Consider the following 142,257-nt stretch of genomic DNA (forward strand, 5'->3'; position numbering starts at 1 on the left):
CTATTGTCTCAAATTGCTGAACACTGTTCCACTGGGCTGTAGTGTGGTAGATCTGTATTTGCCTCCCCTCTCCTGACTGTTACCTTTGTACAAAGAGGATTATTTCCATCCCATGTCACTTCTCTGCAAACCAAAAGCTTCAACAAGGCATTACCTTGCACTGGAGCTTGAAGATTTTTATTTTTTAATTAATTAATTTATTATTTTTTTTTGGTTTGTTTTAACAAAGTCATATTGCGCCACATTAACGGTGGAAAAGTGTTCAAATGACTCATCCTGGCTTCAATTTATAACACAAACCTATGAAATTTTGCTATTATTATTACCCCTTAAAATAAACTTCCCACAAAAAGTATTTTGAAAGTGTTCAGTTTTGCTTAATGTGAGACCAGTTAATGACACTCTAAAGTCACTACAGTATACATTAGACTGAAAAAAAAATCACATCTCCTCTCATTCAGATCTCATCAGGATCTTTATTTCTCCCTGCAGACCAGTCACGAAGCAGAACAGCCTGCCGGACTCTCTTGGGTCCCTGCAGGGTTCTGTTCGTCCCATTACAGGATGCTGCCTTCAGTCCTCCACCGGAAAGCTAAATAAGAGCCGAAACGTTGCTTTACTTAAAATAAGTTGATCAAAGATCCCAATCTCCGTCCTGTCACTGCAATTTATATAAAATCCTTCTTTTTGTTATCTTCCGCGTATATAAACAACGTGGTTTCAGACGCTAAGACGCCGGAGCGTCTCTATGGTAACAGCCTTCAATTACCGGTGATTGGCCAACCCGTGGGAATGTGTCTATTCCCCGAGATATGTGATTGGTCGGTGGGCGGTCGGAGCAGCCTGACAGTCTGCAGCGTTCCGGGTTATTGTCAGTCTCGGCGGTTCGGCAGAAGGGCAGGACCGCGTCCCCGGAGCTGCCTCAAGCAGCTAGCTCTTTATTCAGACGGAGCAGTTTCTATATTTGGTTTAAACGCCAAAGAGAGGCGGGTTGAGTTTCGCCACTGAGGTTGCTCCAAGACCGCATGTGGAAATCTGCGTCTGAATCCGGAGGAAACGCATCCAAGAGAGAGAAACCTGCCGACCCCCTCAGAGAAAGTGACGGACGGAGCAGAGCCTGATCGCCGGGATTTTTTTGCATCAGTTTAGGATATTTCAGGCTGCTGCTTTGGCCCTGCCTGGATTTCGTTCAGGGTATATCAACACAAAAATTGCCTGAATCATATTCCTAAACATTTACGTTTGCAATCTACATTTTTTAAAAAATTGTCCATAAGAAGGAGACGGACCCATGCGTAATAACAGCGCTGGATTTTTGGAATACTGCATAAAACAGTCCAGTTTTTCATTGTTTGGAAGTATTCTCAAGCGACAGAAAAGAGCGAGTGTTTCTTTTCACTTTGCTTTCAGAGGTTAAGCGCTGAAAAACGAGAAGCGCTTCTCGGTGCGCAATCCTTCCGAGGACGCTTCTGAGAGACTCCGCCGACCTGCGCTCTTAACCTCCACACTCTATCGGCAGCCAAGTCGAGCTAATAAAAGGGTGGGGGGAAGAAAGGAGGCGAAGCTTATTAACTTTGCATGCTCAAGGCGAGATTGTGGAATCTTTCATTTTTGCATACCACTGGAAGACGAGGATAAACTTAATCAGCATTGAATCTTTGCAGAGAAGCAGCAGCAGCAGCAGCAGCTGGATTTCTGGGGGGAAGCGGAATGAATCCTTTTTAATTTGGCCCAAAGAAGAATGAGGCAGATTGCTTAACGATTGCATGGAGTTCTAGTCTGTAATAAGGAACAATTTATGGTAGGTATATTTAGCATTTTTCCCCTCTTCTTGTCTGAATGCTGTTTTTTCCTGCCTAGATAAATTCTTTTAGGATAAAGGATCGCAACACACGGATGTCTCTGGTTTAAAGCCTTTGTTTCCATACGTGACCCACAATAAACGCAGCGTTGTTAGAGAGAGCGGAATAGCTTTAGGAACTGCTTTGATGTTTTGATATTGGGGCTTTTTCAAATAAGGGTAGCAATTAAGTGTGTTGTGGAGGGCAGTGCACCGCGGGCACCGGTGGCGCTGGGAAAAAGAGAGAGGGAGAGAGAGAGAGAGAGAGAGAGATTGCGGCTCAGAGCAAAAGGTGCGAATTTTTCATCTGTCTATACGCCCCCGTGCGTCACTGCTGTACTGTCTGTTGCAATTAGACATTTTTTACTCATATCATTTCTTACATGTACTGTGTTGGAGGGCTTGTGTCGGGGGTATTCGTACAACGCTCCGGGAAACGTGTGTAAAACTTTTTCACGTAATGCTCTGAGGTCTGCAGCGAGACTGTCCGTCCCTCCAGATGCCTCCCTCCTCTGCACGAGTCGCTTATTGTAGGTGCATCTAAAATTCACGCCTTTCCTCGAATATAAATGCGAGTTAATAAAAGTCAGAGTCTGAACTTTGAGCCTCGCCGGCTTGCTGAGGTTGCTTTGCAATATTTAGCCTCATTGCTCACGCTGCAAAGAGACGAGCTTCACATTATGCTGACTGAGCAGTGGAAGAAAAAAAAAAGCTGCACCAAGTGTGTTTTATCATTAGACTGTACAAGCATCCTTCCAAATTGATCTTCCTCTCGCTGGCTCCAGTCATCCTCTGTCTCGCAGCCCTGCAGATAGGGCCGGCTGACTGAATGTAATATGGAGAGCCCTCCTCCTTCTCATCTTCCCCCACCACCAGCAGCAGGGCGGCCGGCGCCCCCACAGTCAGGGCACCTGCCATCGAGTCCTTCCTGGCTGTATTGAATAAAACATCCAGTGATGTATGAGACAGGAGCTGCACCCGGGGGGACAGAACTGCCTCATTTACTTCCTCCGCTCCGCGCCTATGACCTGCTGAGCAAATTGTGCTCATATTAGCTCTGTGGCTGCTCCTCACCTAAACAAATAGTCTCCCCAGCATAATGCTTGGCTTAACTCAACATGATGGTTGGACAAAAGCAGGGGAGAATGGAATGGCATGGGGGAGTAAGCTTCGATATCTGGGTCACTGAGTTATCTTTTCGGAGTTTGGAGTTGTTCTTTTCTGCCTCTTTGTCTTTTGGCTTACTGTTGGATCATCTTTTGGACCTTCACATCTCCAAAGCGTTCCTCATTTTGTAGCTTTCTTTGTTCATTAAAAAGGAGGATGATTGGTACTTTTAAGATGTTAAAACCAGTGGCCCCGTCAGAGGGGGACCCGTGGGGAACCGTGTTCACCCCTATAAATTTGCGCCACTCTGACTCTGTTGGCCACCCCATTGCCATGCGATATATTATGCTTAAAACGCTTTCTTATTTTCTCCCAGGTGTTTTTTAAGAGTACTTTCCATTTCATTCCTTTTGGGTTTCATTTGTTTCATATCGACTTTCTAATATGCTGGAAAAGAAGATATCTGCTTCAGAAGGTTTGCTATCTGAACATGCACCAGTCTGCGTCCTTTGCACTACTTTGACAACCAATGTTCTAAACTGGTTTTCTGTATCCTACTTAAAGTTTCTGCTAGAAAATCTGGGTTTTATCGCTCCCACTAAATATCAACTACCAGCATTAGGTCGCTTTGCGTTATTTTTGTTTGGTGAGAGGTTGTAATCTGTCATATTTTTTGGTCAGCTGGCTCAAACAGCAATCATCACTAATATAAATAGTGATACGACCAAATACAGTTATTACAAAATATATGTAATAGCTGACCAGTTTTATTATTATCTCTATAATTTGTGAAATACTGAACTAGAATTAAAAAATAAACACATACTGCATGGCTGGAGTAAAAGGGTGCATAACAGTTTGTTGACAGGTAGAAAATGAACATATAGAGTTGATGACTGACTCAGATTTAGTCCAAAAGGGGATAATGACCCAGGGTAAATCCAAAGTAGGTGTAACACTGCATTTTTAATACAGCAATGTGTACAATTAGATAAAATCATATGTGAGATTGTATCATTTTTATGAGCATTCATTTTTATAGTTCATGGAAATATTCCAAAAATGATACATGGATACAAACGGGTCTAATGGTACAAAACTGAACAAGGGGAAAATATTATCATTTTAAAATAAAACAGCATAGAAAGTAACAAATAGGTAAACTGACTCACAGCCAAATTTGCATTAGTTTCCTTACTTTGTCCTTCTTGATGTGACAATGGTTTTGATTTGGGGTGCCACGCCAAAAATACGGTTAGAACCAGCGACCTCCATTTAGAAACCTCCTGGTTAAAACTAAAATTATTTTTACTCAGCAATCTAAATTCTGAGAACTGCAGCATTCCTCTATGTAGTGACAGAACTGAGAATACCTAGATTGCTTATGTAAAGTCCAATCTGTTGTACTCATTAAATTTGCCAACAGCTGGAAGGTCGAGATGTATATTTTCCGCAATGCATTAACAAAAAGCAATACGCTAAGAGAAGCCTGGCATTTTATCAATCCTAGCAACTCAAATTGCATATCGTTCTGATTGATTGATAGCTTTTGGGCTCCTTACCGTATTCTTTGCTTATTAAAAGTGCCTGCCTGATGGGAATAAGTGAGCTGCTCTCATGAATATCGTTAAAGTTGCTGAAGTTTAATTTCCTGTGCTGTGTATTAATCTTTTTTAATCCCTGCATGGTTTGATTGTCTCAACACCTTCCCAGAGGCAGTAAAACTCATTTTGGCACTTAAGATGACTGAAATAGTGGATGCAGACGTGTGTGTGTGTGTGTGTGTGTGTGTGGGTGTGTGCGTGTCTGAGAGCCGGAGAGAAAGAGGAAAAATGTGTGTTGCTCAATATCTACTTTATGTCCAGTCTTACATGTCTATCTTTGGATGGATTTTGTTTTATTTGTAGAAAAATGTACTTTCTAGATTGGAAATAATATGTTTCTTCTGTACATGAAAGTAGATAGATTGCTCTTATGTAAGTTGATTTCATAAACCAGCAGATTGTTTCTTACCTGTAAAATATAAACGCCGCTCAAAAGAACAAACAAGATGTTTCACTCAAAGCAATGTCAACAGTGCCTCATTAGCCACCTGATCAAAGCGTTTCATATCAAAAGTCTTCCGCAGAACCTTGTTTTTATCATGCAGCCAAACAAAAAGAGACATGCCCTTTTTTGTGCATTTCAATTTTGCACGACTTGATACCTCTGCACATTAGTACCTGGGATGTGGCAACAGAGCATGAAAAGACACATAAAACAGAAGCATCACATGTAAGGGACTGCTGAGAAGAATGCATGACTTTCAGAGTATCAGCGTGAATGAACACAGGTGAAAAAGATATTTGGTCTCCAGCTTAATCTAAGTATTTTTCATATTAGGTTGCTGCAGGTAGTAGTAAATGCTGTTTTTTGCACTCTAATGCAAATTATTTAGCACTAAACTATTGTTTGTCACTGTCTCTAACTGTCATATGGGTTGTTCTTAGCCGTCAGATAAAACTTCTGCTCCTGAACGGGGCAAAGTGGGCATGAATAGAACTGGTTACCGTAGGCAGGCAGACAGTTTGGACTGTTGAGGGACATTGCAGCTTTACCATCAACACACTTTTTATCAACAATGCTCAATACAAACCAACACAGACATACCATAACACTAGGTTACAACCATAATTACTTGTGTGTGACCGAGTGGATGAAGCCCAAACTGAATCCAGTTTTCTGTACTTCTCATCACACAATTTAAAGACATCTTCAGGACTCCTGCTGGAAACTGGTGTTGAGTTCAAATTCAGCACAAACGTCTTGTTTTAGAAAAATAACCTTTGGCACTAACATTTAAATATTCATCTCAGATGTTCCTAGATGCTTTCCTGACTGCCAGGAGTGTTGCATAAAAAGTCTTACAAAAGGACTGACACCCCTTGAACTTTTCACCTTACAATAATGCTGTTGTAAACAAATAGTTTAGTAATTGAGTAAACGATCGATTATTCTTACTATTCATCAAGTAAGCAGATAAAAAATCAAGTAAGCTGAATAAATACTCCTGCAGCGCTCTTCCCGCTGTTCGTTTGAACCTGCAGCTCCCGGAGGAAAAAGGCTCAAGGCATCGTCATTTTAAGGATGCTTATTGGTCCCCTGAAAACGATGAAAACCCGGGCATTATCATCAACCAATAAGATCCCCATGGGCTGAGCTTGAAAATCGGACGTTACGCTGCTAACACTTAGCATTCGTCAACAACTCAGGCGGAAATGAGCCCTACGTTACAATCGCTAATGTAAATGTATTTTATTGAGATTTCCTCTCAATCTTATTATAATCCAGGATTTTCCTGATTTTAGCTCCAACCATTTGACCAGTTAGTATGGGTCTCTTGGCTGCCCAGACTATCAGTTCAGGTGCAGAGGCATGTCTTGTAAGGTTTGTTTTTTCTGCCATAGCCTACTGATTCCATTTTCAGATGACAAATTGAACAATGCTCTGTCAGATATACCGTTTTATAACCTAACCCTGCTTTAAACTTCTACACAACTTTGTCCCAGACTTTTCTTTGTGTTACTACTTGCCCTCTAATGCTATGCTACGGTTGAGTTGCACACAAGAACTATATGATAAAATACATGTTTGTGACTGTAGAATAAGCATAAGAAGTATGACTACTTTTCCAGAGCATCATGCATTATCCATTATGTGCCCTTTGGGAGTCTGATTTCCTGTTGTTTTGACCAATCTCCAGGGATTACCTGACCAATACTCTGCTCATGAGACCTTGCCTGATCCTCATCAGGGTTATCTGCAGCCAGTTAGTGCATGATAGACAGCAGCATTCCTCCGACCTCCCCTTCCTCCCCTATAAACCTGAATGGAGTCACATCTCACCAGACTCTGAGGTTAATGTATAGCCTCTCATTTGGTAAGGTTAGGGCCCGCTTGTCCATTTTTCTTCCTCGAGGGTGCCCTCGCAGATATGAAATACAGCCAGCAGACGTTTTCTCTTTTTTTGTGGTTAATGAGTACACTGCCATGACTGCCGTGCAGTTTATAGTTTGTTCCATAACTCAGCCTGAAAAGTGAGGCTATGCTTGCTTCTTCCAAACACTTCTTGGGGGGAAGAGAGAGAATAAAGCAAATCTGACAAGCTCTCCAACAGCAAATTTGCTCCCCTTAAAAACAATGCCGCTCTTGCCTTCCTCATGGTCACATTGATTTGTTCTGGGTGACAATGCAGGCTGCTGTGAAATCACCCCAGCGCCATTGATCTCAAGGAGAAGAGGAGGAGAGGGAATGAGAGGCTGGCGACAGAGCAACATGGGAAAAAATCCACAGCTTGCCCTCTTCAACCTTAACCAGTAATAAAATGAAGGCCTGGGCTGCAATCAGATCAGCCCCTGCTGCACTCCTCCAGCCGCTGCACTGTGGTGTTAGTCTGGGCTTTGATTTGTTTTTTGGAGGCCCGCACATGCTGTTTGATTTGCTATTGTGGCTCGCCATGTTTCATATTATCAGCTGAACTCTTTATTGCTACTGTTTTCCATGCCAGAAGCGAGGCTGTTTTTATCTCACACAGGCCTCTGATTAATCTTCCCCCCTCTATGCTGGCGTACTTTAATCTTGAATGGGAGATATCTGATTCTCCTCGGCTATTGAGGAAGATCAAACTTTAATGGAACAAGGAACTGCACATCATGCTAATCTCCATCTCTCTGCATTTTGGTTGACTGCGCTCCCTTGGGCTTTGTAGCTTTCTGCAGAAGCAGGAAATACATCAGCCAGATAAGATGTTTTCTCTTCATGCTTTGGTAATTTATTCCCTGTCGACAATGGCCACCATTTTACGTCTCTGCTGTCTGATTACCTGGTTGAAGGACGGAAACTGGTAAAAGCAAGGAAAATAATGGACACTTTTGCTCAACGGCCCTCTTAATGAGTTTACTATTTAAAAATGAGCTAATGATAAAATATTACTGTTTCTTCATCACAGTTATTGTCCACGTGGTGGTTTGATGATCTCTGAGGATTTTCCAACATTACCCTGAGCTAGCTTGGTGCTAGCGATTCTTTTGCCTCAGTACTTTATGTTATTTGGTGGATATACCAGTGTCACCTCAGCACAAACCCCTCTCTGGATCAGACAAGAGATTTGCATTGGCATTGGTCATCAAGTACAAAAAAACAATATAATATGTTGAAAACCAGAGTCTATGTTTGTTTTTTTTATCTGCATGATTTCAAAAATCAAGAAAATCTAAAAACCAAAAAATGTAAATTATATGTTGACCTTTTAAATTGAACAAAAGTTGGGTTAGAAGTGGAAGAACAGTGAGGTCAGTGTGCTGCATAGGTCTGTGCTCTTCCTGTAAATCACTTTGTATTGCCTTGTTGCTGAAAATGTGCTATATAAATAAAGTTATCTTCCCTTCCCTTCCTTATTTCCAGCTTATTCCATAAATGCCATTTCCGATTCATTTTTCTAAACATTCTTGGTCATATGGTGCACTCTATTTGGATTGGGAAATCAGATCTTCCAAGTTTCCTGTTGCAGATCCAATAAGAATAACCCCTGAAGTCGAAATTCTGACGGGGAAAAGTCAGGGGTTTGCCGACCAGCCCAGAGTGTAGCATCCAATATGGCCTCCACACACATAAAACAAATAGAAAGTTGTATGAATAAGCTATTTATTAATCATTTGCTTTGTATGTCATTAAAGCAGTAAAATACTAAGATCTCTTCCATTACTGTTTGTCTGCATGTCCCTTCAGTATACGAATCCATACAAATGGGAATAAAAATACACTGTAATCGCCTCATATTGCCAGAAGCAGTTAGCTTAACTACTAACAAACCCCACTGCTTTTCTCACATGTAAAGTCATATATATTTCCAAACTCCAGCCTTCAAGTGAAAGCAAGTGCACTGTGATTATTGTTTGGTGGCCTTAAGAAATGACGCCCCAAACATTTGTTTTCAGAAATTCTTACATATATTATGTTTTGCAATCCTTAAGGAAAATTGAATAAAATGGTCGTACTTTTTCTGCCCGCAAGTGCCATAAATGTCTTGGAGGATGGTGTAACGGTCCCTGAGTTGTTATATCATACAGGCTGAAAGAAACTGAACTTTAAGTTGCACATCAATCAGTCACATGTCAGAGAGAATTGACACGACAATCGTCTGATTCTGGTCAAAAGACAATTTCTCAGTGTAATGTCTAGTTTCTAGTTCCTTGCTGTGTGCTCATCAGTGTTTACACAATAAAAGATCTACGACTGATCAATAACGTTCAACTCTCCTTTGCTTTTGTCAAGTCAGTTTTCATCTGATTCTGTTTTGTTTCTGCTGGTAGATTTGGAAAAAACTGTTTAATTAAAATGTGAGATATTAATAGGGGTTTCTTAATACTTCAGCCGTCCTGCAGCTAAATGTACCAACCCTTTCTGTAATTATTGACCAGCAGCTCCATGTTCAGTGCCTCAGGACAGAGCTTTCCGCTGCATGGATGCATCAAGGTTTGATGCTATTCATTACACCACCGTCGTTTCAGGAACCGTCCTTTGACCACTGCTTTAGTCTAACACTTCCTTCGTATTGCTGAGTAACAGGGCACATTATGCTGACCAGCATCTGGACCGCGACAGGCTCGATGCATTTTGTTGCAAATGGATAACGCTTATGGGGTGTCACACCTCCTGCAGACAGTTTATGTCTGTGACAAAAAGAGGCTATTACCCAATTGTGTGGCCATTGCTGTAAGGTAATGAAATTTCCACTGACTGGAGAAAACAATGTTGTCTGGTACGGAGCTGTAATTGCAAAAACCACCTCGCCATATTTTTTTATTTATTTTTTGCTCCTCTCCCGATTTCATTGTGAATGTGGGACGATTTAATAAAACTCTGGAGATTTTTATCATTTATTGCCAGGCTTGGCAGCTGCATGAGGGAGAGTAAGGCAAGGCATGCACAGATAAAACTCATTCTTTTTATGAATTTTAACCATGCTGGAGACCATTTACAACAGAGCGGGCATGTGACCCATAGGGATATATATTCATGTGTATGCATAAGGTTCAAGCAGGTCGGATATATTGTTAATATAAAAGCACCATTTTCTCTTTCTAAATGGAAGAGTATTCTGGAATTTCCGTCATTTTCTCCCGTGTTATTGTTTGTATCGGGATAGGGTTGAAAATCCAAGGGATATTAGGCCTCCGGGGCAAGGAGCTTCAGTGTGCCTGTTTCCACTCTCACACAAAAACATAGAAATGTTGACATGAGGACATGTATGGACACACACACACACACACGCGCACGCACGCACACACACACTCCTAGCCCTGTTTTATTACCTCCTGCCTGCTGCTGGAATTGCTTTCCTCCCTCGAGTGAGCCAAGCAAAGCCGGCTTTATTGTGTTAACCTATTTGTGTGTCAAGAGCGATTGCAGCGTTCTTTATCTCTGTTTGTATTCGGACGGGGAGACGGCTGAAGGGAGCGAGGAAGAGGGAGAGAGAGAGTGGCAGAGTGAAGAAGGGAGGAGGCGGCTGTGGGGGTTTACAGAAGCCAGGCGAGCCGCTGGAGTTTAGACGGATGGCCGGTCACCTCGCTCCACTATGGAGGATAATGACTGGTTGCTTAGCAATGACCCACCCCCACCCACTTCCAGACTTCCATCCACAGCAATCATCTTTTCTTTTTCCTGTAAAAGATTCCATAAATAATTATTACACAGTGTCCTGTTTTTATAGCAGGGATTGACGAGAGCTTGAGCCAGAGGTGGCACTTATCAACTCACTTTACTGACTTATGCTAGCGGCAGATTGATGCTTGTGTGTTTATATCTGCTCTGTTGGTGGAGTTTGACCAGGATTATGACCAGGCCAAAGCTCTATTTCCAGTCAGATAGCTGCAGCACTACAACCTTTGACCTATGTGATGCTGCAGTGGCGGCGCTGCACTCAAACAAATGCACGAGGAAACATTTGGACTCACATATCCATGATTCTTTGATGGCCAACCAGAGGCCTGTGAGCGCAGCTTCTTGCGAGCTCTTAGGTTTATTAACATTTTTATTGAGTTGAACAAATTGCTGACCTTTTGTGGCATAATGAATAGGCTGGCTCGCTTAGGACACATTTGAGTTTTGGCACGAGTGACTGGCATCTCTCCAGGTTGTTAGACTCATGATTTGTTTATTCAGCAGGTGAAAGTGTTCAATGTTTTGGAGTGTTTTTCAGCGTTTCAGCTGCTTTTCATCTTTTCTGTGCCTTTTTATCCCAACTGCCGATTTTTCTTGCCTCTAATCTGTATTGGAGTTTATTGCCGTTGTTTATTGCATTTTATTTTAAAAAAATGCACCAACTAATCTCCTTGGGATCAAAATCAGACAATTTTGTGTGATCAATGTGTCGAACTCTGAAAAATTCCAACTTTTTTCTGTTCAGTATTCATCAAAACTAAAATCTTTGAGTATTTGATCAAATAGCACACCAACCAAAAGAACATACTTTAACACACCTTTTTGTGCATTATATTAATCAGCCAAAGGTTAGTGGCATGAGTTAAGTTGCTTCAATAGATGAGAATAACGCCTTCCTGCAGAACCTTTATGTCTTGTCTTTAGTAAAAAAAAATAAAAAATAGCCAAAATGAGAATTGGCAGATCAAACCCAAAAAAAGGCATTTACAATTGTCAAGAAAAGGGAAAATTACTGCGTCTTTATTTTTGGATTAGTTTCTTTTAAAGAGAGAAAAAAAATCTTAAGCATGACAAAGATTTAAACATCAGTTGTCACTGATGTTGCCAGTCACATAATTTTTCCAAATCTTTCTTTTATACAGTAATTAAAGTACTTGTTAAATTGCATTTCATGAAAAATATAACACAATTTTACTAAAAAGTCACAGCAGCTAGCACTAATAGCTACCTCACCTCTAGTAGAAATATGCCACATAACAGTCAGTTTGTTGAAAAGCAAGCAGGACAGCTAAAAGCTAAGCAGACATTTGCCTCAATGTTAGTTGCTTAAAATGACACAAACTGAAAATGTGTCTGTCTTGAGAATAAAATTCTGTATTAGAGAAAATTAAAGGCTTACTCTTACCGAGAGATGTTAATTTGTTCAATGTTTTCACATCTCTGTTACTCTGCAAAGTATGTTACATGAACAGCTGATTGCAAGTCCAACTGTGAGTCCTGGGAAAAGACAAGAGCCATCAAAAAAACCAAACCTTTACTTCAGCTAAATTACATGTAAAATAGGATCTCTCATCTGACTATCTGTCAAAGCGTGACATTCTGGAAGTCTTTCATTTGTCTTGCATACGTTGTACAACAGATTTGCTCTGCGCCCACATCGCTGTGGAGCTACATCCAACTTGATGGAGCCGGCTCTGAGCTGTTGTCACAGCTGAAATTTGCTGAACTTTGACCACAGCACACAACTGAGCAGAAAGCAAGCAGTCAATGTGGAAGCAGAGATTTGTTGCAAGCACATGTTCACTGCGTTACAGTGTCTCTTACCACACGTTTCTCTGTTGCTGATTCTCTTCATTTCTGTGCCACTTGCAGATTTATGTCTGTTGGTGTGTTTTTTTGTTTTGTTTTGTTTTTTTAACCACAAGATAAACACATTATTTTAGCTGATAGGACTGCAGCTTTGCATTTTTAGAATAACCAGGATCTGCTTGCTGTTTTGTGCTGTTCTCTGCTGTGGATGAACGAGTTTCAGAGCTCATCAATGCCACTACCAAAGCAGCGATCACCTCTAACGCCTGTGGCGAGCGTAACGATTGCCAGTTCTGGTCTGAAAACCATATTAACCTTTGCTTCAAATATTACGATGTGACAGCCTACTTCTGCAGTTAGGATAACAATTACTGACAATAATTTCACAGGAAAAAAAAAAAATCCACGCTATCCCTTTAAAGAACATCAGCCGTGTCTGATTTTTGCCCATCTGTGCTCTCTCTCCATATCCCGTTCAGTGCCATCTTCCCTCATCCCGACTCATGCACCATTGGTAAAATTGACAGCTTTGCACGTCCTGGGAACTTCAGACGGATAAAATAAACATGCACACACACACACGCGCGCGCGCACACCCACTTCTGTGGCATGCTTCTGTGGCTGCGTCTATAAGAACAGCTGTCCAGCTGTCACGGCAGCCAACTAGTCAGCCACTCTCCAAGGCAACATCTGTAGAGACTGAACGCACAAGGGCAGCCTGCCGTTCTCTGCTCGTCCCCAAAGACCGAAGAAGTATGTCAGACCTTTTGGCTGCACATTACCACTGACCACATCAACCGTATCGCTGGCTTTTGATTGAGAGTTATCTGCTCCTGTGCCACCTTAATAAGCTCTGCGGGGCCTCGAACTGCCAGTCACGTTGTCACAGTCGTTCTTAAAGACAAAACATTTGACTGTGTGGGGGGGGAGAGACAAAGAACACAACCCATTATCGTATCCATTAATAGTCATCTGCCTCTGCATGGATGTGTGTGTAAACAAAGTCCCAGCGAGCAAGGTGCAATGGCCTGGAACTGACGAGAACCTACTGGGAGAGTCTCTCCTTATTGCAGCCCACCCCTCTCCGCTCCTCCCTCCCCACCATCCTTCCCCCTCCTGGCAGTGGAGTGATGCTGAGGCAGGCGGCGGGGGGCACGGAGCCATGTGAGTGGGGAGATGAGCAGAGCTGCGGTCCCCTCTGTCAGCCACAAACCAGGATCAGGCAGATCACATGGGACTCTCTCCTGGGGAAAAACAAGGGGAACAGAGGTGGGGGGGGGAGAAGAAGCAGCTGTTTAGTGTTTTTCTCTTACTTCCTCAGCAGCTCACTTGTGTTTTTCCCCGCTCTGTCATCTTCTCCGCGGCTGTCATTACTTTCTGTCATGCATTTTTTAAAGATACTTTTGCTGGCAGTTTTTGGCTTCATTTGATAGCAGCAGAGATATTAGACAGATGTGAGGGGACAGAGAGAGGAGAATGTTCCTTGAAATGGGTGTTGGACCCCATCAATAATGGTAGTTGTTTAACTGGGGAATATTTTCTGCAAACATGGGGGAGATTAAAGTTTGCCCCCTGAATATGTTACAATCATTCCTAAGCATCTTTATGGATGGAACCATTAAAGCAATTGATAACTGGGCCTCTCAGACTCAAAGACTGCTGCATATTCATTCAGACTGCGGGTGAAATGTGATGGATCCTGTTTGCTGGAGCTGAGAAAATGGTTTGGTATCTTCATTTAACCATCTTACAGTTGTCTTTTAGTCAGGTTTTTGTTATGTATCCATAATGCCACGAGAGGACACGCAACATTTAATAAAACAAGATTTCAGAGATGTTGCTTGAAAACTATTATGCAAACAGAGAAATGAAAAAAACATAGTTCCTGAGATGCCCTGTTACTTTGACAGTTCATCACCTGACCATTAACACTCAATTGCAAAAACTTCTTCTGCTTTTCCACCAATTATCTGGAGCATTTTGGATGCTCTTTGGAAGAGGAAACAGTCACAATGTGACAGACGAGATGCAAAGAACTTTAAGCACATTTTTAATACTAGCTAACTGTTAGCTAGTCTGGTTCACTTATTGCTGACTGGACAAAATTAAAACTGCTGTCGTATTGTTGTTTGCTGGTTTATTGGACAGTGGTCTGAATGTGAGGAAACAAAGCATATTTTGTAGAACGTCAAGTCCCTCTGATAGTTTATTGTTTGCGTTTTGCTTGTGATGCGTTGCAGCACTGAATATTTTTTGTGAGATCAAAAGTGTAGTATTACGTTTTCAGCTCTACCAAGATGGGGTATTTTCCCTTTTTTTTTATTATGCAAAATAGCTTTTGCTGACAATATCATATATAGCTACTAGCATACGAAGAAGAGTTTCCTTTTCTACCTCATTGCCAAAGACACCTCTGCTCAAACAACTGAGATGTGATGGAAGCTTCTTTACTCCTTACGCAACCAAGGACTTTCTTTGGTCCTCTCTATCAACTCAAAACAGCAATTCAAGAATTACTTCCTTTCTTACTTCAGAATAAGACTCTCAGACATGGATAAACACTCAACAGAATTGCAATTTTAAATCACACAATCCCACATTGGGGCCTAATAATGATAACCTACACTTACTCACCTGCTAACTGCAGCCAGATAGGGCTTTGGCTAGAAATATCATGGATTTTTAATACACCTCTTGTGATTACACATTCTGTCATGATGGAGAGGAAATGCCTTCAAACCCAAATTCCATCCGACTGTGGTGAAATCTCTGCACAAAGTCATTTTAAATGGTCCCCGTCCAGTTTTTGACAGCAAAATCGCCTGCTCATGACTTATCGTTTTATCATTTAAATTTCCCCCATTGACGCTTGCCGCCATGATTGACGGCAGGGCTGGAAAGCAGCAGCTACCTCAATTGAGCCGCGGCAGGCAGTTGGTAACCGGGACAATGGTCTCTCCTCTTTGCCTTGTTTTCACATGTTTTCTGCTGTCACAGAAACCTCACTGATTGCTTCTTTGCCAAGACAGCATCCTATTAATCTTTTAAATAAGGGCTGCCGCCCAGCAGCATTGTTTGCTTAGAGCCAAGGACCTTGTGAGACTACACTGAAAAGGGGAAAAAGAAAGGAAAAAAGCAACAGCCAGGGTTGAATCAGGTCTCATTGTGGAAGGGAAAGGCTTCTTAAAACCAACAATATTAGGAATTTATTATCTGCTGTGTTGTTGAGGTCTTAATGTTGCCAGGACTCTCTTGCCCCTCCTGATAGCTGTGTGGGCTCTGTCGTCCTCTGCCGCTCTCAGCTTTGACTCTCCAGGTGTATTTTGTGCTTTTACCAGTACTGTGGCACTCTGAATAAAAGCTTCTGTGTTTTTGGCCCTTTTCTTTTTTGTGTGTGCTTATTGATCTCTTCTAAGCGTGGTTGGAATGGGCTTTATTTTCTTCAATTCTGGCCTCAAATAGCATAACAGCAGCATATTCTGAAATGGCAAGCCATTGATGTATTTTGATGTGACCTATAGAAGGTAGAATAAGCTTTTGTGCTTTGTGCTTAGCTGACAGTTTGTTTAGAGAGAAATAATGCTGTCCTTGACAAGTTTTTTTTTTCAGCCGTTCCACCTTGAAAAGCCATACTCCACTCTGATTTCATCAACCTGGCTTTTGTGTTTAATTATGTGTTATTTGTGGTAGGAAGTCTTTTTGTGAGACTTTCTTGTCAAGTGGTTGTAAATGGAGAGTAGCTGCAGGGCTTCTGACACCCTCCGCTCTGTAATGAGTGCCTTCCTGTGCAAAATAGCCCCATAAACCAAATCTCTCTGGGATGAGGAACATGTGGCAGGAGTATTTGGCATCTCGCTGACAGGAATGTTTATGGCATACGAGAAACGCTGGGATCACCGAATACCACCCTCAAGTCTTTTTGTCTCCACTCCGGTCATGGAAACCCAGTGAGGCAGGGCAAACTAGATGACTAATAGACTCCCAGGTCAGAGCCACATGATAGCAGCAGTGCTGGTCAATGGAAATGGATATACTTTCCCCCAGAGCGAGGTACGACTGCTTTGCGATCATCTGTGCGGTCATGGCCTGGTGCACGTCCTCACACATGAATGGCTGAGTGCATAGCTATTCATAGATAGCTGTGGTTTCGGAGCTGCTTTTTCATTTTGAGAAGAAACACAAAAATCAATTAGCAAGTAAGAAAATCAGACCAATCTAATGTCATAGTAATGCAGACTTTAGGGGAATTATTGAGCTGCCCAAGAAAATGGTTGGCTGTTGATTCTGTGTCTTTCTAGGGGTGTAACAGGACCTCTTCTGTGCTACGCTAGAAGTATATTTCACATCAAATTAAAGTCTGTCTCACTGAGCGCTATCTAGAAAGGGAGTTCGTCTGGTGAAGTAAGTGTAAGATGTTCTTATGACTATCTCTTTTACGATTATCATTATTGTTATTATGCAGGGTTCCTGCAGGGCCCCAAAAGGTTATTCGGATTTGAAAATTTGGCAATGAAGTTGACTGAACTTAAACATAAAATAGTGAAACAGACCAAGGCTGTACTGGACAATTATTCACTCAGGAGAAAATATTTTAAATTAGTGTTATAATTTAACTTTATTCTACTTGTGAAAATGTAAAAATATGGGGGTTTTCAATTGATCTTTGGGATTCGACTCACCTTACTGCTGTACTTCCATCCATACATCCATCTATCGTCTACCTGCTTATCTGTGCAGGGTCGCAGGGCTCTCTGGTGCTCGTCTGCAGAAGTCATTAGGCGAGAGGTGTGGTACAACCTGCACAGGTCTCAAGTCCATCACGGCAACACACAAACACACAGGTCAAAGCAACTACGCACACAAACACTCATACGTAGGGACAGTTAACCAATATACTTGTGAATAAAAAAGCGCTCAGTTCATAGACCAGTCATACCTGAACAGGAGTAGACTGATTAGGTTTTCTAAGAAGGTAGCCATGGTTTGGGATTTCTCACTGAAGCCACAAACCAGATCAGGGACATTTCTATGTCATATTTTTATTATTTAGTGACTGATTCAGCTCTTTGTTTCTGTTGTCCCACCTTTTGGACTCAGAACTCACAGGCTGAGAAAGACTGGTCTAGAAAACTGTGAAACTCTTACTGGTATACTGGGGAAAAAAATGGGATTTGTAGTTTTCCAGAAAATGTTGCTACAACTTGAGCTGGATGTATAGTTACATTGTTACATCTCCAAGTTTGACTAGTTTTAAATACTCTGTATGATTAAATAATAGGCATCTGTCTCTCAAATCGTATTGCAATTTTCTAATAAATAGTTTTCAGCATTTTACGTATCGTTTTTTTTTTTTTTTTGCTTTCTGCAGCTTGAAATGTGCGCCTAACTGTGAGACTGTCAGATGTGTGTGCACAGGGGTATCTTTTTATGCAGGTTAAATACAAACATTGCTGTCCCAGATTCACTCCCTCCCCCCCTCCAGCCTCCTTCCTCCACATAATCTCAATCCTCGGCAACCAGCCGGAGCGCCTCACACGCAGCCACCAACCTCCTCCCCTGCGTCCAGCATCCGAAAGAAAACATTTCTCTCAGTTCCTCTGCTTTTCAAAGTGCTCACATAGCTTGACTTTCTTTCAAAGCAGTAACCCCCCAGCTCCTCCTCCTGCCTGACCCCCTCCTCCTGGAGACAGCACTCTTGACCTGCTGCCCCATTGTTTCCAGCAGGGATGGATGGGGAGCCGCCTCTGCCGGCGCGATCCTTCACTCAATAGCCGCTCCATCTGTTGACTGCGTGACTCTGGGTTAGAAGCGGGGATTTTGCTCCGTCTGTGCGGGGTGTGAAAGGAGTTATCTCAGGGGGCTTCCTGAATGAGGCCTTAAAGCTGCAATAGAGGGGTGTTGTGATGCCTCATCCACACACACACACACACACAGACACACACAACCCACCCTCCGCCCATCATCGGTCCAACACAGCCGGCTGGGTGTGCGCAGGATGAGAGGCCTCTATTGTGCTTGTTCACAGGCCCCCGGGCAACAGGGTCACCTTGTCCCCAAACAAACGCTGCCCTCACTGGAATTGTTGGCACTGCATGTCTGTGTTAGCATGTGTGTGTGTGTGCGTGTGTCTGTGTGTGTGCTTGCATGTTGAAGAGGGGGAGCAGTATTTGAGTGTAAGAATGCATCATCAAAATGAGGGCAGAGAACATTTATCTAACATCTCAGCTTTTCACATCACCACCCATTCAGCGCAGCCGGTCTGTGACGGGGGGTTCAAAGGACGTCACAGGAACAGCCAGGGCGGTTTTACAGGTCAAGCTGCTTTCACTGAACATTTTGGACCTAAAAAAACCCAACAATGTCTACTCTGTATCTATTGTAGAGACAGCACTGAGAGCAAACAACAGTTTTTATTTCCTCTTGTGGATTGGAGTTTCTGTCTGGTGAAATGTTCAAGCGCTGCTTTCAGCTCCTGATGCTGGTCTGCTCTGCGGTTTGTAGCTTCTCAACGGTGTTTGAAGGGAACAAAAATGAAATCTGTGGGTGTTTAGACATCTGCTTCACCTTAATTAAGGGTGAAACTGCAGAATGCAATGCATTTCTAGCTGAGGCCCAATGTATATGTACGTCTGAGTTTTCTTCAGCATTTTGCGGTAACCGAAAACAAACATTAATCCTCCCTTTCAGATTTTGTTTTAAACTATCAAATATTACCAAACATATTTGTTCCATTGGAGGTTTTTGAAAATATTAATCATAGCTTTTCAAGCTTGTCAAAAAATCTTGAAAGGATCTAGTGCTCTGTTCGTTTTGTCTTTTTCTGAGAATTAACTTGTTCTGAACTTGCTCAACTAAATTTGAGCAAGTTCTAGTTGCGACCTGGAAAGCAATAAAGATGTGTCTGTTGCATTACTATTATTGGGAATACAAGCTGATGGCATTTTTTAATACAATGAATCCGGATACTTAAGGAACATGTTCTAGGGACATTGTACAATAGTATATGATCCAACCCTAAGAAGATTCACAGTTCATGGACTCAGAGATGTTTAAAATGAAGTCAAGGAACTCTATGATATCATAAATAATATTCTGTAAAGAGAAACTCGACTCTCTCGAAGTGTATATCAACAGGTCGAGCTTTAAAACACCGGAGATCAGAAATTTCTCAACAGATGTCACCAGAAGTCCTCAACATGCCTTCACCATGGTTCATATTAAAGTAACAGAATCCGTCTCCTCTCATCTCTTCCTTAAACTGAGAAGACAAAAAAAGTGAGCAGAAGACAGAGAAGCCTTTTCGGTCACAGAGCCCCCTCAGCAGATGAGACAGAGTTGAAGGAGGCGGGGGTTTGTTGAGAGGAAAGCGCGGTGGTTGAAAACTGCAGTGACAGCAGAATGAATAAATTGAAAAATTCTCTCATTGTAAATTGTCTATCGCTCGTGACAAACGATCTGATAGGCGAGCGGCCCGGGTTCCCGACGCATCCGTCCCAATAGAGCTGTGAATAACTGGTCTATCTCCACACTGCTTAGCACTGGCCCCGCGCTTAATAATTCATACAGTGTGAAATATTTTCCCCGGTACAGATATGCCAAAGAGCTGCCGGCAGCAGGCGGGGGCGGAGAGAAAGGTGTCCCTGTGGTGCTAATTTGGGGGGTGGAGGGGGTGGGGGGAGGTGACGCGCATAGATTTCTAAGGGGCCTCTAGTTGAAAAGAAGATGCCAGAGAGATATTTATTCTGCTCTACACTTTGTTATTAGAAGAAGCTGGGATGGAGATGCTGGAAGTGAGATAGAGGCATTTAAAGGGATGTTTCGGGATTTTTTTAAAGTCCAGATCCAGTAAATGGTTATGGACAATCAATATCTTACCTGCAGTACATCAGTCTTACCATTTTCATTAGGTATAAATCCAGATTAGTTGATCCAAGAGGCTGAAGCTAACAGTTGTAAATGCGGATGTTTTATACAACTGTAAATCATCAGCGTTGGGTGGTCATTTATACAAAAGCACAATACATCCAGGTTGGAGGCTCTGTGCGCCAACAATAATCTTCCTGTGTGAGGCAGATACTGAGAAGAGATTCTAGTCAAAGTTACTAACTTAAACTCTGGAAAGCTAATATTTATGGTGGGTTATACTATGAGTTATGGCGCGACCCATATTATCTTCCTGTTTGAAACACATTCGTTAAATGGAACAAAGAATACATTTTGGGTCAGAGTAACTACTTCAGGCCTCAGCCACATGACAAGATGTATTTTTAAGCAGATATATTTTCCTTTCCTTTTTTAGTTTTTGGTCTGTCCACATGGTCTGTTTAATGCCACCAGCAGAAAAACACAAAAACATGTAACCCTCCACCAGCATATAGCAACACCATCAACATTAATTACTCATGAATTAAAAATAAGATCATCCTGGCTATGGCTAAGCTCTTTGTTAATAACTGTGTGCTCAGTCATTTTAACATATTCCACTTATGTTTGATTTAACAACTGGGGACAAAGGGAAACAGATGTGCAATAATACACTAAAAACAAGTTAGCTGATGTTGCAGATTCTCCAACAGAAAGTCATAGTGGGCATGTGAAAAGTAAATCAGTATTTTATCGCCATTTATATTTATGACAAACTTTGATGCTGTTAACAGAGTTCTCAAAAATGTCCTCTTTAAAAAAGGTTCTTAAACACCTTAGTTGTTTTTTATCGCTATAGACAGTTTGCTTGTAGATAGAAGATCCCTATAGATTTGCAAATCTCCATTTTGCATAACATCTGTGTTTGTGCGACCCTAATTTAATGCATAACGATGGCAAAAGTAGTTTAATTGAACACAGTGTTACATATTTTTACACATTAGACAGGTAGTTTTACCAGAAATTCTTTTACATGTTCTTAGAAAGTGTTTCACATGGGAAGGTCATTAGCAGCGCACTGCCTCCAGCCTTCATTATGCCCAGAGCAAATGCAATAATGATTCAAAGGTTCATTAAATAGCTGTAACAATAATCTCTATGGGGCTTTTGAGTTGCTTAAGATGGTAAAACTTGACTCCTTTCACGGTTACTGTTAAATTTGTGTCCGGGATCAAGAGATCTGGAATCTTACAGAATGCAATTGCTAGGAAATGCTTTTACTGCAGGTAAGATATGAACCACTTATAACCTTTTAACGGAAACTCATTCTGAACTACCCCTTTAGTCAAGGCTCATCTGCCAGAAAAGAGAACAATTATTCAGTCAGGCTGAACTCTCCTATCATCACAGACTGTTGGAATAACAGGAGCTGTAAAGCAACTAAGTAGTTTTTGCTGTTTGCCCTGGTGAACGTTTTGGTCGGTCAGCCGGTTGTCCGTGGACACCTGCTTCAATTCCTTTCCCGTTTTTCCCATTAGATGGCTCCTTCTGTCTCAGACTCCCGACTTCTGCAGCCAAAAAGCAACCGTCCCTGACCTTTTTGTCCGCTTTCATTCAAAACCCACAACAGCAGCAGGAGCTATAAAGCCTCCCTCTTGTGTGCGTGAACGGGCGTGAGCAGATGTGTGCTCGAATGTGACAGTGTCATATTGCCATGTGTGGTTTTGTGTAACTCGTTCTGCAGCTCAGTCCTGTACAAACTGGGTTTTTATGGTGCGCATTCAGGCCCTGATACCAATTATGCAAACTATTAAAAATTTAAGGAGGACAGTCTTTTATAATTTAATCCTAAAGTAATAGATTCTATTAAAAATGTATGAGCGGAGCTTTATAGATGGAGCTAGAATTAGTGTCTATCAAAGACTCCAGTCAAGGATGCAGGGGGAATGGGCAGCAGGAGTGGCGGTATTGGCTCATTATTCAAATAGGATATGATTACCATAGAGCAGGAGTCCCTCCATGCTGAGGCAAAGGCTCTCTGGCCACTGTGATCATGAACAGAGGAAGATATCTTTATGGGTAAGACAAAACCTTATTCTGATTCCTCTTATGACTTTCACATAGTGACAAGCGATTTGTTGTGGTTTAAAGCAGTTTGTCGCTGAAATGCTCTCTGTCGTCTCGGGTTTCTCCTGCCTGTTGTTTCACTTGAGATTGTTTCTTGTCCCTACTGAAAGCATGTAGAAGGTGTTCAAGCATGAAAACAGGAAGCCTGCAGTGTTGTAACTTAATGGCTTATGCTGCAAGCGAAAGGCAGGCTCTTTTTTTTTTTTTTACCGGCCTCATTGCTCCCTGGTTTACCCCACCAAACTTCCTGAACAGGTCTGACTTTCCACTCTATGCGTTCTGGGGTTTCTTTTTTTTTTCTTTTATTAAAAGCTGCCTTCTTTGCTCTGCTTTACTTCTCTGGAGCTCAACTGTTTTTCCTGCATCACTGCTTTCAAGGAGCACAGATTGCTGAATTAGTTCTTTGTTGTGTGATTTGCTTCAGTTATTACAGGTAGCGAGCCGCCCTGATCCAGATACCCTAACTGGTTCTGGAAAAAAGCTCTGCGGTTATTAATGTGGTGCGGGAAGTGGATTTAAAAAGCCAATAAAAATTGGAATCCTCATGAAGCTTATATGGATCTCAAGTTCTGCCTCAGAGGTAAATTCCTCGCCTTTTTGATGTAATGGTTGCCTGTTTATGGAATAAATCCAAGGAGCTTAATCGATCATCTCCGTGGAAAGGTCAAGTGGAGAAGCTCTGGTGTTTGAAGTGCTTATCCCGTGGAGGAGTGCCAGAAATGTGACACCTCCTTATGAGTGGGTGGTGGCAGGCAGATTAGTGACGGACAGGGTGGCCCAGGGGGATGATTTAGGGAGATTCAGCTCTAAATACTCTGTGTGTATCAGGGAGGGAGAAACTGAAAGCCGCCTGCTCCCAATCCGCATTTTCAACTGAAAAGGATATTAGTAGATTAGAAGGAAAATTTACAGGAAAAAAAGGTTGAAAAGTGGAAAACAGACGGGTCAAAGTTACTGAGACAAACAAAACAGTGACGGCTTGTGATTTTTGGAGGATGCTTTTGTTAAATGTAGAGATGCACAGATCAATCGGTTTCCATTTTTCTTTGAGGTGTGATTTGTTTGTTCTTATTTCATTTTGGTAAGTAGTGTAGCACATGAACGAGAAAACATGCCATAGGTTGTTTACTGAATCAATGTATGTCCTTAACCTTTATTATATGTTTTTTAAATTAAATTCAAAAGTTCATTGATGCACATGCTGTTTATTGTTATATGTAAACCAAAAAATTATATTATATTCTTTTATATTTGATGCATTTAAGGAATTTTTGAGAAAAAATAGGTTTCTCTGTTTAACTTCCAATAATTGATCAATGAATGATTGAAAATGAAAATAAGCTCCTTCAGATCTTTGACCAATTGACTGGTGTATCTCTGATTTAAAGGTTTTAATCAATAACTCATACTTGCAGTAGATAATGCTCTGTCTATCTTTATTTAGTATGAATCTAGATAAGCCGGTTCAGCAAACACTATTTTATGAACCTTTAAACTTTTGCCATGTTTGGATTAGGAGATTATTTACAATGCAGATGTTAATTATTTACACAGGAAGTTGATGATCGGGGGTGGTGCGCCACCAAATATTTTCCTATCTGAAACAAGTACTGAAAAAGGAACAAATGAATGGTTTCTTGTCACTGTAACAAAGCAACAGAAGAATAAGGCAAAGTAAAAAGTGGCTAAAATAGCATCCACTTAAACTTTGTCGATCTACGTAGATTATATAAACGGTACTCTGCAAATGCTTTACATGTTTCTTTCTCCTTACGTTTCGTACAGGTAGACCATTTTGTGTGCCTGCTGCCTCCAACTAATCATCACCAAGTATCACCAAAATATATCTTATCAATTGGCTAGTAGATCTGGACAATATAAACAAAATTTGTCATCATCACCACTTCAGTTGAGCAAAGTCAACATCGCAAAGAACATTTTGGACTTCAGTAAATACTGGATAGCCAGTGATTAAAGTTTGCAAGGTTTGCAAAGTTTTCTTTGATTGTTTCTGACTGGTGATTGGTTCTACTGGTTTTGACCAGTAAGTCTAGATTTACTGGCCAAAGCAGAGATACCATATTGTCATTGCAACATGTAGCAACATTATACCATGTTTTCCCTAATACCAAGGGTTATCTGCAAACGTTAACATATTAATTGCTTGTGACCTTTTAGCATAACTTCTCTTGAAAAAGCCTGAACTATCCCTTTAATGTTGCTTGAGATTACCAGTCGGTCTCATCCCTCTGCAGTCAACTCTAATCTGGGTAGGGTGGCTGTGGGCAGCCTGTGTGCTCAGAGTTGAAATAGGGCTTTCTCTGCCTAATCCTCTATCCAGGGATCACTCAGTAGGGTGAAGACAATTACCAGCCTGCTTTCTCATGCTAATGAAATCTCTAACTAGATCTTACAGAAAGAGGAAAAAATAGATGGAGAAGGAAGAGAGGTTGGGACAAAGGCGCGGAAAGATGACCTGACTAAAATGGGTTTTTAGATTACCATTTAATTATTGATAGTCAGCCAATTGTAGGGGCCTCAGCTCGGGATTAGGGAAGCATTTTCTAGCAAAGGGACAGATTATGAAGTTATTTTGGTGTGTGTACTAAGGGTCATAAATTTGCTGAGACAAGACTTATGTCACCGACATATCAGCGGCTAAACTAACCCGCCTTTCACCTTTTTATCAGCTGCCTCCAGCAAGGTGTTTGGAGTGGTTTTAAATTGCATTAATATGCAGGAATTTATAGATCGACTCCCTTGGCATTTCTGCAGGGAGGGGAAGAGAGTATTACGGTCCCCATCTGCACTAATTACTGGGTCTTGGCAGTGCTACCTGTCTCTTGTGAAGGACAAACCAAGGCACCAAAGCTGTAACACGCATGCAGGCTAAAGGAGCTCATCTGCTAAGGAGTCTTTTAGAAGAGCGATATCTCAGAGGGCTTTTTACTTGATGTTTGATGCTTTGACTACCATAAAAACATCTCTGCTGGCAAACATCAATAAATTAAAAGACTATTTAAGTTCTCTCATCTAGAGCTGAGAGAAAGATGCTAACAGGCTTTATACCCATTTGTAGTAATCATTTCATGTGCGCGAGATCTGTCATTATAAATCTGAACCCAACACCTTTGACTAGTTGGATAGCTTTGAAATGTGGGTGGAAAAAAAAACAAATTATGGGGTTAGCAAATAAAACAAATTAGTAGTTTCAAAAATCATTGCAAAGAAACGGCAACTGTCACAAATGGCCTGGCCTCCCTCACTTGGTCAGGCTTGTTGCTCCTTATAATTCTGTTCTGTCACAGGAATTATTTCCATTTTAAATCATCTGCTTCTTTTCTCAATCCCTTGAGCCCTGACTCCTTCACTTTACCTGTTAAAACAGCCAACATCAGTGTCTTAACTCTTATTTTGCACTACAGGTAGCTCACTCTGCCAGGTTGACAGTTTTTCTGCAGTAAATCTGCATGCGGTAATTCCTTAGCCTGCTGTGGGCTTCTCAGGTTCCCATATTTGTCTGTCATCCTGTCAGAGACACTTCTTGGATCACTGCTGCACAAACATTTGCTTATGTTTGCGCCATCTGTGCCTTTAGCCAGCAGGTGATTACCAACCGCAGACTCACCTCCCACTCTGTCCAACTGGGCTCCCTATGCTTGCATGGCCAGGGCCAGTTTTCCAGAGGGAGAAGGATGGCAACATCTGGAGTAAAAAGAGAGAGACTGCTGAGTCGGAGAAAGTACAGTAAAGAGGCCATGCAAAGGGTTTTGCAATCAAAACTTTGGCCTACTATATTTTATGTAGTTTTATGGGATATACAAACACAATGTGGTCCGTGACAGTGAGGCATAAGAACAGGAACAATTTATTTTTTATTTTCATTTTATGAAAGGATCATAAATGTGTGGCATGCAATTGTATTCCACCTCTTCTTCTACGGTACCCCTAAAGTAAAATTAAGTGCACCAAAGTGGGATTATTCTTGTGGCAGCAGAGACTGTAGGACATTAGCAAACATTTCAAAACATGTTCGTCCATCGAATTGACAAGTCAGGAGAACATTAATCAGAGAAATGGTCCGTTGTTAACTCTGCAGGAACTTCAAACATCCACAGCTCAGGTGAAAGAATCCGTTGACAGAACAGCTTTTAATCAAATGTAACTTCTGCGGAAGAGTGTCAAGAAATATTCAAGTGTTGAAGAAAATCCTTAAATTCTGATGGTAGTTTAGTTTGTCACCAGCCATGTAAGAGATGCAGCAAATTCATGGAAGAAGGTTCTTTGGTTTAAAGCTGCACAAACATTTTGGGAATTTATTGGCCTGTGAGTTTGTAAAGTATTATAGCAAAGGGAGCTGGGGATGTAGTAATTGTTTTCTCACTTATTCAGAGTGCAATTATGTTATAGTTTTGCATACACATATAATATTTAGTCTTATGTATAGAGGCTCAGGGCAGTAGATGTTCATACCAGGCCCAAGATGATGCAGGTCACAGAGAAAGTCAAAAACACAAATGAGCAAATGGACAAGGAAGGATGTTAGTCGTAAATCCATCTGAAAATCTGTTAAGACTTGAAAAACATGGTTCACAGATGCTTTCTGTCCAGTCTGTGTGAGCTTGAGCTACATCGCTAAGAAGAATGGAGAAAATTTTCCATCTCTCAGTATTCAGATGTGGCATCCTCCAAAAACACTTGCAGCTTAAATTTTAGCAAATGTTGACTCAAGGGGGGCTGAATACAAATGTACACCACACTTCTCAGATTTAGTTTGTGAAAATCTTTGAAAAATATTAGTCATTTACTTTCTTTTCGTAATTATGTTGAGTTTGTCTGTCATGTAGAAATTTGTAAAATACATTGGTAAATGTGGACAAGTTCGAACACCATAGATCACACTACATGTGAAGGAAAATGTTGGTTATTAACATTTCCTACTAGCGTTTCTCTGAGCCTTTGTGTCATCCGCTCTTTTTCAGTCCTTAATATCAAGCGGAGCAAAAATGGCTTTGTCACACTTGAGATATATCGAATGAGATCAGTGTCAACATCTAGACGGTGAACTATTTGATTGCCTTGTGGGCCTGGCAACACACTAATCTTATGCATGACTGCCTATTGGATCTGTGACATCTTCCAGTGAAAGACAGCACAGTTGTCATTTGGACCGAGGGAATCTGGGTCATCCCAGGTCCTGCAGGAGGGTGGTGTTTGGACTTCAATTCAATTATTTCCCATTGATTTATTGGACACCCATCAATAAACACACATTTCTGGACTGGAGCGCTTTGCACAAAGGCTTTCTCTTTTTCCCCCCCCTCCTGTTCTCCTGCTTATTCTGTTCTATCCTTAACTGACATAAGCCTTTCTTTGAAGTTCAGGAACTAAAGGAATGAGGAATGACAGCACAACAAACAATGAACAAAACACGCACACACACAGGGATAGAGACAATGAGAGGTTTTTGAATATTCAAGTGAGACACCATAGGATGGGTTGAGAACCAGTGTTTTATTGTTGCGTTAAGCCATGAAAGGATGTGTCTGGGACAATAAAGAATTGTGTCACATTGGGATAAGAAATTCTGCATTATCAACAATGCTTTACAAATGGTGTGTAAGAAGGTTTACAGTGGAAAATATAAATCTCAAAGGAAAAAAACAGAAAAGTACAGCTTGCTTCTCACATTTGGGTGAAGTTACAGCGGGGGGCTGGTGATTTATATCTGGAGTCCTTTCTGGAGAGCAATCTGCACAGAGAAATGCAGAATAGGTATGAGGCTTTGTTTTTAAAATCAATTGTATTTAGAGGTTTCTTGGGTTGAAGCAAGTAAGTCATTAACTGCACATTAATTAGGCTGGTTACAAAATTTCCAATGCTTAGACTGCAGCTCAGTTAGCACCAATAGGAAAAGATCAGCTTGTGTCTCTCCTGCGGTTTGTCTGAAAGTCTTAAGCCACTCTCTTATTGCTCAAGAACACTGAAACTCTGTTATGTAGGTTCATCTTGATTCTACAGGAAATTAGGTAAAGCCACTGTTGGCAAATGCTTTTCTGATTCAAAAAGTCGGGTGCATTAGGATTTTAATAATGTTTTGATTACATTTTGCCCTCATTTACTTAACAAACATGGATTGTACAGTGGAGTTTTATTTTTAAAAAGGGGAATCTGCAAGACTTCATGTGGTCTTTTTGAAAACCATGTTTTTTAAGTTAAATTGGCAAATGGAAAACTGGATAAAAAGCAGCATAACTTTAGCTGTCATGACCTCCTGAGGCTAAAAGCTCCCTCCTTCCACCTCTACCAGGAGTCAGCAACCTTTTCTATACAATGGCCTTTTTTTTTCTTGCGCTCTAAAGCACTTCTAATTATTCATTAACAAACCAACTTTAGGCAGGCAGGTCTTACCTAACATCCCTTTTCATGTGATAATCTCCTTTTTCCACCTGGGATTTCTGATTCTGGCTTTCGAGTGTGGGCAAGGCATATTTGTTCTATCTGATTTAATCGACGGACCAAACTTGACGTCCTTTGATCAGTTAATTACCAAATATAATATTCACAGACATGACTTGTTTCGGTGTTTACAGGTGAGGGACATCCTGTGCCAGGAAATGTGTCCTCTTGACCTGGTTAATATAAGGTTCCATCCAAAACACAATGGCAACGGACTGTCCTTGAATATATGTCGTTGGACTTTCTAACTAGTAAATTACACAATAGAGAAAATATGTTTCATAATATTTGGAATCCCCTTTTACTGTATAATGGTCTGGATATTTCTGCTATTTTTTCACATAGCCTTATATAATATATTGCCTTAATGTTTCTTCCTTTTTTTTAATTTTACTTTCTTTTCTTCTTTTTTTTTGAGCCGGGGTAATGTTAATGTTAATGTTGATGTTACTGTATGGCATTTTGTTCTGCCTCTTTCTTTTTTGCTTGTCTATATTAAAATGGAGAAATAACCAATAAACATATGTTGTAAAAAAAATAAATAAAATAAAAATAAAGGAAAGAGAGAATCTACAGCTGTATCACAGAAATAACCTGTGATGTATGAAACTGAGTGAGGGAAGAGAGTTTTGGAACAAATTCTGTAAGTATTGAGGGAATCCTCTAACTTAGTCTGATAAAAACCTTCACCTTGTTTTACTTTGTTTTGCATAAAGGGTCTGGACCCTCCGCTGTTGAGAAAAGATCACTTCTGGATGCATGGAGGACTTTGTTAAAGTTTTAAACTCTTCCAATCATTACTGTTTGTCCGTGAGGTATGCAATCCTCCAGTTATAAAGCTTGCTGGAAATTGCCTGCACTGTAAACAACCATTTTTCTCTGCGAAGAGAGAAGTACCAAGTCGAACAAGATGGATGTTGGTGTTAATTCAGTATTTGGAAGTGTTTCCAACACGAACTGAATGACTTTATTCGCTTCATTTTCTGCCATTGTCAAGCTACAACCATTGGCAGATACAGATCAAAACCAGTGGAGAAACTCAGAAGCAACTCCTGCTTCTGTTGTCTGATTGGCCCAGTTAAAAATTCAGCCAGAGAAATGGGGCTCAATTGGAGAAATCCCAGATGGAGCACTGAAAGGAGATAAGAATCAAGCGGATATGCGTAGGAAGGCAAATGGCCCGGCTGCCTCTCGGTGCTCATCCTTCCACATTATAAAAATCTACTTTAAATGCTGATTTTAACTCAGCATTTATTTGTCTGGAGATATTGCTTTTAAAATATCTGCGTTTTGCGTTTGCAAAAGTTTAAAACTCATTGCTTTGTTCGTAGATGCAGCAGTTGGCTGTGAAGTCAATTAGTACTCATTTCTATTACAGGGCTGACATTAGTCTAGACAGGCATGTTTTGATTGGAGATGACAGACGACTCACGGTGATTGGACTGCCAGACATTCCTCACCCTTCATCCCATGGGTGAAGCTATTGAAACTGACTGGAATATGGAAAGCTAGCAGATGAGTGTTTTTGCCAAGCCGCCCTTCATCTGCAGAGAAACATGTTCTAAAAACGACTTCTCAGCACACGGGACTGTATAAGCCGCCGCGACGCTGACATGACTCAGTACATCACATATATATTTATAAAGCTCAGCTGCCAATATGTTTTTTCCAGCACTATATATCATAGCAATAATGTCCAAACTGTGGGCTTTTTACACACAATGGCCTTTTGTTGTGCAGGTTATTTATTGTGCTGGTGTGAGGTTGTGCAGAGCTGGTGGGTGAGTGCATCCAGGGGCTTGTATTGTTAGGGAATCAGTGGCTCTTGTTTGTGGAGCTGGGACGGTTTGTTAACAATGCCTTTTTTATGTCCCAGAATGCGTGCCTGTTGGCAAACGTCCCCTCTGAATTTTTGTTTGTGTGCCGTTTCGTTGTTTGCTGTATGTGGACCGGGGTCGGCGAGCATAACCCTCCCATTGTGTCCCCCCCCCCCCATCAGAATAGAGTAGTTTTATATCAGGCACATGTGAGCATTAGTGTGTGGGTGTTTTGAATATACAGTATGAGTGCAAATTATTTAGCGCTGCTGTGTGGAAATTGCAGAGCTGAAAGGGACGAAGGGGGGCGGGGGGCTGGGAGGGTGACTGTCCCTTCTTAATGGAGGCTTTCACTCTGCCTCCATTCATGTGACGGTATGGTGACGGAGAAGGGGGAGCTGGGGATTAACGGGGCAGAGGCAGAGCCTTGTTAAAGAAAAAGAAAGGGTTTGAGTGTGTCGATTGGATTAACTTGTTTGGGCTTATTAAGAGGGGAGACACAGCAGCTTGTTAAAAGCACTGCATGGGGCGACCCATTGTGAGACTGCAGGGTCACCATTGAGTTGGGACGGAGCCACGCCCTAACGCATTATGGAGGCCGTCTGCCAGGCTCCTAATACCTGGAAATTGACTTATAGTGATTTTATGTTGAACATAACAGTACTTTTCTGACATGATTATTTATGTTTCTAATCTGCTTTTGGGAAAACAGCTCGAAGGCTGAACAGTTTTAGCGCTCCACGTGCAACACCGTCCTACAGAGAGAGGATCGCTGATACTTGTTGACTCTAGAAAAGCACCAACAAACCTGATGGTGACCACATTCAGCGAATTTTCAGCTTGAGTGGCCGGTCAGAAACTCAAATTTTTGACATTTGCTAAAGTTTGTGCATAAATATCTGGTAGTGAACAAGCACCACTTCAAGGAGGGACGTCAATGCCACCGCTGTCATTTCTTTGTTCATTTATGAAAACTCTAAAATGACCCTGAAATATCTGTGAGCGCACACATTTTCCTGTGCTTTACTAAGTTCTAGAAAGAAATTTATGCCCAAAGTGTTAGAGACAAACATTCCTAAAAGTTTGCTGCAGATAAAAACAAATGTGTTGAATCTGTTTTACCAGTTTGCAAAGTAGCTCACACTGCAGAGGGTCTGGCTCCTGTGGTCCTGTCGAAAATAATAAGCTAGTTTTCTTCTTTAAAAAAAAGAAAAAAACAAATTCTTGTGCCTACCGCAATCTGTGGGATAATCAAATGCCTTCTCTCCTTGTTACAGTTGCCTGCAAGGTTGTCCCTGAGAGCAATAATTGGAATATATGGCAATAGCACACCGAGCGTAACCACAGTCGTTCTGGCAAGGAGAAAAGGAGTCATTGTCTGAGCTGTTATACATTTAAAAAACTGTAAGGACAATAATTTAGGTGAGAAAAAAAAAAAATAAATAAATCAGACATGAGTTGCCCGTCTGCCAGTGCAGACTTCATACTTAAACTCCAAGCTTCGATGTTGATTCCAGTTAGACTAATGTCTTCATGATCCACGAAAAACAAATATTTATTTAGCAACCGTTCATGTAAAACCATAAGGCACTAAGGTTAGTTACCACTGAGTATCATCTGCCATGGCCTGTCTTTCACCTAAAACATGTGTACCTCAGTACACACACACATGCACACACGCGCACACACATGCACACACCTGCACACAGGCAGACCGACAGCATTTGTTCACCCATGACCACCCTGTTCCACCCCGCACTTGGCAGGATGCTTATCTGAGTAGACAGCTTTGGGCGCGGAGAGCCATCTCCTCTGATCTCCTCTGCAGTTTAAGAACCTTTTAACTAAGAAATAGCCCTTCGCCAAGCCCACTGCCTCCTGATTCCAGCTTATTCCTTCATCTCAAGGGACTGATCCTCCCGCCTCCGTTGCGAACCCTGCAGCGGCGTTAGCAGAACGGGGATGGATCCGACAGACATCCTAGCTTTTGAGATATCTCTGCACTGGTGTAAGAGGAGACCCAGTGGATTTGACGTACGAGTGAAGTGCAGGTGGTGTTTCTGAGCGGTCGGTGTGCACACACACACACACGCACACGCACACAGAAAACCTAGCACCTTCACAGAGATTGACCTCGGCAAGACGGGCTGTTTTCAGGGCAGCTGGGTGATGGGTCACAGGCGTTTGGTTTCGGGGATAATTTCCTGCCACTGATGGACATCTGCTAAGTAGCACAATAACCTAATAGGAGAAGATGAGGGGGAAAGGGGGACATGACAAACAAGCTGAAGACTTGCTCCTTTTGCCTCGCTCTTAAAGGCAATAATAGCGGTAAATTGGTTCCTGAAATTGAATTGGAAAAAAAGAGCCAGTCTCCTTTAGCAAAGTATAATGCCTCCGAATACATTTGGTGCACAGCAAATGGAGAAAAATGGAGGGTAGTTACACGATTGTCTTTCATTTCAGGGAGGGGAAAAGTGTGCCGGCATCCCCCCAACCCTCCCCGTTAAGGCCAGCTTTTAGTCTCAATCTCCACCACGTGTCTGCTTCCTCTCTCTCAACCACTATCTTTGAACAAATGGACTGTGAGGATGGGCTCGTTGGGAAATTAGTATCCTTGCAGAGAGAACACAGAGAAAGGATTATGTGAATAGCCAGTAATGAGCTCAAAGTACCAGTGTGTTTGGGCCAGGGCTGCCTGTGTGCGAGAGGAAATGGCACTGTGAGCGACCTCTTTTTTTTATTTATTTATTTTTTTTGCTGAGCACCTGGCGGGACATAGAGTGGTCCCTCTTTTCCATCTGCAACATGTGTGTGTGTGAAAGAGAGAGAGGGTGAACTGAGGTTGTGCGGAGATTTAATTTGCTTAGATTTATCAGGGAGATGCATTTTAGTGCTTTTCTCACTGTCAGTTTTGTGCTAAAAGTGTTGTTTTGTGCTGCTGGTGACAGGCTTTAAAAATACTCATGTGACTTCGGGTGTTAAGTGCATTGTAGAAGCCTCAGGGTCCAGGGTCAAATGTAATGTCTTGAGAAAAATGTTTTTGTTTTTTTTGTTTGGTTGTTTTTTTTTAAAGAAGTCTTGTCTGGAAGAAAGACTGAGGTATTTGAAGTGTTGATCCACGTTTTTCTGGCCCCTTCATGACCTTTAACAATTAATATTTTGACTTCAGTTATAAAACAACTAAATGGGCTTTTGTGCCATATTTCACGTTAAAAGACAAGCGAAATGGTTGTGGTAAAGATTTGTTTTTTTGCAATTGGGTGATTGTGAAAACTATTCTACACTCTTTTAAAATTACAATATTTTGTGCATTATTCTGCATGAAGCTTGGAAATAAATAAATGCTTTTCAAATCATTTGATGCATTAAGATTTTGCAATAACGTAAAAAAAAACAAAACTGTAAAATCATGATTACGATTGGCTGAGTATGCAAGCATTTCTAAACAGCTCAGTTTGCAGAATTTTGCCAAAAACATTTTCAAAAACATTCTAGCAGTACGATGTGCGTCACAGTGTGCTTCCTAACACACTGTGTTTGAAAGACATCACTGCTCAGGTGAAGTTTACTCTTTCTAAATAATAGCAAATACCTGCATAAAAAGTTTGCACCATAACTTTCATGAGCAAATTCATCACAATTTACCTTCTTGTCAGCATAAGCGTTTCAACATTATTTCTACTTTTAGTAGAAGTAGTTGTAGGAGAATTACTGTTAATGCTAAGAGTAATAGAAGTGTGTTAATACGCCCAGAGGTGAGCTGACGGAAAAGATCAGCTTCATGAGGACAAGACGAGACCTTATTAATAATTATGTTGGAGCTAAAAGTCCTCGTGTTTCTATTTCATACATAAAGGTAGCCCAACTCCTGACCATTTGTCTGAGGGCTCCATAAACTGATTTAATTACCTTTTATATGCTGTTTGAGTTTTATAGCATATTATATGTATATGATTAAGCCTCTTATTGTGAAGGTTTGACTCTTGTCTAACTTGTCTAAGTCCTTCAGCCTCGTATTTTAGCTGTTCTGCCGAGTTTAGGCAGACCTCTGGCCCCTGTTTCTGATGACTGTTTGTTGTGTTGCCTCCCCTCTGGGGTCCATCCAGACCTTTGTGACAGTAATGCTTCCCCTTCAGAGGTGGGCTCCAAACAGAGACCAGAAAGAGAAAACTGACTCAGATCAAACCAGGAGTAAAGAAACACTTATGGTTGTCTGTAGAACTACAGTGTAGGGAGATTGGATGGTTCTTGTCTTTTATTATTTGATTATTTATCCCAAGGACAGAAATAACAAATTGTTGTGCGGTCACTTTACTTTTCTGTTTTATCACTTTCCTTTCCTCCCTGAGCAGACAGTTGACAAACTGGCACATTACCGCCCCCTAGGAGGCTCCTGTGATAAATCTATAGCGCTGGTGTGCTTTTTAGTCCAAAAGCAGCATACGCTGGGTTCTCCATAGGACTCAGCTTCACACTGTGATGCAGAGAGGAGATTTACGACTGTTTAAATGGAGCCAGATCATGTGGATCTGTTCCTTTTGAAGAGTCGTTCAAACTATTATTATCTTATTTTTAAATAGCCAGCTAGAGGGAACTTATTTCACACTGAGACAAATGATAGGTATACTATTTTGTCATTCTGAGGCTGCTGCAGACTAGGCACTTGTATGGAGTCAGTGTGGACAACACACAATGAATGTGATGTTTGCATGTCAAAACAGTACGGCACATGCACTCTGCTGTGCTCCTCCCGTTGTGCCTGTGCTCTGTGTCACTCAGTGAAGCAGCAATGGAGGATGTGAAGCACAGTAAAATACAGCTTGCAACTGCAACTCAGTACCCATTACTTATGTTAAATACTTAGGCAATAGATTCGATTCACTTGCACTTTGCTCAGCCTGCAAGTACCTTGAATGAAAGGCTGTGGGTTCGGCTGGGAAAAGCACAATTATTAGATTGTTCCTGGACATGCATAAGTACGAGGAGACATTTTATATTTCTCACTTTGATCAAGTACTGCTGGTACATCACATCATTTGAGGAGCTCTTTTGATTGAATGCTTTAAGAATTGCTTGAAATTTACGACCATTTGCAGCAGTGTTCTGCATTTGTATAGCCTTTAAATGAGCAAGAAGAGGACCCAGAGCTGCATGACCCGCCATTAATTCATCCTGTAATCACTGCAATTGTTTTCTTTCATAATACAATGATAATCTATGAAAGCCAGTAATGGACTGATGGCAGGTGGCTAAATGTTCGTTTAGTAATTCACTGAGAAAATAAATAGCTGAGGACTCGGCTGTGACATGCGCGTGAGAAATCATTTTTCAACACTCTGCCGCGCGTCGTAGCCGGAGACGCCGGCTCTGAAAGCACACATGAAATATTTGCCTCTGCTCTGGGTTTTAATATGGGAGGAGACGGGCTTGGATTGAAACAATAGTGTTTCGTGCTGATGCTTTTGGAAAAAAGCGACTCGCACGCAGGCGGTGCCAAGATTGAAGCCACAGTCCTTTTTCTTCTGCTACTAAATGTGACCATTATCCATTGTAGGTAAAACTGGGCTTCAGTAAAAGCATGCTGTGTAAAAAATAGAGGAGTAAATTTGGATCCTTATCTTATAAAAGCACTTTCTGGGCTCAAATAGTTGCTTCGGCTGCTTTTATCTGCCACATAATGCAAGTGGAAGACTTTGTAATCAGTCATCATTGTGTTGTGTGACACAACGATGCTCCTGATGAATGATACCCTCCATGGTTTCTGATTGTTCAGGGTTGTTATTCAGCTTTCTTTCAGGTATATGTATTCATATTTATATCTGATCACGTCTTGTGTTTCCTCTGGGAATGCGATGGGCTTTTTGAGAGGAGACCAGTCGCCTCTGCCTCCCTGTTCCTGAGTGAAGGTGGCGGCGGGGAGCAGAGTTGGAGATTTATGGCCTAGAGGGAGATTGATTAGTGCCGTCACTAGCCCTGATGTACGGTTGGCAGTCTCTCCCCTCCCATCCCATCACATCTGCTCGCACACTCACTTTCACATGCGACTGTACAGTTCAACACATACATCCAGACGCAGCTCAGGGCCCCAGGCCTTCCCTGACAGTCCCCCTGAGCTGTTGCATGTTAAGTTGTAGCAGACCGACTGCTGTTTTCCCAGCATTCCCTTTTCTTTTTTTGCTTTCGATAGATAACGCCATCAATCACCACATCCACACCGCCCTGGAAAGAATGTGGCCCGATGTGGCTGAGTGTTGCTATTTTCTCTGTGATTGTGAAAGGTTTTTTTCGGAGCAACAGACAGGAGATGCGGTTGAATGGCTGTGTGGATATGCTGTTTGAAGCTGCAGAGTGACTGCTCTGGACTCTGCTCTGCTCCCGTGTCAACAGTGCCCACCCACCCCCCCACTTCCACACTCTGCAGGTGTGTGTTTATCATTCAACACGCAGAGCTGAGAGGCAGGCAGCTGTAGGCATGCTTCCCAATTAAATCCTCGGTGTGAAGGCCCCCGGTGGCTCCCAGACCCGGCCATGCACAGCTTTGACCTCGTATCTTACTTGCTTTAACATCCGTCCTTGTTTTTTTTTCTTTCCTTTCCTGACCCAGGTTGTCCGCAGAACTCCCCCGGTTGTAATACTGTGCCCACCTCGCCATGCTGGCCTGTCTGCAGAGAAGGCAGAACCCCCCGCCCCAGCACCCGGTGTGTGCCAGCAAGAGCTTGGAGCCGCCGCAAGTCCTCGGACGGAAATGTAAGTTAACACGAGTGATTGGCGGGCGTCAGGTGTTTGGATCTGCTCCAACTAAGGATGCCAATGTTTAGGTTACCTACTGAACCCAAGTCTGAAAAAAAAAAGGCCTGGAAAATTTTGGAATTTGATTTCAGTATTTTCCAGGTCTGGATGAGTACGGAAAAAGAAGAGCATGGAAAAATATTTGGACTTCAAGACTTTGTGTGTCTAAATGCTACATCCTTTCTTCTAATTGTCATTCATTTATTTATTCTTTTTCATTCTTCGTATACTTAATCCCATTTTTGTGTCCTAGCTTCATCATTCTCTTCCATATATCTGTTCTTCCTTCTTTCCTTTTTGCCTTCCTTTCTTTCCTCATTTTATCCATTCTGCTTTCGTTGAGTAACACCTCCCTTCTTTCTTTCTTTCCTTCCTTTATAACTTAATTTCTTCCTCATGTCCTTGAATATTTGCTCAGCCTGCAAGTACCTTGAATGAAAGGCTGTGGGTTCGGCTGGGAAAAGCACAATTATTAGATTGTTCCTGGACATGTTCCTTTTGCCCCTATTTCTTGCCCTTCTTTTGTCTTTTCATCCTTCTTTTTAACATTCCTTTCTCTCTTTTCTTGTATCCTTCTTCTCTTCTGTCACCACACTGTAAAAATTCCCATCATAAGCCTGTTTATCTTTAGTATTTTAAATTTCACAAGGACCCTTAGGGACTGAGAAATCCGGAGAGCCGAGGATGAAAAGCTCTCCTCGACGGATGTGTAGGAACCCTGTGTGTTTGTCGTTTCTGTTCAATCTGCTGCTCCTGCTGAATGTTGGAGGTCGGTGGTTCACCAGGACAGTGAGGTGAACGAAAAGTCTCTGTTGTTGTCACTTTGTTCCCTCACCACTCTGTGGAATTCCAAACAGTTTTATTCAATTTGCACTTAGACCTTGGATTGCTGAATTGTTTGGCTACTCATTGTGGGGGAGCCTGTTTAACTGTGCTGATTGTGCCGTCGTGACAACAGGGCTGAACAGACACTGTTTAACGGGCCTCACTGGCCCCGCTGACCCTCAGGGTCTGTAAACATTTACAGTGTCTGGCCCTGGACGTGCCGGCCGCATCTAAAGCGTGGCAGCTGCTGCATTTGTTCCCCGAGCGCCGTCCTCTGTCTGCTCGCGAAATGGAGTAAAGGGACAGAGGAGAACGAGGGTGGAAAACTGTAAAAGGCCTCACAGAGCTGGCTGTAACCCGGTTGGGATTAGAGAGAGCTGCAGCCATCAGGAGAGTGAATTTCTCCCAGGCGCTTTAGATAAGCACCTTTTTAATAAGTGAGAGAAGTGTGTGTTAATTTTCTCTGTAGTAAGCTGTCCTTGAATGCATCACAGCTGCTGTTTACATGGGAAAAACACATGAGTTCCTTCAAGCTGATTGTAAATCCTCCTGACGGGCACGATGGATTTGAATCCATCCTAAAAAAGTTACAAAAGAATCATCTTTCAAAGAATCAGTTCACCAAAAAAAAAAAAAAGGCATTTTATAAACCAGTCATTTCAATCCAGTCACACATCCATTCCAGTTCATCCTCACACAATGCATTAAGGTCAGTTCATTATTCACAGTAGTTCCAAAGGTTTTTATCTAAGGAAACCCAACAAATTGCATCGAGTCCCGACTTGCAGTCTGCAGTCCTCCTGGACCAACAGTGGACAATCACTTGCATTGCAACAATCCCTCATACTGAACATGCATGGAGCGATCGTAGGGAGGAAAGGCTCCAGCAGAACCTGACTTTGTCTAAAAGTCCATCTGTAACGAGTCACGACCGACTGGGGAGTCTGAGGAGACAAAGTGGACATACAAAAAAAATAAATTGACGATGTAGGGGTAGTTTTTATGTTCATGAAAAGTAAAAAGTTAATAGCAGGAGTGAGAGCCAAACATAACGCTAGACCAGATGTAGCTGCCCTGGAGAGAAAAAAAACCCCAAGACAATGCAAAACGTTGACAGTTCAAATAACAACAAAAAATGCAAATTTGAGAGCAGTAGAAGAACCTATTGCAACTTTTAATAGAATCTCCCACCTGAGCTGTAGATCTCTGAAGCATCTGTGCAGGATTTTATCTTTGGGTATCATAGAAAAGGAGATTAATATTAATATAAACCCATATTTTTTTGTTTTTATCTTGTAAAAGGAATACATTTTCCAATTTTCATGACCTTGGGTTGACTTTTTATATATATTTATATATGATACAACTAAAACACACTCAGGTTTGTCATTTTAACATGACAAAATTTGAATGTTCAAAGTGTTTGATACTTTAGCAAGGTTCATTCATCTATATGAATATTTCATGCTGTAGTAACTTGGCTTCTTCCTAACCAACAAGTTACTTCTCTGATCAAATAACACTTCAGTAGTCTGTTACAGAAACCAGCACCAACAAGGTGACTCTGTGCTACTTTTGTCCTCAGATCTGGAGTTCCCTTTTTTCTTGTTTCTGTGGGGATGATTCATAAGGAGCTACAGGAGAGAAAGAAAGAGAGAGGAAACTTGAGATTATGAAGCTCTGTGGTCGGGTGGAAGGTGTGGCTCCTTCTCTGAGAAAAGGTTCACCGATGTTCACTAATGAAGTTTCAGGGAACAGCGGACTGAGAGGAGGGAGGGAGGAAGATGGACTGTTGAAAATAAAATTAGTAAAGGCAAAAAGACGGAGGGGGAGGAAGGAGAAATGGAGGAAATCCTCAATAGTGCTCTTAATCGATTCCCCACTTCCAATTTCACAGGATTAGCCCACTTCCTCTCAAGGTTCTTTATTGAGGAGCAGCCAGTGTGAGTTAGGACCCAAATCAATAGAGAAAAAGAACAGTCTCCACTCTTTCCCCTTTCCCCTCCCTCTTACTGACCCTCTATGTCTAGCTCCACTTGCTCACCTGTTAAACCCTTTGATTTGAAGGACTGCTACAGCGGCCGAGTCCGAGGTTCATAATGAGGATGTTTGGACATAATAGCCTTCTTTCTGTCCTTGGGTGGGAGGGGGTGGTTAGTGTTGGATTTCCACCACTGTGCAGCACTTGGCCTCAATAAGGCGATTGTTCGTCCAAACCCGGAAGGGGTTCAGAGAAGCAGACAGTGGGTCTGGCTGCTGGAGTGGGCAAACTCAGGTCGCCTCACGGAGCCGGGACCTCGTTACTGATTGGTCGTGGCCCAGATTTTCTAGAATGGAGTCTGGTCGTGGGTAAGGTGACCCAGGCTGCGGAGGAGAGCACAGCCTTCAAACTCAGAGTGGGAGCACTGGAGGGGGATTACCTGGCAGGGAGGAAAGAGTGAGCGCTGCCACTTACATCTGCTGTGGGTGTGTGTGTGTGTGTGTGTGTGTGTGCGTGCGCGTGTTTGTGTGTATAGTTGGGATGAGAGCACAAGAAGAAGCTTTTTATAATTTTTTTTTTTAAGAAAAACCCCTGCATGCAGATGCTGAGTGGCTGCACAGTTCATTGATGCGACTCCCATTAAAAATCCCTCATACCCTCAATAAAAAAGGACTTAACTGGCTCTACCATCAGCTGGAAGCGCTCAGATCGGCTAGCCAGACAATCAATTTCCCCCGAGCGCGCAGAGCTTAGCAGGAGAAACGGGAGGCGGAGAGCGGGATGTTTCCATTATCACAGCCCGCTCCGAGTCTGGGCTTTGAAAGGGGCGGGGTGATGTACTGGAGAGCGAGGAGTGCACTGGGAGAGAAAGGAGGGAGGGAGGCAGCAGAGTGAGATAGGGAGAGACAGACAAGTGGAGAAAAGACAGAAGCAGAAAGGGAGACAGAGAAGCTGGCTTTTCAGAGAGCTATTGACCGCCTGCCCTTAAAAATATCATATTGGATTAGCCTCACAGGGGCAGCCTTTTGATATTTTTCTCTTTGGCTGTAGAATTAAAAGGAGTGTAGAGCATTACTTGAATTATAAATCATAGGCACTTGCTTTCACTGCACCCAAATTCCTCGCATATGTGGCTGCACTCTCCAGCACCAGCCCCTGTCATTTTTAATTAAATCCCCGCTTATGGGTGACATTTGTAGCCACCCTCAAACCCCCACCTTCTCCTCCGTCCTCCACTCCACGTCTCTATACCGCTGCCCTAGATGGAGACATGAAAGGCAGAGACGGTAGCAGAGCCAGGGCTTCTCACAGTGGTCATGCCCCAGAGAGAGGGCACCAATCCAGACGGATGAGAGAGAGACAGAGAGGCCCTGCGGGGAGAGATGGGGTGAATGGATGGCACTGACCCCAACCATCCTGAGCCAGTGGCCATCTCATTTTTTTCACCCATCTCTTCCCTTGATTGGGAAGCCTCCAGGTAAAACCGTTAAACTGAAGATGCACTGGTCTGAGATTTGTGTGGATCACTGATTTACCACTGTAGAGACTCATCTTTTGCACGCCTGGAAATGTAACATGCCTTATATTGAAAGAGATGCATTTTTTCTTACAATATTCTTTGTTTGTAAATAGTAGCTGTGTTCAAATGACTGGAATAAAAGCTCCTTTTGCTGTTATATGTTGAATAAGGAAGCTTTATTGTTGTTTTGACCAATGATTAGGACAAGCGGCGACATCACATTGTTTGAAAGAGGGAAGTCGCTGTTACACAGGATTTAAACAGGATTTCAATATTTCAAAACAAACTATTACAAAACTAACATTTAAACTGTCTAGTAGCTTTTATCACTGTTAGCTCAGTAAGTCTTACTAAATTTAAAAGTAGTTTAATTCATCTGAGAAATTTCTTTCTGATAGAGAATGAGAGCATGGATCTCTCAAAAGATCAAATAATGTGAAACAAGCATTGGTTCTAAAAAACAACCCTTGTTATAATTGCTGATAATCTTTTGGTAATCTCCTGCAATTTGCTGAAATGCAGCTACATCCCTAATGTTTAATAGGAGCTGGCATCCAGGAGTCATCATTTCTGCTTCTTTCAGCTTCATCTTTAAACACCTCATTGATGTTGAAAATGGCTGACGTTGAATCAGCTCCCTTCCACACAGAAGAGTGTTGTTTTCAGTGCTATCTGTGGTAAACTCAGTGATCAAAAACATAAAATTATTAGCTTCCACTGATTTCTGGCCATTCAAGGATGAGATCATCATTTCTCTGTGCTGCTCCTCTTAACATTTCTCCTGTACCAGAAAGGAGACTTGAGCCAGCCCAGCGATGAGCAACACTGAGGTGGCTGGACAGGAGGCCCCACCAGCCCCCACCTCCACTCTGCCACTCTCCCTCTCCTCTTGGCCCAGACTCCAATTACTCCGCCACATGTCAGCTTAAGAATAACAGGTCCAGAATCTGTCACTTGACTGGCTGATGGAGATATTTCTGCCTGGTTATTTTTCAGATTCCGGCAGGTTTTCATTTGTTTAATTCTTTAGCAGTCGCATTTGTGCCTGGATGACATTTTCTCAGAAAGAAGCTGTCACATTGTGTGTGCACATTTTATCTGGGCTCAGTGTAGATGCTGCCCTTGTTAACCACACGGCTCACTGCTGCTCCCAGATTTGTCCTGTCACTGGTTCAGACTGGAGTCTGAACCAGTGGGTGTTCAAGTCCAAGCACAAACACAGTGATTTGGTCTACTTTTAGAATAAAATAACCCCATAATTTTAATTAAATCAGAAAGAAATTGGGAAAATTCGGGTTGTTTCCTGGTAAATACAGCCTCCAATCATCTGGAGTAGAGTTTATCCCCAACTCTGCCTTGTTGCACACGGTAACAGACTAGCCCACCTGTAGCCATAACCCTCTGTGACAACAGCCCGGAGGCCCACTGTGCCAATCAGCCAGGTGTAAATGAAATTTCCCACAGAGCCTGATATCCCAGGTTCATTCCATGTCAAGCCGGGTTCAGCCCTCCTAGAGCTTGATCGACAGAGACAACCGGGCCTTGTCACACTCAGCCTCAGGACATGACACGGAGGTTCACCAGGGAATTGTAGTTTTCCTAATAGCCCTGTGCCTCTGCAGGCAAAGCTGCCAGAGCCATTAGTTTGACTTTGCTTTTTAGCTGCTTCTCTTCCCCTAAACCGAGGTAATATGCTCAGGTAACGACCTCCAGCCAACTCTCCTCTACCGTTTCTCTGAGACGGTGTGGAACATAACAGCAGAATTAGCCGGCCATATCAGATTGCGGCACAGCACCTCGGCGGCTGCTGTCTGGGAGAAAAAGTGAGATGGGGAGTGTTTTTCAGATGAATATTTAAGCATGGTCACCGGCGGCTGCAGCAGCAGAAATAACAACCTTTACCCTGATTGCCTCAGCAGCGAACTGGGGGAAAAGGAATGGAGATGGCGAGGGAGAGCGAATCTGCATGCACTTGACCTTTTCCCACTGATTGAACCACCTCATTTCTCACTCCCATTTGAAATTCCACAGGAGGCCCACTGAAACTGTCATTACTCCCCATTCTGCTGAAGCAGAAGCAGAGGTCAGGAGGTTTTTACGTTAAAAGGTGACAGTCGGCTAGCCATAGGATCCATAACTCCCTTCCTCTATGTCTAAGGCAGTCCCGCTAGGCAGATTGCTGCAATCACGTTTTCACCAGATCTTTAGATTGAGAAATCCAGGAATTGTAGGCCCCGTTTACACAGACCCACTCTTCAGTTATGCCGTAACATTTTTGTTGCAATCTAGCCACTCTTTTATGCAACAGTGACCGGAGTCTCTCACGCTAGCACTTTTTGAAGCCAGGTTTCAGAGCGAAACTTTTCTGTAATGCCCCCCTGTGGAGGTGTAAAATATTCCACAGGTGTGAAAGTGTGCATGCGCAGAACGCACGGATAGATTTTATTTACCCGTGCATGAGTAGATAACAACAAAAAACAAACAACCTGATTGGGTTGTTTGTTTTTTCAAAAGCCCTTGTACGTTTGATGGCTTGTTAAAATCACAGTGCCGTATAGAGGCCTGGCATGTCAACTACTGCTGACTCAATCTATCTTGACGGTGCCATCCAAACATGTACCTTTTTCCCATTCGACATCCCAAAATACCGGCAGCCTCCAGGCAGCGGTCTCGTGTAAACGTAACCTTAGAGTCGCAGTTAGTTTCAGAGAAATGGCCACATGATAGTTGTTTTATTAATCTTACCTCCTCCGTAACTCAGCCTCTTTCTGCTGTGCCGGTGTCTCAGCGCTGGCACACGGAGAATCATTTCCGGCTGTCGGTGCCCCACAGAGCCATGCCTTCCCACTGCCCCTCCGCCTTCTGCTGCACGCACAGGGGGCTGAGCCATCTCACAGCCCCGAGAGGTGAGCTCGAGGAGGAAGAGGAGGAAGTCTACTGTAGATTTGGTCACAGCAGGACTTGGGTTCAGAAGCAGGGTCCTTGTTCCAAAGCCTCCAAACTGGCATTTGGGCGTCCCAGGTGCGAAGCTTCACTGCCCTCTTGTCTTCGCCTGCCAGAGCGTGGGGGTGGCTTGGAGGACAGGAGCGACTGTGTACAGCCCTTTGCTGTCCCACAGGAAATGACACGCAGGTTGTGTCTTTGCAGAGCATGCTGTGCTCTCTGGGAGAGCCGCTGAGTAGGTGTTGCATGTTTCTGGCAGGGTGTTCGGGTAAAACCTGAACTCAAACATTGCTTTGGTTAAACATTTGGATTTCTAGTACAGTAAGTGCAAGCTAGGAAGGGTGAAAATTTGAATAGAAAATATACAAGAAGACATGCCGTAAAAGAAAGCTAAGTAGTGCTTTCATCCGTTGCGGTTAAAAACCCATGTTCATCCCTTTCTTTGGTTTACAATCTGCTCTAATACTTAAGAAGGTTTGGCAGAGAAGTGCAAACTGACCACTGCACTTTGTTCACGTCATTAATCCTCTGGGAAATTTAACTACACTTTCCATGGTTTGCTCTTCAGCTGCATTCTCCTAGAGGCCATCTCCGCATGCACCGGCAATGTCGTCATATTTGAATACAGGGATGGTTTTAGGTTCAGGGTGTGTCCTGTCCTGACTCTGAGTTGCAGGTTCCAACTCTTTTGTTGATGATACTCCAGTCTTTCGGGCACCTTTCCTGTTATCACTCTGCAAAAGCTACTGCTAAAAAGAAGTACTAACCACCATCTTTAGGGGTGCATTAACACCAGCCCTGTTTGATCTGCTTTAATCAAACTCTAGTTTTTCTGCCTAGAAACTCGGTTCATTTGGAGAGGTGTGAATTCATAATCGAATGCCTGGTTTCCCATTTATTTTACGAATAATGGTTGGTGTGCAACTGTTTTCAGTCGCCACTGTTTAATCTAATACTCTCAAATAAAATGTGTTTATGAAACAATATCCCAAGTTCCAGTGTAAGAATCCGCTAACAGGAGAAATTATTCATGAGCATAAATCTTGTTTTAATGGAAGATATTTATGTTTATTCTTTGACGTTTGAGGTAGTATGGGGAAAAGTGGTGTATGAATACTTTGGCAGAGTATTTTTTTTTTCAGTAAACCTGTAAATGTCATGGACATCTTTATTCAACCCCAAACTCAACACACAGACTAGAAATCATCACTTTGTCAGTCAGCTGTCACTGCAGTCCCATTAAGACACATATTCAAGCTTTAAGCATTGATTAAAAATAAACTTCTGTTAAAGCCCTACCTCACTGACATTAAGTGTTTCAAAATATTGTAATAAACTTCTGTTAAAGCCCTACCTCACTGACATTAAGTGTTTCAAAATATTGTTTCATCTTGCTGAGAGTGAATCCATTTATGCATCCCTAGATCCTCTTCATCTCCTGTCTTTTTCTCTCCTTGCTTCTCCTCTCGTTGGCATGTGTACTGCTGTGGAGTGCCTTGTTGTCTGCACGGTGTTAAATATTAATTGGGAATCAGTGGAGGACTTGTCTCCTAAATGATAGAACAGAAGGGCCCAGGCTTGCCTCGGGCAGCCTGCAGGCGCCTTTCTTCTTCCATTTACCTGCAGGCCTGCACACTAGCACTTCCTCCAGTCTGACAGCCCTGCTCGGGCGCCTGCAGCCTCCTCTCAACTCTCCCTCTCCCCCAACACACTTTTTTCCGTCCTTCTCTCCTTTCTGCACTAGTTCCTACTCTTATCTCTGCATGCCCTTGCTATCTCCACCTCTGGGGTCTTTTACTCCAAACCTGTGAGCATGTTTATGTTGTTGCCCTGTCCATTTAGGTTTGTGCACGGCTGAGAACGATGCTGGCTCTCGGCTCTACACACATTCCCTTTGAGGAAATAGAATCACAGCGTGGCATATGCTCCTAGAGGCAGGACAAGAAGGACCCAGCACAAATCTTTCTCCGTCTTTTTGCTTTCTGTTGTTCTCCGTCTCCTCACTGAACGCTTTAATCTCTGTTTCCTCCTCCTGATATTTTCCCACAGCTGACCTCGTGGTTTGTCTGTCTCCTGTGAGTCTCCAGTTCTGCTCGATCTCTATCAGCTTTGTCATCTGCTGAGGTGTGTCAAGACAAAACAACTGGCACCAGTGGCTGACTGCGACTTGAGGTTGACCTCTCTGGATGGAGTTAATTAAGCAGCAGAGATTTGTTTTGGAAAATGAAACCGGTCCTCCCTGATGTTTTTAGCTCCACTTTGGATCTGTTTTCAGCAGAGCAGAGCTTTTAAGGAGGTTCACTCTGGGTTCACTGTGAAGTAGCGAGACTAAATGTGAAATGGAACAACGAGGGGACGGAGGAGAGGCCAGCACAGAGGCGGCGATACAAATGGAGGAGGGTAGGAGGTGGCGTTGACTTTGATGCTAAGGGAATGAGTTCACAGGCTCATGAGCACTGGCCTAATCGTACATGACAATATCGGCTGGTGTGCCAGTCGCAGCGCATAACTGCCCTGCTGCTCGTGCTGACTAGGGGTATTTGCTGATAAAGCTCTGCTTTCCAGACCATGCTGTATGTACAATGAGGGTGGCCAGAGCAGGCCAGGGAGCTGCCTCGTCAGAGACAAGCCGAGAAGGGGGGGCTACCTTCCACAATCTATACCAAGCCATGCTCTCAAATAAGCCCACTATAGCAGAATATTAGTATTAAACAGTAAGCAGCTTTGCAATTAAAGTGGCTCTCATTTCCAAATTCATCTCAATCAATTATAATATCACTGAGAAGTATATTTCAGCAATCTGTATCCTAAAGCTTAAATGAAGAAATGTAGATTCATTGCAGTGATATAGTTCAAGCATTTATTTGGATAATTATGTGATACAACTAATGGATACCCAAAGTTCAATTTCTCCAAAAACGAACTGGATTAATTGAAGGGAGGACAGTTACAAAAACGATTCGAGCGCAAAAATATTGTGCCACAGCCATTCTCTGACTTACCCAATAATGTGAAAGACTGCTGACTTGACTTTATAGAAAGCTTTGATGCGAGTATATTAATGCAAAGTTGAGTTAAAGGACAAAATGCGGTTGAAAAAGTCACATAAACAACAGAGGAATGTGAAGTGAACCCCGGAGTTTTTGGGGAGATTCGCATTACGTTGACAGTGATTCAGCGTCCTCATTGCAAATGAAAGTTAATTTTTTTTACTGATAATTTGGGGATCCATGTCATATCCTGGTCTTCTGTTTTATCTAGAGCAAAGTCAGAGCAGCCGTCCACACGGACATTTTAGAGGACTTAATGCTTCTCGCTGTTGGCATCTTTATGGAAGTGCTGATTACATTTTCCAATAGTTCTTTTGGCTCCTGCCCACATCGCTAAAAGTACCAATGTCTGATTGAATAACTGTTTTATATCACTGTGCTTGATTGGTCAATAAACTCCCCTGACCTGCACCCCCACAGAGAAAGTACAATATTGTAAAGAGGAAGATGAGAGACAGAATCAACATTCCTGAGATAACAACCTGGATTTCCTCAACACATCCACGTCACGCTGCACTGATACAGTAATTTATGCAAAAGAGATCAAGTATCTTTTACTGTACATAAATATAGTTTTCAGTAAGCCTTCATTTCTGACAAAAAAGCCTTTTTTAAAACATAAGTAAGGTTCTGCTTCTCTGAAAAAAACAAATTCTGTTATCATTACCTTTGAGCCATAATTAAAAAAAAAAAAAAAAAAAAAGAAAGAAATAAACACTTAAATAAACAACTTTGGGAGTTTTATCAACCAATATTTTTATATTGTATTTTAAAAAGATACACCTCTACTGTATATTATATTACTTCTGATGAAAGTGGTGGAGGTTAAAAGAGATTGTGTAAAATTTTCAGTGCATATCTCACCTTTTGAATTCTTTCTCTTTCTTGCATTGCTGTTGACTAACATGGGAACACGCACAGAGTTTGCTGTTTTTGGTTTTGTTTAGACATTTTGCCCATGAAGTGTGTTGCATAGTGTGAGGTAAACATGTTGCCCCAGTTTTTGTGTTTGTTGTTTTGCACGGGTGCCCTACAAAAGCCCTGACAGGGCTGCTGTTGCTGCTGTTGGCCTGCATTCCTCTGAGGCTCAACGCAGACAGAAAGCGCCCACTGCTGCTGGCTTTGCTAGACCCTCAGCCAGATCATTGGTAATTAACACGAATGGTGGCCTCTTGTGGTATTGTCCGCTCTGATGCTGACTCAAATTTAACGTTTAAGACCAGGATTATGAGACGTCTGCCTACATGCGACTCGATTTTTGTCATTCGATAAGTTATGTCTAGTTATGATGCCTTACTTCCCCAGACAGGCTGTAAGCCCACCCTGGTCCTGTCAGAGGTGTTAATGGGGTAGGAATGCAGGACGAGAGCTTTCCCACACTGTTAGCTTTCTTCCGGTGGGCGCGTTTGAGATGAGGCTCAGGGCCCGGCTGGGCTCTGCTAATGCAGCCCAAGCGCAGACAAATGGAAAGTGACACTTGTGTGTGTAGAATGGTATTTGTGGTGACGCTTTGACTACAGATAATAAAGTGTTTGCCCCGAGGTGATTTCGCCCTGCAAGCACCCCAGATGAAACTCACTTACTCAGAGAGGGAGACGGAAGAGACAAGAGTGGGGGGATGAAAAGACAGAAGGGGTTTGAAGCCTGAGAGAAGCACAAAGAAAACACAGAGATGAAGTGTGAAGGATGGGAAGGGATAACACAGAAGGAAAGATCCAAAGGGAGATTCTGCTACGTGTAATTTCTGTGTTTTAGAGGTCAGAGGGTGCAAGTTTGTATTCCAGTATGTGTCTGATTTGCAGAAGCTATCAGTTCTTTTGCACTTTAATATAACACATAAGCTTTTTCTTCTGTATTATTTACTGTAAATACATGGAATATGAACAAATTGTTTGCTGGTTTTATCATGGTGAGGGTAAAAGGTGAGAACTGGCAGGATTTATCTGTGTGTGTGTGGGTGTGCGTGTGTGTAAGTGTGTCTGCCAGACCATATGTACAGAGTCCTTCAGGATCAATCAGTTCTCAGTAATTTCCTCCACAGCCCATAAAAGCCAGGTCTGTCTGGAAAGAGCACGAGGCAGCCACATCAAACCAGCTAATTAATTTTCATTGCTGATTCTGTTACATCTGGCTTCGGAGATAAATTCTAATGAGAAAATGTAAACATGACCGTGTCCATGTGGTTTGTATTTCACATTTCCTGGGTTGCAACCTTTAAAGTAAAAAACAAACAAACAACTAATTACGGGTTTTTGGTTTGAAACATTATCCACCATCTTTCTTCAAATAATGAGCCTATTTAAAACATTTATACTGATTATTCCCAACGTTTTAGCATTTTCTCAGTTTATGGACACAGACAGTATTTTAATGGGATTTTATGTGTTGAAAGACCAACGTAAATAGTGAAATATGTGAAGTGGAAGGTATATGGCACATGATAACATGCACAAATTAAAATCTGAAAAGTGTGGCACGAATTTGTGTTCAGCCCACCCGAGTGTCGAGCCACAGTCTTTTGGCCTGTGTCTCTCTCTCAGTTTTGTACATTTGGAGACTGAGCTTTTTGTACAATGTTACATCTGAGGTTTAGTTGGATGACATATATGATCATCAATAATTAAGTCTTGCCACTGATTCTCAGTTGGACTTGGATCTGAAACTTGACTGGGCCATTCTGAAGAATAATAATAGTAAGGAATGCTTTAATCTAAGCCATCCCATTGTCGCTCTGGCTCTGTTTAAGGTCATTGTCCTGCTGGAAGGTGAACCTCCGCCCCCAGGTCAAGTCTTCTCAGTCTCTTAACAAGTTTTAATCCAGGATTGCCCCATATGTGGCTCCATCTATCCTCCCATCAGCACCAACTACCCTGTTCCCTGCTAAAGAATAACATCCCTACATCACGCTAATACCGTGTTTCATGTTTAGGTTGATGTTTACAGATTAGGCATTGGTCGCTATGATATATTTATTATGTGATCCTAGATAAACATTTTGATTTTATGGTATCTGTAACATACTCATTACTATTGTTGTAACAACGTTATCTAACTACTAATATTAGTATTTTAAGGCTTTTTGTTATTTCATAATTTTCATCAATTTTATGTAGCTTGTATTTATTTGTGTCTGTACTTTATTAAACTTTCACTCTTCTGCTGCACACTGATGTGTCTAAACCAAGTTTCGTTGTATCCTCCTCAATGACAAATAAGGGTTTTCAAACATGATTTTGATTTACCTTCTGTTTCCAAATATTAAGAAGAAATGTTTTTATTGCCTGAAATATTTACGAACATTTTTTTCAGCCGAGTTAGCAATGCTGCAACCTACTTTCAGAAAGCTGACTGGCAGTGCACGGCAACAGGTGTAAGAGGAGCAGTACTGTTACAATAAGCGCTAATGAGCTTTAGTGGTTCTTCTGTAGCCTGTTTGTTTAAGGGGACAAAAAATCTTGGAAAAACTGTATAAATTTTCACTTCACACTTATGCACCACATTGTGTTGGTCTATATTACATAATTACCCATTAAAATGCATGTACTGTATGTTTGTGATACTAATGTGACGGTATGTGGAAAATTGCTGTTGCTCTGTATTTAAAGCCTTGTCTTATGGGTAAAATCCTGTTATTTGTACCTGTGGGTTTTTATCTGTGCCTCAGTCAACTCTCACCCCCCGCTGCCTCAGTGCAGGCCAACCAAATGACCTCATGCTGCAGTATCTATGAGCAGGAAGCCCAAATTAGGCTCCCAGGTTGATAGTTCTTCCATCTGCTTGTGCAGAAAATAGATCCAATCTGGGATGAGATTGGCTGTAATGAAACGAAAGATTAGGTTTGTGAGTTTTGTCCAAGCTTCTTTTGAAATCTATTTTAATGAATAAATCCATTCTTGAAGCTGTGCCATGCCCGCTTGCCTGTGAAGGATCAGTGTGCAGATTGCTTTAACATTCTCATTATCCTCTTTGCTATTTGTGTTGGCAGGTTAGAAGCCCAATATGGGAGGCAGTATGGCACCGTGTTTTGAAAACCAATGCCCAACTATTACTACTTTTACTTGGGCTTTGATGAGAATGTCTTGTCCATGATGTTGAAAAATACAGACTTTCCCCTGAACAAAGTTAAAAACATAACTCTCTGTAATTGAAGGAGACAGAGAGAGATGTGCGGAGACCTCAGTTTAATTTATGTCGTCTTACAATAAGCATTTGTTTGATGATTATGATTATGATGACACAAGCAGCCGCTGAATTGAGAGAGCTCCATCCTCTGAGAAATCACAGCAGTTTGATTTTTATCTACACAATTATAGATAGCAAAGGCCCGACAAATAATTGCCTGGTTCCCCCCAACCTTCGTTCCTGCTTTGTTGCGCAAAAAAATCAACCTTGAGTTGAACAGAGAGAGATGAATGTTCCTAAAAATGTCTTTTTCTGATATCAAGCAAGCAGCAGGGTTTCCTTTCCCCTCACGTGCTCTTGAATTGATTAGTACTTTGGTTGAGGGCATATTCAACATGTCTGCCCCCTGCGAGGCTCCTCTACCCTGTTGATGACTGGCTCATACATGTGCTTCCTTTTGCTCCCTCACTCCTCAGGAAGCTCCTGTGGGGAGCCGAAGCTTTGATTGACTGGCGGCTGAGTCTGCGGGACGCCTCTATTATTATCATCTCCACCTCGGCGGAGGGGCGGAGGCTGCGTGTCCAGGGGGTCTGGCCGACAGCCCCTGCTTTGTGTGCCCAATAGTCAATTAGAGGCAGCACACTGCCGGAGACGAGTGGGATGCAGGGTTAATTGCAGAGGACCAAACAGCTGGCTCTATCAGGGCCCATTGTGTTTGCGGCAGTTGTCACGGCAATCGAGGCATGGCTGTAATCGCTGACTAATCAGCCCTGTGCCAGATGACACCTCCATTAGCACAAGGCAGGTATTGTTCAGGGGACGAAGCTGCCTCTGGTTTCCTCTGGCCTCTCCCTGCTAGCCCATCTTTTTTTAGTGCTGGCCAACAGTAGATGGGACACGATGTTGCAGACCCTGATCCTATCTGCTAAGATGTAAACAATAGCAACAGGTCAAGGGTTCCTTCACGGGACAATGCTGTTCAGTTCTCCCTCAGTGGACATGTCAAACTTTTTTTACTCTTGAAGGGACCCAATTGTAAAGGTTTAGATTTGATGCACGAATGACAGTTTTGCAGCCATCTCCAACATGCAGATTTTATACAAACTTCTGCTACTGCCATAAGCCTTTAAAATGTAATTTTTTTCAGCTTTACACCATGACTGGTTGCTAATTGTTTACATTAAGGTTTCGAAACTATTCTATGCATCCTGTATTTCAGTGATTGACATGGTTATCAGGTTTAGCATTACACAGAGTTAGCAGCAGTCTCTGCTTCTATTCCCGGTGGAGAATGTTTATCAAACTCTTGGGTTTTCTTATCCAATAGCATAAAACAGAGCAAATTGTTTTATTGTGTTCACCCCTCTTTATATCTGCTTGCAGATATTTTTGTAGCTACTTAATTGAACCACAAAGTTCACTACTCAGTGCCAACTAACTTTAAGTCCTCTTCATGACGTAACAACTTCCACACTAACAGGTGTTGGGATTAGGTATGGTGTGTTCATCCATCCATCCATTATCTAACCAGCTCATCCCTACTGGGGCGAGGGACAGAAACAGACAGGACAAATAATCATGCACACACACACCCACAATTAACCTGGACTGTCGGAGGAAGCAGGAGATAGTGGGACACAACCCATGCATGCACAGGGACAACATGCAAACTCCATGCAGAAAGACCACGGGTTGGGATTTGAATCCCGGACCTTCTTAGTGCGAGGCAACAGTGCTGCCAACTGCACCACCCATGGTGTGTTCAGTCATTGAAAAAAGATTTTTGAGTTTCTGAGAGGAAACTGATCTGAAAATCCCTGCCACACGCTGATTTCGCTTTGCACCTCTTCAAGGGTTACACGATATTAAGAAATAATTTGACTGTGATATTTTTTGTTTAAAGTTGCATTGACGAGAGTGGTTGTGATTAATGCCAGCTATTCTCTTTGACCTTTAGCAGCTCTGGGCACTGCCATCTGTGTCAGCTCTGGGCATGTATTTCAGTGAAACTCCACCCAACAGGCTGAATATCTTATTGGCAGCCAGATGGCAAATTTATAACAATTGGAAGGTAATTGCCAAGCATGACTGCTTTCCATACAGTTACTTGCAGCATTAGCATTGCATATGGTGTACTAGTGATGGAACATTTTTCAAACTTGTGCTTTTGTAAGATGTTTCAGCTGTTAATTATTGATTTTAAATGATTAATTACAGTGTTGCAAAGTGGAAGGTGTCTATTAGTGGTAGAGTCAATATCAATATGTATGAAAACACTAAACTAAACCCTGCAACCTGAACTTTGAGTAGACTGTATGTTGTATGAAGACATTACTTAAAATATCGATATGGCAAGAGACACAGCACACATGCAGAGCGGTCAGAAAGCAGCATTGTTGCAGTGACGGGCGACTTCAGAGGAAAACGGCTCCCAGTGTGTGTCGTGCAAATTAAACAAAACCTGACCCTCTTCTCTTTTTTTTTAGCTTTCTGATCATCTCTGCTCCTGATTTTTGCCCCGACCTCATTACAGACTGCTCTGCTGCTTTGTTTGGCCAAAGTTAATGTATATTACACGCTCGCTCTTCTGTGAAAACTTAATTGCAGTTCAGCCGTATGGGTCCTCTCCCTTCATCTAAACAAGCACTCTTCCCCCATGCTCACCATGGACGTGGTCAGGGGGGGATCAAAGCCTGCAGTAAAGAAGGGATACATGCCTGCAGGAGTGAGTGGGAAACCCTGAAGGCTTTTTGATGTTTTAGAGCATTTCCTCCACTAATAAGGAGAAACTTCTTCAAGCAGCTCATGATTTTTAAATACTTGGAACACTAATAAATGGTAGCAAGGGTGTTTCAGGCAGTTCAGTTTTACTCCTGCTTATTCGTTTAAACCTCTAATTAAAATGCAAAGCATTCTTGGGTTCCTGGATTTGCTGCTCCACTCTCGTCCAGCCTATGACTCCCCACCCCTCGCATCACCTTACTCCCTCCTCCTCTGATAGTCCTCCTTTATGCCTCTGCTTCTTGTGATCAACACAATTTGACCTCTCACTCAGAAGAAGTGCACCAAATTTAATGGATTTTTTACAGTCTAATCTAACCAGTTCGTCTCTTTATTGCTGTTTTGTACCCGGTGGACCTCATCTTTACCAGGCTAACCTCCTCCACTCACCTCCTCTGCCTCCTCCACCCTCGCACCGAGAAAATTAGTTCATCAGAATTCAAAATGTACCGCTGGCTAATTAAAGGAGTGTTAATTGAGTGTTCAGAATTGGGTAGCCCCTTCACCGAATGCACACGGATGCGCGGACATACACACAGGCACACCGCGCAATCATAGCGACAGTGCCGGGTACACCAAGGACGTCGCGCTTGGGGAGTTTCATGCCAATCAAAAAAAACGAAAGAGAGAAAGGAGAGTGCCCATCCTCCAAATAAAATGGGATTTCTAGATCATATCGTGGCCTACTGCGGCTCAGTCCGGCTCTGCATTATCCAATCGCCGCTCCGCTATCTGTGTCTGACCGCTGGAGAGTGTAACGCTGCACAGATAGCCTCTCTCTCTCCCTCTCTCACCGTGTGCATTGTGCTAATGAGGGGTGGCATTTAGAGATGTGCTGCTCTGACACATGGGCATTGTGTGCCAGGCACTGGGTGATTAAGGACGAAGGTCAACCCATTAATTGCCTCCCTGCCATCTCCGCTCCCTGGCGCGTGATCTCCAAGAACTAATGCATGTGTTTGCCTGAGCTTTTATCTAATCTCCAATGCAGTTCAATCATACGCTTGGCTTGTTTACATTTCTTTCATGTGAAACTCTCCCCTCACCCCCCCACTGCCCCCCCCCTCACTTATTGCAGGAGCAGCTCGAGCCCAGGTTTTCCCATTAATTTACTGTAAGCTGTTTCATGTGCTTGTGAGCGCACATAGCCTCCTGCTCTAAGGAAGGGAAAAGCATATTCTTCCATCCTCAGGGGAAATAATTAATCCTTACAAGGCTGTCGCATGTTGAAATGAAGCGAGTGTGAAGCATTTAGCCCAGGAGGCATTGCAGGCTGTCGCCCGCACAGGCACCTGTTGTTGTCCCTGCCCTACATTTCATGAGAGAGCGCTGAGCAGAGGATAACAACATGCTCCACTGATGGCAAATGAGACACACAAATGCAGATGCAGATCTTTGTGTACATGTGGGTCTGTGTCTATACCCTTTTTCTCTCTCGCTCTCATGGTTTTTATGCATTATATCTGCATGCACTGCCACGCAGTGCGCGGAAAGTGTGCACAGGTGCAGGAAACCCCCTACCTTATGAGAAGCTGAGGGCTCACATAAACGTTGGCTGCCTCAGAGGGTGTTTATCAGGCAGCACCATCTGTATGCTGCAGTTCAGTGCTATGATCTACTGCCTAAACCAATAAGTCACAGAGTGGCTGCCTAAGAAGGGACTCTCTCCTTTAACCTCCGTGTCTTCACTTATAGACTTAAAGCTCTGGAGGAGAGAGATGTGGAGGCTCTGCACATCAAACACAGGGTCTATAACAGTCTGCGCATGAGAGTGAAATATGCTTTGGTTTGTGGCCATACTTACTGTAATCAACTTTGCTATAAAATTTTCTCCATGAAACTTTTTTTCAAGAGGAAGCGGGAATCAGAAGCATCCAGATGCTCATTTGCCTCCTCCTCCTCCTCTTCTTGCTTTATGCTTGTGGGTTCTAATAACCGGAAGCCTTTGTGGAGCTGAGATGGGTTTTGTAGGCCTGAAAGGCCTCTAATCCCTGTGGCCTGTGAAGTGTGAAGCCCTTTGATGCCAGGTTGGTGTGCCAAAGGCTCTGCCTATTGACAAACAAGGGCCAAGCTGGGAAAAGACGAAGCGAGAGGGGCTGTCTCCTCTCGCTCAGAAGAAACACAGACCCAGGCATGAAAAATATAGAGCTCAGTGAGTGAGAAGGAATAGAATTAGCTACCCTTTAATGAATTTCCTGGCTTTTTTAGAGTTTTTTTTTTCCTCATGTGGCAGTAATTAGGTGAAATGATGGGCATATTGCAGCTGGGGGCTTGCAGGGGCGGCAGGGCACGGGCCCTTGATATGCCTGAAAGCCAAATATCTTTCCTCATTTAGACCATGTGATGATCAAAGATGTTTTTTTTTTCTTGCCCTCGTGTAAAGAAGATCAGAAAAAAAATACTGCCTTTCCATTTGCATGTGAGCCCGCAATATGCTTTGAAATGAGCATGTTTTTTTTCTCTCTCTCTCTTCTGAGCAAATGAAATAAGTCTTCTGTCAGTTTCCTTTGCAAGTCAGAACATCAAAGCAAATGACACTGCTGTCACAGGGGGAAGCAGGGCTGCGCCTCACCGAGGTTGGTTAGACCTCAGATTGGTGGGTCTGGCACACTCATACCAGCCCATTAGGATGTCATCCTCAATCTGATTAAAGTTTATTTACTGTTACTGGTACGCTTTCACAGATCTGAAGGTTTAGCCTGGTTAGGCTATTACAGTATATGAACCAATCAATTCAGTTTAGTTGTATTACAGGGCGCCAATTCACAGTAAATGTCATCTCGAGAGACTTTACTCAGAAAACAGATTCAGATTATTCACAAAAATCAGATGAACACAACCAAAAAGACTCAGTTCAGCTCCTTTACATACATTCCAGTTTGATACTATTTATATCCCAGATCAGCTGATTTTATTAAGTCACTGATTCTGCAACGATCTACCCGCCTTAGCAGGCATGTGGCGACAATGGGAAAGAACAATGTCTTTGTTCAGATAATTTAAAAAAATCAAAATCTTGAAATAAATTTGACAAAAGAATGAATGTTTAGCATAAAACTGATTTTAAAAGTACAACATTTACCATCAGTTTTATTAGCCACTCTTGCTGCATAATTTTAGCAAATGATATTTACTATCGGTGAATTAGGGAGCGTTATCATAGGTTCTTCCTCCCAGCACCTGCTAGACTGAATAACCATCAATGCTCCCAACAAATTCAAATTCAATAAGTTTTCATGTCCCTGATGGTATTTGTACAGTTTTTCTTATTTCAAATAACATTCCTTCTGTCACTGACACATCCCTGTCGTTTGCATGGTTGTTTTTTTTTCTCTTCTTAAAAAAAACAAAACACATGCACATTTTGTACATTTTTTTAATTATCCTTCTCAGTTCTAGATTTCTTTGGTCTGGGGAACAGAAAGAATTGAAAACCTTCCAGAATCAGAAGCTGTAGGTCTGCTCATGTCTCTTAGCTCGACATGCCAGGAATCCTGGAAAAAACTGTGTTTTGGTTGTGGGTTCTCTCTGAGACAAGCAATTGTTGGTTCTGGCGTAGGAACTCAGCTCATCAGCAATATGCACTTCCAAATGTGTCTTGAGCCCTTTGCTGCATTTAAATACAACCAAAGGTTTGTTTTTCTCTAAGACCCGGGGGAAAGCAGTTTGTGTTGGTTAAAGGTCAAATCTGAGGTGTTTGTGTGAAGTTCAGAGTGCATGTTTTGATTTTAATAAAAGTACTGTTGATGAACCCACCGGACCAGCCTGTCCATAAATTTAGTTTAGATATTCACGGTCTCGTCGCTCAGCATTCAGCCTAATATATATATTTTTTATGATATGGATCTTGTAGATTTAATCATTTTCACAGTTGGAGTCCCAAAGGGTTGCAGAAATGAACTCCCCATGATATCTGGAATGGGAGCAAAGAAATGAGAATTGTGACTACTTGGCTGTGGAGTTTCTTTAAAGTGGTTTTGCTATTGGAAAGGAAATGGACTGCGTCCCGGTCACAGGCGCCCCAGGTAGCCGGGACATTTGCTGACTGTTGTTATGGTGGTTAATTTTTGAGCATTTTTTTTTTTTTATTTTGCATCGAAATGTCATTTTTGAAGAGGTTGCAAGTCATTTGTGGCAGCTGATATATTGTTTGTAAATTGAGTCCTTTTCCCAACCCCCCACGCTTTTTGTTATACTGAGCTAAGTAGCCATGAAATTGCCTGAATAATGTCATTTAAATCCAATCTCACCGCAGCCCCTCACCTCCATGCCCAGCCCCCAGACAATGACACATAGTGGGCTTTTTAGAAATTGCATTTTTCCTGTTTGCTACCTCATCGTACTGCGGCCAAGTACTGGTCCACTGACCAAGGACTGCTGTCAGTCTACTCTGAGCCTTCGGTGCTGGATAGCATTTGAGAATTTGCTCAAACAGAGCGGAGCATTTACATATAGATTTAAAGCGAATCTCCTAACGGTGGTATATATTCGGCTTTTCTCTGTTTCATATTTTAAAGCTAATCTCAGATGCATGTTGAAGTCAATTTTATGCTAGTCTGTGCTCGTAATTGAAATAATACATTTTCCTGCTGCAGGAGTCTTTTTGGAAGGTGCAGTCATGAAAAAAAAATAAACAATAGAGCGTCCTATGACAGTATTTTTGTGTTTATCTCATACATTTGGGCATATTCAATATCAATTTCAACAATGCTGAGAAATTGAAGAAAAAAATCATGTAATATTTTCAGAAGATTGTCATTTCTGGTAAGAAGGAAATTGGGACATCCTGACATTTATTCCTATTCAGAGGATTGGAATTACACAGGCCTATTACATCAGGTCCACATAATGAAAACATGACTACTAGGGACTTTTTTTGAAAGTGTATCCCTATAAAATCACAAAGCAACTGCACAAGTTTAACTTGTGCAGAAAAGGTGTGGGAACCTTTTCTCTTAAAAATGACATGCATAATGTCCAGACTAGGTTTGCACAAGAGAACAGAGACAGAGGCGAGCACTGTTCCTGTTCTTTGGACAGATGAGTGTAAATCTAAAATATTTGGAGGTCAGATTAGTGGACATATTTGAACAGAAAATATCATACCACCTGTAAGGTATGGAGGTGAAAGTGTCATGGTTTGGGGATGCTTTGCTACTGCAGGACTTGGTCAGGTCACCCTCGTAGACTCTGCCAAGATTTTCATCCTGAAAATGAAAATCATGTGTAAAAAAGTTCAGTCTTAAGCGGAGCTGGAGCCTGACCATGACAATGACATACAAGAAACTTCACAAAAAGTCTTGAATCAAGTTATGAATCAGATCTTTAAGATAACTTGAAGTGGGCAAGAAAACCATGAAACATCTCACAGCTGGAAAAAAAAAGAGCTCAACTTTCCTCAGACCGATGTTCAAAACAGACAGACTGCCATAAGCAGCTCCTTACTGGAGCTAAGCTAAAGGGTGTAACTAATAGCTAATCGGGCTACCCCCGATTAGCTATTAGTTACACCCTTTAGTGTCCACAATTAATCTAATTTAGGATACACTTTTTGATGGAGACATTTGTTTAAGGAGTAGGATAAAGTCATTTTGGATGCTTAAATACAACTAAATCCCTTCATTTTCTATCGATAAATAAAAGCAGAATTAGGCATCAATCTGTAAAATATGTTTTGAAGGAACTGAACTTCAATATGGTGTCTTTTTCAACAAGGCAGTCTCTGTCTATTTTAAAAATTCAATTTACCTACTTCTGTGGAAAAAAAAAAAATCATCACTTGATCATTCATTATTGGGCTATATTTTGTCAGATTCTCCTTAACCAAGCTTGCAAGTCCCAGCTGACCTTTAATTGGTTCTTTGTGGGGGTCTCTCTCCCCAGTTCTGCTGGATTGAATGAATGAGAAAACTCAGTTGCCAAGGGTAAGACCCAGTAAGTGATTCCACTTATAAATCTAAAATGTGCCACTTCAATTAAACAAGCTTTTATTCCCTCCCCTTTCCTCCCTCCGTGCCTGGTACCAAGGCTAACCCAATTCAGCACTGAAGAGAGTCCAAATTAATTCCACAATGCACTGATTTAACAGCGCCTAAGGTAGCAGGCTCTGACAGAATGAGTTTTTAAAAAGATTCATTTGTCTAGGGATGTACATCCACATCAGGATGTGAAAATGAGATGGAAAGAAAGCTCTGAGCGGAGGAGCATACTGATAAATGCCAGCCCTCATCTGCTGCTTTCTAACCATGTTTGGGTTCTACTGAAGTGTATCTGCTTAATAAAATTCTCGAGACAGTGGTCTTAAAGTTCATAAAACATGCCACGCCTGAAAAACTTTGCAGCCCATTTGTTGCCTGTGCACCTTTGTTTTATAGATCTGTAATTAACATAATATGATGCCTCATGGCTGGCAAATTTCTCTTTTATATGATTCCGGACTAGATATGGGCTGGTATGAGCCTCTCACTGTATCATAATATAAGTAGAAATGCTATCACATACATTTTTCAAACAAACATCAGCAATATGATCAAATGATTTTATTAAAAACAGAAAGAAATCTTCCAACTGCTGCAAAAATCTTGCACATTTAACAGCAGTTTTCAGGAAAATGTGCTTACAGTGCAAAATATTTTAGCTATTTATACAGCATATGCAAGCATAACAAGCTGATATTAGCGGGGTAATCAGTCAGACGATATATTGGCTGGTGATTGGGTTGTCATTATATCATTATTTTCATTGACTCAGTGGAAGTGCCTGCGTACCTCGCAGGAATTTGGGGTTATGAAATCTCCCAAAATAAATCTCACCTCAGCATTTTTCTGTATTTGTCCCTTTGAGATCTTCATGTGTTCATACTTTTTTTCCTGTTTTGTCTTTCAGGTGACCTGGTGGTACCTTCACCTTCCTCACGGTACCCTACAGCAGCAGAACTTGATGCTTATGCTCAGAAGACGGCGAACAGCCCGCTGTCCATCAAGATTTTCCCCACCAACATCAGGGTTCCCCAGCACAAGCACCTTAACCGGACTGTGAATGGATATGATACCACAGGGCAGCGCTACAGCCCTTACCCCCATCTCCACACAGGAGGGTACCAGGGTCTACTTGCCATTGTCAAGTCCTCATCACCGTCGTCCACCTTTGGTCATTCTAAAGGTGTTCTCAAGAACTCAGAAGGCAGACGGACTAAACTCTCTCCAGCTCACATAGCTGTGGCCCCGTATCCACCGCCTAATAGTAGCACTTTAGCCAGCAGTCATGGCCAAATGGTATACCACTCTGGGCCCTCAAAGCCTCCAGATGGCTCTGGACATTCAGTACCCCCAAATGTCACTGTGGCTGGCTCTGTGATTCCTGTAACCGGGGGCCGAGGCCTGTCCCTGCCTGCACAGTCAAATCTCCCCTCCATTCAGAGTATCATCTATCAGATCAACCAACATTGCCAGGCTCAGGCCCTGCAGCAGGTGTGTCAGGGGGCTTCCACTGCACCAACAAATTCCAGCCCCTCCAAGCAGGTCACAGCAGTCATGGGGGTCGGTTCGAGCTCCTCAGGTGGAGGCTATGTCGTAGGAATGGGTCCCCAGGCTAACATGGTGTACACTGGATCAGGGCTGCCAGCGCAAAGTGCAGAAGTAATGAAGAGCGGCGTGTACGCAGAGGGTATGGACTACATCCTGTGGCAGAAACAACAACAGCAACAACACCAACAGCAGCAACAACAGCAGGCCGTCCTCCGCATGTACAGCGGAGGCAGCGGAGGAGGGGGCGCCATCAGCAAGTCCCCCGAAACCTGCATTCCAGGTGGGGGAATCATGGCGGCCCAGGTGTCCTCCTCGTCCTCCTCCAGACCTTACCACCTGACAGCGAGCGCCAGCGGCGGGGGCGGGCTTGACAAAGTCAGCTCTTCCCCTTTGAACTGTGTGGGCATGCACGGGAATTTCTCAGTGGGTCAGTACTTTGCACCACCGTGGAACAGTGTGCTGGTGACTCCCGACAGTGACTGCTACAACCCCCAGGAGCTGCTGGGCACCTCCACGGGAGGCCCGGCGACGGGCCACAGAGAAATGGGCTATCCTCACCACCATCACCACTACCACCATCACCACCACCACCCCGCCGTTGACAGCGGTGGGGGTGTGTGCTGCAGCCTGCCCAGCAAGAGTCTGTGCAACACCTCAGTGCTGAGCAGCAGCCTGCAGTCTCTGGAGTATCTGATCAACGACATCCACCCTCCCTGCATCAAGGAGCAGATGCTCGGCAAAGGCTACGAGACTGTGTCGGTGCCGCGGCTGTTGGACCACCAGCATGCACACATCCGCCTTCCTGTTTACAGATAGAACGGACGGGTGGGAGGGAGGAGAGGAGGAAATTAATCAAGAATTGTGAATTTATGAAGAAAATCAAGACAGAGATGTTACGGGACTGTTGTGAGTGCCACAGCTTTAACGATCGTGGCATCTTAGAGAAGAGCAGTTGCTGTGCTGTGTAACCGTAGATTTTCTGGTTTCAAAGCAGGCTGTGGGGAATCCCTAACACAAGAGGCAGTAGTTACTGCCAGCGGGATGGAAAAGGGATTCCAAGATTCTCCTGATGTTCCATTGTGTGGTTTGCCAATAGGATTTTTGGATTAATATTTTTTTTTTTTTTATGCTTTGTTGTTTTATCTTCTTAAACTGTTTTTTTTTTTTTTTTATGAGAATCATAGCTTGACATGAAGTGCATACGCCACTTGTATCTCCTCTCCAAATACTAAGGATGAAGCTACTGTGTAGGTTGTCACTGAAATGGTCTTAAAGGGCCAGCGCTTAGGGCTGCTTTTAAAACCCAAAATTCAGTAACAGTACATACGTACAAAAATGTGCTGAAAAAACCAGAGGATTACTAGCAGTTCTAGGCTGTTCTTATAAAAAGGATCACAAGGTTGAATCTAAAAGGGTAGTACAATATTAGTTATTGTTGCTGTTATAATTGATAAATTAATTGCACTGCTTGAATTTTGTTAACTTTGAAGTTTGGAATTGGGTAGTTTGGATATGATATATTTAAGAAACTTGAAAAACTTGAACCTATTTTTTGTTGTTTGATATATTTGTAGGTATATTATATGTATTGGCTGCTACAAGGAAAAGTGTCTCAACTGTTTTTTTTTTTTGTTTTTTTTTATCGTATTCTATTGTTTTCCCTTTTTTCGTCACTATGATTTAAAATTTCCTCCTTAAGCTGACGTGCGGTCTCTTATGTTCTGACGTGAGGCAGAGTTGCTGCTTTGGTTCTGTGAGAACCTGAACGGAGAGCTCTTTTTTTTTTTTTTTTTTTTTTCCCTAACCGACACTGGAGCCGACAATAAATTTCAAAATACTTATTTAAAAGAAAAAAATGTTGCAAAAAATATGAAAAACAAACAGAAATGTTACAGTGAAGAATGTGACTGGGAGGGAACAGAGATAACCTTATGCATACGGTAGCTTGTAAAGGAGACGTTTGACATTTTCGCTTTTCTTCACAGTTCGACCCCAAACCTCAGAGGTTTTATTTTGATTCCTGTTTCAGATCAACACAACGTTGTGCCTAATTGGGAACTGATTTAACTTATTACACTTATTCTTTCCATGTAGAAGAAAAGCATACCCATACGATGAAGCTGCCACCACAAGAGCATGTTTACTGTGTCCCATACACAGCTTCTGCCAAACTGCAGATGAGATCTGTTTTGGCTTTTTTTTTTTCCAGCAAAGGGTTTCTTCTCATTACCCTTACACAGAGTTAATTGTCTTGTTACCAGATTTTGATCTCTACAGCTCCTCCAGAGTTAACATGGATCTCTTGGCTGTTTTATTTTATTAGTGCTCAGTCCTCTGTGACTCTTTCCAAATTAAGAATGTTGTTTTACAATCTAAATTTCCCATCAGTCATTCTTTGACCTACCTGTTATATTCCTGGTCTTCATGTTTGTGTTCAAATGTTCTCAAAAAAGTCATTTTTGAGGTCTTGAGCAGATGACTGAAACGGAATTAAACACAAGAGGCTCAAAAATATTTGACCTTTTCCTTTTTACATCACAATCATGCACTACTTTGTGTTGATCTATCGCATAAAATCTCAATAAAACGCCTTGAAATTTGTGTTTGTAACACGAAAAATGGTTTTAATGTTAAAGGGAAAACCTTTACAAGGCGCTGTATGTTGAAGCGTGTATGCGGCAGAGTGCATGTGTGTTTGTACCTTCTTAATTTGCGTTCTTCAAAATCCTCAGACTTTTTTATTTTATTGTGTGATTACCAGACTTTTCCAGCGAGACTGACCGACTGACTCAGCAGTCCCATAAACATTATGACAAACATTATGACTGAGTTATGTACAGGAGATAACTTGCTCCTTTTTATTGGAGGCTTTAGATTTTCTGTGCAGGTGGAGTCATTTGACTCCTTTATTGCTGCACTTACAGCAGCTGTGAAAACAAATTAGATCGTACTTTTGGGGTACTTTATTGTTGCAAACGAGTACAAAACGAAAACAATCATGCCCTGTCTTTTTTTCTTTGTTACCCATTTCAGCTACGGGTGGGGGTGCAGTTGGCCCGGGCCAGTCTTAACTTTGATGATTCAGAGCAGTGAAATATTCATTATGACTGTGAGATTTCCCCGAATGTACTGCACTTAAATCACCACAATATTTTGTTGCCTTGTGGGACCCGAGCGGGTGAGAAACATTGTATCAGTGCAGCGGCTCTCTGGTCTTAAATTAGCATTTCTTTTGTCAGTCAAATTTCAGCGGCAAATTGAATTTATTAACTGGACAGAATGAGAGAACGGGGAGCTTTGTTGTGGAGAAATACTGGCATCGGTCTAGATTTATGAAGTGCAATTATAATGACTGTATTAACATTTTTTTCTCTGAGCTTACACCAAAAAAAAAAAAATGTAAACTACAGTTTTCAATACATTCCCAATGTACCACATCCCCAATCTTTATCTCTGGTTTCTTTGTTTTGATTTGTTCCAAGGTGTAAAATAAATTCCTTTAAGAATATATTCAGAAGCCATACCTTGGCTATGAAGTCTGATTATTTTTCTTCACACTTGCTCTCTGGAGGCCAGTGGGATCCTGGGCCTTTGTTGTAGTAGATCTACTAGACCCGTAATGTAATCTGACGTGTGATTCCTTATTGGTTAGAGCTATGTATTTTTGATGGATTTTCTAAATGTTTAGACTTTGGTCATCCCGAGAGAAAAGGAGAAAGAGTGCTGCCAGAAAAAGTTGTTTTTTTTTTCCTTAAATAAAACTCTTGTATGGATTATGGAAGAAAACAGGGGAGACTAAAAGGTGGAATAGGAAATTAATATCCTTTTATTGTTACTTTTTGCAAAAAACTCTCCAAACTCTCATCGTTGCATGTCGAACTACAGCTGATTCAGGTTTTTGATGGCTGACAGATATTTCAGACTTGAAGAATAAAAGCCTCTTGGCTTAAATTTGCATAGTAAAACCTCAACATTGCAGAGATGCATCATGTTTCAGCACCCAAATTCTTTAGCCGCAGTCTGATTTCAGCATATTTTCTGCGTGGTGGAAGTATTTTTGACAGATTTACACATACGTCCCATGCCCAAATCCTTTCCGTTTGACTTCTGTGTCCAAGCATTAAACCGCGTCACATGATGTTGCAGTGAAAAGGGAGATGTTTTAAGGCAGTGGAGTTTCTAGCGTCTGTGTATCTCCCATCCCCCTCCCCCAGTGGAGATCTGAGGCACCAGGCCTCCTCAGCTAACGGAAACGTTAGGTGACATCTTGGCTACTGGACATTGCCGTTCGAGATTGTTAATCCAAAATAGTTGACTGAAATCAAGGGCACAGTTGTGAAGAGAAAAAAAGAGATTTGATTTCAACGTTTTACATAAATTAAATTCTAAAAAGTGTGTTGTGTATTCTCATTCATACCAGCTGAGTCAACGCCGTGTGGAGACTGAGACTGTCCATGCTTTGCACAGGGCCTCTGTGAATTCGAATCTTGCTGCATATTTCCAAATTGATTTTGGTCTTGACTTTGACTGGGCCATTGAAGTCCTTTGATCATACCCACTTGTGTTAGCTGTGTGTTTAGGATTGTTGTCATGCAGGGATGTGAACCTCAGACTCTACCAGACCTTGTGTCTTTTTCCATCTCTCTCCCCCCCGACTGTACATAGCTTCCCTGAAGAAATGCATCCCCACAAAGTGATGCTGCTACCACCATGTTTCACCCTGGGAATGGTGTGATGTGCAGTGTTAGTTTTTAGCAGCCATGTGTGCATGAGGACAAACAGTTGAAATCCTTCCACATATCTGCAGTGCAGCCTAATGATGTGCACTGGATTTTACTAAGAGGTATCAAAGTAAAAGGAACTAAATACAAAATACACACCACACTTTTGAGAATTGTATTTAAGAGATAAACATGAAGCATTTTTCTTCCACTGCTTTCTGCTTCTTTATCATCTAAAAGACATTGAGGCTTTTGTTGTAGCGGGACTAAAAGGTGAAAAGTTCAAAGGCTCTGGCAAAACATAACAAAACTGGCTCCACAAATGAGAGTTTCAAATCATTTTTATGCAACCCAGGCTGGTCCAGCATCCCCCCCATCACTTCTTCTTGAAGCACAGGCTCCCAACTGTCTGTCCCTCTGCTCCTTCACACACATTAATGAGCCCCTGTTGAAGGCACGCATCTTAGCCCTGCAATTCTGCTCCACTCCTCTGTTCCTCATTCGGACAATGGACGCTCAGCTCATATTAGGATAATAGAATTAAATTTCAAATAGATTTGTGCCTGGGCTGATCCAGCCACGGCTCACTCAGCTGCAGAGGCAGAGTGGCATATGGCAGGTCATTATCTAAAGCCCACCCTTCCTCTACCCCCCTTACCCCCCCCCTTCCAGGGCCAACAGGGTTCAGCGGCGCTTAAACAAACCGAAGGTTAGGACTGGCTGTCTGGCTGGCGTCGGAGGGGAGGACAGCAGGGTCTGAGTGGTGGTGGTGGTTGGGAGGGAGGCGGGCGGGTGGTGTTGCTATATCACAGACGCCACAGCATCTCTGAGGGCCTGAGTGCCGCACCATGGCGCCCAGGCTTGTTTTAAAAGCCAGGCTGCGATTGATGGAGGGGGATTTGTTTTCTGTTGGATTATACATGCTCGCTCCCTGCTTGACTGAGGGGCCCTGTGCAATCTGACAGAGAAAAGAAGGAATGAATAAAGAGGAAAAAAAAGGAAGGATGCGGGTAATTTTTGACTCACAAAAAGCCTCAAAGCATTGGTAATCAGGATAATTGACACTTTCCCTCAAATCTTTGACTGGAGACTTAACGTGTCTCGGTTTTCTGCAGAAAAATCCTCTATTTTCACTAACCAGAGAAACATTTCAACTCATCTTGTTCTGCGAATGATTAATCACAGCAACACCGCCTTCTGATCGAGGACATTTAAATCTATAACTTATCTCTGAGGCTACAGACCGCTATTGACTGCTAACACGTTTTCAAGGGCAATGAGAGGCTCATGGAGGATGGTTGGAGGGCAAAGTGTAGGAAAAGTGACTTATGCTGGCTGTAAAAATCCCTTAGTAAATCCCAATAAGTCCATTAAGACCTTTGCCCTGTGTAAAGGTTTATAGTCGCATATTATGCACCTTAAATACTGCTGAGAAGCAAAGGGGGAAGCAGGCTCAGCTCTTTTGCTCTCAGAATGAAGGGAGTGGAGGGATTGAGGAAAAGGAAAAGGCAGCTGCTTGTCCTGTGGAGTGATGGCGGCGCTTCTCCAACCTCCACACGACGGGTGTGGTGAGGGTCGACTCCAGTCATGTCCCTCCTCAATTGGGGCTCTTGTCTTCGATCCTCCTCAGGATCTGAGATTGGATGAATTCATGACACCAGTTCTCTCTGTTTCCCTCATACCTGGCAGGAAAACACTTCCATCAATAATTCACACGGTCCTGGAGAGAATTGTATCTCTAAACCACCAGCTGTAGCTGTGTTGCTCTATATGTCTTTGAAGATGTGTTGTTTTTCTTCACAAATCTCTGAGGTTAAAACTGTGAAGGCATGGGCTTGTTAGTGGCACCAAGGTTTTCAGACGCTACAGTGATGTTCCTATAGTTTTACTGCCAGCAGAGAAAGGGACATTTTCTCTCAGGCTCAATGGAGAAAAACCTGCCCCTCCCACACATGTTGCTGCACACTGTCTGTCATCAGGCTGAAACAGGGTTTTACACTTCTCCTAGCTCAAGACAAAAAAAAATAGGCTCTTAGGAAATGTTTCTTTCAAAAAACAAAAACGAAATGAAATGCGCTTTACCATCATTCTTTGTAATTTAACGGTGACTATAAACTACAAATGCTAGGATCTGCTTGTAAACTACAGACAAGCTATCCAAGCAGCTAAGTATCGATGCGTCAGGCATGAGCGAATCGCCTCTAAGAGACAAATCTCCAGCTGCTTCTTCTCAGCTCTTCTGAGAGTCCATATGCAGGCAGGACTTTACTTTGATCAGTGCAAGTGGCGTCTTTCTGTTTGATGATGAAGACAGCAAATCTAAATTCCTAAATTTAAAAATCAGGTAACGAGTAAATCTGCTCAGATACCTGTGAATTTTTGCTCTGTTGTAAATTTTAAGGTTTCACTAAATTGCTGAACAATAGTAAAAAGAAGATGATAATAATAATAATAAGAAGAAGAAAATTTATCTAAAAGCACTGATTAAAAAATGTGTATCATCACGATAAGCACTTAAAAAAACAAAGAAGTTTAGCCTTTTTTAGGAATCCACTTCAAAGTGCAATAATTAAATGATAAAAATATCATACCTGTTATAATCAACCAGTACTGGAAGAGATCATGTCATACATTTTTTTAAAATATTTGTGTTTTTATTGTGTACACCAGGGTAATGTCTCTTATAAGTTAGAGTCTGCTACGAGTTATTGTTTGGACAGATGTGAGCACCACAGATGTTAAATATAATTTTTTATAAACTGTGCCAAGAGGCAAAAAAAAAAAAAACTTAACACACAAAGCTGAATTTTTTTCCCCTAAAGCCACAACTTCACAGCAGGGTGTTCCCGGAGCTTACACCCGTTTTATTTCTGTGTATGTTTAAATGAAAAAGCTTGTGACCTCCACATATTTGTCTAGTCTCTTACTGAATACCATCTAAACACAAAAGTCTGAGGATTTTGCCCTTTTTTTTCTCTCTCTCTCTCTCTCTCTCTATTTGGATTCTTTTATGGTTTGTGAGGCAGTTTCTGTGTTTTCGTCTTTTTTTTCCCAGATGATCTCAAGTGCACCAACGCTGCCAAAGTACGAGGGTGCCGCAACCTTGAGAAAATAATATATATGGAAATGGGAAATCTATAAAGCATCTCTCTTATTGTTTTCCCTGCAGTACTGTGTTTTAAAAAAAATGGTTTTGTCTCCTCAGGATGAAAAAAAATGTAAAGAGTACAATGCTTCTTTCTTCTTTTCAAACAATAACAATATACGAGTCTTAGATTTCGAAAAAGAAGTCTGAATATAAAAAGAAAAGCTGTAAAATCCTTTAGTCGCGAGGGTTTTCAGCTTTTGAATGTGCCTACAGCCAAGCATCGCAGTGACGACTTACCCTCTCCAGATCTGCAACCATCATCTTCAATTTGCTGAAACTGCCACAGTCTCTCCTCCATCTCAACCATCACAGGAGACATTTTCTCTGCTCCCTGCTTTTTGTCAATCTCAGGACTGCAGTTTCTTTACTTTAATGTAGATTGGCTGTTTTTCATTTGACCTTTCCTCTCTTATGTACAATGTTTGACATAAGGAAATAAAGCAGATGACTTCTACGTCCGTCTTCTTTCTTTCTTTTATTCACATTTTAAGGCACAAGGCCGAAGCGTCTGATAAATGAAGGTAAGCATATTAGTCTGAGGATTGCCTCTGCACTTCGCCGCCATATGCCCACCTCGACAATCTTGTTGTTCACTTGACCTCCTTCACCTTTACAACCTCACCTCAGGGAAACAGACAGAAAAACGAGGGGCAGAAATGTTTTTATTTTCTGGGTTCTGCTTTGGAGACAGTTGTTCAGCAGTGGAAAAGGGAAGTTGGGTTACTAAGAATGCAATTTACATATGTGGGCAAAAAGAGATGAGTACTCCAGAAACAACAGGTGCAGTATCCCATTTTTTCAAACCTGATACTGCAGCAATGGGAGCTCAAACTGCAGCTTGCTGCTCTAGATATTTTGCAGGACAAAGCTTTGCAAAGGAATTCATACGCCTTGGTCTGTTTTCACATTTTATCACTTGACAACCACAAACTTCAGTGGGATCAGTGTTTAAGACCAACACAAAGTAGTCTATAATGGTGAAAAGGAGAGAAAAGGGTGTAACATTTATAAATTAACCCATTATAAAAATCTACATTAATGAAAATAGGAAAATTCTGGCTTCCAAATGTGTTCAGTGCAATGAGAGTTAATAAGTTTTTAAACCACTTCCTGCCATGGTTTATGCTTTGATTAAACCGTTCTACTATAGCTCTGGCTCAATGTTTATGGTTGTTGTCTTGCTGGAAGATAAACATCAAACCCTATTCTCAAGCCTTTTGCAGCCTCTAACAGTTTTACTTCATGATCTTTTTGTCGCTCCATTCATCTACCCAACAACTCCTGTTTTCTGCCCGCGTTCAAGAAAAGCGTCCCTGTTTCCTGTGTCCCAAACTGCAAACAAGCTTTTACTTTTTAGCTGTGGTTCTACTGACTTAGTGTTAAAGCAACTGGCAACAGTGGACTTTATTTAGGGTAACAGAGTAAAGAAGTGGCAGAATGCATACAGAAAGGTTCCGTTTTTTTATTCTTCTGTTTTACCATTACACGCGACTTTCTTTCAGTTTATCTCATGAAGTCTCATTGACATAATGAAATTTAAAAAAAACATGTTTCAGTCTTTTTATTTTCTGTAATCGCATAGCTAATCTCCGTGTTTAACAGCACATATATCCTCAAGGACTCAGCAGAGACCCTTCCTGTTCTCTCTCCTCGTCTCTCTGCCCTCCGAAAACACCAGATAATCCCCAGACAGATGAGGCAGCCGCCTCCACCAGAGCATGCGGTGGTACTGGGAGACGCCGCACACAGATTTCACACACACTCGCTCACACAGAAAAAGAGCTCCGTGGAGCAGAAATGCTTCTCTTATTAGCAAAACTCATTCACCTGCATGCCACATTGAGTCCTTGGCAATTTCACAATAAATCACAAGAGACGCCCACCGAGGCCGGCGGAGCCGAGCTGAAGCTCTGCCACGGCCGCGCCCTCGCCTGTCAGTTTAGACACTCTGAATCATTTCGGGTTCACTGGCCTCATTTCATCTCATATGGACTGAAAGGTCATCTCACACGCCACCTGACCAATATGTCTCTGGCTCTTCATCTCCCAGTGCTTCCAGTGATTGCTCATTCTATTTAGAAATGTCACTCTTCTTGGCAGAAATATTTTGTTGGGAAGAATTAAAGAAGAAAGTCAGGAAAAGGGGGACCGTTTGTTTTTCTGCAGAGACAAGATGTCATTTTTATACACATGCAGTGTCTTGAAAGAGGTTAACACCACCTAAAACGTTCGACATTTATATATTGAGTATTTTTATGTGATAGACCAAAACAAAGTCCAGTCAGGAAACTCGTTCCAATTTTTCAATGCATATTTATGAGCCAATTTGTTGTAATTTTGAGTTTGTCATCCCGGGTCCATTCTCATTACTCCGTGGAGATGAGTTCAACAAGTTATGGAGTAGTGAAAGCATCTTTGCACTCTGAATATGTCTCATGCATGTTAGGAGCTGAGGAGAGGGTCTCTGACCTTGAGGCCTAAGCGGGGTGCTGAGGTTTTTAGAGGTTTTCTGCCTGGTTCTGAAGAGAAGCAGGCAGAAGCTGCCAGCAGCAAAAACAGCATGCAGGAAGGAAGCAGGGAGTGAAGTGTTGAGTACATTATTTCATTAGACCAGCCAAATTATTAAGAGATACATTTCAGCATCTAAGACAGATTATGGGTAAAGCTGCAGCACAGACATGTTGACTGTCTGAGCAACAGCTCCAAAAAGCTCTGCTCTCATTTGTGCACTCCACAAATCTGGCATTTATGAAAGAGTGGCAAGACTGTTGAAAAACATAAGAAGTCCTGTCTGCGATTTGACACAAACTGCTGGGCAGGTAAAACAGCAAAATGTAGAAGAAGGTGCTCTGGTCAGAGACCAAATCTGAAAACTTTAGCCTATAAACAGTGGAAACTAAGACTAAGACAGCACAACAACTCTAAAATCTACAGCAAAATGGTTTGGACTAAAGCATTATTTACTTGTTATTCAATTCTGAGAGTGTGCTGTAAGACTTTAGTTGATGTTCACAGGCTCTCCTTCCAGTTTGACCACGCTTAGCTGTTTTGCAAAGATTCAGACAATATTTCTGTTTCAGTAGCTGTGCAAATCTGATAGACACAGTCTAACAGACTCACTGATGAAATTACTGTGAAACGAGGGTCTACAAAGTATTGACTCAGATGAACACTTTACATTCCACTTCACCACCATGCATTCTTTTTGTTTGTCTACTTAAAACATCTCCAATGAAAGGTTTGTGGTTGTCTTGTGACAAGATGTGAAAGTTCAAAATGTCTCACTGCTTTTCCTAGGCACTGTAAGTTGGTTTAAATGATTGTTCACAGTGAATGGTATGATGTTTCTGCTCAGTTTCAGAAGAGGTGAGTCTGTCCATCAGTCTGAAGTGTTGTTTAGTCTAAGAAACAGAGGGACTTAGCATAAGTCCAGTCTTGTGTCCTCATTAGACCAGTCAGCCTAAACATCTTAAAGCCTAACTGGCTGAACAATAGCTGAACAATTTGTCCTTCCAAAACCTAAGCTAGTTAGTCACCATCAGACCTCCTGGCTGAGGGAGTAAACTTTCCCTTCTGCGCGGTTACCAAACAAGGGCCGTTACAACACAGTCCCGTCTGGCTGTCACTTGGTTCGTTGAGACACTTTTGTGGCAGCCAGCAGACGCCTGCTGCAAGCAGACGAGCCATTTTGTTAACAGCTCACACTTCCTGTGCAAGCGTGTGGTTCCAGAGTTGCTGACAGTGACACTTGCAGGACCGAGCCCTGCCCTACTTAACGGGGTGAAGGGAGGAGGGCAGGCCAAGTTGTCAGCAGTGCTAGGTGCTCACTGCTTAGATAAACCTGCAGGATTAGTGGCCCAGTTAAAGTTGGGGCAAAGAGGATTAGCCTCTTCTCGGAGGTGGTGAGAGATTCCCAGTGTCCTTCAGCGCTGCTGGCCTCAGACACAGATGGGAGAGAGGAGGAGGATGTGAGATGACGGATGAGGCCTTCGCCATCATGAGTGTGAAAATCTTCAGAGGAGGAAAAACAAGGTGAAATGATGAAAGGCAAAAAAGGAATGAACCAGTTTGTAGTTTTTTTGGCAGCTTGCAGTTCTGTTAGGAAGAAGGAAGATCGCTGAGGACACCTGAGGTTGTCTGGAAAAAATATTCCAAAGAAGCAACATCCTCTACACACTGACCTTTCCATTTGCAGCTGAAGATTACATTTATAATATCTATGTCCAAAAACAGCACAGCAGACAAAACACACGACTTTTCAGTCTGTAAAAACTTCAGACCTCTGCCGCCATCAACAGACCAACATTAAAATTGCAGTCATATTGAACGACTAAACTTTTTCAGCATTTGGGTTTAATTACATTCTTTATCAGTAATTTCATAATTGATGGTGATAATATACTGTTTCTTGCAAAAACTGTCAGACTTTCAAGCAAACTTCTTTATTCAAAAGAGGTTTAAGGGCACATTTTAGTTTATAGAAAGTTTATCACTGATAAAAAGTAGAACAAGAAATTAAAAACTATTTTGTAATGTTTCATGCCTCAATCACAAACCAATTTTTATGTTTTCTGATTCTTTCTCATATAATTTAGGCGTGTATATTAAAAAGAAGTTTTTGTTCCCAGAATTTGTTTTCATTGTGGATTCTGATTCATGCATTTGTTTTTGTTTTTTTCTAATATCTCATTTAAAATGTTACTTATTTTTTAGTTGCTGATTGTAATAAAAATCTTCATCTGCACAGAAACAAATAAAGACTCAAGTTCATGGTTTATAAAATCTGTCAGTGTTTACTGTTCTTTGTGGAAAGTAAAAACAAAGATGCATAGGCATGTTGGAGAACTGTAAACAGACACCAACAATTTGTGGCCTTAAGGCAGTAGTGAACCTGTAAAAAATGAAACGCCTGTCCTGTAGCACAATGATTCATATGTAACCCTGCATGCAGCTGATGCACACTAAGGAAAAAAGGGAGAACGCTGTTTAGGGCACAACGCCAACTGCATTGAAAACACTGCAGCAAATTGAGGGGAAGTATACAATGGTTCGGACTAAGAGTTGATTATGCAAATACCGCAGCTGCAAAGGAACAATAACTCTGCAAATTCAAAGACAAGCCACAACACGAAGGGCTATTGTCTTGATTTGCATATTTGCTTGACAACTATAACCTGCCCATCTTGTTCGGGATGACGTCTTTGTATTCATGCAATAATGTGCACATCAGAAGTTGGCATAGTGCATTGTTTCAGCTCAATTGACAGCTGTTCTGCCCAAGCTGCCAGTTCAAATCTGTGCTTTTCATGGGAGTGCATTTCATTAACACAATATAAAAACGATTTTAAAAACATATGGTGCATAAAATGGATATATCCTGGCTCTATATCCTGAAACTTTCCACCTACAAAACATTCTAAGCAGCATGTAGAGAACAGTCTCTAAGGTAAAGTTTTAATACACGGTAAGCTACTTGCTATCACTATCTTTGCTGGATAACACTTTTGAAAAAAAAAAAATAAAAAAAAAATCTTGCAGTGTGATAGTAGCTGCAAAAATAATATAAAAATGTGCTAATGCAGTGATAATCTGTTTATGCTTATTAGAAAAGCTATAAAGCTGTTTACTTTCAGAATATAGAAACACTCCAAATGCTGAAATGATCTGATTTCCCTGAGTGATCGCCCACTACTGTCTGACATGCAGCCGAACAGAACATTAAGGATTTAGGGTTCCTACGCCTCTGTAGAAGTAAAAAGAAAAAAAAAACTAATTACAAACTGCAGCTTGTCTTCTACTAAGAGCAAACATTTACTGTTACAATATCTCCGGGTTTGTTTTCAACTATAACTGTGTGCTCAGTGTCAGTCTGCAGGATTAAACCTCTGTTATTTTACAAATAAAACATTATATTACTCTACGCTCTCCCTATGAATTTCTGGCATGAGGCATGTGCGAATTGGGAGGCGTATTGACCAAAAGCATCCCCTGAAAATTAACACCAGAGTTGGTGGCTTTGACACAAGCATGAATAGAGTCTCTGCAGGCTTCACTATCTTGGCGTCAGTGGCTCCATCTCTACCACCAGGTCATGAGAGCGAGGGCGTCTACTTAACTCCACCGCCCGAGGGACCACAGTGGACCAGCGATCTGAGGGAGAGAAAAGAATCCAATCTTATACATGCATGTGGTCCATATGACTGGAATCTGTTAAATGGGAAGGAATTTAATCACAGCCATCAGGATCTCACCTCTCCTCAGGCCTCTGACACCTGGCTGCACCCCGTTGGTTTGGCTCGCATCAGTCTTGCCTGGATCCTCACTGATTATCGCAAGGTTCTGATTCCAGTGGCACCAATTTACTTCATCCACCCTGAAGGAGCAACACACCATTCTGACTGACAACAGCCTCAGATCTGTTTATTGTTATGTGGTACAATAACCAAAAAGTAGAGGATCATTTTAAAATAGAAAAATAAATGGAACAAAATATGGCAAAAATAACGAGCAGCTCCATTTGCACTTTGTCCCAAGCTGCGTGGCGAACGCAGAAAAGCAGAGGAAGCAAATACTTTTGGTCAGAAATATAACAACTGTACTACATGAAATCTACAAAATAAAACAGAGTTTTAGAGTGTGGTGGTATCATGCTGTGGGAGTGAAATACAAATTGAGACTAAGAGACTTTATACAAAGTCTCAAGTTTCACTTGAACAGTTTCAATCAAAGAATAGTGTTGGAAGGGTCCAGTCAAAGTCTAGACCTAAACCTTTGTCACTTTTCGGATTTTCTTTTGTGAACTTTTTAATTTTCCTTAAACTTCACAATTCTGTGCTGGTTTGTCACTTAAAACCTAAGAAAAATCATCAAATAAAATTCAAAATAATTGTATTTTTTATGTATTATTATTTAATTCATAAATACAATAAAGGTATTTATTTTTAATTTTATTTCTTATTTCATTATTTATTATTATTCTTATTATTATAAAATAGTAATTTTAATTATTTAATTATTTAATTATAAAATTTTGAGTGTGAAAACATTAGAAAGTTTTTTATCATAGCTGAGGGTTTTCATGGGGCTGTATGGAGGGGTTAGGGGTCCCAGTAAATACCTGAAACACCACCGTCGGTCTGGTGAACCATCTAGGTTCTTCCCCACAGTCACCATCTCCCCGGCTCGGAAAGACTTGCGAATACACACTGGGAACGCGCGCTCAATGTCCAAGACAGTCGTTGCCCACTGCAAGTAAGGCATGTCAATAACAGGGATTCAATTTGACAAACTTTCAGCTAATTTTTCTGAAGTTCACCCATCACAATGACATTTGCTCTTTTGGGGAGATAATTTGGACTTTGCAGTGTAAAAGTTTGCTATATCAGCTGGATTTTGTCAGCAGGAATTTTCTGGGGGGAGATTTAAGCATATCTGAAATCACTCTGCAAGAATTCTCGTTTTAATCTAACAATTACAAAAAAGAAAAAGTTAGGTTAGAATAGCGGCTGTCACCTGAAGTTTCCAGATCTTCTTGCTCTCCTTGGATACCTGTCCCACCGTCTCCCCCATCAAGGCAATCAACATGTTGAGTAGCAGCACAAAGGTGAGGATAATATAGGAGACTAAGAGGATGAGAAAAACTCCAGGATATAGTGCACTGTGGATCATGTCCAAATCTCCCATCCCGATAGTCAGTTCGAACAGGTCCAGAAGGAAAGTGCTGAAAGTGTCTGGGTTCCTGCAGTAGGTGGTAGAGTTATTAACAGACTCCGTGGGACAAACTGGCAACAGAGACACCAAGGCTGCAGGATGGAAACAGAGCAGGGCGCTTCACATGTCAATCCAGAAACATCAGGGTAAATATGAGTAAATACAGCGGGAGGCTAACTCTTAGCTCACCTGATGCATAACCGATCATGAAGAGCACATAGACAAGCAGGAATCTGAACAGATCTTTGAAAAGAATCTGAGAGGCAAAAACAAGAAAAGTCAAGTTATGCACAAAGTGCAAAGCATTCAGTGATGTGTCAGTGTTTATCATCTGACCTTCTGAATCATGATGCTGTAGGTACCAGTGAGCTTCAGGCCTCTGGTAAAGTATAGTGTGTTCATCCACCCCAGGACGAGAGCAAACACCATCACAGTGACGTAGGCTTTAATGCCAGACAGGTAGAGAGCAGCAGTGACGATAATCAGGACAGCGTAGATGAAGCTGGAGGGAAGGATTTGTTAATGTCATAAATGAAATGAAGCCGTGGCTTATTAAAATATCAACATCGCAGCTGATGATTCAAATCAACATGTGTTGAACTGATGCCAGACATCCTCATCTTTGAAACTATAAAAACGCCAAGAAGCGTGAGTAATTAAGTGATTAAGTGGGTGACTTAATTAAGAGGACGTTAAATTTGCCTTGGATAAAAGTCTGAAAGAGACACAAGAGGAGGTACAAAGATGGAGGAAAGAGACTTACTACAGCAGCTGAAAGGATCCATCAAAAACTAAAGATTTCACCTCAGGACATTTTTTCAGGACGACGTTTTTAACCTGCAGAGACACACAGAAGAATTTCATAAGCAACACGTTGCTACAGGTTGGATTAATGACACAGTGATTAAAGGGAATAAATAAGGTCTAATAATTTACATTTGTGAGGAAAAAGAAGATCGCTGATGCCAGTGTTACAATCTCTCCAGCCATCCGTAAATAGTCAGACGAGGTCTTGTAGGGGTAAGGAGGCGGCTACAGAAAAAAGATTTAGTTAAATCGGTGTTAAGATTGACCGCAAAAACACACAGCATAAAATTATACTTAATCTCACACACATTCAAAAGTTACATGTAAAAAAAGCACTTAAGCTTGTCTTTTTGTTTAATGTGGCAGCTGAATGCCTTCAGAGATGAGAGATTTGACAGCATCGTTCTGTGTCCTTCTTAACTGTGAGCTACGGAGTAACTTTACAATACAGATGCTAATTCTCTTTCAGAAAATATCTAAGCAAGGGTAAAATTTTTATATGCCTTCTGTGAGTGTTTGTTATAGACAGATGTTTTGGCCACAATTGCAAACAGTATGATTGGCATAAAAACAACACTCGTATCACATTAAGAGCACCACGCATGCAGTGAAAAATGTTGGTGGCAGCATCATGCTCTGGGGCAGGGGTGACTTTGTGCTACATAGAAACCAATAAAATAAAGCCAGGCCAAATATATGTGACTAATGTTGATTTAAATTCACACCAACCTCCTCCGGTGTTGGGTGGTAATACGCCACCATGGTGAAGATGATCATGGAGATGAGGTAGGACACCACGCTGATGTAAAAAGAGGCAGCAGCAAACTTTTGCCACTTGGCCCTCAGCAGCTCGTTGATGGGCTCCACAGCCAGCATCTCGTGGCAGTTCTGAAGGACAATGAAGCATTAAGCAAAAACTAACCCCTTTATTTTCCAGAAGCAAGTAAAATATTCTTGGGATTTTATTATTTATTTTTTTTACCTCACTGCTGTTGTAAACTAGAATCTCAAGCACAGATGGTTCCTCTCCACATGTATCCAAAGAGGACAGGTCGTAGAGGGAGGAGTACACCGGACCGTAAGCCCAGTCCTTAAATTTACGTGACAGGTGACGAACTTCTTCATCTTTGACCTCACGTCGAATGACGTGTTTGAAAACCTGGAGGGATATAGGGAAACTGACTTCTAGACTTCAACTCTAATATATTTTAGAGCGAGAAAAACAATCTTGAAAATAAGAGATCTAAATCACAACTGGCCTTTTAGCTGTTTTTTTTTTTTTTTTTGAAGCAGACAATTTTAAAACACGTATCCTCTAAAAGAGGAAGCACGTTTGTACTTATGGATGATAATGTTGCACCTGTAACGTCATCTTTAAATCTGTCACTCTGTATGACTGTGGACAAAAAGGGACCGTTCTGACAGAACTATAGCAAATAAATGAATAAATGTGCAGCTGCTCTTTGGCAACAGAAAAAAAGATGAAAAAGAAAAAGTAAAGATCATCTATGCGAGACATATGTGGTCTCGCATAGACCACATATGTTTGCTTCCACAAACATTTATGTTTGTGGAAGCAAACATAAATGAACAGTTTTCATTTTAAAAAAAAACTCTGTTTGACAGGTTTTCCAGAAAATTAGATAACACTTAGATCTGGATTTTAAGTGAAGATCTGAAGATCAAATCCAAGAATACACAATCTGAAGGAAGAAAACACAACATTGGTCAGGACAGAGAGTTTAAGCAGAGTCAACTGTTAGATCTTTGGGCTGAGTGTGTTGTTTGTGAGCATAAAGTCTATCAAGTTAGAAAGTGCATACTTTTACAGTGGTCTTAGCTTGTTTTTCTTCTGTACAAAATGTCTGTGAATATCCACCAATAATTAATCTAATTGTTCAATCAATGCCTCCTCTCTCCAAACAGGCAGCCAGATTGTTTAACCACAATATTTAAGTTAAACACTGACTTGTTTTGTTCTTTGTGTCTGATCCAAATTTCTTCTGGGTAAAACTCATTTGCAGCTGTGTGTCCTTCGTGTGATATTGTTTCACCTTCAAGTACAATGAAGCCCTCACAGGACGTAAATACGGGGTGCTTATGTGGAGAAAAGTGAGACTTGCACGATCATTGCATGGCTGACAGAGGAGTGTTGACACCCTGGACATCAAAATAACTAAGCTGTTCAGAACAAAAGCAGTAATCCCAATGTTTGAACTAAATCCTGACAGTAATATAGCAATTTAAATGACAAGTCACAATTTGTCATATTTAAAGCCTTCATTCTTCACTGAATGACAGGTAGACTGGGCACACTACAACGATTCTATTCTATTCTATTCTATTCTATTCTATTCTATTCTATTCTATTCTATTCTATTCTATGTCACCTTTAATAGTACAGACAGGATGCATGAGGATCGAATGACACAGTGAATGTATCTACCCCAATTTTGCCAAGTTTGGCAGCCATCATGAGGGGTGACATGCCGTCGTTGTTGAGTATTGTCTCCAGGTTGCAGTCTGGGAAGAGCTTGGCACACTTAATCAGCAGCAGGTCATACATCTTTGTGAGGAAACGAGTGTTGTCCTTGGTGTTGTCTGCGATGTGCACGAGCGCGTGCAGCACGGTGTTTCCACGTGAATCCTGGCGCCGCATGTCGGCCTTCTTGTGCGGATTTTCTGTCAAGTAGTGCACTATGTCAGGCTGGTTGGTGCAGGCAGCCAGAGAGAGGGGAAGCTCACCTGAAGGGGAACGGAACAGTTCCATCAGATTGAACGTATTAGGAAAAAAAAACACGAATAGCAGGGTTAATTAAGAGCTGTAGCTGGCATCTGTAGTTTTTCACAAAGCAGACTAAACATGGATCAGAGATCTGATTTAAATCCTTTGCATGAAAGCTGCACAATTAGTGGCTGTTCGAGGGAGGGGCGCTGAGGGGCCAGAGAGCCAAAGGCAGCTGCTGAAAATGAGCCGTTGCCATGGGTGACAGATTACTTTGTCACCTCACATAGAAACGCTCCTCTTCATGGATTTGCACGGGTGCATGCAGAGAGTTAGCGTGAGCCTAAATCCCATTAGCCAACAGCCCTGCCAGGTTCCTGTTCACCTCACCGCAAAGCTCCGCAGCAAATTACTCACACTGTGCCCCGGACACGCTGGGATTGGGGAATGACAACCATGCTAAGTGAAAATAGAAATCCTCACGTCTGTGCTGAAAAAAGGAATATGACACTTGATTTTAATCGAAAAAGTTATTTAAATTTAAGAAGGGAAAAATAGCATACATTTTTTCTATATTAAAGAAAGACTTGTTGATTCTTTACGACAATTGTTAATAAATGTTTTCTTTCGTCATGAATAAGGAATGAAGCAAATATTTCAAGGGGTTTAATTGTAACAACTGATGTCAAATTTTCACTGTAGCCAACAGAGGGCGCCATTGAGTCAAGTTATTTCAAATTCTTTTGACCTCCTTGCGTTAAGGTCAGCAAGGTTCTTCCTACCAGCAGAGGATGCTTATGTTTCCAAACTGCAGAACACAGACACCTTTCATTGCACGTCTCAGTAGAGCACAAAACATAATGCTCGTCTTTTTATATGTTTTTTGAGCATTTTAAGAAGCAATACTTCAAAAACATTCAGGTGTGTGGTGGAGTATCCTGTCCACATTTCTCCTGCCAAAATCTGCCACATTCAACATAAAAAGAGGGTGGGATTCTGATGTGACTTTCATTTTATGTTTTTTGGCAGTGAAGGCTTCTGCGCCTTAGAAAAATCTTTCCATGCTTTCACATTTCAACACTGCCAGCAACTTCGGAAAATAACTCAAAACACAGACGTGAATTAAAAACCATGTACCCAAAATGGGTAGAGGGAGACCAAGAAGTGAGACAGCAAAATTACAGAACAGCACATTATTACAAAGATGAAAACCAGACTTAAGAGTCAGAATGAAGTGTTGCAAGAGTGAAAACACAGAAGCACAACAACATATGCTTCTTGATGGCAAAAAAAAACTTGCTTTACCAAAATAGAAGTAGCCGCCCTCATCTTTGGGCTGGAAGAAGCGTCCCCTGGCTTGAGCATGGACATCTGCTCCCTTCTCCATCAGCAGCTCCACATACTGCTTGCAGCGTCGCTCGATGGCGATGTGGAGCGCCGTCTGGCCTGGAGACAGAACACAGCTGCAAGATTTACCGCTATTCAAACTATTTCATACCACAGCGTCACATTGTGGTAAATTGGAAACATATCACCTAAACCAAGGCCTTTTCCAAGACTTGACTACAAAATGTAGGCATGTGCAATATTGACAGAAATTTTGCAAGAACAGTTGAGCAAAGGAAAAGATTTTCAACTCTGAAGTGCAGTTCCACAACACGACTGTTGGGAAATGCGTCTTTGTAAAGTTGATGGTGTAAGTAAGAGAGAAATCTGACTGACTATATATGCTGGCTATTCAGAATACCGTACATTTGATATGGTACACCAAATGCACCATACTAAGGTACTGTGCTCTGTAATTGACCGCTATGGCTGTTCACCTAAACAGACACTTTGTCACAGTCATGTTGTGGTAGGTTTGATGTAATTCCATAACATGAAAGCCTGTGATGTTGCATTATAATCTAACCCTCCTTTAAACTCTTCCACAGCTTGTTGTTTAGTGTTTACGATGCAGTTTGTTCTCTAACAAACTTCTGAGGCCTTCACAGAGCATCTGCATTTACATGGAAAGTCATTTCTATACAGAAAGGCTGTTTATTAACGGGGATGCTTCTGACGGCCACTGGTTGCATTGATATTTATTTGGGATTTTCAAAGTAAAAGGGTATGAATATAAATGAACACCACACTTCTCAGATTTTAATAGTGTGAGAAATGTGCAATGAGGAACAGTGAGTTTCTAACAGAGTTACAACTACAGACGATACCTTCTTTGGACAAGAAGAGGACAAGATGACAGCTCATTACCACCTTTATTATAATTAATCACTGACGTAATTATTGATATGTCATATTGTGATCTCATTTCCCTACCTCTGTAGTAGACGTCCCTGAAGGGAGTGTTTATAAACTCTCTGAGGTTTCCCGTCTTCTCTGCAATATCCACCAGCACTGGAATGGTTTCGTTCCGACCACCGTAAAGGTTGAGCAGGGCTTTGGGAAGACACGTCTTTCCTGTGGATAGCTCTGGGAAAGATTGCAAAGACAATTACTCCTAATTCAGTCTATTTTACAAAAATAATGTTTAAAAGAAACGGAGTGGTTCCTGAAATTCAGGAATCACAGTGGATAAGCAGATGGACTTGTTTGCTGTCACCCACCAGAGACAATCTGTCCTTTAGAAACAGTTTGTGCTGCAGTATTGAGAAACATCTGGAATTCTGGGTTGCAGTGAAGAAATTTCTCTAAAAACTGAGAAAAGCGGCTTCAACATGCATTGGCTAAAAGCAACAACTCAGTCAGATATTTAGCAGTCAGACAGAGAAGTACTTCCAGTTTATCTGACAAGAACATTTTTCCTTTACCAATAATTTGCTTTAGTATCATTTTTCTTGTATTTGAGCCAACTGAAAGAGAGTCTGATTGCTGAAGCCTTCTAAGTATTTTCACTTGACCTCTAACTACAATCCAAATAGCGTTCAAGTGACTTTTTGGGGCAAATTGACATGTTTTGGTGGGGAAAAAAACAACTTCTGATATCCTTAGGAAGACATTTTGACATTTACATTACTGTTCTATTAGGTGCTATGTGCTGTATCCTAGGTGGACAAATGAGCGTTAGAGGAGATCCTTCCTCCCAACAGCTCTTAGACTCTATAACCATCACTTCTCCCATGAAACTAAATAAATGATTACAGTTCTACTCATATTTAAATAACATTTCTACTAGTGTTTGCACATCTCTGTTATTTGCACAGCTTTTATTTCCATGTATTGTAGTTTGTTCTTTTTAACACACCAATGCACATTCATATTTGTACATTCCTTGGTTTAGAGTATGTTGTTATATAATTTTGTCCTTACTGTATAATCCATCATTTTGTTTTTTTACATACTTTAATCTTTGTGTGAACCTGCATGTCTTGCCACTTTGCTGCTGTTACACCTGAATTTCCCCACTGAATAAAATCTGTTCTATTCTATTTTAAATCTAAATGCTCTAGAGTAAAACACTGACTTATTTACAGAGAAGTGAAACTTGAACTGAATAGGTGCCTATTATATAAGTATCCCGGTTACATAAATTGCTCATATAAAAGGCATGGGGACTCCTGCCAGCACCGGTGTAATAATGGTAATCAAAACCAGAGCACACTTTACAATGTTTACCTGAAGGCTGCCAGAGTTTGTGTGCTTCAGATTATCATTTTGGTACAGGCTGCCAGTCACCACTGTGGCGAATTACAGGTAGACCGGGCTCAACACAGCATATTTTTGGGTCCTGGTTTAGGGTGGAGGTTAGGTTTCTGAGCTAATCCTCTGCGATAACATTTCCCTTCATGTCCTTGTCCTCACATCATTGTTGCTTTTCTTTTCTTTTCTTTTCTTTTCTTTTCTTTCATTTTAAGCAACTTTTTCTTGTTTGTTGATATCGGTAGCTTTCATACATTCTTCTTAATTTGCTGGATTCAGCTGTCACTGAGCTTGCATGTTATAAAGACACATGGTTTCTCACCAGCTCCCAGAGCACCATGGTTGTAATGTAGCCTGCTATGTAACAGGTGATTATCAATGGTGGTCATGTGAAGCATCATGTCCCAGCTTCACAGTACAAACAGGTTAATATTCAGCGGTGTACTTACTCCGTATGGATTTTTTGTTTAGATTTTCTGTAATTTCCTAATGTTTCATGTTATATTGTGAAATAACTGCTAATAACCATGTTTTTATAAAATCTAATTGGGTGTAGCTGGTAAATTTAACCCAAACCTGATTCCTGCCAGACAAACAGAATCAAGAAACGTCTTAAACTGAATAGGAAGTTGGCTAATACGCTTAAGTGTCTTTAGAACATAAACATTGCTGTTTATCAGTCAGGAAAGGGTTTCAAAGACATTTGAATGCTTGTAGACTCCAAAGAACCACAGTGAGTCAGTAGCCAGACATGGAGAAAACATGGAACAGTTTTTATCCTTCCCAGAAGGGCTCAGTCTACCAAAATGATTCCCAGAGCGCATCAACAATTCATCCACGAGGTCACAAGACAACCAAAAACAATATCTAAAGAACTGCAAACATAAGTTGTCTCAGTTAAGCCTCAAAAATAAGAAAGGAGCCAAAGATCACATCCATGGGAGAGTCCGAAGCTGAAAACCATTGCTAAAGACGTTTATGCCAACTTGGCTTATGCAGCAGGACAACACAAGAAAGAAACAAAAGGTTTTGACGAAGTAAATGTGCGGCAAACCAACGGTATTGTAGAGGACCGCACTGGGTTAACGGGGTGAATTTCTCGCTGTCCGACGCATGCTTCAACAAACTCCAGGTCGCTTCAAGTTGTTGCAATCATCCATTTATTCCAACTTTAACAGCCATATTTGAGACTTTACAAGTAGCTACTGACACATACTGACCAGGCTAAACCAAACAATGGCGCCAACAATAAGCGACATTATAGCATGATCAACAGAAATTATGACAACCACCGTCACACCCGCTTCCTCATACATACTAAACCAGCGCGCCAATTCTGCTCCATTCATACCTAAGTGACAGTCACGCCCACCTTGACACACCCACCACCGAAGTGTCAACACCTTGTGCTCCTGCCACATCAGTAATTGCTTATTTTGACCATATGGCTCTTACATTCCGGCCCCTAATTATTACAAAAATAATTATCTGAAGTGTCAACACTGTAAGAGACAAACCTAAGAAACAATTATAAATTGCTCCGTATCAAATTTATTTTAATCTATCATTTAGAATAAGCAATCAACTAGAGAAAAGGAAGTCACTGGTAAATGGAAAGGAGAGAAAAGTTTGTTAAATGTTCATGCCATTGCTGCCTCCTGAAGCAGGCACAACTTGGTAATAGGTCTTTCCAGGAAGTTTGTCTTTGTCTTGATGCGAACTGTTCGCACAAGTCCTCTTTTATCTGGAACAATGTTCACAACTCTACCCATTAACCAAGAGTTGCGTGGAGCAGAGTCATCCACGATGAGGACGACATCTCCTGGCAAAAAGTTCCGTCTTGTTCTTTGCCACTTCTGTCATTCTTGTACACATTCATTTCTTTCTCCAATCTTTCTTGAAATTTAAACTCATCAAGTTTAGAATCTGCAAGATCCAACTTCAGCTGTGCTCTCTTTTGAGCCAGTTTGAACAACAATTGTTTAAACCTGAGTAGCCACCCAACCATTGTTTTCAATTTATCCCAAGAGGAAAATGAATGAATGAAGTCCATAATCGGATCCACTTGTTCATTGGTGCATGTTACATTAACAGAAACCAATGTCTTGACCTCTGGATCTTCTGGATCCTCCAGAGCAAAATGACTTATGTCCTCAGGATTTACAGGCCATTTCCATTCAGGGTCCTGAAGAAACTTTGGTCCTAACACCCAGGTGTTAGCCTTCAAGAGAGACTTAGCACTTGTTCCTCTGGATGCCAAATCTGCTGGATTAATACTGGTAGCAACGCACTCCACTGTGAGGGATTTGACAAATTGAGTATCTCTCCAACTCGGTTTGTCACAAAAGTCTTAAATCTCAATCTTTCATTCTTGATGTACTTCAAAACTGAAGTACTATCAGTCCAAAATACTGAATCTTGTAATTCCATTCTTAACTCCTTCTTTAATAGCTTATCCATGCGGCTGGCAACCACTGCAGCAGTCAACTCCATGCGAGGGATGGTGATGGGTTTCAGTGGAGCTACCCGGGCTTTACCCATTACAAATGCACAATGCACTTGTCCATCAGCATTACACTGCAACAGGTAGCTCGCTGTTCCATATCCATTCTCGCTTGCATCACTGAAATGATGTAGCTGCGAACTTGTGGCTTGTCCAAAATCTTGTGGTTTCAGACATCTGTTAACTCCAAACCGTTCAAGCCGATGAAGTCCTTCCAGCCAGTTTTTCCACTTCTGGACCATATCATGTGGCAAAGGATCATCCCAGCCAACGTGTCTTCTGCTTAGATCTTGTAGAATCCCTTTGCACTAAGACAACTGGTGCCAGAAATCCAAGAGGATCATAGATGGAACTTATAATGGACAAGACTCTCGTCTTGTCAGAGGTCTATCTTTGAGAATGATTTTGAATTTCAGCAGGTCTGATTGTACACACCACTGTATTCCCAACACACGTTCCACCGGTAGATCATCATTATCCATATCCAGGTTCTTAACATCAATTGATCTTTCATGCTGTGGTATTGCAGCAAGAACACTGCGGTTACTTATCCATTTGAGAAGTTGAACCGCCTTTCTTGCACAAAGCACGGAGTTCTTGATATAATGAGACAGCTTCCTCTTCTGTGCTCACAGAGACCAAACAGTCATCCACATAAAAGTTGTGAAGCACCGCATCTATGACATTTGGTGTAAACAGCTGCTGATTGTCCTCTGCACATCTTCTTAGTGCAAAACATGCACAGTTTGGAGATGATGTAGCTCCAAAAAGATGTGCAACCATTCGGTACTCCACCAGATGCTGATCATATTCTCCATTTGGCCACCAGAGAAATCTCAACAGATCAGAGTCAGATGGTGGTACTCGGACCTGGTGAAACATGGCCTCAATATCCGCTGTGATAACAACAGGTTCCTTTCTGAATCTAGTGATGACACCAACCAATGAACTGGTGAGGTTTGGACCTTGTAAGAGTTGAGTGTTTAAAGATTTTCCTCCAAATGCTACACCACAGTCAAACACGACTCTTATCTTTTTCTTGTGAGGGTGATATACTCCATGGTGTGGTATATACCAAACCCTCCCATCACACCGTTCAAGATTTTCAACTGAGACCTTTTCAGCATAGCCCTTGGAAATTATATCATTCATGAAGTTAGTATAATCAGAAAGAAATTGATGGTTTTTGGTAAACTTCCTTCTGAGATTCAAAACACGCTGTTCAGCCAATTTCCTATTGTTGGGCATTTTCAGATCTTTGTGTCTCAGAGGTAAAGCAATGGTGTAATGTCCCTCTTCCAGCTTAATTGACTCTGTAACTAGCTCCATGAACTGATTATCTTCTCTGGACCATCCAGGTTGTTCATCTCGAGAACATTCAGGAAAATCAACCTTCAGTTGTTGTTGCCATAAATTCTCAAGTCTTGACACAGAAATCCTGTTAACAGTAACAGTCGATTGTAGCTCTCTTGTGTCGACATCACAGTCTCCTCTAAGAGGTCCATTTACTGTCCATCCAAGAATAGTTCTAACTGCGTAGGGGCCTCCATTTTGACTTCGAATGACATCCCATGGCTCCAGCGCTTTAGGCACATTGGTCCCAATAAGTAAATCAACTCCTGAATTAATTTCAGTTATCCTCAAATTTTTCAGATGTGACCATCTTTCAACATCTTCTTGGTGAGGGATGTTGCTGTTATGAACGGGCATGCTTCTCTGTGTGAATAGGTCAGGTAATTCACAAAAGATGTCTTCATTCAACCCAGCAATTTCCAAATCTGACACAATGTTGCTTCCAACCACCCTTTCTTGACCCATTGTCCGTAAAAGGATGCTTGTATGTCTCCCAGTGACACATAATCTGTTCATCAGTTCTTCAGTGCAGAATGAGGCAGAGCTTCCAGGATCTAAAAACGCATATGTTATTATTGTCTTCTGGCTCTTTGTAGACTTCACTCTAACTGGTAAAATAGAGAGAGTACAGCCATGCTCACCGGCCCCAGTTAGACCACTGGATTGAGCAGAGATGGAGGCACTTCCACTTGTTGTCTCCACTTCCTTCTTCTTATGGACTGGACCAATTTCCTTTTCTTTGGAGAAGACATGAAGCATGGTGGGATGTCTTAAACTACACACTTTACAGTGATGTCGCCTTTTACAGTCCTTGCTGATGTGCCCAGTGCATAAACAGCCAAAACACACCCCATTTTCTTTCAGAAATGTCAACTTCTCCCCATGTGTCCTCTTTTCCAGTAGAGGGCATGTGTCCAAAGAATGTCCAGCTCCACAAAATAAACAACTCTTTATAACAGCTGTCTCTTGTCCCTTCTTTACTTCAAAGTCAGCTTTCCTCTGCATATCTCCAACAATAGTAGCAAAACTACTTCCTTTCATCTTTAATCGCTGCTGTGATTTATAGATTCCTGCATCCTTCTTTGGTCTAGATAAAGAATCTTGAATATCACCAAAAAGTGGATCACTAGCGATCTTCACTTGTCTTTCTACAAATCGAACAATATCACTGAAAGTTACTCTTCTTTTGAACTTCTCTTGCAAATCACACACCTCATTTCTCCATCTGTCCCGCAGTTTAAAGGGCAGTTTTTTTATGATTGCTTGCATGTTGGCAGGAACATCCAACTCATGCATGCAGCCATTGTTTTCCATCACATTACAGCATTCTCTGAGCAGAAAGCTGAATGCTTGTAAAGCCTTTACATCCTCTGCTTGCAAAGCTGGCCATGACAAAACTTTATTCATATATGCAGCAATTACTTTCAACGAACAACCAAAATGTTCTTGAAGTAGAGATTTAGCTTTAGCATATCCAGAATCACTAGGCATATGAACACAGCTTCTCACTAGGTCATGAGGCTGGCCTCTAGTGTACTGCTCCAAGAAGTATAAGCAATCTTTGGCACTATGTGCCTTTGATTCAATACTGTGTTCAAACGCTGTCATGAATGTCTTAAATTGGAGTGGATCACCATCAAATATTGATATGTCTCTTTTTGGCAAAAAAAATAAAGATTGTTGATTTACAAGCAAGTTTGTAATTTCATTTTGCCTTTCCAATACACTTAACAGTTGTTTATTTTCATCAACTGATAATGAATCTTTATGACGTGATGGTTGTAGCTGAGCTTGATGTAACATTCGATCTGTTGGAACTTCAACTTGTGTTGTTTTTATCTTCACCTGGTCAGTTAATGTGTCTGTATTTTCTTTAACTCTTGTGTCTTTAGGTCTTGCACCCAAATAAGAATAGGACTGAAAGGTTAGAACTTTATCATAACAATCAGTTCCCGCTGCTGTAGGTACAAATATATCTGCATCAACATTCAGCATTTGAGATCTTTTATTTTCATGTTCAAAATATGAATTCATGCCATCAGATTGAATCTGTGCAGCACTAGTCACTGTAGAACAGACAGAGCCCTGAAACACTTTAACTTTAGCCATAGATGCTGCAATTTCAATCTCCAAATCCAGTTCTTCTTTCTTTTTCCTTAGCTGTTCCTCCTGCTCCTCTAAAGCATGTTTTTGTTTCAACAGCTTATGTCGTGCCTTTAATGCAGCCATATCTGCTTCTGCTTTAACAAGAGCTGAAGATGTAGAAGACACAGAAGACTTAATTCTTGATGACCGACTTCTTCTAGACCTTCTGCTGTCCACATTAGAAACACTGTCACTTGGCTTAACATCATCCTCAACACCAGCATTTTCATCACACTCTATATGCTGAGAAACTAAAGGTGCATTAAGCTCTTTATTCACACTGGACAATTGAGCCTGATGTAATTCAGCTTCTTCACTCATTTGAGCTGCATTGTTGACTTGTTCAGCACCTGAAAGCCATTTCTCAACTTCTTGTATAAATTCAGAATTATATTTACTCAAGCTTAAAAACCAAGTGTTTTGTCTTTCTTGTTCTTCAGCAGGAAACAGTGGAATAACAGACTCATACAGCTGATTTGCATCCTCCAGCAAAAGTTTAAAATCATCACAGTGAGACTGAACACTCTCAAGATTTGCTTCATTTTTCATAAGCTCTTTAATAATGTTTATTTCTCCTTTAATTTTATGAACCTTTGCTTTGAGATCCTTTTGAAGCTTCTCAATTTTATTCTGTAGTGCTTTAACAGTTAATTTTGATCGTCTTTTTTCATCTTTACCGCTTACAACGGAACTTGACTTTGATCCAGCTAACTCCATTTCCAGATATTTGTCTTAACAATTCCTCCTCAAACAGTCGACTCAATACGTGTGTGTTTGTCCATACCTCAGTTCCAGCGGACTTGATTGAGCTGCGGTGAAGGAATCATTCAATTAATTGATTGATGACGCTGCGCTGCGTGCGCCATTACCGCTTCCAAACTGTTCCAAGCAGAAGCGAAGAATCCAGACTTGTCCTTCAACGAGTCACTCATTCCATTGTCTTTCTGTTGACGATAAATGTGCGGCAAACCAACGGTATTGTAGAGGACCGCACTGGGTTAACGGGTGAATTTCGCTGTCCGACGCATGCTTCAACAAACTCCAGGTCGCTTCAAGTTGTTGCAATCATCCATTTATTCCAACTTTAACAGCCATATTTGAGACTTTACAAGTAGCTACTGACACATACTGACCAGGCTAAACCAAACAATGGCGCCAACAATAAGCGACATTATAGCATGGTCAACAGAAATTATGACAACCACCGTCACACCCGCTTCCTCATACATACTAAACCAGCGCGCCAATTCTGCTCCATTCATACCTAAGTGACAGTCACGCCCACCTTGACACACCCACCACCGAAGTGTCAACACCTTGTGCTCGCTTATGCAGCAGGACAACACAAGAATAAAACAAAAGGTTTTGGCGAAGCCTAATAAAAGTCTGGACTTAAATCAAGTTGAGATGCTGTGGCATGGTCTCAAGCAGACCATTCATGTTTGATAGCAGTTGAATTAAAACAATTAAAACAAAACAATTCTGCAAAGCAGAGTGGACCAAGATTTCCCACAGTCACAACAAAACAAAAGCTGTAAACGACTCAATGACAGTTGTTGCAAAAGCTGTTTGTGCCTCCAAGGGTGGCACATACAGATATCAGTTTTTGGTGACAATTACTTTTTGATATAGAGAAATTTTTGTTTCAAAATGTGTTTTGTAAATACTGAGATTATGTTTATTTAGTCATAAGACCTCTTTGATTATCTAAAACATGCAAGAGTGGCGAAATGGCAAAAACAGAAGAAATCTGCAAGGGGGGAAAAAAAGTTTCCCAGCTTTGTAAAGTGAAACAAAACCTTCATCTTTAGCTATCAGTCAGTCAGCTATATTTATCTCCATGAGGATGTCGGCAGTTTGCTGTGATTTCTCTCCACACTCTGTCATAGGCTTGAGAAAACTTCTCAGACACACAGGAAGCTTCTATTTGGCCTGACCTCAACAGGACAAAGGCTGACATCACTCCACCTTATCCCTCTCACGTCCCCTCAGAGGAGCTGGGAACAGCAAGACCAGCAGAAACACACAGAGGACCACAGTTCAAGAGTTTAAAGGGAAGGACAGAGTGTCACAGAGAGGAGATCATCAAGAGACAAAGACAAGGACTCACCTTTGAACTCTTCATCTGTGAGCCTCTTCTCCTGACTTTGCAGGTATTCCAGCAGACCCTGGAGGCCCTCTGGGTCTCCACGAGACACACAATCGAACAGTGTGAAGCGAGAGAATATTTTCAGAACTTTTGGTTGGTCAGTGCTTTGACTCTCATCACAAGACACCTCCGTTTTACTGAAAGGACACAGACACACAGGTTAATGCTTCTTCACATGTTGTTTTCACTGTCATATAACACAACTACTGAAGAATACACAGCTTTATCTAGTGTTCATTCATAGAAATTATGAATGAAATGGGTTTGAGGGAGACAAATAACCTTTTAAGCAACACCAGCACCGCTGAGTGCTCTTCTAAATGCACCTCTGTGTGTACGGTGCAGGTGTGACCACCAGGAAAAAGTATTAGCCTAAATATTACCTCAACGGCTACAGAGGATCAAACAACATACTCTCTGTTAGGTCAAGAACAGACTGAAAGCTCAAAGTGTGTATGTGCATACTGACAACATTTTTCCAGTTTACACAGTTTACCAACGTCTCGTTCAAGAGATGACGGAAACACACTGAGGCAGTGCAGTCTCACCCTCTTGGGAGTTTCTTCCTGCGTTTCTTCTGATTGCTTGTGTTTCCGTAGGTGCCATAGTCAAAGAGGGAGTCCATGGGGGCTTTTTTAGGTCCTGGCACCACATTTGACTCATATATGGTGGTTTCCAGCAGGTCCATTGGGTTTGTAATGCCCTTCTTGAATGCACCATGAAACTTCATTCTGAGGTTCTGTCTGCCGTCTGAGGGCTGGCCGGGCTGGACGCCGGGCTGGACGCCGGGCTGAGCCTGTTCCAGAGTCGTATCCAGACTGGTGTCCTGTGCTGACTGGGAGCCATCCTCACTCTCAAACAGGTTTGAGAGTTCAGACAGTGGGAAGGCTGCATCATTTTCCGCCTGAGTAGTCACACCATCTCCAGCGTCCTCAGAAGGAGCAGCTCTGGTGAGGTGGCACCTTCTGAGCAGAGCAGAGCGGCCCTGAGACGATAACAATGACAAAATGTTGGGGAAAGGTTTAACCAAAAACACAAGTACGTATTTCTCCCGGTAGTGCTTTCTCTTTATTTTTTTTCAGTCATGACTGTCAGACATCATTTATTGGAAAAAAAAATTTGAAAATGAAATTATATGTACTAAAATAAAAAATTGCTATGTATGGGGTTTTTTTGTATTTATTTCTGCGGTAAGTCTTCTTACATTTTCTTACGCAACAACCACAAATATCAATGCATTTTATTTTGTTGGGTTTTTTTTATATAAACAGATTAACATGTACAATTGAGATGTTAAAAAAACTTATTTGTATCGTATTTGTTTACAAATTAAAACCTAAAAACTGTGGCACGCATTGATATTCAATCTGCATTCAAACTTATTCACTACTTTCTCCCTGACTCTGTTCCTTTTTTGTGTTGTTTGTTGACTCATGTTCAGTAACTAACATGTGATGCTTTTGGAGAGGAGTATTGTTTACACTGATATAAGATTGTGCAAAAGTGGAATCTGTTTACTAAAGAGTTGACTTCTAAAAGCAATCGGTCACACTGGATTTAATTTAAAGTTGTTAGGGAAAATTGTTTTGAATACAAAAGCACACCACACTTTTCAGATTGTTATGCGCAGTCCTAAATTCTAAGGCTGTTTTTTTGATCTATCACATAAAAGCCCAATAAAAACCGCTTTTGATGAATTGACAGGAAACTGGACCTTTGTCGTTTTAAAATTAGAATAATATTGAAGTAAAGGTTAAAACTCAGTCTTCTGTAGAAAACTGAGTTTTAACTCTTCTGTACCTCATTCATCCCTTTTATCACAGTGGTGAGCAAAATTTCACTTCAGGACAAATTGGAAATGATACTGCAGCACATGGACAACCTGCAAAACATAACAACAAACCGGTAATGCAGACTGATAGAAACAAATAAAAATTATTTGCACGTAAAGGACTGCACAAGAACTTTGTTGTAAACATTTGAGACATGTGGAAACCAAAGATTTATGCTAAAACCGTGATGAGCCCAGAGTAAAAACTGTGGCACGCATTGATATTCAATCTGTTTGAACAAGAAGACAACCCATAAAAATATGTAATGGACCAGGAATACTGTTTTTTAGCTCAGAAAACGCTGATCTCATTGTGAATTTTCCAAACCAACCTATCTAAGCTGACTTTAGCAGCAAAAGAGCAACACCAACACCAGCTCTGGGATCCAACAAAGGAAGACGAATGACTTACAACCTTTGTCTGACACAAGGATTATAATACCTTTACACTCCAGCAGGCATTTGAATATTTGGCTTTTGAAAAGGCAAGAAGAACCCGCTGTGTGCTTAACATTTTAAAGTGACAGAGGGACATTAAAAGAAGATAACTGCACACAACACTCATATTGAGTCGAGGAAGAGGAGCTCCACAGTTAGATCCTAATGTTTCCTGGTGATAGTGTCCCTGCCCTGACAAAGCTGTGACATTATCTACATCAGGGGGATGTAGATAATGTAGTTTCTGTGTTAAAATGATACTCGAATAGACTCGAATCTTCTATTAAAATGTACCAAATTGAAGGAAGCACAATATTGGTTTTATCTTAGTGCGGGGATAACCTTTTGAGACTAACTTATAACATCAGAACTCTAATTTATGCAATAATATTGAGTCAAAATACACTATTTCCGCAAGCTTCTTTAGGTAGAAAATATGAGGCAACTCACCTTTTACTCTGCTGATCCATATTTCTTTTCTGCAAACTACTCAATCCGCTCTGTCTCACAGTTCAAAACTCTTGTAACTTATCTACTCTCTCCTGTCCATCGCTCCCGGTTCTTCGCTGCTGCTTCCAATGTGTCTCCCACCAAATGTTTTAGACTTAGATCACACTGCTGCCCTGCATCATGAGTCCACCGTAGACCTCAGCCGAACAACGGATGCTTTCACTGATTTTGGGTGGGACAGACGTGGCCACCACCACCACCTTGCCGAAAGCAGGGACCGCGGAAGTATGAGGTACAGTACCACTTACAGCCACTAGAGGCGGACTACAGCACAGAGCTGCATTCGGTTAAACCAGGTATCATCCTGGGAAAACTTTTCCTTTTTCCTGGAAACACAAAGACAAGTTGAGACAGTTGATGGTACAACGGCAACGTTGAGGTAACAAGGTCCTCTTGTTTATTTCTGTCTAATAGTAAAAACCCGCAATGTTTATTTATTTATTTTTAGCGTGGCCACTTTAGTTAAAGATTATTTGTCCTTACTTAAACTTAAAAAGAGCAGAGGTTATTAGTCATCTGCGTCTTAGTAAAAAAATAATATAATCACAATAGTGGCATGTTTCTCACCTTTTGAAGACACAAATTGGAGTGGTCTATAAGCAGGGTGTGGCAGGCCAGCTTACCTTAACCCTGAAGAGGAAATCATGCACGAATATAAAAAAACAAAACAGGTTCCACCAGAGACCCAAATCAAACACCAGTCAATTCCTGATAGTTCACTGAATTTATAAGTTACTTTACGATAAAAGTGTCATCGCCTTTAGGTTTGTTGATTTGATTCTGACTTACTTTGATATGTTGGGTTCTTTTTATGCTATTGTTTGAGTTAAATTGACTTTGTTTCTTTAATGGGCTTTTTTGTGGTTTCACAAATGGTGATATGTTTCTCACCTATTCAAATTCACAAAGGGAAGCCAGAAGGGATCACTTGTTGTCATGTACCAAAGAAAAACAGGTTTGTCCAGAAACCCAAGTGAAACACTGTTTTCTCCTGACGGTTCCTTGGATTTCAGAGGTACTTCATTATAAAATATTAACTTTGTTTTACCACTGACCTCTATGGTGTGTGAGAAAGGTCAAGTACTAGTGTTGGCTTTGTTTAAATATTTCAACTAAAGAGAACATTTCTTATTAAGACAAAAATTTAACTGAAAAGCTTTTCTGCAGAGAATATAAACAAATGTACTTTAAAGCTTTATTTGTAAGCATGTTAATGAGACTCAGTCGTGACTTTCTAAGTATTTACATGGCTGACTCTTACTAATTTGCACACTAGTTCATCATCTCAGACAAAATGGTTAGAGTGTGTGTAAAGAGCTCAGTTCATGTACATGAACCCATTTTTAATAATATAACTGGACACTTATTTGTTCTGTAATAGTATTTTTCATCTTGTGAGCTTAAAGAATGGAAATTCACATGTTCAAATCAATGTTGTAGCTTTTTCTGAAACAATACATCCAAGTGTGGATATAAATAAAACTACCTAGAATGACTTCATAGACTGACCTCTGGAAAAAAACAATACACACCTTAAAAAAAGATACACACCAAAGAAGAAAAAGATACATGAACTTTACTTTAGTGTATTTTACATAAAGAATAATAGTGAAAACAAAAATTCCTGTAAGAATATCTTTAAAATGTGGTGAGTTAATTTAATAAAATTGAACTGAAATCAGAAAAGGGAATTTCAAAGTGTATTCATATATGGCAGCATGTAGGAGAAAACTAGACATTGGCTTATAAGAAGACGTGCTCTCCTTTTAAACTGACACCAAAGAGGAATATGATTTTTCTTATTAATCCTACAGCTGAGAACTAAGTGGAAAAAAACTGTGGAAATCTTGTGGGAATATATGTTAGTGTTCATTCATAATCAGCTAAATGGAAATAATCCAAAGAATTTAAATAAAAAGCAACTGAATTTCCCTCTTCATGTTTCTTCAAGAAACAAGGAAAGTTTGTCCTGTACCAGAAATATCATGAGTGATCGTTGTCTCAGTTTGACCACCCTGTTCACACATACTGACCCATGAAGTCAAGGTCAATTTATTTATATAATATATCTACGAAGAACTGCTTGTTGTCCATGTAAGTGCTGTGGTTAGGGAAACAGAGACACATTGTGGTCAATATAAAAAAGGAACACAAAGATGGAAGCAACAGGGCCACTTTAATGAGACAGGCTGTCTACTTAGGACAAAAATGGATGATCAATATTAGACATTTCTTTAAAAAATGTAAACAGTCAAAGAAATCCACCAGAAGACAAAAACAAACAGCACAGAACTTCATGAAGTAGATTTGATGAATTTGTGAGTTGTTGTTTTTTTTTTTATTGTAGGACACTACGGTGGGTGGATCCTTTTCTCAAGTTCCCACAAAAATACAGAAAGGGAACTGGTAAGGCAAAACAGAAAATGATACGTTTTTTTTTTATTTAAAAACAATAGCAGATTGAAAATGGATTTCTCCTGTGACAGTGAAAGGAAGCCATGATGAAGCTGCCCAATGAAGACTCCCATCGTCACACCTTGTAGTCGAGATCAGCGTTCATTCTACTAAACATGTCATAAACAGCTTCCACAGTGGAAGTGAAGTTGATGAGAAACTTCCTGATTTTTTCCAAGCATTCTTCCTCCTTCACCTCCCGACCTTTGGAGAGCGCCTTCAGGAAATCTGACTTGTAGGGAGTGGCGTAAAGAGCTGCCTAAAAAGAGGCAAAGCGATATTCAGGCTCAGCTTCATACATCTGATTCACACGCAGCAAACTCCTCATCCTGAACTGACCTTGTAGAGCTGCTGAACAAACCACCCATGGTACCTTTTCAGGGCTATTTCATAAGCTTTGGTGACATTGACTCGGATGAGGTTGGGGTTGCTGCTGTCCTTTTCCCCGTCCACCAGGCTCTGCAGGAACACTTGGACAAATTTGAGGACCCTGGAGAAACATGAGTGATTATGGATTTTCAAAGGTGAAAACAAGAACAATCATTTCAAGTTGCGCAAAACGGAAAGAAATGTAAAAATAATGAGACCTTTTGAGCCACATAAGCTCGAGCGTTGCTCCAACTTTAGGCCATTCACCTCCATGCATTTCCTTCTCAGCCTCTAGAAGCATCTGAAGCGTCTTGTAGCGTCCAGGGTTGGTATCATAAACTGCCTTGATTTTCTGTCAGTTAAGACAGTACACATCATTTTAATTTTGCTGTAAAATGTAGTCACAGCAGTGAACTCATAAATTATACTTACTGTGAGGTTGCTGTATATATCAGATTTTATTGGTGCAAAAATGGTTGGGCCAAGGCAGTCTGAGGATGGAGCGAGAGATGTGTGAGGATTAAAACAAAAGCACCAATTTAATCAGATCATGTCTTAGGTTGTTAAGGGTGATGTAATACATTTTAAAAGAATCTCAGAATACAGTCTCATCTTTAAAAAATGAATTCATGCTTAGTTTGATTTGTCTCAAAAGTTCTTGCCCTAAGTAATGAAATTACAAGATTTCTGGATTGCGAAGGCAATAATAAGATTGAGCAATCCAAGATGATAGTTTCTTTCTGTTGATTTTATGCGTTCAAACACTAAAGGAACAAATAGAGGTTGAAAAGTACTAAGTGAGCCACTGGTTTAATAACATACAAACCATGAGAAGTGCTAATAAATAGTTAATACCTGCAGCAAAAGTGAAATCGAATATGAACGTAGTATGGGCATTAGATCTCTAACTTTCCAAGTTGGAGTTCAGAGGCGTCAGAGCCGGTTCTGTTTGGTTCCAATCAAACTTAGACTTTCAAGTTTGAAGAAAGTATTATGACCTCCAGCACTTTTTACACATGATCATTATTAAACCTAACATTTCAGACTGAGCTACGTTTGAACTTTGCATGTACAGGAAATACAAACTTCTTCTTATGAATGGAGAACTATGAACTCTTTACTAACAATTGAAGTCACCAAAATGACAATGCCTTTATGATTTCAGAAGTTCCTTTTATTGTCATTGTGGGTGAAAGAAAGCACAATTTTAAAAGTAGCAACTTTTGAAGGCATGTCAAATAATTGACTAAAATGATAATAAATAAGTATAGCTCAATAAATATAAAAATGTAGTAGAAACACACAGAAACTGCTGAGAGCCTAAGAAAAATATTGATGGATGAGATCAGATGGAAGCTTCTTGTGAAACCTTTGACAAGAGGGCAAGCTAAGCAAGAGGTACTTTTTTTTTTCACTTCTCACCCTTTCATGAAATTTGTGTTTTAATGTCCATGAAATGAGAATACCAAGTACAAAAGTCTCCTCCATCTCTGTTCTGTTGGACTGCGCCATTGCCACTCAATGCCCCAGACTCACTTTATCTGTTTCACCTTCTTTCATAGCCTCACTCCCAACATCTCCCAAGATCTTAGCACAGATGTAATGGTCACTTTAACATCTTTAACAAAATGCACAATACTATACAAAGGAGACTTTGTCTTCATTTGTTATTTAAAGATGACAATTTCCAGCTTTTTATAAGGGTTTTTCTGAGAGTGGTCCGACAGGAAAGCAAGATGTGAGCCAGGGGGACAACATGCGGCAAAGGTCAACAGGCCAGGACTCAATTACCTGCTGACACACTGGACCTCTTTCAACCTTTGAGCTGTTGGTGGGAACTAGTGGTGACAGTCATCTATTGTATTGTACATTTATGTATCCCATTGCCTCAACACTGATGGCAGCATATCTAGTTTAAGAGATGTCCTCTTGTGTGGCATTCTGTGCTATTTCATGTCTCATCACAAGAAGATACCTTTTATGATACTGAAATACATACATTTTATACTAGATAAAAAAGTCTGTTGACTCAAAACAGTTCTGAGGAAATAGTTAAAACCAAAGTAATTAGAGCTAGTCGGGCAAAACTAAAGGAACAATAAGGATTTTAATCAACCACTGTCCTCACAGCCAAGTCTAATTAGACAGACACTTGAATGAATTTGTCCTAGCAGTGTGCCGGACCTTAATAGCTTGTAGGAAAGTTGGCCCAGACGTTTCTAGGTCAATAGCGACGAGGAGGAAAGAGCTTAATAGCGGCGTCAGACTTGTTTCATCTCAAGGGTTTCACGTGGCAAATTCAATGGAGGGTTTTTAGCATATTAATACAGAATGAAGTCGCACAAAGATGCACTGCTGCTTCGTGCCGCTGCTGAATGGGCCAGAGCAACTCAACACCATACTAATCAATTTTCACAACTCAAAATCCAGGCCAGTGGATTAAATTATGCATGCTGAAGGATTGTGGACAACTTGATGGGGAGAAATACGATCCAAACCAGATTATCATTTGGAAAGAGAAGCATTGTAGGTGTAAACTTTGGGGATTTGTTACAACAGATTCAAACTCCTCAGCTTGTGTGTAATCAATGTCTTTCAAGTTAGCGACCTTAAACTGCTAATGCTGACATAAATCTTGCATGTAAAAGAATCCATTTAGCACTTAGCAGAATTTACACACGTCTGAATCTTTATCCCTAATACCTATTGTCACTTTATTTCTGTTATAGAAATTGAATACAATAGGTCATGGAATATGTAAATAAATAAAGCTTTTTATGCAGTTTTTCATGTGTTTGCTAAGAAACATCTCCAGCAAACTGATTGAACAGAGCTTAACTTACCAAAGAAAGTTGGAAGATACGACACGGCATCCAGAAACGGTCTGGTTTCCACCTGTCTGTCAGCTGGCAGCTGTCTGAACTGGTGCTCCATCAGCAGAGCCATTTCTTAGGTGTGGATGCACTGTTAGCTGTGAAATGAAAGCAGTAGGCTGCCAAACTCTCCACTGCAGATTCACAAAGACACCACGAGAAGGAAAATCAACACACACACACATCTAGAAACACACACACACTCAGGTTACCTACAATGAGTCCAGGTCATTGAGGGACATCCAGCTGCTGGCCTGCTCATGTGATCAGCTGGTAACTAAGAGATCTGGGCAACTGAGACACACATCCAATGCAAAGAAACCTTTCTTCATGTACAATTATGTGTTTAAGTGTTGAAACATCTCTCATTACTTTGCATGTTTCCTTAAAGAAGTAGGTGTTCCTTGGAAAGTTTTAGGAATTTTTTTCAACAGTTTTCAAGGGTTGTTGAAGGACCTGAATCAAGTCGAATCCATTTATGTTAATTAGTTGCAGACTAATAACAACCAATAGCGCAAGACAGCTTCACTCTAGCTGTAAAACAAAAATCCTTGTGTCTATCAGTTTCAGTAGGGGTGGCTTAAAATGATCTACAGTGCTGTCCAAAAATATTTTAAAAGACTTTGAAAGGCACCATGAAAGTGACTGACAGTCTCAAATATCCATGCAGTTTTTCACTGTCAATGTTAAAGGTCAACACAAAGTTGCACTATATTGTAAAGTGGAAGAAAACCAATACATGTTTTTAAAAATCTAAGTGAGATTTGCATTTGCATTCAGCTACCTTCTTTTCTGATACCCGTAAATAAAACGCATTGCAGCACAACCCATTAAAAAATGATTTAATTGTTAATTAGTGTGCACCAGTATGTAAGGTAAACTTAAGATAATGATGTCCTGTAAAGCACTTCAAATGTTTGTTATAGAACATCAGTGGCAGTGACTATGCAGCATGGTAGTAGGAGTGTTGTATTGAGGAGAAGCCATTTGTAATGAAAAAGACTGTTGAAGAAAGCAAAAGAGGTTCAGTCTGCAAAATGTGAAAGGAGATGATCCAATAAAACCAAAATCAAAATTTCTGACCTACCTGCAAGATGTTCTAACATAGGAGTGTCAAACTCCAGTCCTCAGGGGCCAGTGTCCTGCAACTTTTAGATGTGCCTCTGCTGCACCACACCTGAATAGAATAATTAGGTCATCAAGGCTCTGGAGAACTGATCTACTCAAGGAGGTCATTAAGCCATTTCATTCCAGTGTTTTGTACCTGTGGCACATCTAAAAACTGCAGGACAGCGGCCCTTGAGGACTGGAGTTTGACACCTGTGTAACATCATTACTCAGAAACATTGTGTTGACAGCATCATGCTTTGAAAATGCTTTTATTGGTCACAAAGAAAACATGTTTTATATGATAATCAAAATTGTAAAATGGACATCTCTAACTCAGATCCCTACATTGGTGTAACTTTATCTTTGCTTTGGCTTAATATTTGTTTCCCTCTTAAATAAGCGCCAGACATGCTTAAAAATCAGCTTCTGACTTTAGGGACGATGAAAATCGTGTCGCATTTTCTTAGTGTGGACTGATTTGGTCCTACGCTCTCTCCGTAGTACAGGAAGTGTTTGGTAACTAAGGAAACTTGTGAGCGGTTGGATGACATAAAGGCGGAGAGACGTTGAAGAATTTCGTCAAGGTTTGTTTTACTGAAATGTAATATGAGGCTTCTAATAAGACAATTTAAACACAACCAACATTCCGCTAATATAATATTAAACAAAGTGTTTCTGGAACAATGTCTGAGTCCAGTCGTCTGTGATAATACAGTACATGGGCTTGAACTGCAGTCTTCTGGTGGGAGCTGAAATAAATGTTCTTAGTGCATTTTAAATCCAAGTGAATGAATAGTTAATTATTGTTATGTGTTTTTAAGCATTTCTACTTTGCATAGATTTGAATCTTCCCTCGTCCTGTAATTTCCCAAGTTCGAGACAATTTCTGGTTTCTTTTTTTTTTTTTAGATCATAATTATCTTTGTTTCAGACCGATGGCTTTCTCCGTTCATGGTTCCAATCGGTTGCGAAGGATGGCCGACCAGCTGGCCCGGCAGCGGGATCAGGAGGCTCGGTGGCGCCAGCAGTGGGCTGCGCACGCTCGGTACTTCAAGGAGCAGAGCATCACCCTCCAGAGGCAGGCGGCGTGGAGCTCCCGTCAATCCTTCCAGCGGAGGTAAAGGGTCAGAGGCAGGAGCATCCCACCGCCCCACGAAAGCTTAGACCAACAAACCCATGAATAAATCAACAGGACAATCAAGAAACATCACGGTTCATATTATTTGACAGACATTTTCAGTAGCTTTTTAAATTTGAAACGCAGTACCATGCATCAAAAAGAACATCCACAGCTTTGCAATTGATTAGTTTCTTGAATATGTATTTTAACCACTTCTTAGATTTCTCACAATTTGTGACCTTTTAAATATTACAGTGTATATTGGGATATTTTCACACTATTCACAGTCTGAAAAGTGTGGTGTAGTTCTTCATCCAAAGGCCCTTTTGGGTTATGTGCCTGCACCAGCTTTAGCCTTCCGGTGCTGAACTGTTTGTCCATTTTTTATTTATTTATTTATTTGCAAAAATAGTTCACATTCAGTCAGATTGAATGCTGTTTATCAATGACCCTTTTCAAGTTTTGCCACATATTTCCAGTAGGATTTAGCTCTAGACTTTGATTGGGCCATTCTAAAACATGGATGTGCTTTTATTATTCAGTTTCATTGTAGCTTTGACTGTAAATTTAATGTCATTGTCCCTGCAGCATGATGCTTCCACCACTATGTTTCAGCTCAGCGATGGTGTTTTCAGGGTGATGTGCAGCATTAGTTTTCTGCCGCACACAACATTTTGCACAAGCCAGAGAATTTTGGCCAGATGCTTTTATCTTGCACCTTTTCCTCTTGCCACTCTTCCATAAAGGTCCGATTTTGTGGAAACATCAATCGACAGATTCTCTCACTTGAGCCATGAATTTCTGCAGCTCTTCCAGAGTTATCATAGCCATACTGACATCTTCTGTGAATGATGCTCTCACAGCCATGCCATGTTAAGTTTGCAGTTACTCCATACAGGACGGAATAGTGTTGTGTCCTAACGGCAGTACGACATTGAAGCTGCGATACATGCTTCAGACTCTAAACTGTAATTCCATACATGCACTGGTTCACAGCTTGCTTTGGTGCAAAACAAAAGATCACAAACCCGTGACGTCCAAGGAACCATGTGGTTAATTTCCTAAATGAATCACCAAACTGGTTCAGGTTCTAAGTCGGTGTCAATTCTGGCAATGGAAAATAATGTCTCCTGCCTCACAAACACACCCGTAACATATTTTCTCCCACACATCACACATGTATCAAGGTTTATTTGCAAATAAAATATAATATTGAGTCTTAGTGTTGACTAGGTAATACTTAGAAACTATGCTTGTGAACAAAAAAAGGTATTTTCCACAAAGGTATAGTAGTTTGTGCTACACAGCTCACAGAGATGTGTGTGTGTGGGTGTGCGTGTGTGTCTAATTAAAACCTTCTGTTTTTAATTAAACAGGAGGTTTAATTAGGCCAGTCTGCCTATTTGGCCTGCAGTCTCGCACTTCACCAGTTGAGGTCACTGTTACTGGAAATATGATGAAGTTGTTTTGAAAACCACTGATTCTTATAGTTCAGTGCTGGACAGGGCTCTCGTCATTCTCAGCATCGCCCTGTGAGATGTTCAAGACTCCTCATGTTGTTGTATATCTCAGCTCTGCTTTAAACACCTCAACACTTTCTCCCTGACCAGTCTGCTGTGCTCCCTGGTCTTTCTGATGCTGTTTGTCTTTATTCTGCGATCACATTACACACAAGTCGACTCTAATCAGATAACTCAAGAAGGCATTTGATTGAGCATCTTTTTTTTTTTTTCTTTTTTTTACAGATAAATAGTGATAAATATAAATGAAAGCCACAGTTTTCAGGTTTTTATATAAAATAACGTGATGAAAGTTTCTTTCCACTTCACAATTATGCATTCTTATGTGCAGGCGTGTCACATAAAATCTGTGTGTAGAACATCACAAGATGAGTGAAAGTTTAAGGACAATGAATTCCAATACAAGCCACTGAACGTAATTCATAGTTTAAATATTTGTCTGAAATGCTGCCTCACTCGGAGTTCTGTATCTGCAGACAAAGATGGAAGAAATTTTTTAATTTTGTGGTGGGGGGGGGTTTCACTTGTTGCCAGTATGTCAGCATACCATAGAGAGAGACTGAAGGAGGAAAAGAAAGTCAGACTGGAGGACCGCAGAAGGCGGCTCAGGGCCATGCTTCAACAGGAGCAGGACCAACTGGAGGCAGAACTACGAGCTTTACTCCCTGACAAAATCCAAGTGGTGAGTCAGAAGGTCGACAAAGCTGAAGAACTTCGTAAAGCCAGAGAGGAAAGAAGGAAAAAGGTAAATACTCTTAATAAGGTAGCATTTTTTTTTTCATCAAAAGTGAGCATGATATCATGTTATAATTTGCCCTCTGTGCTCTCAGGTCGCGGAGGAACTCCTGAAAGCGCACTGGAAGAAAAACAGCCATACCCTGCGTGAGGTAGGCATGTTTAAACTATTCATGCAAAAGTGACTAAAATGGCCTCAAAGATAGACAGGTGGTGGCATGATTAAAGGCTTCAAATATCTTATGACCACGCTGTGTGTGTGTGTGTGTGTGTGTGGTGAGTCCAGCAAGTGGGGAAAACAGACACTTTTTTGTTCAGATGTCCATTCGATCCTGAAACTTTATCCCCTTCGTGAGGCACAGATTCCATGACTTGTGTCCGCCTGAGTCCAGGGTTTTAAACAGTAAAACACCCTGGTGTTCCTGTCCTCAACCGGTCAGTGTCATTTCACAACTTCACTCTTTTGCTGTGTTTGCAGGTTGAGTCAGAATTGCATAAAGATCATGTTGTCAGCCAATGGGAGGGCCAGATATCTGAGAAGAAACAGGTAAGTTGAATAGCTCATCTGTCAGATGAAATATCCTAAACTGTGCTCATGTTAATCAACATTCTTTAAAGAAACTTTTTACTGCAACCCAGCGCTGCCACGTAAAAGCAACCAGTCATTAAATTGGCTCGTTTCTGTTTGCTTCATCAATTATTAGTGGAACAATAAATTCTTAATTGAGGAGCGCTTATGCAGTCTGTGAGCACAGTATCACGTCTGGGATCTACTCGGGTTAAATCTCCTCAACACGGCATATAATTAAGAAAGTTTGACACTTGTCTCATCAAACATGCAGAACGAAGTGAAGGAGCGGGAGGAGCTGACGCGCTTTGAAAATGAGTACGAGAGGAGTCGAAAAGAAGCTCTGGAGAGGATAAGGGAAGCAGAGGAGAGGAAGAGAGAAGAGGATCGGAAGACTGCAGAAGAGCTTCGTAAACAGATGGAAGAGCTGAAAATGAGGGAGGAGGAGGTATGTGGACCTGCAAAAACCTGCAATCATAAAAACACAGAAAATCCCTTTAAATATCCTCTTCTGCATGAAGAGATGTTTACAAATTAATGTCAAATCTTATTTCTTCATCTCTGAAAAGATAAAAAATTAAACAGAAATTAAGCCTTTTACTCAATAAAACGCATTTTCTTGTGAGGAAAAAGTTTGATCTCACATTTTCCTCAGGCACCCTCTGAAACATGGTAAAGTTCGTGGTGCATTTGCCGTGTAAAGACTGCTTCCTAAGTTGTACATATTGTCTCCCTGAGGCCACTCGTCTGAAGAAAGAGCAGGAGGCGCTGCTGGTCAAGCAGTGGGAGCTGGAGAAGATGGAGGAGGAGAGGAAGAAGGCAGAGGAAAGGCAAAAGAAACATGAAATTGGGTAGGATTCAGATGAATAACCGCAAGTCCTTTCATGGCTGATGCATTTGAATTATGGAGCTCATTTGGTTGTCGTTCCACCAGCCATTTACTGATTCGTCAGTACCGCACTCAGATGAAGAGGAGAGCCCAACAAATCCAAGAGGAACTGGTGAATGTGCTTAACCTGCAGCTTGCGGATTCAAATATGTTCCACTTCGCATTGTTTCAACTTGAAAATCTTTGTGAACCCCAGGAGGTCGACCGTAAGATTCTGGCAGCCTTGCTGGAAGAAGAGAAGGAGGAACAAAGGCTGCAGACGGTGAGAAGGGAAATAGCGGTTGCCGACGCTGCCTGGATGAAGCTTGTAATAGAAGAGCAGCTTGAGCTGGAGCGCCAGAGGGAGGCCGAGTTTGACGTCCTGCACAGGTCAGTGCCCAGATTCTGTAAACACTAATGGGGAGGATTTATAAACACCGCCAACTGCTGCTTGTTGCAACTGTTTTATATTGATATTTGCTGTGTTTCTGCATTTGGTTCACAAAATTAATGAAAAACGTGAATGCACATGCACACATCCAGTAGGTTTATTTTCCTCTCCTTAGTCACAAACACCTTAAACGCAGAACTTATAAAAAAGCTAAAATGATTTATTTTTTTTTCTGTTTGCTGAAGCCAGCAGTCCAACAGGCTGCTTAAAACCAACAGTGTTAAACAGACAGCATTTTTTTCTTGCAATCTGTGTGACACAAACGGCTCTAGTCCTTTAGAATGTGAATCTGCACAAATGTCCCTGCGCTTCACATGTATACTAATGTTTCACATGCATATTCAGAGAACAAGCTCAGCGTGTTTGGGAGAAACGCGAGGTCCAATGGGAGAAGGAGAAGAAGGCCAGAGAACGACTGATGCGTGAGGTAAAATTGTTTTGAATGACTAAAACTTTAAATAATAAAGAATAATAAGTTACTACCATGTTTTTTTTACTCTGTAAGGTGCTTGTGGGGAGGCAGCAGCAACTGGAGTTCAAAATGCTGAAGAACCGCGAAGCTCAAGAGGAATCTCTGAAGAAACGGGAGGAGCTGATCCAGGTGCTGGAGCAGGAGGAGAAGCTCAGACGTCTGGAAAAAGAGGCTGAAGATGAGCGGAGGACAGCCAGGATGCAGGAGCTGAACGCTCAGGTTGGAGCGTAGGGCACAATATTTTTTTTGGCTTGTACAGAAATGCGGTAAAGCTGTTTGTTGAGTTGGGTTTATGTGTTCGATGTAGGTGGAGCAGAAAGAACAAGAGCAGTGGGAGGAGCAGTGGAGGAAACTGCAGGAGGAGGAGGAGGAAAAGAAGGCTGTTGAAATTAAAGAGGAAGACCTTAAGGCTGAGATGCAGAGGATGGCTGAGGAAGGTTACCAAGAAAAGGTAAGAAAGAAATAGTAGACTGATTTCTAAGTGTTAAATTTAGAAAGATCCAATTTGATACTAGAAGTTAAATTTCGTCTTCTTCATTTCAGATTTACAGCAAACCTCGATCAGCCTGGACGTAGCCAGCATAGATAGCCAAACTCCTGCACAGATAGACTCATACTAATGAAGTATGAATCTATGGGGAGTTAGTTTTAAATGTTTTATAGAACCTTATGTCCATGATCAACTGGGTGATCAATGAAGGTGTCCTCTCTCTTTCCTCATTGATGTTTAATAGACAGGGGAAAAATTAAAAGTAAATCAAAAGCTTTGTAGATGAAGCTACGTTTCTTTATAGTGCAACTCCTTTTCTAATGGCCCTCATTTGTGATTCTTCATTTCAGCACAAAGCAGTAAAACAAAGAATTCACAGCTAATCAGACAATCTCCTGCTAAACCAATGTTTGGTCAGCACTTTTTGGACTTTTAGTTTCTTACTCAAGTTAAGGACCATCCAAATGGTCACCAAGAAGATGATGGACGAGTCCAGATTCAACTCTAAATCTGTTTAAAGATGCGTGTAGGTATTTGAAAAAAATGGAAATCTCTCTCTTAGTGCCTTTTGATGGAGAACATATTGAGTGGCTCATGTATTGTGCCATCATAATGTTGATGTTTTGTTGTTTTTGAAGAATTGATTGTTGTTTTGCACTTTTAGAGTTGTTCTACTAGAGTGGTGGATTTTCTATTCTGTTTTATAGACTTTTTTTAAATAAAAGAAATCTAGTCAAAAAAGTGGTACATTTGTCTATTGAAGTAGTAAAACATAAAGCCAAAAATACCAAAAGACTAATAGGTTTACAAATAAATAAAGTTTATTAAAAAAAAAAATTTTTTTTTTTTACTTCGATTCCAGCTGAGTTGCTGCATTTCATACATCCCTGCACTTCAGTCAAGCACAGGAAGGGACTTAACTTGGAAGAGATTTCAATATGAAAATGAACTCAGAAACACTTTGGGAAGATAAACACTGGGTTGCTCAGCAATACAGAACGCATCTACAGTTTTAGCCCATATATTGTACATTGAAAATAAAACCAGCAGAAATAGAACAGAGCAAAACACACATGTATGCGATCGAAAGCTGAATGAAACACCTGCAAGGCATCATGGAGCGCATGGAAAGAAACCAAATTGTTGGAACATTAAATACTAAAAGACCTTCTTTGTGCTGGTGGCAGACAACAGATCGGCCCCTGAACAGGTCTGACTCACTTTCACCGACTAAATGGTCACAGATAGGCAGTTCACTGCAGACAGGGTTACATTTAGCTGACAAAATATGTAAATGACCTTTTATTGAAGCAAATATTTATATCGCAGCGCCAAGAAGCCTCTAAACATTCATTCTGAACAATGGATGAAAGTTAATTGAATGCTCAATTATTTATATTGAAAGTGACGATGAGATGATCTGCATTATATACAGGGTTCCGACACTATCTTTAAAAATCTGTATTTGATTTTAGTATTTTCCAGATAAGTATGAAAAACATAAGAATGTAAGAAATATATCTATTTCCAGACTTTGTTGGTTTAAATATACTTCACGTTGTTTTTTATTCATTAATGCATCTGGAAAACAATGCAGAAGTGTTGTTTCTCACCTAATTTCCTTAATATTTTACAACCAGAAAAACAAAAACATGACTAAATCTGATTATTTCCAGATTTGCAGCCAGCAAAAACCGAATCCACAATTATGAGACAATATGAATTTTAGATTCTAAAAGGCAAAAAACCAAAAGCTCAGGAAATGGCAAACATAGAAATGACTAACACATTCAATAGGCAAACCACCAGAGCAACACTGGGTGTTGTTTGTGAGCATAAAGTTTTTCAAGTAAGAAAATGCTTTCTATCCATAATTAGCTGTAGCGGCAAAGAGTTTTACTGCGTCTGAGACAAATAAAGACAAAGATTTGACTGTAGACCTTTCCCTGTTGTAAATTTATGTTGGACTTTTAAATGTATACAGTCAGAAAAGACAAAGAAATAAGGTAATTTTTAGTTGGTTTAGAGTTTCTCAATGTGTAGGAACCCTGAATATAGCAAACAATCATGGTTTGGACAGCTATCGTTGACCTATTTCAGCATGCAGTCTAATGTGCTTCATTGTTTTTCCTTTAGCTACTTTAAGCTGAGTAAAGACGTTTCACAATCACTCTATAATAGAGCAATACAGATGTGCTTTTTGGAAAATGTTACCTTAAGAGGAATTGTGCTACAACAACAGCTAAATACATTGTATAACATAGCATTGTTTCCTTTCCCTTTGACAATCTTGCTTTTAGATATAGTCAGTATTGTTTATAAATAATAAAAAAAGCACATGCATACACCACAATACATTAAAAATATATATATATATTTTTAATCACTGAAAATATAGGAACAATACTGAGATGGTGGCTTTGGAGTATGCCAAGTGCTGTTTAGTTGGTGTTCTCCTTTGTTGTGATGGTAACGAGTTGCTTGGCGGCTTTGGCGATGTCATAAGCACACTGGATGACCTGCTGGGTGACAAGCTGCATGTCCGGCCCTGAGCTGCCGTCCAAAGGCACGGCTTTCCGGCACTCGCTCTGTAGGCGGCAGGCGCTGGTGGTCAGCAGCCGCAGAGATCCTCTCACCGTCTCTGAGCGTGGCTTCTGCTCAGAGACACACAAAGAACCACTGTGAGGTTTCTGGGTTACAAAAGGATGAAGCTGACATGGACGGTGGACAATTCTCTGCATGTTAGATACAGTTCAGAAGCTTGCACTCATCATTGGCACGAGTCTCATTTTGAAGCTTTAATCATTGTGCAGTGAATGCAGCACCATCACTGGCAGGTGAACAGACCCTGTGTTTAAGTTTCAAACGTTAACCCAAATTGCTCAGTTAAGATGAGATGGTCAGGATGTTCAGACACAACCCAGGAAACACCAAGACTTGAGCCCATTATGAACTGGGAGGTTCTGGAGGACTGGTGTCATTGTCTCAATTCAACATAGTGACCAAGAAAGAATCCTCTTCTCCAAAATCAGCACCTTCAAAAGTGACTGAAATATGTAGCGGCCCACACAGACTGAATACCTTTTGAAGAAAAGCTTCATGGTCTGACGAGATGAAGCCTAGCTAGGGCTGAACTTGCAATATTACACCCCTTATCCACCTCTGGAGTTCATCACACATCCAGAACTGCTATGAACTGGAAGGAATAATTCAGAATTAAAGGACTGTATGTATAATTGTGACCCAGAGTGATTTAGAAAGAAATACACAATAAATCCAAACCCAGGCACCCAGTTATTGTGTTGTATTATTCCAACCACAAGACAAGGAGCCTGATGCATCATTAAAATCCCAGAACTATGATGAAGTTCATGCAGATGATGAATGGATACAATAATGTTTGACTGTAAATGCAAAAAGTGTTATCAAACCTTGGGGAAGAGGGCAGCCATTTCTGTTACAGCCACATGGATTCTTTCTGAGCAGGGGACAAAGCTGTGAGAAAAAAGGCTTTTTATGAGTTTAACATGGTCACATTCATGTTAAACTTAAATTAACAATTACACAAACTTATAATATTACTGATACTAAACAAAAAATAAGCTGCAATGATATTTAGCCATTAGAAGCTCTCAAGATACAGAAGTAATTGTTTCAAAGTAGCATGCCATATTAGAAGCAATCAACCACATAGCTATTTTTTTTTTTTTTTTTTTTACAGAAGACAATTTAACAATGTAGAGGCACATCAAAAAAAAAGAAAAGAAAAAGCAGAGCTTATTAGCAGGTGAGACTCAGCAGAGGAAATAGAGGAAAGAGGAAAATAAAATTGTGCCTGGGAGGCAGGGACAGAGGCCAGAGTACCAGGAGGTGGGGTCAGGGGACCGCAGGCTGAGAGGCTGGAGTGGGGAGGAGGCCTTCTCAGCCCATGGCACCAGAGTGCTGAAACATCCCAGGCTGTGACGGAGTCGTCGGACTCCCTCACGCTCACAGGGTCTACACACGGCGAAGGATGGGGGAGCCAAAGAGTATCGCAACAGGACAGCGTGGGTGGAGGCAGAATGAGAAGGGGAAACATTGGCAGGGAAAAGTGGACAAAAGGCATCAAAATAACAAACTAACTGAAAAATGATCAATGGAGGAGGGTTTGAAATGGAGGAAAGGACAAGAAGGCTGAAAATAACATGTGCTCTCCATTAGCCTGACCTGTCATGTTTATTATCCTGAGCGGCTCGCAGGAGCTCCTGAATGTTCTTGGTGATCTGCTCCGTTTTGCGGATGACGTCCTCTGTGCTTGGCAGTGTGGGGTCTGATTCCGTCAGCAAATCCTCCATCTCAGGGATGGAGTTGCCCTCTCCAAGCCACCCACTGCTCCTCAGCCTCCCCCTCCTGCCAAAGCTGCAGAGGGAGAAGTCAAAGAGAGTAAAAACATGAGCGACACCTAAAGTTTTCAAGTCATTCGAGTGTACAAAGCATAAAAGGTGCACAACTTCTGATTTGTTGGCATACATATCATCTTACCCAGAATCATCCATCTCTGAGTCATTGAATGTGTTGTCATAGTCGCTTTCTGGCATGCTGCTTTGCTTTTCCAGCTTTGACGTCTGGAGAGAAAGTTTGCAATAGAATAAACAGCATGCTACAGACTATACTATTCAATAATAAATGAAATATTCTTAATGTAAAACCTCTGCTTGCTGAATGTGTTCAATGAAAAGCTGAGGTGAATAAAACAGGCCAGCAAAGCTTTGAAGCCAGAGCATCAAACTTCAGCAATACAGGCAAGGAAAAAAAGATATTAGGAAAAAGAATATTTACAAAGTTCAAAAGGTTTGTTCAAATCAGTGAGAAGCCATATCTGTGCTTTAGCAACATCATGACCCAGTTTAAAAAGATCATAAGTGTATGGGAGCATGTGGATTCCTGAGTTGAAGGTTAAACTATTCAACAAAAAAGCTCCTGGTAGTTATTCACGTGTAGTAAAAAACAAAAGCCTCATATTGAAAATAAAATTGATGGCAGAGAAAAATACTACTAAATGTTTGTCTAACAAAACTTATTACTGCAGGAAAGCTTGTCCTAGCAGCATATTTTAAAGGATTTTTTAAACTTTAGACTCCAGAAGTGCCCAGACTTACAAGTACAGTCATGTCTTGCAAGCCTGTTTAGCATTTTCACAAACCGCAGGTCTCCACATTCTCAACGAATCCAGATCTGAATCTGAATCAGAATGCAGACCAAATAACTCACCTCAGGACATTTTCTTGCATTCAGTCATGACACAAATGTCACTGTTGGTCACTGTCTCATCTTTTCAAATAAACCTGTCTGGATCACAACATTTGGCAGCTACAGATGTGAGATTTTTCTCTCTTTTCTTGCAAAACCTGTCACCCACAGGACAAAATTAAAGTTGCAATGTTTTTGAAGATAAACAGGAAGCTGAAATGTAAATAAAAATAAATAATAATAATCTAATTAAGATTTCACAACCGTGCAATTTTCTTCCATTTTACCTTAGTGTTTAAAGTGTAGAGATATGATGTTCAAAAAAGCAACCTGCTTTCAATTCAAGGTTCAGCAGACACAATCAGGTATCAGGTTTTGACTTGATGACAAAAGAATTCACACACCTTGGACTTTTTTTTTCTTCGCCAAATTAGTCAAACGATACTGTACCCTATATTATATAGTATATATATATATATATATATAAACAAGAAACAAGATATATATACTCTAAACTTGATATCTAGCATTAAAACAAAATTCCTAAGTAATTCAGTTTAAGTGTCAAGAGGGAAAACATTGTTAAATGAAAACAACTTAAATTCTGTTAAAAGCCGTGAAAGAGACACGGCAAACAGGTGGAAGGAGGTGGTCTTGTCATAAGAGACTTCTTTTGGCCAACATGCTAAACACTCTGTGTTTTGAAACACTAATCTCACAGGTGAAACATAGTGACGGCCAAATCATGCTGTGCAGATACTTCAGCAGTGCCAGGTAAGCTGGTCAGAGTTGACTTATGTCTGGAGCAGAGATTCACCTTCCAGAAGGAAAACATCAAGACAGAGCTTTGATAAAATGGTTCAGTCAAAGCCCAGTCTTGAAACTGTGAGGATCTGTTTTTTTTTTTTTAAATAAATGCATGTTTACTGATGCCCTCCGTCCAGCCTGAGAAGAGCAAAACAGATACAGCTTCACCCAAAAATACTATTTTATAAACGACACCAACACAAGACGAGCTGAATACGGATGCATTGCACACTTTTCCAATTTTATTTGCTAATTATTTCTTTACTAATTTGTGTTAGTCTTTCCCATGGAGTTCGTCAACGTCTGTAAACGGTGACCAAACAGAAGCGAGTTCAAGGGGAATGAATGCTTTTGCAAGGCACAGCAAAACACTCTGCCTTCCCACTGGTTAACGGTGCGCTGAGGATGACGCTGGTGACGGCAGCCAGTGGGAGGTCGGCTCATGCAGCAGGGCAGATAAATGGCAGGAGAGCACAGGAAGCTTATGAAGGAGGGACAGGGAGAGTAGACTCCAAGTGGATTTGCCGTGTCCCACAAGGATGCAGGCCGAGCGCAAATGTACTTAACCGTTTGAGAAGCGTCGTCCTTGGACCAAGACAGGGTGGATGGAAATGAGGGAAGGGATGAAGAGGTCACAAATGCACCCCTTTCTGTCTAAAGACAGAGGTTAAATCATATTTCAATGAAAAAGTGTGAGGTAAAAAAAAAATATATATGAATGGCGATACACATCTCCCCTGGCAGAATAAATCTACTGGTAGTTATGACAAAATGGCTGAGTTAAAGGTGAAGAACCTATGAACATGAAATATATTGGTTTAAATCAGGAATTGGTTGTAATTGTGAAGTTATTTCCAAATGTCTTGTATTAACTGCATGGTCTCAAGTTTAACCATGACTTGTTGAAATTGAAAATCAAAACAAATGAGGTGTGTGTGTGTGTGTGTGTGTGGGTGTGTGTGTGCAGGAGTGTCATGCATTACAAAACACAGTGTTTATACGGTAGCTTTAATGCACATCAACATAAAACAGTACAAAATTCCAAAGCTAATCAACTTGCTTCCACAAATACAGTTTGTCCAAAGAAAGCAGCATTCCAGTAAACCGAGACAACGTAGATATGATTCTGAACTGGACACGGTGAAACGAGACAAATGTGTGGCATTGACATTTTCAATGAATCTCACGTCTTTGACACAGCTAAATACCCTGTGGCAAGTCAAATCAAATAAAAACACAAGGGCAGAGCGACATGACTGCAGACAAGGTGAAGAAATGAGGGGGGAAAGACAACGGAAGTGAGCAGTGGAGAGGAAGCTGCAGGGAGCGGGTCTTACTTACATGAGGCGGAAAGGGTTGCAGGCTGGGGAGACCCTCCTCTGGGTAAGGAGTTTCCCCTTTGGAAAGATAGGGCTTCAGGCCTGAGCCGGTCTCATACATTGACATGGGCCGACTGGCCCGCGCAGACTGCCGGCGTTTCAGGGCTGAGGGGCTGGACGGGTCAGGGTAGTTTGTACCGCTGGGGCTCTGATAGACATTTGTTGTGACCTGCCGCCTGAGAGAGGTGTTCTCGCTTTGCAGAGATTGCAGCTGGAAGAGACGGTCAGCAGTACACTAAGAGGCACTCTCAGCAAGGCAAGCTTTGGTCCCTGTTGCTAGTTCTGTGACGCTTACCCTTTCTGATTTTATCCTACAATTTCTACACATTTTAACTCAAATTTGATCTTGGCGACACTTTAATGTGGCGTTAATTTAGCAGCTCTTTGTCGATATTAAGAATTTCAAACACACAAACAAATCTGAAGTTGCTTTCATGACAAAACGTTTTAAAAATCTAGATTTCCATAAGACTAATCAACTCTATTGCATAAAACAAAATTTAGAAATATTGTCGGAGCTTCAGATTTAGTTTAAATAATGCCAGCATTCAGTAGCTACTAACTACTGTAAAACCAAATTCATGCAGACATGTCTGCCATATTCCCTGGACGACGTTTTTAAAAAGGACTTAATCTTGGTCTCAAAAATGCAAAGCAAGTTATAAGCAAGCGAGAGACTGTTGCACAAAGATGCAGCTACAGAACCATAAAAAAAGAGGCTCAGAAGAAAAGCAAAACCTGGCCCCAAAATGAATGCAGCAATTTGCGTTCGACAAAAAGAGGGAAGGAAGGATTTGGTAGGAGAAAGGAGGATAAAGTCTCCGATTTACGTTCAGAGAGCTGATATGTTTATGATGCGAAAAAAAGAAAAGGTCCAGGCCACATTACATGTCAAAATAAATCTAGTAGCAAGTATTGACTGGTTTGCATTAACAGTACTTTATCTAAATGTGGACACTGACTGCTACCATCCACAAAAATGAAGCCCAAGTACAGGTACATGTCATTTCAAAGTTTGAAATATGTCTGTGTGCAATTCATCTTTAAGATATGCGATTCTCTTTTTTGAACTAATTAACTAAAATAAATTAACATTTAATTTACTGAGAGGCATCATGTTTATCCTAAAGGGTCTATTAACAAGTCTTAGAAAAACAGGTTCTAGAAAATACAAATGTCGAAGGTCTAAAATGCACAAAACGTGTGCAACATGAGAGCAAGTAGGATCTATTTTCTGTCTGTACATATGAAGACAGGTGCAGCTCAACATGCCAGTAGATCATTCACTGTGTGATTTAATCACAGATTAAAGACCAGAGCAACAGGGTTCCAGGTTTGTTTGACCAGTATCTTTCAGTTCAATGCATCTAGTTAGAAAACACAACAAAAACATTTCCAACATTTGAAATATAAAGACAGCATATGTGGTAAAGCAACATACACACACAAACATACATGGTTCGTTAGTCACCATTGTGTCATTAAACGTTAAAATCCAGGGTAAATTATGTCATGCTTTATTACAACATGCTTGTTAGTAACATTAGATGCCATAGCATTCACTCCAACTGATAACACAATAAAAATATAATCCGTTATTAAATGGAAAGAAATAAAATAAATGACGCCTTGCTTTTTCTGAAAGTCAACCGAACAAAAACAAATAAAAAATAAAAAAAAACAAGGGGAAAAAAAATATGAGTTTTTTTTTATTAAGATTCTGAAACATGCTGGTCAAAAAGAAGCCTGATCGATTCAATCTCACTGACTGATCAGTTCACAACCTCCAACACCAGGGAGCGCTCACACTGCGCTGCGGAAGCTGCTTTGTGTCTCCACAAACTCCCTCACCCTCCCAGTCAGCGACCCCCCCCGGGGTTAGTGATCTCATTGGTGCAGCGCGGGGGATACCTTTTTCTGCATCAGCCTCAGCTCGTCGTTCAGATCGTCGTTGGCTTTCAAGAGCTGCTGGATCTTAGCTTCGGAGGCGCTGAGCGCATTTTTCACCTCCATGTATTCGTGCATAGTTACAGGGCCGTCAGAAATGTCAGAGTCCAGGCTCTGTTGAGGAAACTGGTTAAAGACAACTCCACCAGCAGGGAGCATGTATCCTCAGTCAGTGGTCAAATACCTTGGTTCTGTCTCCTTTGCTTGAAGGGAGCTCTTGATCTGTATCTTCATCTGAAGCCACGCTGTCATAATCACTGCTGTGTCTGACGGCCACACCCTTCAATATGAGTTCAACATTGTCTGGAATAAACGGGACCAAAATCGCGTGTTTACTGTCGGTCCGTTTGAAACAGCAGCTTACAAAAGTATTCAGTGTTCCCTTGAACTTCCCCACATTTTGTAATTCTACAACCACAACCTTCAATATTTGCTTCTGGAGTTTTACCAGAACACGGCAACTGATAGTTGTAGATATTTGATGGTAATCGCACCCCTCACGCTATACTTGAACACTACAGGTTTGTTTCTTCCAGGTTTGCACATCATGAGGCTAAACATTTAGCCCGCGTTTCTGCACAGAATAGTTCGAGTTCAGTCGGATTGGAGGGAGAGGCATCTTTAAATCTGGCAATAGATGGGCAACTCATTTCATTTTTTATTTTAACTCAATAATAAATACGAATAGTCAGTATAACAGCTGAAAGAAATCATGAATGAAGGAGCGCAGCATAATACTGCTACCACTATGTTTCATGGTGGAGAATGTGTTCAGAGGGATGTGAAGGGCAAATTTTTCACCAAGCATAACATTTTGCATGTAGGCAAAAAAAGAAAAAGGTTTAATCTCCCACCCACCCAGATCACCATGTGTTCTGTGATCACTTATCCACACTGACCAGGTTTAAGAAGTGTACAACTAATATCGCAGATACGCTGGGCATCTCTCCGCCTCAGAGTCACCACAGGCCCTCTACTGCTTCTCCGATGGCTCTCCTTGTTTTGGTAGATTACCAAAGATTGGGATTTTGTTTTACAGCCTACTTCTCTATCAAACTTGCTCATAACTCTATCCCTCGCCTGTCCGCTATGTTTTTCCACAATGCTGTCTCTTCAGTACAATATTCTTAACGGGGAATTGCTGTAAATGTGGGCTCTAGTTCCACTTCAGTCAAACAAATGCTCTGCAGAACAATGTGCTTTTTAAGTTAAACCTAAAAGGCATATTTAAAAAGCATTTACAGTGAAATTAAATTACAAATAGCCTTAGTCATAATTGTAATGTCACAAAATGTTATGATGTTCAGGCCAATGTGAGTACTATTGTAGTTTTCTGTACATTAATGTCAGCAGCATTCTGGATAAAGTAAGAGGAGCTACAGACCTTTGGGACTGCTGACAGAATTCCCTTGTTGTCTGCGTTTGGCGTCACTTAAAATATCAATGACTAGAGTTGCAAATTCATGTGCATTGAATCTTGCAAGCTTCTGTCGTCCCTAAAGACAAATAACCAGTCAAACAACTGTACCAAGATTAAATTTGCAGTAAAAAGCAGAACCTCTGCAGCAGAACCTCTGTGAAGCTGACTCACCTGGTTTCTTGTTGATGAATACTCTGGATTTACAGGAAGGAAAGGAACCAGAGTTGTCTCCGACACCAAGGTGCTGTGATTCTGTGTTGCCAACCACACTGCAAACAATCACATACAGATAACAGAGGTGTGCAAAGCTGCACCTTACTGCAAGCCGGTCAAAAAATAAAAAAATGGCACTTTGATGACATACAACCACAGACAGCTTTTCTAATTAAAAGCTTATTTCTCCTTTACCTGCATCTGTCTCTCGTCTGTCCACTTCATCATACACGTCCATGGCCAACTCCTCAAATAAATGATTACTGAGCTGGATAAAAGTAAGAAAAGCACATTTAGCTTGATGGAAACTGAATGAATAAAACTGCTAAGGGCAAGACAAGTACTCACTGACTGCAGTTTTCTCTTTGCGGCTTTTGCAAGTTCTGTTAAATCTGGACTTCTACAAAGAGAAAAGGTCATTTTTACAATTATATGCAGACGAATTTAACCCATCTTTACTCTTTAACTAAGTTATACTTACACATTTCTGCTCCATCAAAAGAGAGCAAGTGAAAAAGTTCAAATATATCATTTAAATGTAATTTAAAAAGCACACTGTTCTGCAGAGCAATTTTCAGACTGAAGTGAAATGAGAGCATACATTTTTGCATTATTTGCTAAAACTGTAACTTGAGTGGGTCTGTCTCCTCTAAACTAGATTAAACAAAACAGTTAGTGGAAGGTGGGGAGAGAGAGAGAGAGCGACACAGGCATGAAAACGTGGCCGAAAGCATCAGTGTAAACAAATTCAAGACCCTGAAGATGAATGGAACGTACCTGTCAGCCATCTGGGGAACGATGAAGTGCTCGCCATTTTTATGATCTAAATGAGTCAAGAGGAGAGTTGTGGATTTATTTAGCATAACCATTACTAACAATAATTTCACATGGAGTCTGCCCTTGCATGTTTTATCTGTTGAATTTTCTGATCAGATGAGTAATTAAAGAAAAAAAATGAATGGTCGTTTGTTTCCTGTTGTCACCATATTAACTGACATAATGCTGTTTATCTCTCTTTCTTAATTGTGATGGCTAAATTGATAAATGATTTCTCCAAACAATCCTGCTGCATAATTTGCTACAATATATATCTGCTACTCTTTCTCTCCATGTCTGAGCCAAATAAGTATTTTGACTCTCCTTCTATCTAACCTGTTAGTGTAGTGCAGTTAAACCTTCAAAAATAAAACAAACCAGCTACATATGATAAAAGTGATGTGTACAATTACTGCACGGCTCACTAATATAAAGCATGTAGTTGAGACATCTTTCAGTATTTATTCTCCATTATTCTGGAATAAACCTACAGAAAAAAGCAAAAATGCCGAAACACCGAGTTCTTTTAAATGAAGGCTAAAAAGCCATTTGTCTAGCGTTGCCTTTGATTAATAACTGGAGTTTGTTATCACTACTGTCTAGCATGGACATTGTGTTATGCAATGACGCCTTAGTTCAGCGTTCCAACCGTAAAATTATCACTCTTTAGCATCTTTTGGCTGCATGCTCAGCTGCCTTGTGCTTGCTTTTTTCCCCTTTCCCGCTTCATTTCTTAAATATTTGTCGAAATCAGACAAGAAATCAAATACAGCAAGTCTGAACAGAGCCTGAAAGGAAAGAAAATCACAACCTGTGCTGTATAATCTCTCACTACTTTCATTACTGGTTTCAGATAATGAAATACAATTACCAAAGCATGCACAGACCAATTAAGCAGAACTCTCAAAGAACTCTGTGTTACACATCTGTCGCTGCTTACCTGGTTTTCTGCCACATAAATAAAACGCCAGTCGATCAGTGAGCTCATACTGAATCTCCACCAGCCTGTCTGCCAGGTCGTAGTGACCAACCTCTCTGAAAAAAAAAAACAACACAGCAGTAATACAAATAGTTAAAGATGTGTAGATCCAGAAATGTCATGAAAGACTAAAAACACACTGTTAATAACGAGAGGCTATACTTTGCATGGTCAATGGGCGTTTTGCCGTTGCTGTCTAGAGCTCCAGGATCAGCCCCATACACAGCCAGCAGTTCAGCCTGAGACACTTGGCCTGCCTTTGCAGCTACATGCAAAGGAGTGTTTCCTTTGTCCTGGAAGAGACACATCAGTTATCGGCAACGCCGTGAGAAGAATCAGCACAACAAAAGAAAAGAGCATTAAAATGAAAAACCAAGTCTTACTGGATGGAAAAAATTAGCTTGTGCTCCCAGAGACAGCAGCCTCAAACAAGTCTCGAGATTTCCTGTGCGCACACTCGAATGAAGTTGCTGAAAAGTAATTTAGTTAAAAAAACATATATTACAGAAACACGACAAGCTAAAGAATCAATGGATGTTATGACAAAACATCTAAGTACTACATTATTCTTGCATCCTGTAATAAATATATGCACAAAAGCCTTAAAATGAAACTGTTGCTTCAGCAACCTGCGGACCCAAAGATCCCAGGATTTGCTGCAGTTCCTCACTTACCATCATCCCCACTGAAGGTGGAGGCAAGATATGGTTCAGACTTCTTTGTCAAAGTTTCTGTCAAAATTTTAGTTCTAACCAAAAACAGAGTTATCCTTATGAAGACCAACAGACAACTGCCTTTCTTTAATACCATGTTCCTTTGTCTTTGTGGTTATGAAACCTAATCCTGCGCCAGGTTGTATTTATACGCCAACGAAACAAAAAGTCATGGTTTACTAAAGAGAAGCTCATTAACTTTAAAAAGCAAAGTATAAACTAAAAATATCTTTGTTTTGTATGAATTGAACCCGTTATTTCTGCTAAAAATATATATATTTTAAATGCAACGCAGCTACTTCTTCTTACCTTGCTTAAATCCTTTGCTGTAGAGCTGTCGTCGTCACGGCACGGCATGCGATGGACAAACGCCAGCATTTGATATTTGGCTCTAATAAACTCAGATTTGTTTGGGCTTTTGAAACAGAAACATGAAATGAATGAGTAAACAGCAATCTTTTTTTTCTCATTGATATTTTTATGATTAACATTATGAATTCCATCCATAGAGATAAAAAAAAAAAACAACAACAACAACCACATCTTCAATTCAGGGATGTTTGCTATTCATTTCAATATTGATCTTTTCAGTTTTGCCAAGCATACTGAATTTTGTTATCTCCTGTGTTTGTGCAAGTCATTTCACCTCGTTGAAATTTACTACCTTTAAAAGTTCTGATTATTTTGTACCTGCCTTATAAGACAGTCGGAATATTCTTAACATCAACTATCATGACACTGAATTGGAAAAGGTTATGTATAACAGAATATTTCATATTTTGGTAGCATTTTTCTTTCTCTATCATGTAAGGCTGGACGGATGAAACATCCTTTAATAAATCTGGGAATAAAAAGTTCAAAATTGTATCTCTGCTATCAAATTACTAAAGTGTCCAATCGGGGTGGGACAGAAAGCATCTCAGAACCAGGGTGAACTATGGGGCTGTGGGGATACAATAACAAGGAATTCAGACCAAAGCGTCGCAGCTCCACTTTAAAAAGGCCACAACTGGATGATTTAAATGTGAAAATGAAGGATTTGAAACGATTATATGTCCACTTTAAATTTGATTTGCTCAGTTCTCCATATCATCTCCACAATTAAGTGTGAGCAAAGAGCATTTGGTTGGCTGCACAGATATGCACAATCGTTACTCGTACTCCTAGAGATTAAATAAGTCGTGCATGACATCAGATGAACATACGGACACAATATCATAGCTGAATATTGTAACGTCTACATCAATTCTGATCAATAATCCGTTTCCTGAAACTTGTTCTTTCCGCCATCATTACAGTTTTCTCACCGTGTCCTGCAAGCTTTAGCATCGCATATGGTGAGCATCATGGGGCCGCTGCAGACCAACCAACCGGCCAAAAATATTATTGGCATGCAGAATTTGAATACATGGCTCTCGAAATATGATATCTAACTAAATATTACATCAGGTAAGTGCAGGGCTATGAAACGGATGACGGGAGTTTAACACAAGGGTACAAAATAGGGGTACTAATTGGCCAAGTGGTAAACTGAGCCCCCACCGCATAGATGCTCCACAAATAAAGACTGAAAAACACAACAAAAGCTCTTACTGAAGTTTGTCCTGAGGACTGGCTTTACGTTTTCCACTCATCACAGATGCAGGGTCCAGAAGGGAGTGCTCCCATATTGAATTTGCACCATTGTTGTATAATGTCTGCACCATCTAGACAGAGTAAAACAGACGATTGTTTAAAATGCATCTCATTCAATGACAATAAACTGTAACTATAACTATAAAGATATGTGCTGTGTAACGTCAAGGCATTCCATGCCTACTTGGTCTGTAGAGAAGACACTTTCACGGCGTGCCGAACAGTACTGCAAGCAAAGCTCAACATAAATCAGGATTATCTCTCTGTGGAGGGTCATTAACCTGAAGCTGCGTTGGAGGCCATGTGGAATGCGTCAGGTGACGGACTTGGGAGCTGTGCCTGCCGAGACCTCGATGAACGCTGCAGCACTCGTCGCAAATCAGCACTCCCCTGTTCACGGAGGCCCAGCGAGGCTCTGGAAGACAGGAAGATAAAGTCAAAATCAGACCTAAACCATCACACTACCGCCACCATTTCTGGTCAGTACTGACATCATACTGACTGTCAGTATAGTGGTTAGATTCTAAAGTGCTGTGTTAGGTTTCAGTCAAATGTAACATCACACTCGCTATCAAGATCTTTTTGGGGGGAAGTTTATGCTGGGGATTATTTGTTCCTTTTGGTCATCAGTGGTTTTGTCACTATAACTCTCATATAGAGGCCATTTATGCCCGGTATCTCTCCTGTTTCTAAATCTTGAACTTTAAAAGATGCAAATGAGGCCTACATTACTTTAGATGTTGTCTGGGTTGCTGTGGGACCTCCTGGTTGAATCCTTGATGTGTACTTGGAGTAATTTTGACTGCCTGGCCTCTTCTGGGAAGATTCACCACTGCTGCATATTTTCTCCAGTTGTAGATCATGGACTTTGGTTTGCTGGCATCCCCAGCAACCCTTCACAGACTGATAAAAGCCAATTACTTTCTAACTGGCAGAGAGGACTGGGTACATCTTGCAAAGCCATTAAGGAAAATACACAGGCTTTAAACAATGTACTTTTTTCCCCCACCAAGATGCATAACACAAACCTCATATTTTGTGCTAAAGTTAAGAGTCACTACACAAAAAGCAATGTCTTACAGCTCACACAGAATTGTTATGTTTAAGAAGTGTAAACGCTTACATAATCATGGGAAGGTCTGCTGACCTGACAGTTGTCTAGCAGATAGTAATGCCCACCATAAAAGGTCACTGCTAAAGAAGTTGGATGCTCAGTGTGGTTTATACAAGTATGACAATGAAAGACAGAGTGAAAGGAAATGGGTGCATTGGTTGATTTAAGTCACTTCTTTACCAGACAGTTTTAAGGCTGCTATTAAGAAACCCAGGTTTACCTTCAACCTTTTACTTTTTGATAGTCTAATTTCTTAAGAGGTTAAAATCTCACATATTATTCATCAATCGACTATTAAAATTACATCTTAGAACATCTGCATGCGAATGCAACCAAAGAAACCAAACTACAGGTCAATTCCGTATTGTTGCAATAGTCCCTTGAAGCTGCTTTAACTGCATGTTAAAGTGAGGCTGTGCAGTGTGTTAAAAGTTTCTAAAAAGGAAGTGAGGAACAGCAGTTAGAGGTGGAAGCACCTTCTGACAGAGCAGCTTCCTCTTTCGCTGCTGTGTTCAGGCAGAAGAGAAATGAGAAATAGAAATGAGCCACATGTGAAAGTTATGCATGTTGCCACAAACCGAAACAGAGAGATGTAACACAGTTTGCTACACTACTGTCTTTATCCTGCAGAGGAACTTTCTGACACCAAACAGGAGTTCAAAACCAAATAAACTCATAAGATCCTTACAAGGTCTAAATTGTCAGACATACTGAGTGTCTGGCTTTGTGAAAGGGCAGACACTGAGGACTGTAAATGTCTAAGTAGCAGCTGAGGTTCAGGAGCAACAGCTGCTGGGGTTGGCGCTCAGATTCTGTCTCCTGGGTCTCTCTTTTTCTCCATTTAATAACCCTCTGCTGGGACTTGCTGACATGCCTCCTCCAAGAGCTGCTAAACTTAATGCCTCATCCTGAAACTCTAAAAATATTAACACTCAACAACCGGTGCCAGCCATATGCTGGGGCAGCTGCTGAGAAACGCCCAGGGTTAACTAATCCGAGTGACAAGATGACGGACGAGGTCCTGCATACTTCACAAACTTTCTCATTTACCAATAAAGAGGAAAAGACAGTTGCTTAATATTTTTGAAGAAAGGGAAGCTATGCGTTTGATTTTCTCCCAGTGAATCAAACACATTATAACAATAAAAGAATTGTTCGGTAAGAACAGCAGTCAATTCGCTTTGCATCCTGTTTTGCTTCCTGTGACTACTGAAAAACATCACGTCACTTCTTTTTCCTACGAATGGAAGCTTTGAAAAGTATCTGAGACACAATGCAGTCATTATTTGTTCCGCTTTCACAGGCCCATTAGAGTGTGAAAGCTCACTCCAAGTTTCTCCCAGGCCTATAATTTACTTCAACAAACAGATGCCATTCGTCTCATGTTGGACTGCATTTGGTCTGGGTTGGTTTGAAAGTCTCATTGACTGAAATCTTGATTAGAAATACTTAAGAAGATTTTTTTGATTGGATGGCATTTCTTCAGTTTAGTATACCATGGCTAAAATGTAGAGCTTTACTATTTTTTTTTAATTCCCAAAAGAGGAGAATTTACTGAATCAGCCAATTTGTCTGCAGATTGATGTCATCAAGTACCCCTAAACCATAAAGAAGATTTAAAGAAAGAGTTTAAATACCAATTCTACGAATTACCTTCAATATTTACCCATATTTGTTGTTTTTAATGGTAAAAATATCTTATTCTACAGTGTTCCACATGAGACTAAATGAAGGATAAATAAAGAGACTGTTAGTGTTACAGGTCAGCTAACTGATATTTTTTCCAACTTCAAAAGTAAACCAAGATACATTTTGTGATTTGAAAAGAATCAAGGGACAAAAAAGATATACAGAGGATTTTCAGCTTTTAAAATATTGCATCCGTCCTAATTTTTACCCTATGTCATATCTGAAAGTTCGCTCAACCATCCTTCAGATTAAATAGTTAGTTCTTATGTCATATTTGACATACATAATTTTACTAACATACTTACTTTTAGCAATTTTGAAGCAGTGTGTAAATGCCCGTTCCATGTTTATATATGCTGATTGTAAGTTGTCACCCATAGTGCTGCTACTTAGTACCCTGGTGGTAGTAACAACCTTTTCTTCCTCTTCTTCTTGTTTTTCTTTTTTATGGCAGTTGGGAAACAACTTCTAGGTGCATTACCGCCACCTTCCAGACTGGAGTATGGATCGGATGTCAATTCACTATAATCTTCCCATAGTAAACAACCTTTTCACCATGTTAGTGTTCTTCTTAGGCCTTCTAATGAGCCATCATTGGATCCAGGTGCTCTAAGCCAGGGAGAGAACTAAAAGATGCAGGATGCCGGCCCTCCAGTACGAACTTTGGGCACCCCGGGGCTAAAGGCAGCACAACACAGACTTTAACGTCATAAACTGTGCAGCCCTAGGACAGCGGAGCGAGGTACATGTTTAGAACTGCATTAGTTTGTGAAAATAGCGTTGCTATGCAATGTTTTGTAATGTTCATGTTTTGCGTCAAACAAAAGCACTTAAGCTAATGTATTTTATTTTCCTTTAGTTTTCACGGTGTATTTGAAGCATGGTGCATTTAGTGCACTTCAACAAACTTGGTTTCAAACGAAGTAAATATGAATCTATTGCACCCGACGAAGCTCTCCCCGTTTCCATGGGTCCGAGGAACTGCTATACAGTGACTTTCAAACCTTTGTGTATCTTCATCAGCCCATTACAATGCAATGAGATTTATTGCCAGAGAGAGAAATATGCTCTAATGACTAATTAGGTTCAAGCTAGGGATAAAATTATTACCACTTTTAATGAATACCATGACAAAAAAACATACCAAAAGGTAAGTCAAATGTTATCCATCAAATGCAGAATCTTAGCTGCTGAGTATAACTGTGATTTCGCATTTACCAAAATGCACCAAGTGTGAAAAATAGCCTTTATTTAGACTTTAATTTAGACAAGGAAGCTTTTGCTCCCAGCCTAGCACTGCCTGCCAGGCTGCCAGGTATGCAAAGTAACTGTTGCTGTCTTTTGTGATTTCTTGGACCAAAACCACTGCAGAACAAAGTTCTGGTTATATTCAATAAGCAGAACCAAGATGATATGAGGGTTTCTGCTTATAGCACAATAGAAGACCTTCCTGGAGATCTTCTGAATAAATAAACATAAATATACTGCAGTCAGTCTAAACTTTAAAAATCATATTTTGAAGCTAATCAAAAGAATTTGCAGTATCTTCTTTGCAGTCTGAATGCTGGATGCACTGTGTCTGAACTAAAGATTGCACTGTTTAACAAAGGGAAGTTATAATTTGTTCAAACATTATCACTTCTGCCACTGGTAATAATGGTGATAATATATGTTGCTGGCTTAGTGCTGCAACTTCAGCTTGGGATGACACATTTATTATATATTCAATGAATTTGAACAAAAATTCATAATATCATAAATGCTCCTGTACACTTTGAACACAATTATAAAAATGAAAAATACTTTCATCCCTTTTTAGGTTACTTTTGTTGCTTTGTTTGTTTTGGGGTTGGGAGAGTTCTTTAGTTCCCTTTTTATTTTCAGTAAATAATTTCATAAATCAGTTTTAAAGGGGCCTAATTAGAGATATTCAAAGATTCGGGAATTGTACAAAACCTTACATGGTGATTTATAAATTTGAAAGCAGGCGAGAACCTCACACTGGACTGAAAGAGCAAACATGGCACTGACTACCAAAACTTTACAACATATGCTAAAATTGAAAATTAGATCGGAAAATCTGGCATTGCCATTTGCTATGATACAATTACACACATCACTAGTCTGTGGAAAAAGCAGGCAGGAACTACTAAGCAGAAGAAAGCACAGCGGGGCGGTAGGTATAATCTGATCAAGGACTAGTAACCCAAAGTCAGCAGATTAGATTACTAATATTAAATGCAAGTAAACCCCTCAGTGTGAATTATCTTACCTGGAACACAGCAATCGGCGCACAGCTCAGTGTTTCGCAGGCGTTTAGACATCCTTAAATCTGCAGAAAATGCTTTCTAAAAGGTGCAGAGCATTAAACCCGTTATCATAACCATTGGTTACGCTGAAGGAAGACGCCTTCCGCGTTAGCTAGACTTAGCTAATAAATAAATAAAAACAAACAAGGACCTAAATACTTTCATTAGCCGCTGCTACCCTTAGAGTTTGTGCATGATAACATTAGCTCTCAACATTTAAAATAAGCTTCTCTCCTGCCATACAGCTGACTAGGCACCCACCTGCCTCAGTAACTAGCCTGCGCCCATTTGAGAGTTTACCCCTCAGTTTCTGCTAGACAGCAGAAGGAGCAGCTGCGACTGTGACCTACTAACATGAGTCGGTAAGCCCCGAGTCTGGACTGTCAGGAAGCAAAACTCAGGCAATTGAAACAGTGACGCCCCCTGGTAATAACTTGGTGTACACCGAATTAATTATTGTCTATTGCATTCTAGATCTATATCTAAGAACATGGGCTCAATACAACGCAACATATTTGGTGCCACACAGCCTGATAGGCAGTATTCAGGAAGAGTTAACATGATTTTACGTACCTCTGCACAGGAGGTGAGCATGATCCAGGCACCTTTTGAAAAGATCCAGCAGGGGTCACAATTGTCCCAATCCTGTGCAGTATGCTCTTTATTTACCTTGACAGTCATTGTTAAACTTGACACCACATATAACAAAAGAATAAGTTAATATAACGTGACATCTCTTTAGAAAGAAGTAAGTGATATTCATTTATAGCTCAGTCAAATGGTACTATGGGCCCATACTTACTTATAATCACAAAAAAGAAATGATCCATGAAGATGATCGCTGCATATAATTTGTGGTTGTTCTTGAAAGTCACTCTGGGTTTTCTACTTCTTCTGCTAACCCCATCCCCTTTGAAAAGAAAACAAAAACTTTTTATTGAGAAACCTGTAAACATTAAAGTGTCTGTACTTTTACTGCTCAATGTCACGTAGATTTGACTTTCATTCTTTTCTCTCCACAAATACAAATATCTCAAAAAGGCAAAAAAAAAAAACTTTTTCTTTTTTGTATATGTATTTAATTGTGTTTTTTACACAGAGGAAAACAAGGTTGAATGGGTGCTAACATGCATGGTACTAATCTCAGTATTCTGTTCAGTGTTTATCAGAGAGATAGTCTGGGGGAAGAAGCTGTCTTTGTGGCAGCAGATTCTTTATCTTTTTGTAAATAGTGGCCTGTAGCACCATCATGATAATACAAAACTAAACAGTTTGTGTCCAGGATGTGTGGGGTCTGCAGAGATGTTAGCTGTCCTTTGCTTGACCCCAGACTTGTACAATTTTTGGATGGAGAGAATATTCTCTCATATTCCCGCACTGACACGTATGTGTATATATATATATATATATATATATATATATATATATATATATATATATATATATATACTTCTTCCTCTTAGCTATCCCAGAGGCCTGGGAGCTTGAGGTTCTGGCCTGTCAAGGTATTTCTGTGCCTAGGACTGCACATTTCTGGACTGAGATGTCTGATGTTGTTCCTGGGATCTGTTGTAGCCACTGTTCCAGTTTGGGGTGACTGCCCCAGGGTCCCTGACCACAGGCACCACTGTGGTCTTCACCTTCCAGGCCCTCTCCAGTTCCTCCCTTAGGCCCTGGTATTTCTCTAGTTTCTCATGCTCCTTTTTCCTGATGTTGCAGTCGCTTGGTATTGCCCATCCACCAATATCTGTATATTTACCTGTTGTTTATCCACCACGACTATGTCTGGTTGGTTCGCCCTCACCATTTTGTCTGTCTGGATCTGGAAGTCCCACAGGATCTTAGCTCGGTCATTCTCCCACTTTGATCTTGGGGGTTCCAGTCCATATTCTGCACAGATATTTCTGTACACTATGCCTGCCACTTGGTTGTGTCGTTCCATGTATTCTTTCCCTGCCAGTACCTTGCACCCTGCTGTTATGTGTTGGACTGTCTCAGGGCCTCCTTGCACAACCTACACCTTGGGTCTTGTCTGGCCTCAATTGCTCTGGTGTTTAGGGCCTGTTCCTGGGCGGCCATGATGAGCGTTTAATTGTAAGATACGACAATGTGCAACAATTACCCAATATTTAAATGTGAATTAAAGGGAAATCAATTTATTTACGGATCAATTTCCGGAATACTTTATTTAGCTCCCCCCCGTACTGACACGTAATATGGTTTAGTCCAACCTGGAACTGTCTATTATTTTCGGTAAAGACGACGCTTGCGGCTGATAAATCCATTTCTGTCATATCAACGTCAGCAACAAATCTCCAGGAAAACATACGAGCTACCATTTTAAAGTCAGCTTCTACGGAATTTGCTTCGGACGATACAGTTCAGAACTGAGAGTGTTTTCCTGTCCAGGACACCCCTGTTGCTGTTGCTAGGTGCTCTTCCTGGCACTTCCTTGTTCAAAAGTTTTATTTAGAGGGAGGCTCGCGGGCAGAAGTTGGTCACTGGACTGGGTGTCATTCCTGCTGTCAGCGGCAAAAGCGATGGTGTTATGGCGCACATTTCGCTGTAATTAGCGTGTACCCGCCGCCGCTTCGGTCACAGATGAAATACTCTGAGACTGTCAGTAGTGAAAGGCTCCAGAAAGAGGAAGATGTCTACGGCTAGCATTAGCGAAGACATCCGAGGGAAGTTTCCCCTTCATTCCGCAGTTTGGGAGAACGATTACAGGAAATTGGAACAGCAAATACGATTACAACAGGTTTGTAGAAACACAAAGTTAGCTGATAAGACCACAAAATGAAAGCAGATGCTAGTTGCTCGCTGTGTTTGTAGCCTGTGAAAGTAGGCCAGATGCTGTGCTGTCACACAGGAAAGTTACCTGATGACTGATCAGCTCACTCACAACATTAACTTGCTTAGAAAAACAGGAAGGAACAACAGGTGCATCTTTGATTTGCAAGACGGATCGAAAAGTTAATACATTTCTGGAATTCAAAAGTGAAACTGGCATGGTATATTGATTAATTACACGCACAAGGGTGTATTGATGTTCATTTGGAAATGAAAAAGTTTGTGACTAACAATGTAACGGTTATTTTGAATATGCGAGTGCTACGTTATGACCAGCAAAACATGGGGAAAACCGGTGACTTTAGAGTCCAGCTGTCATTGCTAGGAATGCTAGGCTCAAATAGTGCTCTATCCAGGCATATTTTTGGAAAGTTGTATGTAAGGGAAAAACTAATTTGTTAAATCTATAAACTACTAATAACTGACGTCTTGAGAGAATCTTCACCATTCTTTTGGACTGACTCCATCAGTCAGTCCAACAGTCTCCAGTCGTGTAAATGGGACATGGACTACAGCTATTGCATTTCTTGTACTAAGCACTTCACACTATTAGAGACGTATGTGAAGATAAAAAACACTGGACTGTTCTGTACTCGGGGGTCCAAAGATTTCTTTTCAGATGAAAATAAATGTTGCATTTTATTTGTAAATCAAGATCCCATCATCTGGAGGAAGAGTGGAAAGCTACACAATCCAAGTTTCTTGGGGTCTATGTCATCTGATGATATTGGTTCAGTGTGTTTTATCAAGTTCAAATTCAGTTGCCTGCCATAAATATTTTAGCACTTTATATTTCCTTCTCGTGACAAGCTTTAAGGAAATTCAGATTAAAATTTTCCTTCCGAACTTTGCATCCACCTACACTGCACCGCTGGCTCCATTGACATGAAAATATCTGTTGCAGTCTGTAATTAATGATTAGAGAAAATAAGTTTCATCCAGAGGACATAGACATTTGTTACACTCAACATATCAAATTTATAATAAACATGTCAAGACATTAATTTGGATAAAGATAACAAAAGTACTTTTACAAGATATAAAAAGAAGAAATGATTACAAATAAAAATGTTTCTTCAGTTACTGTGCCTCTGAGTTGATTTAAGACAGACTTTTTACATAGGGACTTTGGCACCTCTAACCAATGACTGCATGTCAATTACAGTGTGACTCATGAAACCTGTTGCTTGTGTGGTGGTGCAGGTTTGCATAATTATCAACCGCTGCCAAATTAAGTATATACAACCGCACAGGGATGTCATTCAGGTAAATGTGGTCTGTTGTTGTGACCCTCTTCGAGTGTTTACCTGTACTGTATGACGTAAATGCTGTACTTGTAATGTTTATTGTACGTTTGTTTTTTTGTTGTTGTTTTTTTTTCTCAGAATGACATCGAGGCCGTTGATCCCCGGGGTCGAACACCTTTGCACCTGGCCGTGTCGCTCGGACACCTGGAGTTGGTCAGAGTTCTTCTGAGACACGGTGCTTCAGTGACTAAAGAAAATGCCAAGCATTGGACAGGTTAGCCTACTGCATATCAGCCAAGTAGTGCTATAAAACACCGTCCTTCATCTTCTCTTATGTGTGGTACATTCACATCAGTTTGATGGTTATTTTATCTCCTAAATCCCCTCCTTATCTGTTGCTAATGGACTTTCTTGTAGATGCTTAACATACTCCCTCAGTTACAGTAAAACCCTCACCACCAACATTACTGAGGTCTTCAAATGGATCATTGCAATACCAGTGGGGCCGACGATACTTTAACAGGCATTGTGGTTTCCATGCTCTTCTGTGTATTTGTGCAGTGCTGCAGGAAGCTGTCAGCACTGGAGACCCAGAGATGGTTCATTTAGTGCTTCAGCGTAGAGACTACCTCAAAGCCTCCACTGCTCTGGGGGGAGTGCCTGAGCTGCTCTTGAAGATCAAGGAGGTTTTTATTCAGATTGTTTTTTTTTTTAATAGAATGTTTGTAAGTCTGGAAACGTTTCCTATTGTAGAATAAAAACTGTCCTTGCTTTTTTTTCCCCACCAGTCTCCTGACTTCTACATGGAAATGAAATGGGAATTCACTAGCTGGAGTAAGTGGGATTTTTGTGTGTTTTATGTTAATTATAAAGGCACAGGCATGTTTTTCCCTAATGCTCAAGCATCCAGAGCTCTTTGCATAAAGGTTTCATCAGGTCATACAGGCAAAACAACATACCTGCTTCTGCCGTTCCTGTTTAGCTAAGCGTCCCATTTTTTTCCCCACTGTTCGTGTCGTTGCTTCAGTCCCTCTTCTGTCCCGGATATGTCCAAGTGACGTTTGTCGCATTTGGAAAAGCGGTGCCAGCCTTCGAGTTGACGCCACCCTTCTGGGCTTTGACAACATGACCTGGATCAGAGGCCGAAGGAGTTACATCTTCAGAGGAGATGGTGTGTGTGTGTTTTAAACTCCTATGTAAAAATGCTTTCTAAGGTGTTTAAGCGTAAAAAACATTTTTCTTTTTTTTTTTGTCCCACAGATTCCTATGCAGAGTTAATGGAGGTGAACCACGATGATGGCGTCGTCGACACCGAGCGCTTCAACATATCCCAAGAAATGGAAGAAGTCACGTTGGAGTCGATGCAACCAGCTGAACAGGAAGTTGCCAAAAGATTGACAACACCTATTGTCAACACCTACTTGGACACAAAGGATATTGCTTTTGAAAGGCGAGATTTCTTTCTGGTTGCCAGCAGTCACAACACAAATAGCTCTAATGCTCTTTAATCTCTCTTCCTGTCTGCTAATGTTTGTCTCTAATTAGGTCTGTGTTCAGCAAGATTAGTACTCATCTCATGGTAATTTCTAGAATCTCCTCTGCAGAATTTATTTCTAATATCTGTATACAAACCGACTTTAATGGGAGGAAATATTTACTAATTATCATCGGTGCTAAATTTAGTTTAGTCAAACCCATCCAAGAGAGATTACTTGCATTAAAATTCTTAATGTGTAAAACGTTATGTATTTAATTGATCAAAATGAATGCATTAAAGTTCCAGTCTTATTGTTTTTGCCCGTACGTTGGAAAACTATTCAAGCTCAGACAGAATGGGTGGAGAGCATCTCTGAATTTGTTTTCTCAATTGGAGTGAAAATGTACATTCCCTCCAAAAATCAATGAAGTTTCTTAAATTAGCTCTTCACCCCCTAACCCTCTATCAGATGATGGTGACGCTGGCAGAGGCCTGAGCGCTCTCCTCGTGGGCGTGGCTCTTCAGCAGGTCTTTCATGAACTGCTCTAAAGCAGCAAAGTAGCCCTGACACTGCCATGTGTCATTGTGCGTGCCCTCTGGAAAGATGGCCAGCCGCTTAGTCCGAGCAAGGGACAGCTCATAGTCTGAGTCAAAGTCTATGAGCGGCAACGTCAACGTCTGAGCTTTGACTTTGCTGTTTTAACAATATAAATAAGGTCTGAATTAAACTATTTGATTGTCGCTGTGACTATAGTTAAGGTAGTTGGAAAACACTCTGTTATATTTAATAAAATTGTCCAGGGACTAGAAATCCTGTTGGAAGGTGCTGCTCCATCACAGTTTATTATTTTCTCTGCATTGGGTTGTTCTAAGATGGCAAAACATTCTCTGTGATGTTGCCTTGTTTTCTCAAATAGCTTTTTTTTTGTGTGTTTGTTTGTTTTCAAACAGATGCAAATCTGGGATTTTAGGTTGGAGAACAGACAAAACTGAAGCAGTCAATGGATTTGAAGCAAAGGTTTGAGAAAGTAACATGGCTGACATTTAGAAAAAACAAACTCCGTATCCACTAGCACCTGTGCAGCCGGTCATTCTGATTTGTGCTTTATTTTCTTTCAGGTTTTTAGTGTGAATAATGTAAACGTGGTCATCAGGACGAGGACGGAGCATTTAACAGATGAGGAGAAAGCCAGGATTAAAAGTAGGCGGAGAACATTTCTCTTACTTGATTTTGGTTTTTCCGGACTTATAAATTCACATGTAACCTTTTCTATTCGTAGGTGAAAGGAATGTTTTAGAGTCTTTGCTGGGGACTGTGGAGCAGCACATCAGTGCCCAGGGGGTAAGATGCTCATTTCAGTATCAATTAAAGATCAAATTATTTGTTTCGCCTCTCAGTTAATGGCTCATTTTAGTTTGTTGCTCCAATTTGCAGAACTTAACTCTGGAGTATGCCACAGCCACAAACCCTACTGCGATCACGCCAGAGGAATATTTTAATCCCGACTTTGACCTGGGTAACAGGGACATTGGTCGTCCCATCGAACTGACGATTCGAACACAAAAGTAAGAGTTTCTGTTTTTATTGTGCGATCTTCATCAGGCCGGGTGCATGTTTGATGAATGCCTCCTGTAATGTTCATCCACTTAGGTTCAAAGGAACGCTGTGGATGAGTGAGGAGCATCCTCTGTCCCTGGTGGAGCAGGTGACCCCCATCATTGACCTCATGGCTCGAACCAGTTCCCACTTTGCACGATTAAGAGACTTTGTAACCCTGAAGTTTCCCCCTGGATTTCCTGTTAAAATAGGTACAAACCAATACATGCTTTCTTCTTCTTTTTTTTTCTTTTTATAAAATTTGCATTTTAAAGATTTTTTTTATCTTCTCAGAGATTCCCCTGTTTCATGTGCTGAATGCCAGGATTACATTCGGTAATGTAAATAAATGTCGCACTGAAGAGGAAGCAGCAGCCACACCGACATCTTCGGAAGAAAATGAAGAAGTAGCCACAGGTAGCGACGCAGCCACAACATTTGTTGTCTTTAAAAAAAAACAACAACAAAAAGACTCCATGTTCCTAACTCCTTAGCGTCTTGTTCTCCATTCGGTTCTGCCCTCCTTCCACAGCTACAACTCCGTTTCAAGTGTGTCCCTCGGTGTTCGAAGTACCTCCGAATTATCACCGCAGAGGGGGCAGCCGCCACACCCCCATGTCCAACAATGATGATGAGCTTCTGCAGTTTGCCATCCATCAGAGCCTCCTGGACTCACAAAGAGGCTCAGGCGAGGTCAGAGCAGCAGCGCATCATTTTTTCCTCTAACGTTTTGCATGCTCCTTTCTAAATATCCCTCTTGTTTGTGTGTTTTTATAGGTGAGCTGGGATGATGCTAATGGAGAACTTTCACATGCAATGACAGGCAGCCATAGCGATAGGTAGGTCCAGGCCTTTTCACTACATAAATTGGTCTGCAAAAGCATGCTTAAGGTTTTTTCAAATAAAGATCTGAAAAGTGTGGCATACATTTCAAATCAGCCCACTTCAGTGGGCAGTTAATAATTGCATGGTGACCACTTGCATGTCTTCATAACTACTAGTTAAATTTAGTTGAGTAACATTTTGGGGAAAAAATGTAACATTTAGGAGTAGTTCTGTTCTAACAAAGCAAATTGACTGCAAGTATTAGTTTCATATTTTTTCATGATGTGGAAAAGTGCTTTCTGAATCTGTTATTTTGTGATCATGTTAATTGTTTGTATTTTTTAAATTTTATTTCATGTTAGTCTTTAAAATACCAGGTGTTGGATATAACATTTTTGTCTGTCTAATGGCACGGCATCACTTTAACAAATTGAATCAAATGTTCTGATCAGTTACTCAGTACTTTAGCAGCCCTCTAACCAAGACACTTTTTACTTGAGAAAAATACGATGCAGTGGTGCTACTCTTGAGTACAACTTTTGGCTGCTCCACCCACCTCCTCTGTTGCTTAGCAAAGGCAACAGCTCAGGGTTGAATCTGACTTCCTTTGTTTCAATCTTATTCCAGAAGTATCCCTGAAGGGCTGCAGGTGGAAATTGGAGACAGCGTCAGCCCTGTGAGCTCTCCCTCCGCTTCCAGCCACGACTCGGACCTCCACCTGGCCATGGAGCTCTCAGCTCGAGCTCAAGAAGAGGAGGAGAGGAGGAGGAAGGAGGAGGATGAGGAGCTGGAGCGGATATTGCAGCTGTCACTCACGGAGAAGTGAAAAGGAGAAAGAGGGAATTTTAAAACGACGTTCCTGGAACCAGAAGTAACAACCACACCTCAGTGTTTCCTTCCTAACCTTTCTAAATCCACCTATGCAACCACTGATTTTATATTTACTGTAACAGACTTGCCATACAGGCAATAAAAACTTTCCCTTATTTTTCAATAGATATTTTTGAGAATAACTTTTTCTTTCCTATATTTCTTCAAGTGGACATCTTGTCACTACTTGCTTACTTCAGACCGTTGAGGTACTTTAGTCCTTAGTTATTTTTGTTTACTAGTTAGAGTCACAACAGCCTTCACATGTGTTAATCATTATTGTTTGGATTGGGGTTAAATTAAAGTTAGGTTCTTGAGTTAGCTTCAAATGTTTCTTTGTGCTGAGATGTCACACTTCATGCCACCACAACCCTTTTTTTTTTTTCTTAACATGTAAAGTCAGATTTCTTCTAAAAGCCTAGCACATCAAATTATTTTGAGCACTGCAAACGTAAAGCAGCAAGCTTGAGTATTATTGCAAGTCTTCCTGCAGAGTCGCTACTCAAAAATATGTTTGGCTCATCAAATAAGAAAAATCTCAGGGTTCCAACTTTCTAGATTTTATTTTATTTTTTTTTCTTCCAACATTTATTTATGAGTTTCAGAGCTGTTGTAGCCTGGTAAATGTTTATTATGCAAACGATATTTGTCATGCATATTATTCTATGCTAAAACCTAAAAATGGAAAATTCATGGAGCCATTTCTGAATGCATTTAGATCTATGTTGTGAATGTACAGGACTGCAGGTGGTTGAACAAACGCATGTTGCCATGGGAAATGTTTTTAAAGTAACTGCATGGTGACAAATCTGTGCTGCAGCCAGGCCTAGACTTGGCTTGAGGTAATAAAGTAATTATTTTTGTAACCTGTCACTGAGCGCAGCTTCAACTCCCTTCAGAAATGCAATAACAGAGACCGGTCTCATCTGTGAGTCGTCGCGGTAACCGATGTAGCAGCGTTTACCTTTTCCTACCATGAACTGGAGGCGTCACAGATTCCAGCATGATTAAGAGTAGCAGCTTCAGCATGTGCCAAGGATCACTTTGCTCTGAAAATGCCTGAGGGGCCGAGGTGTGGTGAAAAGTTCATGGAGTGCCACTAAGACAAAAAAAAAATTCTGCTAATGTTTTTTAAGATTTTTTTTTTATTTTTTTTTTTATGTGACTAATGAGACAAAAATGCTTTTGGTTTGTACCAGAGTGATGCAGAGTAACATGAATTAACCACTAAAGTTGATTTCACTGACAGCCAACCACTTTTTAAAAGGTCCCTGTTGTTGCTATGATTCAACTAACTGTAATGCAGGGGTGTCAAAGTCAAATGGACGGAGGGCCAAATAAAAAATTTAGCTACAAGCCGAGGGCCGGACTGATCGAATGTTCATTGAGATTTTTTTTAAATGACGCATTTGGTCTAGTGCAGCGGACCGGGGGGGGGGGGGGTGGTGCGCGTTGTGAGGATCGAGGGTGCGTTGTGAGGATCGAGGGTGCGCGCGTTGTGAGGATCGAGGGTGCGCGCGTTGTGAGGATCGAACGGGGGTGTGCGCGCGATGTGAGGATCGAACATCTCGCATTTTTTCAGACGGGTCTAATATCATCCCAGGGGCCGTAGAAAATCTTCTCGCGGGCCGGATGTGGCCCGCGGGCCTTGACTCTGACATATGTGCTGTAATGGATCAAGTTGCCAAACTGGTGAAAAGTCAACTTTGTGAAGGCTAGCTAATGTTAATGCAGTTCTCTGCAATGCAATGTGTGAGCAAAGATGTTTTCTTAAAAAAAAAAAAATGGTAAAAGTTTTGAAAATGTCTGAAAATGTTCTAAAATAAAAGCACTTTATTTCCATGAGAACTAAGCTTGTTTTTTTCCTTTCCTAAGTTAGCAACTTAAAAAAAAATAAAAATAAGCCATGACAATGTTATTTTCAGGGGAAAAAATGTTTTTTTTTTTTTTTTGTTTCTCTTTTTTATTCTTTTCTCAATTAAATTTTTAACAACTGGCTCAGTGTAATAAATGTCCATTTAAGTCTAATAGCTTCAGCCTGAACCTGGTCAGCAGTGTGAAGTGCAAATCCTTGCAGTAATTGTCTCTTAATCATTTTTCACTTACAGTCTCTACCACTACAAACTTCAAAGTTTTGCAGATTTGATGTGACAGACAAAGTGGTTCATCAGCTGTGAAGAATGCTCTCTAACTTCTAAAAAATATTTGATGGACCCAGTTAATCGAGTCCATCTGTGTTTTATTTATTCTCAGATTAAATCTCATTCTCAAACCTAAATAAACGGCAATCCCGGAAGAAAGCCTGTTAGAGGTGGGCAGACGTCTTGAGACAGAGGCTCATCTTTCACCATAAACACGCACCAAGAACTACAGTGGAACGATTTAGATCAATACATATCCAATCATGACTGCCTAAAAGTCCAGTCCAAAAAATGATAATCACAGACATCCCAAAATAGTTGCAGCCCACAGGCTATTGGTTTAACAAAACAAGTTGCTAAGAACACCATCATTTTCTCTTTTGTATTACTCTTACACTCTACTTTGTGTCACATAAAACCCCAATTGAACACACTAATGGTTGTGGTCCATATTATTAAAAGCCACGTAAAATTTACTGTAGATATTTTTTTTCTGCAATATTTATTTTGTTAGTGCACAGTCTCACAAGACTGAACAGAAAAGAAGATTCTTACAGTTTAATTAATCAGTAATAAACACATTTCAACATAGCCCACCAAGCGCAATGATCACTGCGATTGGTAATTTGTAAAAGAAGAAATCTCTCAGATGTGTCATAGCAAATCCAATATGAAGAGAATAATCCAACTATAAAGCTATGTAAAATCCTTTTACTTCTCAGAGTTTTAGGGAGTTATCTTTTTTGTTTTTCTTAATGAGAGTTTAGATGATAATTCCTATTTTAGGTCATTGAATAAGAAATAAACATTTTTCTCTACTTAGCCAGAATTTTTAAGAAGGTCAAAATAAATAAATACACGCTTCCACACTTTTGATCATAAAACAAATTAAAACTTTTGTGGACAGCAGAAAATGAGTTAAAATCATTAAATCATTTGATTCACAGCTGCTTCTCAAGCCAGTCATAAAAATTCATTGGCCATAATTTCTGGTTATAGTTAACATGACCTTTATTCTTATTAGTCCTATAATCACATGTGAATCTAATCTAATTTCTTAAATTTCAGTGCCTTTTATGAGCAAAACAATTACAAAAGCCCATATTATGTCACTTATAAAAAGGTAGGGCTAAACCACGAAAAGTTTTTGCCCAATTACTTCTACGGTCCCAAAACCTATTGAGACACCAGAGAAATAAAATACCAGAGTAAGTTTCTCCTCAAGCTCCACAGAGTACAGCATAGACCCTCCTCCACATGTTGCTGTTTACTGCCAATCTGCTGGAAAATTAAAAAAAAAAATATTAATTAATTTATTTTTTGCAATAGGTAAATCTCAAAAAGGTCCATAGTTATTATTTTGGCAAAATTAACACATTTTCTTAATAGGAGTAAGATCTGGACAGATTTCTGGCCACAGGTTCAAATATTCAACATCATAATTTCTGAGCCTCTTCATTATCATTTGTGCCTCGTGACACGGTGCTCCGTCATGTTGGGAAACATCCTGATTATCATTGAAATGTGCTTGGACTGCTGGAAGGAGGACAATATCAGGATCTGTTGCCGCTGATACAATATGCTAATCATAACACCACTTCCGCTTTCTTCTCTGGGCTAAAGATTTTCCAGATTTCGTAGACAAGATGGTTTCATGAGAGAGAATAGTTTCGTTCCAGTCCTGTGCAGTCCACTCCTTGTACTTCCTGCAGAAACCCAGTCTGCTTTGATGTTTTCCTTGGACCAAAGCAGCTTCTTTGCAGCCATACTTGTTACAAGGCCGTTATCCAACAGTCTTTGTCTCACAGTGCATGCCAACATGCTCACACCCATCTGCTGCCAAATTTGAGCAACCTCTACAGTGGTAGAGTACACTGTGGTGTACCTTTAAGGATTATCCAACCCTTGCTTGATAATCTTTGATATCCTTATGTTTTCTTTGCTGTAGTTCAATCTGTCAGCTTGAACGTTTTGAAAATAAGCAAAAATGTTTTTTTTTTCAAGCTGAATATTTGAGGCAGCAATTTCC

General features: G+C 41.0%; 6 protein-coding genes and 1 long non-coding RNA gene across 24 annotated transcripts; 4 read left to right on the plus strand and 3 right to left on the minus strand.

Moving 5' to 3' along the window:
* The first annotated feature begins 874 nt into the window (after positions 1 to 874).
* On the plus strand, positions 875 to 70,585 carry fam222a (family with sequence similarity 222 member A). The gene is made up of 3 exons (XM_044111213.1): positions 875 to 1,801; positions 37,331 to 37,473; positions 61,622 to 70,585. Exons 2-3 carry the CDS (start codon positions 37,377 to 37,379, stop codon positions 63,076 to 63,078), a joined length of 1,554 nt encoding a protein of 517 aa, XP_043967148.1. The 5' UTR covers positions 875 to 1,801; positions 37,331 to 37,376; the 3' UTR covers positions 63,079 to 70,585.
* Positions 70,586 to 74,453: 3,868 nt separating this feature from the next.
* Positions 74,454 to 96,165, minus strand: trpv4 (transient receptor potential cation channel, subfamily V, member 4). Its single transcript, XM_044111680.1, has 17 exons — positions 95,882 to 96,165; positions 94,963 to 95,044; positions 93,711 to 94,147; positions 93,124 to 93,299; positions 83,693 to 83,845; positions 82,679 to 82,819; positions 81,095 to 81,393; positions 79,631 to 79,807; positions 79,378 to 79,536; positions 78,778 to 78,873; positions 78,605 to 78,678; positions 78,178 to 78,343; positions 78,031 to 78,097; positions 77,644 to 77,933; positions 77,249 to 77,376; positions 76,383 to 76,504; positions 74,454 to 76,281 (listed from the first exon to the last, which is right to left on the minus strand). The coding sequence occupies exons 2-17, from the start codon at positions 94,969 to 94,971 to the stop codon at positions 76,184 to 76,186; spliced, it is 2,592 nt and encodes an 863-aa protein (XP_043967615.1). The 5' UTR covers positions 94,972 to 95,044; positions 95,882 to 96,165; the 3' UTR covers positions 74,454 to 76,183.
* A 51-nt stretch (positions 96,166 to 96,216) lies between these two features.
* Positions 96,217 to 98,556, plus strand: LOC122828273. The gene is made up of 3 exons (XR_006370195.1): positions 96,217 to 96,320; positions 98,289 to 98,347; positions 98,428 to 98,556. It is a non-coding gene; the product is annotated as an uncharacterized LOC122828273 (long non-coding RNA).
* gltpa (glycolipid transfer protein a) lies at positions 98,106 to 102,748 on the minus strand. 4 transcript variants are annotated; one of them, XM_044111681.1, is made up of 7 exons: positions 102,725 to 102,748; positions 101,854 to 102,639; positions 101,608 to 101,735; positions 99,197 to 99,255; positions 98,983 to 99,116; positions 98,735 to 98,885; positions 98,106 to 98,654 (listed from the first exon to the last, which is right to left on the minus strand). In XM_044111681.1, the coding sequence occupies exons 3-7, from the start codon at positions 101,708 to 101,710 to the stop codon at positions 98,472 to 98,474; spliced, it is 630 nt and encodes a 209-aa protein (XP_043967616.1). In that variant the 5' UTR covers positions 101,711 to 101,735; positions 101,854 to 102,639; positions 102,725 to 102,748; the 3' UTR covers positions 98,106 to 98,471. The 4 variants fall into 4 exon arrangements, with proteins under 4 accessions (XP_043967616.1, XP_043967617.1, XP_043967619.1 ...); XM_044111682.1 differs by having other exon boundaries at positions 101,608 to 101,771; XM_044111684.1 differs by lacking the exon at positions 101,854 to 102,639 and having other exon boundaries at positions 101,608 to 101,771; positions 102,725 to 102,739.
* Positions 102,749 to 103,173: 425 nt separating this feature from the next.
* On the plus strand, positions 103,174 to 109,359 carry LOC122827844 (trichoplein, keratin filament binding). 2 transcript variants are annotated; one of them, XM_044110915.1, is made up of 13 exons: positions 103,174 to 103,331; positions 103,679 to 103,864; positions 105,922 to 106,132; positions 106,218 to 106,274; positions 106,601 to 106,669; positions 106,965 to 107,138; positions 107,429 to 107,541; positions 107,625 to 107,691; positions 107,776 to 107,948; positions 108,355 to 108,436; positions 108,515 to 108,700; positions 108,789 to 108,932; positions 109,025 to 109,359. In XM_044110915.1, the coding sequence occupies exons 2-13, from the start codon at positions 103,683 to 103,685 to the stop codon at positions 109,055 to 109,057; spliced, it is 1,491 nt and encodes a 496-aa protein (XP_043966850.1). In that variant the 5' UTR covers positions 103,174 to 103,331; positions 103,679 to 103,682; the 3' UTR covers positions 109,058 to 109,359. The 2 variants fall into 2 exon arrangements, with proteins under 2 accessions (XP_043966850.1, XP_043966849.1); XM_044110914.1 differs by lacking the exon at positions 103,174 to 103,331 and adding an exon at positions 103,471 to 103,489.
* A 143-nt stretch (positions 109,360 to 109,502) lies between these two features.
* Positions 109,503 to 129,862, minus strand: git2a (G protein-coupled receptor kinase interacting ArfGAP 2a). Of its 13 annotated transcripts, XR_006370128.1 has the most exons (23): positions 129,185 to 129,581; positions 124,391 to 124,524; positions 124,068 to 124,180; positions 122,784 to 122,889; positions 122,145 to 122,231; positions 121,924 to 122,054; positions 121,723 to 121,817; positions 120,744 to 120,789; positions 120,448 to 120,453; positions 120,315 to 120,366; positions 120,162 to 120,234; positions 119,925 to 120,022; positions 119,718 to 119,829; positions 118,518 to 118,636; positions 118,298 to 118,447; positions 116,349 to 116,597; positions 115,575 to 115,661; positions 113,493 to 113,575; positions 113,178 to 113,369; positions 112,836 to 112,967; positions 112,403 to 112,466; positions 112,053 to 112,167; positions 111,490 to 111,625 (listed from the first exon to the last, which is right to left on the minus strand). XR_006370128.1 is itself a non-coding variant. In XM_044110905.1 (22 exons), exons 3-22 carry the CDS (start codon positions 124,178 to 124,180, stop codon positions 111,413 to 111,415), a joined length of 2,208 nt encoding a protein of 735 aa, XP_043966840.1. In that variant the 5' UTR covers positions 124,391 to 124,524; positions 129,795 to 129,862; the 3' UTR covers positions 109,503 to 111,412. The 13 variants fall into 13 exon arrangements, 11 of the variants coding, with proteins under 11 accessions (XP_043966840.1, XP_043966836.1, XP_043966837.1 ...); XM_044110905.1 differs by lacking the exons at positions 112,053 to 112,167; positions 129,185 to 129,581 and adding an exon at positions 129,795 to 129,862 and having other exon boundaries at positions 109,503 to 111,625; XM_044110901.1 differs by lacking the exon at positions 112,053 to 112,167 and having other exon boundaries at positions 109,503 to 111,625; positions 129,185 to 129,582.
* Positions 127,538 to 138,957, plus strand: ankrd13a (ankyrin repeat domain 13A). 2 transcript variants are annotated; one of them, XM_044110913.1, is made up of 15 exons: positions 127,538 to 127,654; positions 133,457 to 133,592; positions 133,880 to 134,004; positions 134,107 to 134,152; positions 134,346 to 134,489; positions 134,579 to 134,768; positions 135,747 to 135,813; positions 135,915 to 135,996; positions 136,076 to 136,137; positions 136,231 to 136,361; positions 136,447 to 136,604; positions 136,687 to 136,809; positions 136,925 to 137,085; positions 137,170 to 137,231; positions 137,845 to 138,957. In XM_044110913.1, the coding sequence occupies exons 3-15, from the start codon at positions 133,915 to 133,917 to the stop codon at positions 138,041 to 138,043; spliced, it is 1,515 nt and encodes a 504-aa protein (XP_043966848.1). In that variant the 5' UTR covers positions 127,538 to 127,654; positions 133,457 to 133,592; positions 133,880 to 133,914; the 3' UTR covers positions 138,044 to 138,957. The 2 variants fall into 2 exon arrangements, with proteins under 2 accessions (XP_043966848.1, XP_043966847.1); XM_044110912.1 differs by lacking the exon at positions 127,538 to 127,654 and adding an exon at positions 131,443 to 131,979.
* The last annotated feature ends 3,300 nt before the right edge of the window (positions 138,958 to 142,257 follow it).

Source organism: Gambusia affinis, linkage group LG03, assembly GCF_019740435.1.
Source record: "Gambusia affinis linkage group LG03, SWU_Gaff_1.0, whole genome shotgun sequence".
Lineage (NCBI taxonomy): Eukaryota > Metazoa > Chordata > Actinopteri > Cyprinodontiformes > Poeciliidae > Gambusia > Gambusia affinis.

What these genes read in the sequence shown, in the direction of transcription:
- fam222a (XM_044111213.1), top strand. Translation starts at nt 37,377, where the DNA reads ATGCTGGCCTGTCTGCAGAGAAGGCAGAACCCCCCGCCCCAGCACCCG. An exon ending in GCAAGTCCTCGGACGGAAAT is followed by an intron (nt 37,474 to 61,621) that starts GTAAGTTAACAC and finishes TTTGTCTTTCAG; the next exon opens with GTGACCTGGTGGTACCTTCA.
- trpv4 (XM_044111680.1), bottom strand. An exon ending in CACAGATGAAGAGTTCAAAG is followed by an intron (nt 83,846 to 93,123) that starts GTGAGTCCTTGT and finishes AATCTTTCCCAG; the next exon opens with AGCTATCCACAGGAAAGACG. An exon ending in TAGTTTACAACAGCAGTGAG is followed by an intron (nt 79,537 to 79,630) that starts GTAAAAAAAATA and finishes ATTGTCCTTCAG; the next exon opens with AACTGCCACGAGATGCTGGC.
- gltpa (XM_044111681.1), bottom strand. Translation starts at nt 101,710, where the DNA reads ATGGCTCTGCTGATGGAGCACCAGTTCAGACAGCTGCCAGCTGACAGA. An exon ending in GAGCTTATGTGGCTCAAAAG is followed by an intron (nt 98,886 to 98,982) that starts GTCTCATTATTT and finishes ATGTTTCTCCAG; the next exon opens with GGTCCTCAAATTTGTCCAAG. An exon ending in TTGTTCAGCAGCTCTACAAG is followed by an intron (nt 98,655 to 98,734) that starts GTCAGTTCAGGA and finishes GCCTCTTTTTAG; the next exon opens with GCAGCTCTTTACGCCACTCC.
- LOC122827844 (XM_044110915.1), top strand. Translation starts at nt 103,683, where the DNA reads ATGGCTTTCTCCGTTCATGGTTCCAATCGGTTGCGAAGGATGGCCGAC. An exon ending in TGAAAATGAGGGAGGAGGAG is followed by an intron (nt 107,139 to 107,428) that starts GTATGTGGACCT and finishes TGTCTCCCTGAG; the next exon opens with GCCACTCGTCTGAAGAAAGA. An exon ending in AGGAAGGTTACCAAGAAAAG is followed by an intron (nt 108,933 to 109,024) that starts GTAAGAAAGAAA and finishes TCTTCATTTCAG; the next exon opens with ATTTACAGCAAACCTCGATC.
- git2a (XM_044110901.1), bottom strand. Translation starts at nt 129,236, where the DNA reads ATGTCTAAACGCCTGCGAAACACTGAGCTGTGCGCCGATTGCTGTGTT. An exon ending in ATTCATCAACAAGAAACCAG is followed by an intron (nt 119,830 to 119,924) that starts GTGAGTCAGCTT and finishes ATTTGTCTTTAG; the next exon opens with GGACGACAGAAGCTTGCAAG. An exon ending in AGGACGACGCTTCTCAAACG is followed by an intron (nt 113,576 to 115,574) that starts GTTAAGTACATT and finishes CTTTCTCTCCAG; the next exon opens with ACGTCAAAGCTGGAAAAGCA.
- ankrd13a (XM_044110912.1), top strand. Translation starts at nt 131,872, where the DNA reads ATGTCTACGGCTAGCATTAGCGAAGACATCCGAGGGAAGTTTCCCCTT. An exon ending in GGAGAAAGCCAGGATTAAAA is followed by an intron (nt 135,997 to 136,075) that starts GTAGGCGGAGAA and finishes TTCTATTCGTAG; the next exon opens with GTGAAAGGAATGTTTTAGAG. An exon ending in CACAAAGAGGCTCAGGCGAG is followed by an intron (nt 137,086 to 137,169) that starts GTCAGAGCAGCA and finishes GTGTTTTTATAG; the next exon opens with GTGAGCTGGGATGATGCTAA.